General features: G+C 41.3%; 2 protein-coding genes across 2 annotated transcripts; both read right to left on the reverse strand.

Moving 5' to 3' along the window:
• Window positions 1–62,432: 62,432 nt before the first annotated feature.
• On the reverse strand, window positions 62,433–64,916 carry LOC145390954 (uncharacterized). Its single transcript, XM_080265691.1, has 4 exons — window positions 64,826–64,916; window positions 63,790–63,889; window positions 63,386–63,515; window positions 62,433–62,543 (listed from the first exon to the last, which is right to left on the reverse strand). The coding sequence occupies exons 1-4, from the start codon at window positions 64,914–64,916 to the stop codon at window positions 62,433–62,435; spliced, it is 432 nt and encodes a 143-aa protein (XP_080121817.1).
• A 4,057-nt stretch (window positions 64,917–68,973) lies between these two features.
• LOC145390955 (glutamate receptor ionotropic, delta-2-like) lies at window positions 68,974–109,007 on the reverse strand. Its single transcript, XM_080265692.1, has 6 exons — window positions 108,963–109,007; window positions 108,092–108,327; window positions 107,714–107,842; window positions 105,025–105,183; window positions 104,726–104,816; window positions 68,974–69,276 (listed from the first exon to the last, which is right to left on the reverse strand). The coding sequence occupies exons 1-6, from the start codon at window positions 109,005–109,007 to the stop codon at window positions 68,974–68,976; spliced, it is 963 nt and encodes a 320-aa protein (XP_080121818.1).
• Window positions 109,008–144,179: the final 35,172 nt, after the last annotated feature.

Genomic DNA, 144,179 nt, shown 5'->3' on the forward strand with positions numbered 1-144,179 from the left:
CCAATTAACAGTTGCATTAACAAGATGTAACTTTTATGTAACTTTAACTACAATTATAAGGCCAAGACACTTATGTAATCCAACACAATTATGCATTAACACAATATAAGTCATACAATTATAGCACAATTCTGTATTACCAGGATCATCATAAGAGTTAGGTGAAATATTAGACATTACTAAAGTGATAACTCTATGTAATGTATAACCTAGCAGTATTACCATTGCACAATTATATGCGTACGTCTGTTGTACATGCACGTCTTACAAAGTGTTATACAACAACCATTGCATTTATTCAAATATGTATACAACTTGTTTAAAATGTAATATTACTGAATAATTACTATTTACTATATTATATGGATACAATATTCGTACAATTATGTTACTTTTACAATATTATGTATTTCACTTAATTAGCTTATAAGTTCATTATAATGTGTATATAATGTGTATTAATATGTTAGGACTATTAACTGTCGATGGTAGGCCATTTTCGCGCGGCCGAGCAGATGTCAGGACTACATATTATAATTACAAATCATAATAGATAGATAGATAAATAGATAGATAGAGAGACAGATAGAAGCAGGAAGTCAGATGATGAGAAGGTATTGTGTCTGCGAGAATCGAGCAATGCTAAACATGCTTACACACTCTTAACGCAAGGAATGCTTGATAGGCACATGACAGCACCTAGTGACCATACACACACATACACACATACTCACACAGAGGGTGCTAGAACTTTCCATCCACGAGGAACACACGTGACACACCCCTGCTACACCAGAATTTAGGAAAGAGGGCTCAGAGGGAGGTTAGCCACAGAACAGGCAGGTCGAGAAGGAGACAAGCGATACAAGAGGCTGGTCGCAAGGGAAGGGCTTAGCAACTTGAGACAGAGAGAGAGAGAGACAGAGAGAGAGAGGGAGCGAGAGCGAGACAGAGACTTGTTAATATTTCCAAGACAAATAAAAATAGACCCATACTATTCTTTACCTCTCCTTTCACTACATGACAAATGGGAAGCTACTCCAAGATATAAAAACCGCTCGTCCACAAGTCTCATAATATATATAACTTCTCTACAACCCCCTCCGCCTCCCCGATCATCATGCTGATGCAGAGGTGAAAGAGGTCACAGGACACCTTGCAAGTAGTTTAACAAAACATTGATACGATCTTGCAATTTCTACGACGAACCAGCGAATCTTCGGACATCGTCTCCGAATTAAAAGCAAATTTCTACAAAAGCAGGTGAGACTCTACAAGATTAGCTTCAGTTCTACAGTGAATCCCTACAAAATACAGCCTACAGTGCAAATAGTGTACAAGTCTACAAAACAACTCTATAATCTTCACGTAACTTCAAGCAGCAACAAGAAGAATATAAAACAAAGCAAGTAAAGAAGAGGAAAGACCGAAGCAACAAGCACACTAGCCCCCACCACTCTCTCCCGCCTATGCTGACCCAGAGGTCAAGACACGCAGCAAAACACCAAACCCATATTCACAACTCATCTTACTCACTCGTCTTCACTCAAGTTAGGCATCACTACTCAGTATTCACCACAGCTACCAGTGTGGGAAGCCGACGTCACCATGTGCTGAGATGACAACACGCCAATCAACCCGTGAAGAACAACACTATCACCACGTGCAACACCACTCACACCATATCCTCCACGGTAAAAATTAGTGAGTTACATAGTTACTTCATTTATTCCATACACAGTGATAGACAATAAGCTTCTGCACAAACATATAAAACGTGTTGTACAGTTACAACTTAAATTCATATACCTGCTTCAATTATCTTCATAATTTAATCATTAAATACTTGCACCAACAATAAATATTCTACACAGTATATATTCATTCATTTATTATAACATTTATTTACTACCAACGAGTGTTACCATTTATACCTACATAAAATATGTGTTTCATACATACAGCTATACATTATAATATCTACAAAGTAATAAAGAAAATATACCATCAGAGTTACTCAGTGAGCGATTAAAAGAACTGTATTTAACATTTATTAATTAAAGCTACCTAGTGGAAACATATAAATTAAGTTACAAGATAAACTAGAAAAAATAAAATGGCCAACACAAATGACGTTAGCAAGAGTGAATATCTTCAACACAATCATGAAGACAAAGATTTCCACACAGTGCTGACACACATATTACCCACAATAGGTACAAGTGAACAACAAGTCAGTGTATATAGTTAATACTGTATATAGTGTATATATTTTTTATATAAAATAACAAAATATGGGACTATATAATATCATTTTATAATCTCTGTGCAATATAAACTAAACTTTAAAAAAGTATCCCAAGGAAATTAGCCAGTAATTATGCAACCATGAACAACATAGAAAAAGCGTACACAAGCGAAGAAAAACAAATTAAGGAAAATCAATACATACAAAAAAAAAAAAGAAAGAAAGAAAAGTAAGAAAGAAAAAAGAGAAATAGAGTAAGATCACATAACAAACAAATGAAAATAACTGTAAGTGTTACTACGTATGTCAAAATACCACATAAACTACAAACAATATGTACCATTTATGTAACAGTTACATTAACAAGATGTAACTTTTATGTAACCTTAACTACAATTATGTAACTACAAACAATACTACAAACAATATGTACCATTTCTGTGACAGTTGCATTAACAAGATGTAACTTTTATGTAACTTTAACTACAATTATGTAACTACAAACAATACTACAAACAATATGTACCATTTCTGTGACAGTTACATTAACAAGATGTAACTTTTATGTAACTTTAACTACAATTATGTAACTACAAACAATAATACAAACAATATGTACCATTTCTGTGACAGTTGCATTAACAAGATGTAACTTTTATGTAACTTTAACTACAATAATGTAACTACAAACGATATATAACAATTATGTAACGACAAACGATTGCATTATGTTACACTTTGCCAATTAACAGTTGCATTAACAAGATGTAACTTTTATGTAACTTTAACTACAATTATAAGGCCAAGACACTTATGTAAGGCCAACACAATTATGCATTAACACAATATAAGTCATACAATTATAGCACAATTCTGTATTACCAGGATCATCATAAGAGTTAGGTGAAACATTAGACATTACTAAAGTGATAACTCTATGTAATGTATAACCTAGCAGTATTACCATTGCACAATTATATGCGTACGTCTGTTGTACATGCACGTCTTACAAAGTGTTATACAACAACCATTGCATTTATTCAAATATGTATACAACTTGTTTAAAATGTAATATTACTGAATAATTACTATTTACTATATTATATGGATACAATATTCGTACAATTATGTTACTTTTACAATATTATGTATTTCACTTAATTAGCTTATAAGTTCATTATAATGTGTATATAATGTGTATTAATATGTTAGGACTATTAACTGTCGATGGTACGCCATTTTCGCGCGGCCGAGCAGATGTCAGGACTACATATTATAATTACAAATCATAATAGATAGATAGATAAATAGATAGATAGAGAGACAGATAGAAGCAGGGAGTCAGATGATGAGAAGGTATTGTGTCTGCGAGAATCGAGCAATGCTAAACATGCTTACACACTCTTAACGCAAGGAATGCTTGATAGGCACATGACAGCGCCTAGTGACCATACACACACATACACACATACTCACACACAGGGTGCTAGAAGTTTCCATCCACGAGGAACACACGTGACACACCCCTGCTACACCAGAATTTAGGAAAGAGAGCTCAGAGGGAGGTTAGCCACAGAACAGGCAGGTCGAGAAGGAGACAAGCGATACAAGAGGCTGGTCACAAGGGAAGGGCTTAGCAACTTGAGACAGAGAGAGAGAGAGACAGAGAGAGAGAGGGAGCGAGAGCGAGACAGAGACTTGTTAATATTTCCAAGGCAAATAAAAATAGTCCCATACTATTCTTTACCTCTCCTGTCACTACATGACAAATGGGAAGCTACTCCCAGATATAAAAACCGCTCGTCCACAAGTCTCATAATATATATAACTTCTCTACAACCCCTCCGCCTCCCCGATCATCATGCTGATGCAGAGGTGAAAGAGGTCACAGGACACCTTGCAAGTAGTTTAAGAAAACATTGATACGATCTTGCAATTTCTACGACGAACCAGCGAATCTACGGACATCGTCTCCGAATTAAAAGCAAATTTCTACAAAAGCAGGCGAGACTCTACAAGATTAGCTTCAGTTCTACAGTGAATCCCTACAAAATACAGCCTACAGTGCAAATAGTCTACAAGTCTACAAAACAACTCTATAATCTTCACGTAACTTCAAGCAGCAACAAGAAGAATATAAAACAAAGCAAGTAAAGAAGAGGAAAGACCGAAGCAACAAGCACACTAGCCCCCACCACTCTCTCCCGCCTATGCTGACCCAGAGGTCAAGACACGCAGCAAAACACCAAACCCATATTCACAACTCATCTTACTCACTCGTCTTCACTCAAGTTAGGCATCACTACTCAGTATTCACCACAGCTACCAGTGTGGGAAGCCGACGTCACCATGTGCTGAGATGACAACACGCCAATCAACCCGTGAAGAACAACACTATCACCACGTGCAACACCACTCACACCATATCCTCCACGGTAAAAATTAGTGAGTTACATAGTTACTTCATTTATTCCATACACAGTGATAGACAATAAGCTTCTGCACAAACATATAAAACGTGTTGTACAGTTACAACTTAAATTCATATAGCTGCTTCAATTATCTTCATAATTCAATCATTAAATACTTGCACCAACAATAAATATTCTACACAGTATATATTCATTCATTTATTATAACATTTATTTACTACCAACGAGTGTTACCATTTATACCTACATAAAATACGTGTTTCATACATACAGCTATACATTATAATATCTACAAAGTAATAAAGAAAATATACCATCACAGTTACTCAGTGAGCGATTAAAAGAACTGTATTTAACATTTATTAATTAAAGCTACCTAGTGGAAACATATAAATTAAGTTACAAGATAAACTAGAAAAAAAAAAATGGCCAACACAAATGACGTTAGCAAGAGTGAATATCTTCAACACAATCGTGAAGACAAAGATTTCCACACAGTGCTGACACACATATTACCCACAATAGGTACAAGTGAACAACAAGTCAGTGTATATAGTTAATACTGTATATAGTGTATATATTTTTTATATAAAATAACAAAATATGGGACTATATAATATCATTTTATAATCTCTGTGCAATATAAACTAAACTTTAAAAAAGTATCCCAAGGAAATTAGCCAGTAATTATGCAACCATGAACAACATAGAAAAAGCGTACACAAGCGAAGAAAAACAAACTATGGAAAATCAATACATACAAAAAAAAAAAAAAAGAAAGAAAAGTAAGAAAGAAAAAAGAGAAATAGAGTAAGATCACATAACAAACAAATGAAAATAACTGTAAGTGTTACTACATATGTCAAAATACCACATAAACTACAAACAATATGTACCATTTATGTAACAGTTACATTAACAAGATGTAACTTTTATGTAACCTTAACTACAATTATGTAACTACAAACAATACTACAAACAATATGTACCATTTCTGTGACAGTTGCATTAACAAGATGTAACTTTTATGTAACTTTAACTACAATTATGTAACTACAAACAATACTACAAACAATATGTACCATTTCTGTGACAGTTACATTAACAAGATGTAACTTTTATGTAACTTTAACTACAATTATGTAACTACAAACAATAATACAAACAATATGTACCATTTCTGTGACAGTTGCATTAACAAGATGTAACTTTTATGTAACTTTAACTACAATAATGTAACTACAAACGATATATAACAATTATGTAACGACAAACGATTGCATTATGTTACACTTTGCCAATTAACAGTTGCATTAACAAGATGTAACTTTTATGTAACTTTAACTACAATTATAAGGCCAAGACACTTATGTAAGGCCAACACAATTATGCATTAACACAATATAAGTCATACAATTATAGCACAATTCTGTATTACCAGGATCATCATAAGAGTTAGGTGAAACATTAGACATTACTAAAGTGATAACTCTATGTAATGTATAACCTAGCAGTATTACCATTGCACAATTATATGCGTACGTCTGTTGTACATGCACGTCTTACAAAGTGTTATACAACAACCATTGCATTTATTCAAATATGTATACAACTTGTTTAAAATGTAATATTACTGAATAATTACTATTTACTATATTATATGGATACAATATTCGTACAATTATGTTACTTTTACAATATTATGTATTTCACTTAATTAGCTTATAAGTTCATTATAATGTGTATATAATGTGTATTAATATGTTAGGACTATTAACTGTCGATGGTAGGCCATTTTCGCGCTTCCGAGCAGATGTCAGGACTACATATTATAATTACAAATCATAATAGATAGATAGATAAATAGATAGATAGAGAGACAGATAGAAGCAGGAAGTCAGATGATGAGAAGGTATTGTGTCTGCGAGAATCGAGCAATGCTAAACATGCTTACACACTCTTAACGCAAGGAATGCTTGATAGGCACATGACAGCGCCTAGTGACCATACACACACATACACACATACTCACACACAGGCTGCTAGAACTTTCCATCCACGAGGAACACACGTGACACACCCCTGCTACACCAGAATTTAGGAAAGAGAGCTCAGAGGGAGGTTAGCCACAGAACAGGCAGGTCGAGAAGGAGACAAGCGATACAAGAGGCTGGTCACAAGGGAAGGGCTTAGCAACTTGAGACAGAGAGAGAGAGAGACAGAGAGAGAGAGGGAGCGAGAGCGAGACAGAGACTTGTTAATATTTCCAAGACAAATAAAAATAGTCCCATACTATTCTTTACCTCTCCTGTCACTACATGACAAATGGGAAGCTACTCCCAGATATAAAAACCGCTCGTCCACAAGTCTCATAATATATATAACTTCTCTACAACCCCCTCCGCCTCCCCGATCATCATGCTGATGCAGAGGTGAAAGAGGTCACAGGACACCTTGCAAGTAGTTTAACAAAACATTGATACGATCTTGCAATTTCTACGACGAACCAGCGAATCTACGGACATCGTCTCCGAATTAAAAGCAAATTTCTACAAAAGCAGGTGAGACTCTACAAGATTAGCTTCAGTTCTACAGTGAATCCCTACAAAATACAGCCTACAGTGCAAATAGTCTACAAGTCTACAAAACAACTCTATAATCTTCACGTAACTTCAAGCAGCAACAAGAAGAATATAAAACAAAGCAAGTAAAGAAGAGGAAAGACCGAAGCAACAAGCACACTAGCCCCCACCACTCTCTCCCGCCTATGCTGACCCAGAGGTCAAGACACGCAGCAAAACACCAAACCCATATTCACAACTCATCTTACTCACTCGTCTTCACTCAAGTTAGGCATCACTACTCAGTATTCACCACAGCTACCAGTGTGGGAAGCCGACGTCACCATGTGCTGAGATGACAACACGCCAATCAACCCGTGAAGAACAACACTATCACCACGTGCAACACCACTCACACCATATCCTCCACGGTAAAAATTAGTGAGTTACATAGTTACTTCATTTATTCCATACACAGTGATAGACAATAAGCTTCTGCACAAACATATAAAACGTGTTGTACAGTTACAACTTAAATTCATATACCTGCTTCAATTATCTTCATAATTCAATCATTAAATACTTGCACCAACAATAAATATTCTACACAGTATATATTCATTCATTTATTATAACATTTATTTACTACCAACGAGTGTTACCATTTATACCTACATAAAATACGTGTTTCATACATACAGCTATACATTATAATATCTACAAAGTAATAAAGAAAATATACCATCACAGTTACTCAGTGAGCGATTAAAAGAACTGTATTTAACATTTATTAATTAAAGCTACCTAGTGGAAACATATAAATTAAGTTACAAGATAAACTAGAAAAAAAAAATGGCCAACACAAATGACGTTAGCAAGAGTGAATATCTTCAACACAATCGTGAAGACAAAGATTTCCACACAGTGCTGACACACATATTACCCACAATAGGTACAAGTGAACAACAAGTCAGTGTATATAGTTAATACTGTATATAGTGTATATATTTTTTATATAAAATAACAAAATATGGGACTATATAATATCATTTTATAATCTCTGTGCAATATAAACTAAACTTTAAAAAAGTATCCCAAGGAAATTAGCCAGTAATTATGCAACCATGAACAACATAGAAAAAGCGTACACAAGCGAAGAAAAACAAACTATGGAAAATCAATACATACAAAAAAAAAAAAAAAAAGAAAGAAAGAAAAGTAAGAAAGAAAAAAAGAGAAATAGAGTAAGATCACATAACAAACAAATGAAAATAACTGTAAGTGTTACTACATATGTCAAAATACCACATAAACTACAAACAATATGTACCATTTATGTAACAGTTACATTAACAAGATGTAACTTTTATGTAACCTTAACTACAATTATGTAACTACAAACAATACTACAAACAATATGTACCATTTCTGTGACAGTTGCATTAACAAGATGTAACTTTTATGTAACTTTAACTACAATTATGTAACTACAAACAATACTACAAACAATATGTACCATTTCTGTGACAGTTACATTAACAAGATGTAACTTTTATGTAACTTTAACTACAATTATGTAACTACAAACGATATATAACAATTATGTAACGACAAACGATTGCATTATGTTACACTTTGCCAATTAACAGTTGCATTAACAAGATGTAACTTTTATGTAACTTTAACTACAATTATAAGGCCAAGACACTTATGTAAGGCCAACACAATTATGCATTAACACAATATAAGTCATCCAATTATAGCACAATTCTGTATTACCAGGATCATCATAAGAGTTAGGTGAAACATTAGACATTACTAAAGTGATAACTCTATGTAATGTATAACCTAGCAGTATTACCATTGCACAATTATATGCGTACGTCTGTTGTACATGCACGTCTTACAAAGTGTTATACAACAACCATTGCATTTATTCAAATATGTATACAACTTGTTTAAAATGTAATATTACTGAATAATTACTATTTACTATATTATATGGATACAATATTCGTACAATTATGTTACTTTTACAATATTATGTATTTCACTTAATTAGCTTATAAGTTCATTATAATGTGTATATAATGTGTATTAATATGTTAGGACTATTAACTGTCGATGGTACGCCATTTTCGCGCGGCCGAGCAGATGTCAGGACTACATATTATAATTACAAATCATAATAGATAGATAGATAAATAGATAGATAGAGAGACAGATAGAAGCAGGGAGTCAGATGATGAGAAGGTATTGTGTCTGCGAGAATCGAGCAATGCTAAACATGCTTACACACTCTTAACGCAAGGAATGCTTGATAGGCACATGACAGCGCCTAGTGACCATACACACACATACACACATACTCACACACAGGGTGCTAGAAGTTTCCATCCACGAGGAACACACGTGACACACCCCTGCTACACCAGAATTTAGGAAAGAGAGCTCAGAGGGAGGTTAGCCACAGAACAGGCAGGTCGAGAAGGAGACAAGCGATACAAGAGGCTGGTCACAAGGGAAGGGCTTAGCAACTTGAGACAGAGAGAGAGAGAGACAGAGAGAGAGAGGGAGCGAGAGCGAGACAGAGACTTGTTAATATTTCCAAGACAAATAAAAATAGTCCCATACTATTCTTTACCTCTCCTGTCACTACATGACAAATGGGAAGCTACTCCCAGATATAAAAACCGCTCGTCCACAAGTCTCATAATATATATAACTTCTCTACAACCCCCTCCGCCTCCCCGATCATCATGCTGATGCAGAGGTGAAAGAGGTCACAGGACACCTTGCAAGTAGTTTAAGAAAACATTGATACGATCTTGCAATTTCTACGACGAACCAGCGAATCTACGGACATCGTCTCCGAATTAAAAGCAAATTTCTACAAAAGCAGGCGAGACTCTACAAGATTAGCTTCAGTTCTACAGTGAATCCCTACAAAATACAGCCTACAGTGCAAATAGTCTACAAGTCTACAAAACAACTCTATAATCTTCACGTAACTTCAAGCAGCAACAAGAAGAATATAAAACAAAGCAAGTAAAGAAGAGGAAAGACCGAAGCAACAAGCACACTAGCCCCCACCACTCTCTCCCGCCTATGCTGACCCAGAGGTCAAGACACGCAGCAAAACACCAAACCCATATTCACAACTCATCTTACTCACTCGTCTTCACTCAAGTTAGGCATCACTACTCAGTATTCACCACAGCTACCAGTGTGGGAAGCCGACGTCACCATGTGCTGAGATGACAACACGCCAATCAACCCGTGAAGAACAACACTATCACCACGTGCAACACCACTCACACCATATCCTCCACGGTAAAAATTAGTGAGTTACATAGTTACTTCATTTATTCCATACACAGTGATAGACAATAAGCTTCTGCACAAACATATAAAACGTGTTGTACAGTTACAACTTAAATTCATATACCTGCTTCAATTATCTTCATAATTCAATCATTAAATACTTGCACCAACAATAAATATTCTACACAGTATATATTCATTCATTTATTATAACATTTATTTACTACCAACGAGTGTTACCATTTATACCTACATAAAATACGTGTTTCATACATACAGCTATACATTATAATATCTACAAAGTAATAAAGAAAATATACCATCACAGTTACTCAGTGAGCGATTAAAAGAACTGTATTTAACATTTATTAATTAAAGCTACCTAGTGGAAACATATAAATTAAGTTACAAGATAAACTAGAAAAAAAAAATGGCCAACACAAATGACGTTAGCAAGAGTGAATATCTTCAACACAATCGTGAAGACAAAGATTTCCACACAGTGCTGACACACATATTACCCACAATAGGTACAAGTGAACAACAAGTCAGTGTATATAGTTAATACTGTATATAGTGTATATATTTTTTATATAAAATATACAAAATATGGGACTATATAATATCATTTTATAATCTCTGTGCAATATAAACTAAACTTTAAAAAAGTATCCCAAGGAAATTAGCCAGTAATTATGCAACCATGAACAACATAGAAAAAGCGTACACAAGCGAAGAAAAACAAACTATGGAAAATCAATACATACAAAAAAAAAAAAAAAGAAAGAAAGAAAAGTAAGAAAGAAAAAAGAGAAATAGAGTAAGATCACATAACAAACAAATGAAAATAACTGTAAGTGTTACTACATATGTCAAAATACCACATAAACTACAAACAATATGTACCATTTATGTAACAGTTACATTAACAAGATGTAACTTTTATGTAACCTTAACTACAATTATGTAACTACAAACAATACTACAAACAATATGTACCATTTCTGTGACAGTTGCATTAACAAGATGTAACTTTTATGTAACTTTAACTACAATTATGTAACTACAAACAATACTACAAACAATATGTACCATTTCTGTGACAGTTACATTAACAAGATGTAACTTTTATGTAACTTTAACTACAATAATGTAACTACAAACGATATATAACAATTATGTAACGACAAACGATTGCATTATGTTACACTTTGCCAATTAACAGTTGCATTAACAAGATGTAACTTTTATGTAACTTTAACTACAATTATAAGGCCAAGACACTTATGTAAGGCCAACACAATTATGCATTAACACAATATAAGTCATACAATTATAGCACAATTCTGTATTACCAGTATCATCATAAGAGTTAGGTGAAATATTAGACATTACTAAAGTGATAACTCTATGTAATGTATAACCTAGCAGTATTACCATTGCAGAATTATATGCGTACGTCTGTTGTACATGCACGTCTTACAAAGTGTTATACAACAACCATTGCATTTATTCAAATATGTATACAACTTGTTTAAAATGTAATATTACTGAATAATTACTATTTACTATATTATATGGATACAATATTCGTACAATTATGTTACTTTTACAATATTATGTATTTCACTTAATTAGCTTATAAGTTCATTATAATGTGTATATAATGTGTATTAATATGTTAGGACTATTAACTGTCGATGGTACGCCATTTTCGCGCGGCCGAGCAGATGTCAGGACTACATATTATAATTACAAATCATAATAGATAGATAGATAAATAGATAGATAGAGAGACAGATAGAAGCAGGGAGTCAGATGATGAGAAGGTATTGTGTCTGCGAGAATCGAGCAATGCTAAACATGCTTACACACTCTTAACGCAAGGAATGCTTGATAGGCACATGACAGCACCTAGTGACCATACACACACATACTCACATACTCACACACAGGGTGCTAGAACTTTCCATCCACGAGGAACACACGTGACACACCCCTGCTACACCAGAATTTAGGAAAGAGAGCTCAGAGGGAGGTTAGCCACAGAACAGGCAGGTCGAGAAGGAGACAAGCGATACAAGAGGCTGGTTGCAAGGGAAGGGCTTAGCAACTTGAGACAGAGAGAGAGAGAGAGACAGAGAGACAGAGAGAGCGAGAGCGAGACAGAGACTTGTTAATATTTCCAAGACAAATAAAAATAGTCCCATACTATTCTTTACCTCTCCTGTCACTACATGACAAATGGGAAGCTACTCCCAGATATAAAAACCGCTCGTCCACAAGTCTAAAATATATATATAACTCAACTACAAGTAACCATTACAAGTAACATACAAAGTCTTTTATGACATTTATTCATTTTATGACAACTTATGTAATTTCATTCTACTCAAACTTCTTCATTACAGGTATTGCCTGAGGTCTCAAAAATGCACCTCAAAGTGATAATGTGTGAAACAGATATGGAGATCCTAAAATGAACCATGAACACAATGCTCAGGATGATGAAGAGGAGAGAGTACGAAGGGAAAATTGATTGACTGATTGATAGAACACATGGCACCCCAACAACAAGGTCATATGGTGCCGTATAAACAAAAATATAGGCTGTAGAAACATAAATCATTAAAATGCAAAACTCTATATTAAAAAACAGACATTAATGTAAAAACAATGCACTGATAAAACGCGATGGAGGTCAGCTTCCTTCAGAAATAAACACCCATCGTCTCCAGGGGCACCAGGCTCTCCCCCAAGCATTGAAGAGAGACAGTAAACACCACCCTTCCCATGGTGCGTCAGTAGCAGCCTCCAACGTAAGTCTCCCTAACTGGGACACGCAACCAGGAAATGCCTGACGGTATGGGGAACCAAACATTCATCACAGAATGGCTGGACTCCTCCACACACAAGGAACTCATGTGAACGTGGTATGTCCAATGTGAAGGCGAGCCAGAACTTACGAGGCATTGTAGAGCAAACTCCACGAGATATGAACTTGGTGACTTCTTTTAGCTTGTTGACAGGAACTGCCAACAAGCATGAACAGACAATAGCAGGTAGAGGGCAAGAAACATGCACAGGTCGCAAAGCTGTAACCTTAGCTAGTGCATCTACCCTTTCATTACCCATGACACACCCATGCGTGGGAATCCAGCAGAAATCCACACTCTTTCCCTAGTGATGAATAAGGGACAGCCACTCCAAAATAGCTAAAACTATAGGATGGGAAGAGTTAAAAGAATCCAGAGCCAAACGTGTCCTGTGAGAGTCTAAAAATGACAAAATAATTGCCCTGGTGAACAAACACCAACTTCAGGGCTAAAACGATAGCTGACAACTCTGCAGTAAAAACTGAGGCAGCCAAAGGAAGACTACCTCCACGGCTAAAATTGGGAAATACCACTCCAAAACCAACACCAGAGGTGGATTTAGAGCCATCAGTATACACAGGCACAGAACCACGATGACTAGAAGACTGTTCTAAAAACAACTATAAAAGAGACTGAGGAGCAACAGAATTCTTTGAGCCTCCAAAAAACCTGCAGAAAGTTACCCTGGGCAAGATCCATGGTGCAACCCTCGGGATCCGAACAGGACTGACAGGTACTGCCAACAAACCAAACTCCTCCATAATATCCCAAACCCTATAGCCAAACGGAAGACGCATTCGAGGGTGTCTACTATAATACAAAAAACAAAACTGTTGCGTCACACACTCATAGACAAGTGATCCTGGAAAGTGGCGAATCCGGAGCCAGCTATGCTGCAACTGACTGCCGCACTAGATCTAAGGGAGGCACACCTGCTTCCACCAACAAGAAGGGAATCAGAGATGACCAAAAAGCCCCAGTTGCAAGGAGAAGTCCAGCATGATAACATTTACACTTATTTGTCTGGACTATGTGGCAGAGGAATAGACCTTGCAGCCATATGACAGCTTGGAGGTTACAGAATCTGAAACAAATGCAAGATTGTCCGCTGATCAGCACCCCAAGAGGTATGGGACAGAACCCTTAATAGAAGAAGGGCCTTCATACATGATGTTTTAAGATTTGCCAAGTATGAAACCCAAGTCAAACGGCAGTCAAAAGTCAGGCCCAAGAACCTCACCTCTGCCACGCAATGGAATCTCCTGCCACAAAGCTGGAGATCAGGGTCTGGGTGTACCTGTCTCATCCTACAAAAGTACATAGCCACAGTCTTAGAAGAGGAAAACCGAAAACCCTTGGAAGTGGCCCAGGCAGAAATCTTGTCCAAGGCAAGTTGCATACGCCACTCAATAGCAGACATGCAGGAGCCAGAAAACCATACAGCTAAGTCATCCACATAAAGGGATGAGGATACTCCAGCAGACACAGTGTCAAGAATACCATTATGGCCACTGCTAACATTGAAACATCCTGTGGGTCACCTTCCTCCTGGCACAGGGGCACAGAAAGGGTAGAACCCACATGGAACCAGAACACACGATCGATCAAGTAGTCTCCAAACAACACAGGCAGGCGACCACGGAAACCAGTGGCGTACCCAGAAAGTTGAAAAGGGGGGGAGGGCTTTTTTTTATCTTTTAACTGTGAAGCCCATGACTTTGGTGAGTGCAGCGGGCCCATACAGCTGGGGAGTTCGGGGGGGCGCTGTAAGCCCTCCCCCCACCCCTGGAGAAAATTTTGCATTTTGGCAAATTTCATAATCATTTTGAGGCCATATGGATTGGGTATATGGCATAAATATAGCATATTCTAAAGTCATTTTTAAGTACTCTGTGCCACTGAGTTATGATTCAGTCTCTCCAGTAATCTTATACTACTAAAATTAAAATGCTCACGTTTTTTTTAAATATAAAACTTCAGCAGAATAGACAGGAATAGTGGAGAGTCTGGCAAAATATACAGTATACACACACACACACCCATATATATATATATATAGATAGATAGATAGATAGATAGATATATATATAGATAGATAGATAGCAAAAGGGGGGTCCATGGCAGCATGCCCCCCCCCCCATCGATATGCCTCTGACGTAAACCAAAGGTATGAAGTTGCTGGACGATGCCATGGCAGTGGCAGTGTCATAAGCCTTCACAACGTCAAAGAACACAGCCACAAGATGTTGCTTAGAGGCAAAAGCTTCACAGATCGACACCTCGAGCCTGACAAGGTTGTCCAAGTACATCGTATTCTGCGAAGGAGAAACCAACCCTTCTCCAGAAACCACATGAGCCTGACACTGACCATCTTTTCAAAAAGCTTGAAAACGTACGATGTTAAACTAATAGGGCAATAGTTGGAGACATGGGAATGGTCATTACCAGGCTTGGGAATGAGGAGGGCAATATCCAACTTCCAACTCTTAGGAATAGAGCCCTCATTCCAAACCATGGTGGAAAGGCCCAATAAAAACTGTATTGATTTTGTCAGCAGATGACGGAGCAGAGCATATGGAATGTTGTCAGGCCCAGGAGCAGTGTCACCACATTCCAAGAGGGCAGCACGCAGTTTACGGAGGCTGAAGTCTAAATTATAAGGCTCTCTACAACGACAGCATGAAAGCTAGCACACGACTTAGAGGCATCCTTTCTTAAGACAGCACAAAACTGATTTGCAAGAGCAGAGGCACATCTAGTGCAGACACAAGATTTCCATGAGGTCGCAACACCGGTGGGAAGGGGGGCGAGAACCTACCAGAATTCTTGCACACCTTTTTCCACACAACAGGCAATGCAGTAGAGGACGTAACTGTAGATATATACGACCTCCATGAGTTACAGTGAGCAGTCTTCATGACCCATTTATAGTGAGCACGTGCTTTGCAAAACTGGATTTTTATAAAAACAACATCACGATTGGTGAAATACTGACAGGCAGCCACTTTGTAAGCACCTTTTGCTATAAAGCAGTCATCATTTCACCATGGCACAGGTCTCAGGGAAAAAACACCAGAAGTTCGTGGGATGGAATGAACCCCTTCTGAGAAAAGTGTCAGGAAAATGAATTTTGGCATCATCGACAGCTGAAAAATCAGTAACCGTGTAGGCTAATACACATAGTTCCTCAAAGAGCGTGGCATACGGGCTGCAGAAACAGAGCGAGTAGAGTGGACCAACACAGGATAATGATCACTACCAAGCAGATCATCCCAAACCTCATAAGAAAAATCAAGGGCACAGTCAGAGGAGGAGATGGTGAGGTCAGTGACAGAATATGTGCCAGTCTGACCACGAAAATGAGTGGGCCTCCCATCATTTAGGACTACCAAATTCAAATCCCCGACCAAAGAGGCAAGAAGATCACCCCAGGGATTTGAAAGTGAGTCACCCCACAAAGTATGGTGGCCACTAAGGTCACCAAGTGGTAGAAAAGGAGGTGAAAGTTGACATAAGGATCTCCAGATCAGCACACATAGCAGGAAAGGAGGGTGGAAGGTACAGACAACAGATGGTGTAACACCTCCCATCATGCATCTGTACCACTAGAACTTGAAGGGGAGACTGTATCACAAAGGAAATACAGGGGACATCAGATCGGCACAGAATGGCACATTCAATGCTGTGACTGCCAGGAGGAAATGCATGGAAGACCTTATACCCCCTGACAGAAGGAAATTATCTATCCCCCATCATTGTCTCCTGGAGGCAGACAGAGTGGACTCAGAGCAGAGAGTGACAATTGCAATTCCTCCCAATTTACTATGGCACCTCTACAATGCCACTGAAGAGAAATTTGTACTGATTGAGCCATATTGATTAGTATTAACATGAATCGAGAAACACCAAGCCTATGTAGCAACCTCGTTGGGAAGGGTGTGAAAGCCCTTGTTCCTAGGTTTGGAGCTCTGCCTTACCAAGTGAGAAGACAGTGAAGATTTAGAGTATCCATGGGTGAAAGGACCCTTACTCCGAGACACATCACGCCCGTCATCAGAATCAGCCAGAGGAACGGAAACCTTCCAGGAAGATTGACGTGCCCCGTCCGCACCCACACATGGGGGTCCAGCTGGCACCTGGGGGCCAACCAGACCCTCCCCAACCGAATCAACCAAAGGTCGGGTGCCAGGTGATGGATCAGAGGAAGTAAGCGACTGAGCCCTTTGAGTCTCTAAAGACCCAGACCCCTCGACACCTGAGCAAGAGGCAAGGACTGGAATCCTAGAAAGACCGTCACGAACACTCACCGACTTAGATGCCACCACTGGCCACGTTGCCAAGCGAAGAGCCACCTCTTAGTCCTCATGTGGTACAGAAGTTTGAACCTTAGAAGGCAGTAAATCACCCAAAGACTCCTCACTCCTCACCCATTTGAGGTTGGTAGACCCTCCCCATCCCTACGTCAGAGCTTCAGGACACACTACAAACTGTAGAGGCACACTGTAGGGAAGACGGAACACCAGTAGCAGAGCGAGCAGATGGTACAGGAACAGCAGTCAGTACGAGAGTAGCAGCTGACACAGGAGTATCACCCTGTACAGGAGTAGCAGCCAGTACAGAAGTAGCAGCCAGTACAGAAGTGGCAGCTGGTACAGGAGCAGCAGCCGGATGAGATGCAGACTACAAAGGTACCAGAGTCTCTGGGAGACCACTAGGAAGAGTAGTAGAATGTCCAGTATTGGACAAGGGATGAGGAGAAAGGTCAGTGAGAGGAGAAGGACCCCCACGACGGCTCACAGCAGGCTTTGACCCAGAAAGAATTGAAGCAAAGGACACACCAGGGCAGAGATACATAGACATGACACGGTCCTTAACTTCGGTAAAACTAAGCCTCTCCGTGGCTCTGAGAGACAAAATTTCGTGTTCCATTTTGTAACAATCACAAGGTTTAAAAGAAGCAGGGTGCTCATCACCACAATTGACACAAGATGCAGGACCAGGGCATTCCACATCCTCATGAACATCTAAACCACATGACACAAGGACAGCTGGAAGGCCCAGGGCAATGTGCCTACAAGTTCGGCCAATATTACCCAAATGCTGACAGTGGAAACATCTATGAGGCATCGAGACATAGGGTCTAACTCTGTACCAGTATCATGCAGTGTTAAGAACAGCAGGGAAGCTCAATGAATCAAAAGTCATAATCAATGATGGAGCTGGCTAAAGGTCACCATTTATCTTCTAAATCCTTTCAACCTTTATTACATTCTGGGCAGACAGCTCTTCAACAAGGCATGCCTCATCGTAAATCAGTAGTTCCTTGGCACAGACAGTGCCTTGAGAATTATCTAATGAATCAAGGGGGAAGCATGTAACTGACTGACCAGAAAGCATGGATAAAGATAGAAGTCGCAATCTGAGAAGGGTCAGACACCTCTACCAACAAACTGCCATCAGCCTGTGGAAAAACTTTAGGGTCTTAACCACGAGCAGCGACCAGTTCTCGATGTGTTCCAAAAATATCTCATTTTCTGAGGTCTACCCCAGCAGGGCCACGGACGACTAACTTGACAAAAGGTGCAGGAGGGGGAGCCACGTGGAACCTGGAAGTGTTCCAGAGTGGTCATAAGTAAAGGCCGAGAAGATGCGCTAAGATCTGGGAAAGAGGCTGGTTGGAGCCCAACAAGAAGCCATACGGCACAAGTGACCTCAAGGGTAGCAGGAGAATATATGCGGGTACCCACCAGGGGACCTAGGCAAGGGTGACTCCTAGATGTTAAGAACCACCAGTTCCTGCTGTGCCAACTTGACCCTAGCCAACGCTTGACCAGCTGAATGACCTGGTGGGGCCCAACCAGGCCGCCTGACCAGCCAGAATAAGGGACCAACAAGGTGTTCTGCTAGCTGCAGACTGCAGGGCTGCTCAACCCCTAGGACTCCCGTCTCTCAGTATTACAAGATGCCACACACGGTAAATACGTGGGGAAGCAACAGTCCCGCCCTAAATGGCAAATGGGCAGGGAATAGCATCACCAGTAGAACTCCTCCACCAGTGATGTAAGGGGTGCTGGGTCCACAAGGCTAACAAATGCCAAACCCTACAAAGGTAGGCACGCCTCCACGGTAGGTGGCACCTCCAACCATGCTTCAAGCCCCGCCACCACGTCAAAGTGACCCCCTGCAGTGGGGACGAAGGGAAAGAACTGGCTGTATTGGTATTGCTGTTATTGGAAACTTATTCTAAGTATAGTGACAGTTACCTTAGATATAAGGTGAGAAGAATAATGCAGATATTAAAATGTTTGACAAAATGCTAATGGGAATGGGTTACTTTCCTTGGACTCTATTATGAAATTTTCACTCATTCTGTCACTTTGTTTTTTCTGAATCTACCTTTCCTATATATCGTTTCACAAAAAAAATTATTCCTCTTACCTCCCACATGAAGCACTGCTGTGACGTGGCTAGGGGTCTCAGTTCCTCTTCTAAAATCAATGCTTGTAGATGTCAAGGGAGGATGTGAAATTATGAATTAAAAATGCTGGATGTTACTTGAAAACAGAGACAAGGAATTAACTTGTGAAAATCTAGCAGTAAGTTTTACATTATGCCGGCTAACTTCGCCGATTTTCTGAAAAAGAGAATTTATAAACTTTCTCAACAGTATACAGCAGAGACTAATTACTCACGAGTGCTGTTTGTAGTACTGTTAGCCTCTCGAGAAAGTGACTCCACCCCTGACAATCAAAAGCTAATGCTAATAATAAACAGGTTCTTGCCGGTGCTTAACTCCTGGCTGGCACAACGGATTTAAATTTTATACAAAAGAACTGGCCTAAGTACCAGTCATGAATATTGTAAAGAGTTTGTGCAAACTAGGAGCAGCGACTAAAATAAGCTTAGTGTGGAGAAATAAAAAACGAGTCTAATTACAGTAAGCTAAAAGAAAAGAACTGTAAATTTATTGATTACAATGAAATAAATTTACGTTACATGAATCTCAAGGTGAATTAAAGAGAATACACTCACTCGCTCATTCAAAAGCTAATCAGACTTAAGCCTAGAAAAAAAAAAATACTGGTCAATGGAGGGGAGCCGAACGAGTAGTCTGGGCGCCTGTGATGAACATCAAAATGCTGGTATTCACTAAGACCGCTTCGCCAACGTTTAGGTGGAGATTCAGGAACTCGCTGTACAACAGAGGCGCTGCTCTACACTGGGCACAAACGGTCCCACCCTCTAGGTGACTCAAAGCTGACTAAATTCAAACGGGGAAAAGAGGTAGAGGCTCGCCGTGTTTGCAGGAAGCAGGTGTGGCCTAAGTCAATGGTCAACGAGAGAGGGTGAACGATATACGCTCACAATAAATCACTCAGTGAAGGCACTAATGTTGTGCATAAGAGTGGTCATTTATGATACAGAGACAAATGTTCTGATAACCATCCCGATCGAAATACGAGGACGGTTGAACTGAGTGATGCCCAGTGGGAATTCCACTTGAGTTTGTGGTTTTCTCACCAAAGTACAATGTCACGAATTTTTATGAATACACTCATGCATGTTCGTGACATTATGCTCCATCAAAGTTAAATTTTTCTTCAGAAAAATTTTACGATATACATACATATAAATCCTAACTCAGTCACACAAGATTCACACTGTGGTGTGTGTACTATCCTGCTACAGGAGAAAATCACAGTTGCCCATGAGTGTAAAAACCTCATATTTACGTTAATAGAAGCAAGCTTGAGGAAAAAACTCCGTGATGACTGTGAAAAATCCTGTACTCAGGTCAAACTGAGCGAAAAGTTCGCTACATTTACATTAACAACTAATTGTTATGTAGTACGATGTATGTAATACACGGTGCAGGTGTGACTGTTGTGGTGTAACTGTGCCTACGTGTAAAATTATATAATACAAATCGATGGTAAATAGAGACGACGAGGCAGAAGAGAAGTGGTGGCAGCATGCAGCAGAGACGATTAGCTGATCTACATGACAAAATTGCTACACCCGCCAGCTGCACCTGCGAAAGCAATCAAGGTGGAGCATCAAAAGTGTCAGTGCAACAAAGATTTTAAAATTGCAATTTTTCTCTCTGCCTAGCAGCCAGTATGTATGCTACAAAAAGTACGTCCTAGCCGAAAATTTTAAGTGACAGGCAGGTTTTGTACATTCGAGGTCGCCATTTTTTTCGTATTGGATACATTATTAACCAGGAAACGTGGTCCCAGGACAGAATCTCAAAGGACCTTTATAGTTTACTGGTTAAACCCTAAACCTACGTTATTATTAACCAGGAAACGTGGTCCCAGGACAGAATCTCAAAGGACCCTTATGGTTTACTGGTTAAACCCTACTCTACACTTACGATTAACATTGGCAAGGTGAGAATCCCTATGCAATCTCGGGCAGGTCACATTTTAACACGCACCGTTTGTGTGAACACTCATGTGGATAATGTGCATTCTCCGGGAATCCTCAGAGAGGTCCACAGCTCGAGACATCACAAGGTAATTCAAACACAGCCTCAGATTGTCTCTACGGGGGTCTCAAACTTTTCTCTTAACCTACGGTACATATGTATGTACAGGCCCTGGACATAATGTGTCCTGTTGGGCCAACGGGTGAGACATCAGGTCTGCACCCACATTACCACTGCACTCTCTCTCAACTGTCTCTGAGATTATGGGTGTGGTTTCAAACGGCACAGGAAGGACATATCCCTGATTGGTGGTACGGTGACACACATTGCAGGAACGCTCAAAGCTGTCTGTTTCTTGTTCCATTCCCGGCCAAAATAAGTCAGCATGGATACGGCCCCGGGTTTTCCTTTTGCCCATATGACCTCCTGAGGCTGAACAATGACCCCATTCTAACACTGCTTGGCGATACTTAGCAGGAACGACAAACTGCAGTCGAACCTTGCCCTGGGGTGTTCGTGACTCACGGTAGAGCCATCCTTGTTTATGAAGGAACTTGGTTTGGCCTCCCCGTGAATACTTAATCACTCTACCCTTTTGTTTCTTCCAAATGGCAGCAAGTGTTGGGTCAGAGTGTTGTTCTTGGACAACATCTTGGTTACAAATCAGATCTTGCAGTGATGCAATGGTCACCGGGGGACACAGTTTGGAGCCTCGGCCATGGCTCATGTTTCTGCAGTCGAAGTCTGAGTAGCGTCATCTACGGTGCAACTGTACTTGGCACGTGCTATGTTAACCCTCTCAGGGTCGCTCACGCAATTCTCATTTCATGTGGATTGTTCTAAAGATGTTATGTCACTCGAATCGCGTTTCTAAACCCCCCCCCCAAAATCGTCAAAAATTATGTTTCTGGCCGATTTGCGTCAAATTTTGATGCTTCGTAGCGAGTGCATCGCTTTCCCCTGGTAAGGCATTGGCAACACTGAGCTGCCTCACAGGGCCCAGCACGTAGCGATAAACCTCAGTCTCTTCCAATCAGCTAGGCGATGAGGTTGCGTCGCGTGTACTGTCCATTTAAACTCCTACTACTTCTCCCCCTCCTGCCCGAGCCGAAGCCCCTATGGACTCAGTGTGATAATCCAATATTTGTGAGCATATTTTTATGTGATATTGTTGATGTGTGGAATGGGGCAGGCATCACATACAGTTTTTATAGTCGGGAAGGGAGAATTAGAGGTGTTTGGGGATGAAATTATTGTGATTTTGATAGTGAAAATGCATATGGAATTCTGTGAAATATACATCAAACATGCTGCGAGTGTTCGTTTAGGTGCGTTGCGTAGGTGAGCGATACCTAGATTGGTGAAATAACTGACCTACCATAGCAGGCATTATGCACACCCTAGAGATATGCAACAGCTGCTAAGGAAACAGGCGGTCACGTACACCATAGAGTCGGGAATAATAGACGAGGTTGGGATGGAATCATGTGATAGTGTTTTATATTGCATATGGTTTAGTGTGAAATATACATATGAAATAGAGCAGCGAGTGTTTACAGAGAAATATTTCATGCATTGACTGACTTAGCTAAAACATAACACAAGTGTCAGAGACAAGAAATATGCCATAGCCACATATACATACATATGTCGTGCAGCAAATGTTCGTGGAGAAATCTATTGTGTGCATCGCACGTGTTTTAGGCAAATGTATCGCAAGGAGAGAAGAAAATACGCCACAGCCACAGACACACACACACATGCACACACACTCACCCACACCCACCCACACACACACACTCACCCACACGCACATGCTCATACACTATATAACTCCTCATCTTCAAGCTACTGCCAGCATCTCAACACCTCTGGAGGAAGTGAGTTATCCATATTTTGTTGATCTGTATATTGACCTATTTCTATAGTTCAATATTTTTTTCACAAATAGTGTAACTAATGTTTTTTACATACACACATATGAGATGGAAGAAAGTTCAGCTTCAGTATCAGAACCTAGCAAAAAGACTAGTGGTCATGTCGAGTTTCTGACAGCACTATCAAAAACCTTATGATATTTTACATGTATACTTTGAGTAAAAAAAGAAAATAATAAAACGTAACGACCGAAAATATGTAGCCGTGGGTGAGGCAGGGAAAGAATGTTTTTTTATCGCGTGTGCAGGTGAGGAGGAGTATTCTAGGTATGTTGTCCAATTTCTCCAAACCTATTGGACGTACCGATTTCCCGTAAGAACCATGATAAAGAGCAGTAAATTCTACGTATGTTCATTTGCAGAATATAAGCTTCTGGGAGCATTTTCTGTTGGAAAAGCTGGGGGAACAGACTTTTCGGTAAAGTTGAAAGCGCTCAGAGGAGTAATCTCACTTTGTCGGCCAATTGCCCGAAAACTATTGGACTTATCGATTTCCTGTAAGAACCATGATAAAGAGCAGTAAATTCTACGTATGTACAAGACATAACAATGTAATATCTGTGATAAGAATTGGTTGTTACGTAGGCGGGAATATTGCGTATGCTGTTCGCACATCACGAAAGTGACGTACGGACGTGAGTTCCCAGTCGAGAACTATGAGGCGTATCGAAACCATTTTTAGGTCATTAGAAAGCTGGAGAAATTCTGCATAATATTATGCAATAAAAACATAACGTGCGAGAAATTTTTCAGAATTAGAGCTCCTTGATTTTTTTTCAAAAATGGCTTTCAGTTTTTGGCTATTTTCTCGAAAACTACAAATCGTACCAAAACCGGATTTTTCTCTTTAGAAAGCTGATGAAATTCTCTATCAAAATTTCTAATAACATTTTCCTGTATGATGGAAAACATTCGAATGGTGATGTTGGGAAGTGAAAGTGACGTACCGAAATGTTTATTCACGGCCGCCTAATGTTGTTTTATTCATGTCTTCCTGTTTTTCTTGTGGTGCTTATCACCTAGAACAAACATCGACGAATAAGATGACATAGGTTGCATGGCAGTATATTGATGTTTGGGTGGCGAAAATAAGGAGAGAATACATGTTATTTGCCGCGCGCAGGCAGCCGGGCCGGGCGGCTTCGCAGATAAAGTTGTGCGCCGGAAATCTTACTAAAACTTCCCGTGCTCGAGAGGGTTAAGGTCAAATAAAGGTTCTGGCATGACAACACCAAGTGTCGTACCAGTGTAAAATGGAGATGTCACCTGGATACGTGCCTCAGGGAACAATCTCACTGATCTATCAATAAGCTGAGCTTGGATCTGTTGACCTGTGTACTCCTCAGGCCGAATTAGACTCTGCCTGACAGAGCAACCTGAGGAACCATTGTCTCTCAGGACCTTTACAGGAAAGCCTCCCACAAACCCTGGCTGAACAAGGAAGGCACTGTTGCCAGTGGGAGGGCCTGTGAAGGAAGCAGCCAGCCACTGATGAGGCTGCTGAATAAATGATGGAGCAAATATGGTGCCCTGAGAATTTGACACCTGAGGGGTCGTACTCACAGTCTCGGGAGATGGAGCAGTGACCACCTGTGGCGGAAGGTTCACTGTTGCTGGGGAACTGGTGAACTGTGGGGAAGTACCTGTACTGGTGGGGTTGGCACCACTGTGCACTTGTTGTGGAATGAAGGATGCATTTGCATCCTGCATCCGATACACTAAAGTTGATTGTCTTGACTGAGGGTTACGTGGTTTGTCCTTGCACTGCTGCTGCTTGAAATATCGGTACTGCTGCTGGTTAGGGTTCTGCTTGTCGTACTGCTTCCACTCAGGTTTCTGGAATTTTGTCCCTGGTCCTTCTGCGGTTTACTTGGACCTTGGCCATTATTCTGAGAATTGACTTGTTGTTGGGGTTCAGTCTGAGACGATTCCCAGATTTGTCAGCTTTCCTGCTCCAGGTGTGTTGCTTACGATTGTGATACCCTTACACAGTGAAGAATGCATCAGCCTTCTCCACCATTTGGCTGGAATCCCTTACCTGGCGGATCTTAAGCTGAACCATAAGCTCAGCAGGCCACGACTATTCTAGCTGCATGCACAGCATAAGGTCAATTATCCCCTGTCGCATGGGAGGAGTTTCGTCTTTCTCCATCCACTCATCTAAGTAAGCAGTAACTCGAGCAAGCAACTGAACAGCAGTCTCCTTTTCTTGGAGACACGCCCTCATAAATTGACTCCTGGCATCGTCAACTGTGAGACCGTACGCTTTGACAAGTGCGGCCTTCATCATCTCATGCATGAGATTGTGTCCACGAATTCTGTGGAGAATATCGAGGGCAGGGCCCTCAAACAAACTATGAAACTGGAGCCGCTTAGCTACCTCATCCAGCTGGTACAGCTGAGCCGTGACCTCGAAACGAGCTATGAATGGCTCGATTAGCTCGCCTTCCTTGTATGGAGGAAGCTTGATGTGTGGGGTCACCAGAACATGTGTACGGAGAGTGCTCGTGGAGCTTGGGTTAGGTGCATCAGATGTGTCTGAAGTTAAGGAGTCTCACTTGAGCTTCAGCATCTCAAGTTTGTGTTTCTCACGTGCCTCGTGCTCGGCACTTTCGTGTTCTTGTTCTCTCGTTGTTCTCGCTCGTATTCGCGTTCTCTCTCACATTTTTCGCATTGTTTTGGCTCGTGTTCACGTTCTCTCTCGCGTTCCTCACGCTGAATTCGACACTCTTCACGAGCATCATTCTCACGTTGCTGGTCGTAACTAAACCGAGAGAGGACATATTCCTTTATTTGTTTGAGGTCAGTAAGCCCCATATATATTAGTAGCTTCCTGTACATATATATTAGTAGCCATAATGCTAACTCAACTAAGGCTGAGTAGACTAAAGACTGAGTACTGACTGCTATTTTGCAGAGAAATGCAAAAGAGCAAAATAGCAGTCATTGACCAGTTTTATCTAGTTAAACTGGTAAAGAAAGAAAATTTAAAAAAAGCAAGTGATTGGGAAAACTATTCCGTAACATTAATGGAAAAGAATCAATAATCACCAGTAAGATAGTGCCTAAAGATTTTAATGATAAATACCTAGGGGTGAGTGAGTGAGTATTATCTCGTTAATAAGTTTAGAGCCAGGAGTTAATATCTTGGAATGAGGTGGCCAGATGTCACGAGAGGATGTGAAATTATGAATTAAAAATGCTGGATGTTACTTGAAAACAGAGACACGGAATTAACTTGTGAAAATCTAGCAGTAAGTTTTACTTTATGCCGGCTTACTTCGCCGATCCTCTAAAAACGAGAATTTATAAACTTTCTCAACAGTACACAGCAGAGACTAATTACTCACGAGTGCTGTTTGTAGTACTGTTAGCTTCTCGAGAAAGTGACTCCACCCCTAACAATCAATATCTAATGCTAATAATAAACAGGTTTTTGCTGGTGCATAACTCCTGGCTGGCACAACAGATTTAAATTTGATTCAAAAGAACTGGCCTAAGTACCAGTTATGAATATTGCAAAGAGTTTGTGCAAACTAGGAGCAGCAACTAAAATAAGCTTAATGTGGAGAAATAAAACACGAGTCTAATTACATTAAGCTCAAAGAAAAGAACTGTAAATTTATTGATTACAACGAAATAAATTTATGTTACATTAATCTCAAAATGAATTCAAGAGAATACACTCACTCGCTCATTCAGAAGCTAATCAGATTTAAGCCTAGAAAAAAAAATAAAAAACAGAAATACTGGTCAGTGGAGGAGAGCCAAACGAGTAGTCTGGGTGCCTGTGATGAACATCAAAACGCTGCTATTCACTAAGCCTGCTTCGCCAATTCACCGTCTAGGTGGAGATTCAGGAACTCGCTGTACAACGGAGGCACTGCTCTATGCTGGGCACAAACAGTCCTACCCTCGAGGCGACTCAAAGCTGGCTAAATTCAAACGGGGAAAAGAGGTAGGGTCTGGCCGTGTTTGCAGGAAGCAGGTGTGGCCTAAGTCAATGATCAACGAGAGAGGGTGAACGATATACACTCACAATAAATCACTCAGTGAAGGCACTAATGTCGTGCATAAGAGTGGTCACTTATGATACAGTGACAAATGTTCTGAAAACCATCCTGACTGAAATACGAGGACGGTTGAACTGAGTGATGCCCAGTGGGAATTCCACTAGAGTTCGTGGTTTACTCACTAAAGTACAATGTCACGAATTTGTATGAATACACTCGCGCAAATTCGGGACAGTAGAAAAGGGATGACCAAAGGTGCTTTACCCTTTTCTTTTATAAGTTCTTCCTGGTTTGTAAGAAGTTCCTGCTTGACATGTTATGGACTAGTTGTGGCAACCTTTGAAAACATCATCAACTGGAGGAACAGGGGGAAGTGAGGAAGACATCAACCCAGCAGTGAGTCACTACTTAACATCTGGCTATGTATGCCACCCTGCTGCTCCATTTTCTTTGAAGGATATACCCAATTTGGTAAAAGTACAACAAAATGGATTGCTTATAAATGAAAAACCCTCAGTAAAACCAAAAACACAGGCGAATAAAGTTGAAAAAATTATCAACAAAGTTTGACTTCGTACTCCAAAGTGAAGGGGAAAAATATTGGTTAGAATGAACAGTTCCGTGGTCAGTTACCATTACTCGGGATGAGTCAGAGGACGTTTCTACAGCCATGGTGCACACCCCTGGGACAGCACAGAGGTATTACAACAAGGCTACGCAACTCTTGCAGGTATTGAAGGGGGTGCAGGCCATAACCATTGAGAAAGGTGAAAATTCTCAGGATCCAAGAGACGATATCACCCTTCATGACCTGCCTCCCATGGACGTTTCAAAGATCATTTTGTAAGTATCTGTTTTTTGCCACTGAACTCTACTGCTACATCCCCTTGTGGTTAAATGTTTACCGTACCATAATTTGGTGGCTAAGTCTATTTGATGATACTCAGTCCTTCCCTATGGCAAGGCCACTAGAGAGATTTTTTTTTTCTTTATGTGCCTGTGTCTGGACAAAGGGTTCAGGGCCTATTTCTCGGGGGCAATGGCCTATCTCCAGGCCCAGTAGTCCTCCTTTACCTCCACATGTCACCACTTCGGCGCTAACACCCACCGTCCATATTGAATACGTGCTAGGGCTGTCTCACACAGGACTGGTGTATTGGTATTAGCTGGGGTATTTTTACGACATGTCGACGGGTCTTCTGTTAGATCAGTAACGTTTGTATTATGAAATTCAGATCCTTAAACTGCTCCCTGCCCCAGCTGGAATTCGAATCTTGCTCCATTAGGACTGCAGGCCGCTTCACTACCGATTCAGCCAAAGCCTTCCCCAAAGGTATTAGAGATGGAGGGAGGCACTGACGACCTGGGCTCAGAGGGAGAATCCAGTCCGCCTCCCTCAGTTATGTGGCCAACAGATAGCCCAGGAGAGCCAGCCTCCCCATCTCGCATGGTGAGTGATTGTCTGCTGTGTCTCCTGGTTACCAAAATACGGACAAATCTTGTGCTTGCGAACATCGAATTATATCTCTCCCTTCAATAGCCAACCGTGCACGGTCAGGGTGTGGAGATGTAGGTGAGATTGGAATGGGACTAACAGCGTGAAGCAGCAGCTCAGCACTGAGTGGACACAGGTCTTTTGTGACCCTTTTATTGCATTGAACGTGCCCCCCTCCCCTCTCGCCACACCAGCCAGTTCATACCTCCCCCTCCCCTCACACCACACCAGCCAGTTAATACCTCCCCCTTCTTTCTCATCATGTCAGTCAGACAACACCTTCCCCTCCCCTCTCACCAATTCAGCTAGCCCTTCTCATCATGTCAGTCAGTGAACACCTTCCCCTCCCCTCTCACCAATTCAGCTAGCGGAAATGTATCTCACAAACCTGTTTCATGAAATCATTATTCTCTACAACAGAAACGGTAACACACACACACACACACACACACACATATATATATAGAGAGAGAGAGAGAGAGAGAGAGAGAGAGAGAGAGAGAGAGAGAGAGAGAGAGAGAGAGAGAGAGAGAGAGAGAGAGAGAGAGAGAGAGAGCCCATTGGATCCCAGGGGTGCTGGGCGAGGCATGGCACTAGGTGGGTACTAAGCGTACCGCCCTCCACCTATCGGCTCATAGTCGCAAAGCTCATAGGTCCCTACCCGGGGGCTCCCTACATTATAAAGACTTGAAAAATCCCAGTTCTGTCCAATATTCCGGACACTGGGCTCCAATGGGATATATATATATATATATATATATATATATATATATATATATATATATATATATATATATATATATATATATATATTATATTACCCTTTACAAGTCAAACTCCTGCAGAAGTGGTGACCTAAGGTTTCTCAAGCACAACTCCTGCAGTGGCCCATACGGTAAAACATTGTCCATAGTAATTCTACAAGTTGCAAAGTTTGTGTCGTGTTAATATTTGCAGTCACCTCTTTAGCAAATCCGTAAACCCATTATATATGTAACTTGTACTTTAGAAAGCTTACTTGATGATTGTCTGTCATTAGTAGATATGTACAAAATAATAAAAAAAAAAAGTACGATTATTGTTTTTCTCCGGTATTCATAAACTTCGGAAAATATGTTACGTAACCCTAATACAGCTAAGAATTTCATTTAGATTAGTACCAGAAAAGTTTGTTCAGTCGCTAGTAGGTGGGTCATGTACTTCTACCATATTTTCAATGGTTTTATCTTTGGGCTGTTGGCAAGAGATATTTTCATATCTATCATCTCATTTCTCTTATAATTTAGGCTCAGATAGCTTATACTCTTGTTGCAACTAGTCATCATATTTCAAGTTTTTATTAGTATAGTTTTTTACAGACATGATGCGAGGAGAAAGCTGAAATCGATGAAAAAACATCACAGTAGTAGTAGTAGTTGTTCCCTAGTCAGTCTGGCCGAGCAGCCCCGAGTCCCTAAGGAAGGCCATGGCCTAGACTGGGCTTTCCCACAGAACTCTCAAGGAGTGTATGTTGTGTTGTTAGCGTAGGTGATTGTGTGCTATTCAGTCTTCCATAATGTACATAATAGTATGGGATGCTATGTTACATCCTGGACAGGTATCAGCGACAGAGTCATCCAGCCTCTTCTGGTAACTCAAGAGGGCTGGATGATGCCCACATCTCAGCCTGGCCAGGTGGACCCTGTCCTCACGAAGGAGATAGGATTCAGAAGGGTGGATATCAAGAGGCCGTTCATGCAGCTGTGTGTTGTCTTTAAGTGACTGAATGGAGCAGCAAGTGATTTGAGTATGGATATGCTTCTGGAAGCTGGTCTGAGGCAGGCGAGGGGGGATAGATGACAGTATCCATGTTTGGTATCATGTTCTGGTTGTTGTTTTGATGTTCTTTGGTGTGTATGGATGTGCTGCCATGTAGTGTAGTGGATGTTGGGTTTGTGGAGGCTGCAGCAAGAATTTGGATGCCTTTCATGTCTGGGTGATCCTTGACTTTGAGGACTTTGGTTTCTTGATGTGAGTGGTCTGTGTGTGTAGTAGCTGTGCAGCCTGCGATTATTTTAAGGGCCTTGTTCTGTATGGTCTGTAGAGTGTTATAGAGTGGTGAATGACACTGCAAGGATTTGTCATTCGTAATAAAATCACTGTTTATTTATCTATTAACTAATATATTTATGAACAGGAAATTCAAGATTTAAAAAGAATTATGAAATTCATGTGAAGCTCGTGGTCAGTACTGATGAAGTGGGTGGTCTGAGTTGGTGGTGATGGTGGTGTGTATGTCTTTGGTGTCCACCTGGCCCTGCTCTCTCCATTGGCACCACCAAACATCTGCTCCATCACCAGCACCACAACAGCCACTTCGAGTCCACACCCCAAGACCACACACATGCCCTGAAAATGAGCAACATGACATATAATGCCGTAATCCTTTTCTTTATCAACTAACCCACAACATTTCCCTAACACCACTAAACTAAATCCTACCTAGGGATAAAGTGAAATATTTAATGCAAATGATTAATGACATTCTTGGCAAATTTACAAACAAGGTAAAACACAATTCTAGAAAGACGTATGGAAGTTACAAAGTAGAGTCTAACAAACTAGTGGTTTTCAAGGCCATCCATGAAGTTCGTGGCAGAACCTACCCACAGGTTGCTTAGTGAGATGGCAGAGGTGACGGTGATAATCCTGGAAGGGTTCTTGCAAGTGCTGGAGTTGGGATGTGAGAATTTATGCCATCTATTATATATACCAGATTCCACTAGTCTATAAGCCCTGTCGAGAAAAATAAAACTGTTTTAAGTATTATGTTCGACACACCAATAAGTATATGTCTTAGTAAATACTCCTCTTGTTCTTTTCGATTCTGATGTAAATATAAAGCATTTTCACTTTCTGGTGTGTAAGAACAAACACACATGACCACTGTCTTTTTTTACTATTAAGTTATTGACAAAATGATCAGTACTTACAGCTGATTTAACCTTGGCATAAAGGGGCTGTTCTTCTGAGCCAGCATACCTAGAGGAGTGGTGAGGTACTGCTCCGGGACATGTAAAAATCACAAGTACCTGTCAAAATATTTACTGGTGATACAGGGACAGGACTATTATACTGTTAATTAGAATAAAGGAGTCTTTCTTCCAAAGACTTACAAAATGATATTTGTCAAACACTAGAGCAATGATTTATATTTAAAATCCTTTCTAATTAACCGAGGCGAATGAAACCATCTCCCAATTGACATGAGATATTCTACATTTCATAGGAGAGATTACTAGAATGGTGTGACCATAAATAAATCCAGTGAACATGCCAACCACATAATAACCTGTGACAGAAAAGCTCCTTGGCAGAACGTGCTTATAGATGATGTCCATATCAAACCAGACATGACTGCCATCCCGCAGAATGGTCTCCAGGCTTTGGGGTAATTCTGCGAATGATCTGTAAGCTACTCTTTCTGTGTCCATCAGGTTCCCCAGCTAGTGGAGTGGACCCGACTTGGCCGTCTGAAATGCAGAAAACTGTCAGTAATACTCATCTGTACTGAATGCTCTAGATTACATAAACAGGTGAAACTTGGGAAAAGTAACTGATTCCATAGCATATAGTAGTTGTGAAGCTTTATCAGTAAATTATTTGTATGGCATACTGTAAAGATAACTGGTGATTAGGACTGGCAATTCAATTCGCTGTTCAGAACAGGGTGCACCTGTAAATTAGTTGCTTCCTCTAAAGGTATTGAAGGGCTAATAAAAAACTGTTTTGCCAATAGTTTCCTGATTTGAAGAATGCTCTTAAATGTATGGTGTTCTGTTTTCAATGAAAAATGTGAAAAGCTCATGACTGATTGATTCATTAGCCACTATTTCATGTCGTACTCATTTGCCTACACAAAACCTGAGCAGCATTTGTTGACAACCTAAACATTCTTGGGCACTAAATAAATAATAACACAGTAAACCCTCCCTTTACTCAAACCCCGCTAGACTGGATGTAGGATTTAATGAACACTTTAAGGTCTCTGGAAGAACAATTGTACATACCGGATTCCGTCATTAGGTAAGTGGAAGGAACCATACTGATTTTCCAGAAAATTTTGGCCATCCAGATTAAACCGGATCGCATCCCGTGCGCAGGGTGGCTAAGAATGTAATTACTAACGTTGGGGGTCGGTTTTTCCAACCCGGTTGGTTGAATCATGAAGTGCTATGACATGGGTCTGAATATGGGCCAAGTTAGTGTATAATGGGTATACTTTAAATTTTTTGTGCTTGAATATGCTATTTTTTTTTCTTTATTTTCCATTATGTACTTCAAATCCCTCTTTGGGGGGGGGGACTTTTTGATTTTGCAGATTATTGTCTTTATTGGTTTGGTCTTACCCTGAAATGATGAAGTATGGAGAGAGTGTACAGTACTGCTCACTTTAAGATAGTGGATGATCAAAGTGTTCTGAACAACAATTATTCCAACATCAGAGTTGTCAAGAACGTCAAGTCTCTGATAGGGTTCGTCGACATAACTGACTGCCAAGAGTGACATGAGATTGCCGATGTAGCTCTGTGTCAGCACCACCATCAGCATCCACATCCCCAGCATCACACGATCCCACCACCATCGACTTTTAGTACTCTTTATATGTTTAGTGAGTAATTATTGCGCTCCAATTGGATTGAGCCAGTGAAGGTTTATATCCAAGGGGTGGTTGGGGTTGATTGCTCATGTAATGTCACTCAGGGATGAGTGAGGCTGGTCACTCTCATCTTAAATGCCGGGACCAACTGCTTAGCCCCGGGATCCTACGTTCCTCATGGGGCAATGTAGGATTGGATGATGGATGGATGAATATATCTGTTATATCAAAAGGGAATTTAGTAATAGATAGTGGAGATCCTGATAACAGTTGATGGACTGCCGTATGTTAAAATGACAGCCTTTTTCTGGTAAGATTATGAAGCACCAACAAAATTCATCTTTATCAAACTGAGTACAGTATTATAAACCAAAACAAAAAGTGGCTTTTTTCTATGCCTGCTGTAGAACAAATGGTCTACTTCGAATGTTAGAGGTGCACTAACATAACTGAACCAAGAATAATCGTTACGTTAAACATCTTAAGTTAACTTTAACTTCCACAAATAAATGATAAATCACTGACAGTTACAAAAGGCTAAACTAGTTACCTTCTTGCAGGAGAACGCGCACACAGTTAAAGGTGTTGGCATCTTCGCTGCCTGGTTCTTGTGTGTAGGCAGGAAAACAGAAATGCAGGAGAAGCATCACTGAGCACACAGCCAACAATGCCATTAACAAAGTTGACCAAACCACTGCTGCAAGAGGCACAAGGATACACCAAGGGTCCAGCTTAGGATAACCACAAGCAGCTAGAATATGGTACCCACCCATGAAAATATGCAGAGTATTCCATCCACTGGCTTCTGGTGAATTCCAGGTAAAATATTCCAGGGGAAAACTCCACTTCAGCAATGTTTTGTCGAGGTAAATATACTCAAGAAGTGTAGAATACCTGCAAGGATTTACCCTTAACCCGCCCCATCCCGCCGTTTTCTGGGCAGTGGTATGCCCCAGTCCCGACAGTTTTGGACTTTTTTTTTTTTTGGCTCAAACATCCGCTTTTGTTGAGAAACCTTGAAAATTCATAGAGAAATTGCTCATCTGAGGTTTAAAATACTCGATTTAGGTACGAATACTTCCTTACCTGACTGGGTTTTCTAACAGGCTGGCACCAAAGAAAACGAGTTCTATGGGAGCGTAACTATTTTATCCACTCATAAACAGTATTTATTTATTTACTTGGTACGAATTTATATGTAGTACAAGAGTATATTGGTTTTCAAACAGTAATATAGGCATTATAAGCATTGTTTCACTTACTAACTCATCACCATTCATGACCTTTATTTTCGCACATTACCTGATCATCATTTCTGACTGTTTCTTCCTCTAATGCTATGTAAACTTTGTCCTTCACATTGTCATCGATTGGGGAATCACTCTGGCCCTGAATGTCTTTATTGGCCAGGTCACTGGTAACAGGTGAATTGCCTAGACAATGGCGTGCAGGGAGGGGGGAGAGGTTATGCGGTGTAAGGCATTGTCCCTGCTTGGCATCTTGTAGAGGAATAGAGGAAGGTGTCCCGTGTATACGTGCCAAAAATCACTAGCGAAATCACTCACGGAAATTGAAAATTGTGCAAATTAGGGACCTTGCAATGTTGCCGCATTAATTCACGTCGCCGGGACATGAGTGCACATCATGTGCGGACGTTAATTCACGTCGCCAGGACGTCGCGGGTTAAGAAATCTAATCTCTGCCAATTCGTAACCCTCTCTATTGTGTGACCTTACATTACCGACATTTCCACATGAAGATAATACTGATACAAATACTAGATACCAGATAAACAGTTTCCAGTTAACAAAGTTATGTAGAACAGAAATAGCTAAAATGTTTATTCTTTTGTGTATGTGACAGTTAGCAAGTGTCACTGTTTGGTTGGGTAGCTTGGAGTTTTGCTTGGGAATATATGGTACTGCTTTGAAGCTAGGACTGGACGATATTATAAACCAAGCTTCATCTACAATGGTCACGGAAATTTCCAATAGTAGAGATAATGAATGAGTGTGGCAGTTGCTACCACGATATAGACCAGGGAGAAACCACTGAGCAACAGCATTCCCTTTTAGACAACTAGGATACAATTGATAGGAACCACAATGATTCACTCACGGAGCTCCACAGCCTCATCAGAGCTGCCAGACAACATTCAAACTACTTTTTGTAATTTCTGGATACAACAGTACAGTATATCACTAAGAGCTCGCCACTAACAGATCACTTCATATAATATCAGTACACGATATTGACCAGTGAAGATTGAGAGTATAGTGGAGACAGGTTTCCGAAGTCGCATACCTTAATCTTCATCATGCTGTCTTTAGTGTTGATTGAAATCTCTAAAAAAAATTTTGTTCGCAAGGCGTAGGTTCCACCCATGACGAACATATTAAATACAAATGTGAATTACTGTATAAATGAGTGCATAATCTTTGAATTGTTTTATAAATTACCATAGCAGGATCTAATTTGTAACATGACTGACTGGGTGTGAACATAAGTTTCTTAAATTAATGGACGGAGCAGTTCTTTCAAGAATCACTATATAGAAGGCTGGCTTATCATTTAAATCTGATCCTTGTTCTACCAGATGATTTTATTAACTTTAGGAAAGACTAGTCAATAAGTTTATATAGCTGAACAGATATAGCAACTCACCTCAGGTGTGATGAGTCCCAGCATGCCAGACCAGGTCCCATCACACTTCTGTAGACCCCAGCTTTTGTTAGGGGCTCTCAAGTAAGTGTACCTGTCAGTTTTGAAAGCAGTTACAACAAAATATTTGATTTACCATTAGCTCCTCGTTGCATACTGTCGTTAAATCAAACTATGTTACATACTATAAGTGGCTTTGAAGACAATCTGAACACCTCCTTTGCAATTTCTTCTCAACACTACACATTAAAATTTCATTGTATGTCCACATAAAAATTAATATACATGACACAAAAGAATGCTAAGCTGTGATTTGCAAAATAATTCAGTATGGAAGAAATGCTATGAAGTCTTTTATGGCATCCAAGAAAACAGCTGTGTATATAAAAATGTGTGTAACCTTAAGCTCACGTAAAGTTCACAGCAGTGGACAGTATTTCCATGACATAGTCCGCCATACACGGAAAAGTAAGCCGCTCGCCGCCAGGTTTTGTTGGGTCTTCTACCATGACCGCCGACTGCAAAGGGAACCCGGCTGTCACCATCACATGGGGTCGGTGGGGGAACCCGCAGCAAGAGGTTGTAGTCTGACATGGCCATGGACTATCCTCACAATAAATCGAACATAACTTCCACAAACTAAGCACCAGATAACAAAACCGGTAGAGTGAAAAGGTTAGTGGCATTTCGTCTTCTAGCGTTCAAATTATGTAAAATATATTACACTGTAGATGCAATGTTGTACATTATACCAACTGACTGTATCTACACTCACGCCACGTGAAAAATGGTAAACACTACTATATTTTGAACAAAGACCATATGATAAAATCATTCACATTTTGTTTTGATGGTCGTCGAGAGTTACACACAACAAGACCTTACAGTAAAAATTTCTTTGGAAAAAGATCTGGTAGGTAGACTAGACTTAGATTTTGGTCAGTAGTCCACGATGCTACCTGTAATGGCCGAGTTTCTGGATCAGTGAAGGGTAGCCATGACAGCACTCTGGTCCTGTTGATAAGAATATGAAAAGATAAGAAAATAAATAAATATGAATAAAGCCAATGTATTAAACTGAGGAATATCCCCTCTTATGACTGCTCTTGTCCATAGAAAATATTTACCACCTGAGGACTGGTGATGTATCGTCGACAACAGCGAGTAGATGGTTCGTGCATGATACAATCTTGTGAAGGTGGTAAAGGGTGTGGAGGCGATGGAGAGGGAGGCGAGTGAAGGCAAGCAGCCTCGTTGTGTGCACAGACAGGAGGTGGTTCTTGAAGGAGAACTCAGCAAAGGCAGAGAGGAAGGTTGGTTCCTCGCCCACCACCACGACCGTCACCTACCACGACACTTCACGAAGCTAATGCCACAAAGAGTAATCAGCACACCGTTTCAGCTGTAAGCTCATTTCTCTAAATAGGTATGCTTTTAATCTGTTTTTGCATTCACACACACACACACACACACACACACACACACACACACACACACACACACACACACACACACAAATGTCATGAGTCCACCTCTCAAAGCCATTTTCTCGGCCCTAACATGCTGTAGCCACATACCTGTCGAGCAGTGGCTATAGCCTAGGATAATTTTTCACTGGTCACGTTGGTATTTTGTTCTTGATTTGTCCCCCTAAACACTCCGACTCCACATGGAGCTTGCAAGTCAGTTAGATCCTGCAACAGAAAGCATGATGATGTTTTGTACCCATTTAACGCCACTAACTCCAGTGAAAGTAAAGCATGTAACAATGAATGGATCTTGAAGTTGACGATTATTCTTTAAAGATTTTTGCAGGTTCCTATCCAGGAAGAATCTTCCACAATAACTGTCTTTTTGTAACTTAGAGCTTTTCCTTTCCATATTAGCACTTCCATAGGTCTGTTACATTCATCTGCTAAACAGATTTGAGATTCACTCTTTTCTTCAGATCAGTGCAAGAGAATGAGTGAGTTACCAATTATAATATATCGTAAGGACAGATCTTATTTTTACTATACAAGTATATTCTAATCTAACTAACTTAATCCATTTTAGGAAAGCCTAAGTTTTGCTTAATGCTAACACTGACACTTGCATCATAGAGAACGCCCATGGAGAGTCGTCTGTCAATGACGGAGGAGCGAAAACACTGCTCTGTGGCCAGCATGACATCAAGTGCTCGGCGACTCTCCAGCGATCCTCGAGTTTTATCTGACAAAAACAGAGAAGATTTTATAGTAAGTATACTGTAGATGCAGAGCACTCGGTAAGACAAGACTGAGCCTTTGTTTAACTGATATTATGAACTGATCTTGAACCTTAAAAGGATTGTAAATGCTAGCCATACCTCTTAAATTGTAGCCAGAGGGTGAATATCCCATGCTCGGACCAGTGGACTATACATCTATGGAAGGCAATGAAAGATCTTTTGAGATACCGCTGCTTCCCTCACCAGAAGTACGGTATCATGGTCTGGACTCGAACTGACATCCCTATGGTCGTGAAATGCGAATGCTACCACTGAGGTACTCTGGTCCCAAGGTAAATACACCGAAGTGCGCCCGTTTCCCAAGGGAATACTACAGAATAACTCTGTAATAATGTACAATTATCTATACTGGTATATTCTCAACACACAACGTTCTCTTTTATCCACTGAAATGTTGTCCAACAGACTTCTGAAAGAAGTACACACACTTACATTTGCTTTGGTTAGGGTGTGTATTTTATATTTGATTAGGCATTTGATGACAGTTAATTAGGCAGGTAAGATATGGAAAAGCAAACGTTATAAAAATGGTATTGCCTAAAACGACGGACTTCTCTTACGCTTAATTTATCTTCACCCTTCATTTTTGACACCGCTCAAGAACATTTTTTTAACGGAATAAAGGCCAAGACAAGGAGTTATATATATATATATATATATATATATATATATATATATATATATATATATATATATATATATATATATATATATATAACCAAATGGTTGTAAATCATTACATGCAATCCAAATATGGCTACTGTTTTTATATTCACACAGATAAGCAAAGATGAAAATGCTAATATTAACAGTTTCATCGATTCCCTTTAATTACAACTAGGGTCAAGGTGCTTGGAGTATGAGGCAGGCGGGCGTGTACCAGAAGGCACGTAACTCCCGGACTAAGCCACAATCTCCCTGCAGCAGCCGCCATCACACCACCACAAACCTCCAGAAAAGAATTACTGTGTATAAATGGTATTTCTATTTTCTTTGGTACCTGTTTGTTAAGGATCTACTATCTTTGGGATATATACAAGAGAAAATTATGAACAAGATACCCATTGTGTACAAAGCACTGAATTATTGTATAGTCGATTATACAAGTGGGGTGCATAACATAGACTCTCACCATATTTTTCACTACTTATTTAAACAAACATTTTGTGCTAAGAAGATGTAGAGAAATTGCAGATTCAGGAATATATTAATAAACTTTTCAATTTCATACGCTGCCACTTCTTCCTTGGTGTAAGATAATCTATTTGGTAAGAAATGAAGAAACAAGGTGGTATGATGTTACAGCTGAATGAAAGTCACATTGTAGTCTCCTTATTTATTTTTATCAGCGTAAGAAAACTCACGGGTAAGACTAAAGCGTGGGATGCCAAAATTAACATCGAAATTTACGAATCTGGCAAACCAAACGAACTAAAATGTAAGACGAGCATGACTTCCTTAACTAACCATGACATATTCGGACCCGACTTTCCAAGAAATCACATACATACGGTATGTTTTCTTTAATGTAAGTGGACTGATTAAAAGGTGAAGCAATGTACGATAAACACATTTAATTGCCAGTACATAAGTATAACAATAATTTTCCCAAAGAATAATCAACTATTATTATCCTAATTCAGAAGGTAACTGTCTAATCTTTTTAAAGTCTATTAATCTGACCGAACACAGTTTCTCCTGGTGATTCTGTTTACAGTCAGATCAATTGAAAGACATATCAGCCTTTAATAATAGGAGACAAAGTTATTGTCCTTTACATTTTGATACCCTTGTAATGACTTTTGCTTAAATGTTCCTACAAAGGATAATGAGGAAATACTTTCTCTACCCACTACTGCTTTCTTGCATTATGAGGTCCACGTTAGTGACATTCAGAATTTTTGAAGTTTGCAAAGCTTACTATGCATAGGAATAATATTTCTACCAAAGTATTAATCAGTCCGCAATTGCGTGAAGCTCAGTAATAATTCAGATTAGGATACTCAATACATCCACAGTTATACTGTAACTCTGAATTTACTACCCTCTGATTCGCATCAAATATGCTTAACCCATCGGAGTGGTGTGCTATAGGACAATAGGTTTTGATACGGTTATAAATGAATTTGCATTGTTCTTCCTTTTTAGGTCTGCCTGTGCATGGCCTGTTCTCAACGTGTCCCTCGTGCTTCCACCGATTGAGCCATCTGCAGACAGTGGTGGCGGTACACCCAGTTACCCTAGCTATGGCACTCGCTGACATGCCCCCCACCCACATCCAGATAAAGCTGCTGCGTTGTCAGGGAAATTGATTGACATGACCGCTGTACTCCCAGGTTCTGAAAATTATTCGACAGAATATGGAACCTCGCTGAATCGATGACCATATGTATAATTTAAAGGGCGATAAGAAAACTGTTAATACTTCCCTCCCATAAAATTATGTTACCATTGAGCGACACCCACAATTCCACTTTAAGGAAATCATCGTGTCTCTTGTGGTATGCGAGATACTACAGTTTGAGTGTCCACGAGGAGAGGGGGGGGGAGGTATGTGAATTGTCAGTTAGAACTGTTATATCACAAAATCATGAACTTATTCCAAGCAATAGCCAATATGTAAATTCATTAGTTTTATAGTCAGCTCATGGAGACTGCAGTACTGAATTTCAAATGGCAGTTTGGTAGCAAAGATAAATTTCACTCTACCCTGCGATAGTGCACAATCTCATTCCGTAGGAGGCATCTATGTATTCCACTGAGCTCTAAAATGTTCGGTCAAAATACTTTGCTTGTGCCTTTTTTTTTTTTTTTTCACATTCGTTTAACACCACAATCTAAGTTTCTGAAAAATCACTGAGGCAAGCAGAAAAAAAATCTGAGTTTCCTTAAGCATTACCTCATATATATAAAGTTTCTCACTATATGAACGAGCCAAGAGAAGGATTCGTAACTATTTCAGTATAGCACGTTTTCTCCAGTTATCGATCATGGAATATAATTTGACTTCCTGTCTGTTTTCTTTAATGATCCGCAGCTAGTGAACTACTATGACGACTGGTTTGCATTTATTGGGAAGCTAAAAATTAATCGTCAGTGTCAACGTTTAGCAAACATCAGTTATCTTTGGGAACTAGAAAGCACAACTGTGAATTATTCATCCGATAATGATCATAGACGATCTCATTCTGAAAAGTAAGCTACACAGTAATGTAAAGGCGACAAAGTTTACTAACACCGACCTTGCTTATGGCTACTCAACATTGTACCACGTGACCCACGATCAGGGTGTGGGGTGCAGGTGAGACTGGAATGGGACTAACAGCGTGAAGCAGCAGCTTAGCACTAAAAGGAGATTGGACTTTTTCCACCATATTATGTCCATTGAACATCTCCCCCTCCCCTGTCACCACACCAGCCAGTTAATAACTCCCCCTTCGCTCTCACCATTTTTTTTTTTTTTTTCCTATCGACCATTGAGGCCGGAGCCCTTGGTCATTAAGGCAAAATTATATATATATGTATTTACATTGACACATATATACATATATATACGAATATATATATATATATATATATATATATATATATATATATATATATATATATATATATACATATATATATAAATATATATACATACATACATACATACACACATCCATGCATATGAACATGCACACTTTCATGCACACGTACATATATATATAATAATTTTAATGTTATTTTATTTTTTTTATTAATATTTTTTTGTAATTTTTTTTATATTTTTAACCTTATATTACTTATAAACAAAAATACCTAATCTAAAGACCCTAAAACTAATCACCTGACAGACAAATCGCTAACCTATACTAAATCCTAAGAGACAAATAACTAGACCTGCACTAATGGTAAAAAAGCCTCGACCAACAGAACACCATCGACTGCAGATTTGAAATGCCTTTCTACATTACATACCTGCACTCATCACCTGGTGACTGTCAGTCGAGGCACAACCTAATATAGGGGACATCGATATATGAAAATGAACCAGACGAGTCAGAACATTTCCATATACGTCAGCTGTCGGCCCTAATTAGAATAACTTAAGCAAGATGGTATAATGTATTTACATAATTTGTACAAAGAGTGAAGAACCTCGCCCAGCAGACCACCATCGACTGCAAGTGCCCATTACCTTTCTATATTGCACACTTGCACTCATCAGCTGGTGACTGTCAGGCGAGGAACGGGGTTTAATGTAGGGGTCTTGACCTTTTTTTTTTTTTTCTTTTTTCCTATCGACCATTGAGGCCGGAGCCCTTGGTCATTAAGGCAAAATTATATATATGTATATACAATGACACATATATACATATATATACGAACATATATATGTACATACATACATACATACACACATCCATGCATATGAACATGCACACTTTCATGCACACGTACATATATATATATATATATATATATATATATATATATATATATATATATATATATATATATATATATATATATATATAATAATTTTAATGTTATTTTATTTTTTTTATTTTTTTTATTTTTATTTTTTTGTAATTTTTTTATATTTTTAACCTTATATTACTTATAAACAAAAATACCTAATCTAAAGACCCTAAAACTAATCACCTGACACACAAATCGCTAACCTATACTAAATCCTAAGAGACAAATAACTAGACCTACACTAATGGTAAAAAAGCCTCGACCAAGAAAACACCAGCGACTGCAGATATGAAATGCCTTTCTACATTACATACCTGCACTCATCACCTGGTGACTGTTAGTCGAGGAACGGGTTTTAATGTAGGGGTCATCAATATTAGAAATAGATCAGTGGGTGGAGGAACTATTTCAAATACATCAACAGTCAACCCTAATTAACAGTACAATACATACATATTTATAGTTGATAAAAACCATAACCATACAGTAAAAAAGTCACATCACTCTGATCAGTCCGGTCTCTCTCAGGAAAGCCATCAATTTATCAGTCATAACAATGTCCCCATCACCCAGGATGATGGAAAGGGTGAAGGGGACGTCTGCTGCGCCGCAGTAATTTATAAGTGAAGCACGTTCACGAATAAATCGCCGACAGCGCAGGATGATATGACTAATAGATAACACCACATTACAGATGTCACAGTGCGGTGGGAAGCGTCTTTCCATATATGGTTTCATGTGAGTTAAAATGGTTATGGAAAATAAGACCAATCCTGACAATGCTGAAAGAGTCATTCTCCAGGGTTTTCCATCCGTTCCAGAAAGTGGTTATTGACGAGTCACTGGTGTTATTCAGGGGCAGGGTTGCATTTATTCAGTACGTGCCATCAAAGCGTCACAGATTTGGCCGGAAATTCTTTGTGCTTTGTGAATGGAAAACTAGATATGTGCTGAATGTAATAGTTTACTCGGCGACAGATGTTGATATGCCTAGCAATGATCCTCATGGATTCTCTGCATCAGTAGTGAAAGTGCTGATGGAAAAGTATTTCAACAGGCACCACATTCTGTACACCGATAATTATTACACAGCCCCGGCATTGACAAAGTATTTACTTGACTATGGTACTGGGTCCTGTGGAAATGTTAGGGCCAACAGAAAGAATTTCCCAGTATTTCCGGCAAATACTCAGAAAGGAGCCCTTCTGACAAAGAAATGTGGGAACATGTTAGCCCTTCTCTGGCATGATAAGAGAGACGGGTTAACATGTCTACAGTTCATAAGGGTGTGCTGGAGGAAACTGGTAAAACACTACAGAACCGGGGAATCCGTGGTAAAGCCAGATGCAGTCAATGATTACAATATCAACATGCGACTGGTTGATAAATAGGACATGCAAATTGGTGAGGTCGATTGCCTACGTAAGTCCTGCAGGTGGTATAAGAAGGCGTTCTTACACCTTCTTGATATCGCCATCCTGAACAGTTTCATACTGTTCAAGGAGCTTGTAAGGAAACCTCTCTCTACGAGAGTTTGAGAGAGAGGTTGCACGCAAACTCCTTGAGCAATATTCAACTGCTCAGGTGACAGGTGCTAGGCGGGGGACAGCGGCTCCAGATGACAGGCTCAGCTGTGCTGAGTATTTCCGTCGGCACAAGATTGTGGAGATCGGGAGAACAGCAGCAGGTCGTCTGGCATACAGGCGGTGCCACGTCTGCCGCACAGCCAAACGCCGTTCCCCAGCACGAAAAGAGACCTGGTACCAATGTGCAGAATGCAAGATCTCCCTTTGCCCCAAATGCTTCTCACAGTATCACCCCGAGCGTGAGTGCAGAACAGGTGTGTGGGGAAGTGTAAATAATGTACAGTAATGCACAAGTTTGTGTATTTTCATAAATGAGTGAAAAGTGTGATAGTATGAGTGAAGTATAGTTAGTGCTAAGATGTAAGTCATTTATAATAAGTTCAACAAGTGCAAATAAGTGATTTATAGTAAGTGCACTACAGAAATTGATACTGTGTATTGGATATTGGTTTGAATATTACTGGAAATACTTTTGCTTTTGCCTACGTGTTACCTGAAAGAAAACCACTTGTGAGCGGGCCACAAAGAAAAATACCTGCTTGGGTATACCTAAATTATTTCACTCAATACTCAGGGAGATTGTGCCAAATATGAGCATCAGTGCATCTGTGATGTGACGTACATATAATGTTAGTTGTGTGAAACAATTCTATGATTTTCACCATAACCCTGAATAGTACAAAGCAGTATGATTTACAGTACAAATAATTACCTCATACTTTACGATAATGCGTGAAAGAGCAAAAACATTTACTTTTCAAAGTGTAATTACGCATAATGGTGATGTACAGTGCAGTTCTAAGTGTCATAGTAAAGGAAAAATATGATTATTTACGGAAGAAGTGAGAACAGAAAAACGAGAAAATGGAGAAATATTCCTTATGGAAGAAGTGAGTACAGAAAAACAACGAGATATTTCCTTTCCCACACACCTACGGGGCATAGAGGCACTATGGAGAGGGCGGTAAATCCTTGGGTGAGCCACATGAACCGGGTGATGACTCATTCTCACAGCGGTGAGTAAGGAGCAGTGGATAAAACGAGTGTAATCTTCCGGATTCCTTCGAACGACGCACAGGCAGTGTTACAATCACCACTCCAGGCAGTGCTGCCAACGCTAGCCGGCTGGGCCAACGCCGCAGCCAGTGGCGCGCGCCCGGAGCAGCACAGCAAAACATGAAAAACCACTCGTCTTCAACTCATCCTTACACATCGACGGGACCACCTAGAGACCTCGGGATACCATCATTGGAAAGAGAAAGAGTTGGTGAGTCTTATGAACTTTTATTTGAATCTCTAGCTATTAAAGTTCGTCAGATATGAAGGTTTGAAGTAATGGTATCTTTTCCAAAATCTCGGAAATCGCCCATCGGGAGGAGTGTGCCGCGGCCGGGAACCCCCCGGCAGCTAAGGGTTAAGTGTCCAGTGACGGTTCATACTGTAACCCATGTTCTCTTATTGCACTCAGTTCTGCCAAGCAATTACTTTGGCCGCTGCCCGACTTCGACTGCCCAGTCTGCCATGAGGACAACAAAGCAGGTGTGCCCGGTATTGGCCACAGCCCACTGGGAACTGCTCGATCTGGTAACACTGCTAAATAAGCGAGGGATATACGCTCAGTGTGCAGTGCCCGCCAGGGCATTGTCACTTATGTGAATGGCCATGAGTCACCCAATGCACGGGAAGCTATCCGGTTTGATGTGATAGGCCACAGTTGTCTTGAAGGTCTATGTGGCTTTTTCCATTTACCAAATGGGGGAACCTGGTATCAACTACTGTTCTTCCAGAGAACTTCAAGCGTTCTTTCAATCCTATACCCGGTCTAACGGAGTATGGTAAGGCGAGGATTTACTGTACCACTGTTTGTTTAATGTCAAATAATTTTTAGGTTGACAACAAATGCTACCTGGGTTTTGTATAGCCAAACAATTTCTATATGAAGTATAGTCTAATCACTCATGAATCATTCCATAAGTTTTTCATTGGTAACAGAATGCGATACATTTAAGGCCATTCGTCCCACAGGAAACTATTGGCAAAACTGTTCTTTATCAGCCCATCAGTACTTGTAGACCAAGAATTAACTAACAGGTGTGGCTTGTTCTGAACAGCTAACTGACTTCCCAGTCCTAATCAGTGATCTTCACAGTATGTCATACAAGTAATTATCTGGTAAAGCTTCACAACTACAGTACTGTGTGCTATAAAGTCAATTATTTTTCCCAAGTTTGACCTATTTTTTATCTGAATGCTTTCAGTACAGTTGAATATTACCGACAACCTTCTGCATTTCAAACTGCCATGCTAGGTCCACTCTGAGACCTGAGGAACCTGATGGACACAGAACGAGTAGCTTACAGATCATTCGCAGAATTGCCGTAAAACCTGGAGACCATTGTGCGGGATAGCAGTCATGTCATGTTTGATATGGACATCATCTAACAGGTTATTATGTGGTTGTCATGTTCACTGGAATTATTTTTGGTCATACCATTCTAGCAATCTCTACTATAAAATGTAACATATCACATCTCAGTGGAGAGATAGGCTTATTCGCCTTGTTTAATTAGAAAGGATTTTAATTATAAATCAATGCACTGGCGTTTAACAAATGGCACCTTGTAAGTCTGCGCAAGGAAAGCTCCCTTATTCTATTAAACATTATAATAGTCCTGTCACTATCTATCTATTAATGCCTAGGCTGCTTCCCCCAAATAAAGGGGGGTAGTCAAGACATGATTACACACTTCTAATTTACTCGTCAACCCACACACACACCCACACAAACCCCCCCACCCCCTCACCCCCACCCCTCACAGCCTCCCCACCCCCCCACAGCCCCCACACCCCTCCACACCCACACACACCCATACCTACACCCACACACACACAGACACACACCCACACACCCACACACACCCACACACACAAATACCCCCCCCACCACCATCCCACACACACACCTCCCGCCCCGCACACACCCACACCCACACACCACCACACACACACACCTCCCGCCCCGCACACACCCACACACCACACACACACACACACACACACACACACACACACACACACACACACACACACTATTTTTTGTACCTGGCTGGAATGCTAAACCAGGCTCACTCCTGATATAAAGGGTTTCCCAGACAAAAATTATTTGATGTAAAAGCAATTAACGGAATAAATACATATTTCTAAACAGTGTAAGGATTTTTGTTACATAATAGTTTAGGAGATACATGCATTGGTATACTATTCTATTGCCAGACGCCTCAATCCCGTTTGGGGTGGCCACAAACAAATCGCCTCCAAGTCGCCCTGTCCCCCGCCATTTCACTGCCCTGCTCCCAACTCACACCCCCCTCTCTCATATACCTCTCCTCCCCATCCCTCCATCTCATCCTCGGCCTCCCCCTCCCTCTTCCCCCCTCCACCTCACTCACATACACTCTCTTCGTCAGTCTTTCACCCTCCATCCCCTCCACATGGCCAAACCACCTCAGTGTGTTCCTCATAACGCTTCTTATCACATCCACTTCAACACCACAACGCTCCTTTATATCCTCATTCGTCAGCCTGTCTCTCCATGTGACTCCACAGGCTCCTCTTAAATAACTCATTTCCACTGCTCTCTCTCTTGACTTGTATCCTTCCAACAATGTCCAAGCTTCACTTCCGTACGTTAGAGTTGGTATCACAATACTGTCATGTAGTAACTTTTTCACTTCCATGCTCACTTCCCTGTTTCTTATCACTGCTTTCAAAGAACCAGCAACCTTTCTTCCCTGCTGTACCCTTTCAAGCACTTCACCCTCCAAACCTCCATCCTTACTCATCACACTACCCAAGTACTTAAACGTACTCACATTTTCCAATTCCTCACAATCCAACCTCGCTGAACATTCACTAACTTCACCTCTCTCAAAGACCATCACTTTACTCTTCCCTACATTCACCTTTAGATTCCGTTTCTTACACACTCTCTCAAACTCATCCACCAAGCCTTGCAGCTCCCCTTCGTCTTCACTCAACAACACAGTATCATCTGCAAACAACAGTACAGGGAGTTTCCAAACACTATCCTCTCTCACCAGGGCCACTCCAACATCCACTATCCTACCTTGTACCTCTTTTATTACCCCATCCATGTACAGATTGAACAACCATGGAGACATGACACATCCCTGTTTCAAACCAACATTCAAAGAGAAAAATTCACTTAGTTCACCATCCACACGTATTGCAGCCCTCGCACCATCGTACATACTCTTCACAGCATTCAACAACTTCCCATCTACTCCATATATTCTTAACACTTTCCACAATCCTTGTCTATCTACCCTGTCATATGCTTTCTCCAAATACATATATATATATATATATATATATATATATATATATATATATATATATATATATATATATATATATATATATATATATATTGTTACATAGCCTATGATTTCATCATCCTTTGTATAATTCTAACGTACAGTATGCTGCATGTTTTATCACGATTCGCCTCGTGGCTTCCATAGTGACCAGGCTTGCATGTTCTACCTCACTCCCACCTTCTCCCCATTATACTAGAGTAAGTCCTTCTTTCTTTTGTTCAGAGCAGGAGTGTCAACTCTTTGGCCTCTATGGCTTCATTTGCGCGTCCTTCTTACAAGTTGAATCAAGCTCTGCCGGCCCCTATATAATGAGCTCAGTCTCTGCACTAATTGCCACTTAGATCTACTTCTCATTTGGTTCACATCTCTGTCCTCCCCTGTATAGTGTATGATCTTTGTGAGTGCTCAGGAAGTTTCCAACCATCTAGCTGCTGTATCATTTGAGTATAAGTGTTATTACCATTTTTCTTGTACTATATGGCCTAAGGTGTTAATTCGTAGGCCTGGTAAGGTTTTTGTGATTCATGTGGAGTTTTTGATGTCAGCCATTATTAATAATATATCTCACATTAACTGAGCATTATCCGGTTTTCTCATTTTATCAGGGCTAACTTAGATAAATTTACTTTTGCTAATTTCGTGTTAATAGAGGCTATTGCAGTTAACCATATATTTAAACCGTTTTTGCCATTACATTATCCTTATGAGTCATGAATGTTTAGTTGTTAGTTTGAGCATTAAACTTTAACTTGTAATTTTACCTAACTCTTTTGTTTTGAACCTGGAACTTTGCGGGACAGTAGTGATTTTAGTATTCTCACTTGAAGTGTTCATTATCACTCTCTGTTCCGTAACATAAATTTGGCGACCTCTTATCAGGATATTCAGGATATTATCATAAGGATATTGCTTGATATTTTGTGACTGTGATTTATTCATGATGTCTACTATTACTACTCTTGATGAAGCCAAAGATTTTTTGTCAAATGTGCAAACAGTGTGTGATGTAGAGAACAGAACAAAAAATGAACTTAAGCTTGTTGCTCAACAATTGGGAATTGCTGTTCACTCTCATCATTCTAAAGATCAAATTGTTGGCATGATTAATAAAAGCTTGTTTGATGTAACTCCTCCAGATGAGCAAACGCAGATTGAAATAGCTAAGTTACAGCTAGCCCTGCAGGAGGCTCGTGTTAAGGAGGCTGAGTTTCAGGCACGTGCTAAGGAGGCTGAGTCTCAGGCTCGTATTCAGCAGGCACAAATTGAACTTGCTAGGATTCAGGCGGACCATGAGTATTGCATGAAACAAGGTGGAACTGGATCATCTAGCTCTGATGATTTTGATGTGGCTAAAAATGTTAAACTTGTCCCTCCTTTTAATGAATCTGATTTAACAAAGTATTTTCAGTTGTTTGAGAGGGTAGCTACAGGTTTTAATTGGCCCAAAAAGTATTGGCCGGTACTCCTTCAAACTGTTGTCACCGGTAAAGCTCAAGTAACTTATGCATCTTTGCTTCAGGATCAATCTGATAATTATGATGTAGTTAAGAGCTTGATTCTTTAGGCCTATGAGCTTGTTCCTAAAGCCTATAGTGTAAAATGTAGGACAACTAATAAGCAAGATAAGCAATCCCATGTTGAGTATGCAAAAATCAAAGAAGATCTGTTCGAGCAGTGGTTAAATTCTAATAATGTAAATTCTGATTTTGATAAATTTAAGCAGATGATTTTGCTGGAGGACTTCAAAAGGTGTATTAATAAAGATGTAAGCCTATATCTTGATGAGAAAAGAATAGATAATTTGTCTGATGCTGCAGTTTTAGCTGATGAATATGTTCTCACTCACAAGATTTATTCTAAAGAAGAAAGGAAAGCTGAGAGTAAGTACGTTGCCTCTACTCAGAGTACAGGTAACAGGAAAGAGAATAATGATGATGTTTCTCAGGAAGTAAATATCAGCTTCACCTCTAGATTTCAGAAAAGTAAATGTACTTATTGTAGTAAGCTTGGTCATACTACGGAGAAATGTTTCAGGAGACAGCGTGATGTGAACAAAAAGGAGTCTTTAAATATTCAGTCAATTGGTCTAGTGTCCACCCTTGAGAGTTCCCAGAATTCTTTAACTGAGTTAACTAAACCTGCTTTGAGGGGTAAATTAAATTCTCATGATGAAGCTCCTCTTTTGAGCAGTAACGTGGGTGACACTCTCAAGAGATCATGTGCTAATTTCCTGTCTAATGGTTTTGTCAGTCCTCTGGACAGTAATGACAGGAAATCAGTTAAAATATATCGTGATACAGGTGCTTGCAAATCCCTTATGCTGACCAGTGTTCTAGGCTCTAATGTTAATTCCTCTGATGAAACTGTAATCTTACAAGGTGTAGGGAATATTTACTTCTCTGTCCCTCTGTGCAGAGTGAATTTAGAGTCTGGTTTTGTTAATGGTTCCGTTATGGTTGGGTTGGTTGAGACACTCCCAATGTCAGGTGTAACTTTCTTACTTGGAAATGATGTTGGTGGGGGTCAAGTGTGTCCAACTCCTCAGTTGTCTGGTGGACCGGTGACTGCGACCCGGGATTGTGATGTCCCTGATGTGTTCTCTGCATGTGCTGTCACTAGGGCTAAGTCTAAAGTTACTGGTGACTTAGAGGATAATGATGATGATGATGTTATCCTAGCTGACACTTTTCTTGCTAATTTGGACCACTCTCCAGATGAGGCAGTACCGCGTAGTGTTGATAATTTGCGTCGTCAAGAGTTGGTTGAGTTGCAGGTTGCTGACCCTGAGTTGAAAGGTCTAGCTAACTCTGCTTGCAGTGAGGAAGAGTCAGCTGGTACTTCTACTTGTTATTATATAAAGTCAGGAGTACTTATGAGGAACTGGAGACCCCCAGCAGCATCAGTCGACTGTGAATGGGAGGTTGTACATCAAGTTGTCATCCCTCCTGTTTGTACGCAGGATATCATTAGAGTGGCTCATGATTCCAGTTTGGCAGGACACCTTGGAGTGAGGAAGACTGTGGCACGCATTTTGAAACACTTCTACTGGCCAGGTATCTTCAGAGATGTTTCCTGGTATTGTAAGTCTTGTCACACCTGTCAAGTTGTGGGGAAGTGTAATCAGACCGAAAAGGTTGCACCTCTAGTTCCCATTCCTCCTTTTGAGGCGCCATTCACCCGTGCATTGGTGGATATTGTGGGCCCTCTTCCTAAGACTTCTTCAGGATTTTCTTATGTGTTGACCCTGATTGATATGGTTACTTGTTTTCATGAAGCTATTCCACTTAGAAATATCTCAGCAAAGAACGTGGTTAAGGAAATGCTAGAATTCTTCACCAAGTTTGGTCTGCCCAAGGAGGTACAGTCAGACCGGGGAAGTAATTTCATGTCAAATGTTTTCAAGCAGTCTCTGAAAGAGTTGGGCATCACCCAGATCACGTCTTCAGCTTACCATCCCCAGACCCAAGGAGCGTTGGAGAGATATCATCAAACACTCAAATTGATGCTCAAGAAATACTGTTTGGAACATCAGAAAGACTGGGATAAAGGTCTTCCATTCGTTGTATTTGCCGCAAGAGAATCTCCAAATGAATCACTGGGCTTCTCACCCTTTGAACTACTGTTTGGCCATGAAGTAAGAGGACCCCTTAAGCTACTGAAGGAATGCTGGCTGTCGGAGGAAGATGACGTCAACCTGCTGGAGTATGTGATGAAGTTCAAAGAACGGCTGTCCACTGCTTTACAGCTGGCGAGAGAGAATTTAGGAGCTGCTCAGGAGAAGATGAAGACTTGGTATGATAAGAAGTCCAGGTTACGCCATTTTCAGCCAGGAGATCAAATTTTGATTCTGCTACCGGTGCATGGGCAACCTCGTCAATCCAAGTTTAGTGGTCCTTATTTCGTGGAGAAGAAACTCAGTGATGTCAACTATGTCATCGCCACACCAGATCGTAGAAAGAACAAGCAACTTTGTCACATCAACATGCTAAAGTTATATCACAGGCGGGACGATAATAACCCAGTCTGCACTGTAGCTGTTCCACCCGAGTCTGCAAGTGAAGTTCTCCCATGCAGTATGAGCCTGAGTGATAGTTTGGGGAAGAATCCTGATATCATGAATGATCTCCAGACTAAGCTTTCTCATCTAGCTCCCCAGGAAAGGCAGGAGTTTTCGGCATTACTGCAGGAGTACCCTCAAGTGTTCCGTGCCACTCCAGGAAGAACCACTGTGTTGATGCATGATGTCGATGTTGGAGACGCAAAGCCAATTAAACTGCCTCCTTACCGTGTGAACCCTGTGAAAGTTCCTCTCATCCAGAAGGAGCTTGGCTACCTGTTGGACCACAAGATGATTGAGCCCTGTCAGAGCGAGTGGAGTTCTCCTGTCACTCTAGTCCCTAAGCCAGGTGGGTCACAGCGGCTTTGCATCGACTACAGACGTGTTAATCAGATAACCAGAACAGACACTTACCCTCTCCCTCGCGTGGAAGATTGCATAGACAAGATCGGAAAGGCTAGGCACATAAGTAAGTTTGATTTGTTAAAGGGATACTGGCAAGTACCTATGACTGAACGTGCTAGGGAGATCTCATGTTTTGTAACACTAGGAAAGACTTTTGCATGTTCTGTAATGCCATATGGTATGAAGAATGCACCAGCCACTTTTCAGAAGCTCATGAATGTTGTAACAGAAGGTTTGGCAGGATGTGTTGTTTATATTGATGATGTATTAATCTTCAGTGACAACTGGAAAGATCACCTATGCCATGTCAGTAAATTTCTTGAGCGTTTGGTTCATGCTAATATTGTAGCTAATTTATCAAAGTGTGAGTTTGGTCAAGCTAAAGTTCAGTACCTTGGGTACGTAATTGGTGATGGACACGTTGCACCACCAGGAGCTAAGGTTCAGGTTATAAGTGATCTTCCCAGACCTAAAAGTAGGAAAGAGCTACAAAGATTTTTGGGAATGGTAGGTTATTAAAGGAGATTTGTTATTAAGTTTTCAATTCTTGTATCACCACTTACAGACCTACTGAAAAAGGGAGTTAAATTTGTCTGGACCGATAACTGTGAATCCTCTTTCAGTAAACTTAAAGCTATCCTATTAAGCCAGCCAGTGCTCTCTACTCCAAATTTTGCTTAGCCTTTTAAGATGGCTGTTGACGCAAGTGATACAGGAGCTGGGGCTGTTTTGCTGCAAGAGGATGATCAGGGTATTGAACACCCTGTATCGTATTACAGTATGAAGTTCACTCCTCCTCAAAAGAACTACTCCACTATTGAGAAAGAGCTTTTGGCCTTGATTTTGGGTTTACAGCATTTTTCATTTTATTTGTGTTCTGGTTTTGACCCCATAGTCATTTATACCGATCATAACCCACTGAAATTCCTTAGTAAGTTTAAAGATAAAAATCAGAGATTGACAAGATGGAGTCTACTTCTTCAGGAGTATTCATTAGACATACAACATGTCAAGGGGAAAGAAAATGTTATTGCAGATTGCTTATCTAGACTTTAGACAGATTGTTTTAGAGTAATAAGAAATTTCCTTTGTAAATTTCTTTTTCTTTGTGGGGAGGTGTTACATAGCCTATGATTTCATCATTCTTTACATAATTCTAACGTACAGTATGCTGCATGTTTGATCACGATTCGCCTCGTGGCTTCCATAGTGACCAGGCTTGCGTGTTCTACCTCACTTCCCCCTTCTCCCCCTTATAGTAGAGTAAGTCGTTCTTTCTGTTGTTCAGAGCAGGGGTGTCAACTCTTTGGCCCCTATGGCTTCATTTGCGCGTCCTTCTTACAAGTTGAATCAAGCTCTGCCGGCTCCTATATAATGAGCTCAGTCTCTGCATTAATTGCCACTTAGATCTACTCCTCATTTGGTTCACATCTCTGTCCTCCCCTGTATAGTGTATTATCTTTGTGAGTGCTCAGGAAGTTTCCAACCATCTAGCTGCTGTATAATTTGAGTATAAGTGTTGTTACCATTTTTCTTGTACTATATGGCCTAAGGTGTTAATTCATAGGCCTGGTAAGGTTATTGTGATTCATGTGGAGTTTTTGATGCCAGCCATTATTATTAATATTTTGTATCTGTAATAATATATCTTGCATTAACTGAGCATTATCCGGTTTTCTCATTTTATCAGGGCTGACATAGATAAATTTACTCTTGCTAATTTCGTGTTAATAGAGGCTATTGCAGTTAACGATATATTTAACCTGTTTTTTGCCATTACATTATCCTTATGAGTCCTGGATGTTTAGTTGTTAGTTTGAGCATTAAACTTTAACTTGTAATTTTACCTAACTCTTTTGTTTTGAACCTGGAACTTTGCGGGACAGTAGTAATTTTAGTATTCTCACTTGAAGTGTTCATTATCTCTCTCTGTTCCGTAACAATATATATATATATATATATATATATATATATATATATATATATATATATATATATATATATATATATATATATATATATATATATATATATATATATATATATATATATATATATAAGGTTTATATCCAAGGGATGGTTGGTGTTTATTGCTCACATAATGCCACTCAGGGATGAGTGAGGCTGGTCTCTCTCATCTTAAAAGTCAGGACCAACTTGCCTAGCCCCGGGCCCCTACGCTCCTCTTGGGGCAACGCAGGATTTGATGCTGGATGGATATATATATATATATATATATATATATATATATATATATATATAGAGAGAGAGAGAGAGAGAGAGAGAGAGAGAGAGAGAGAGAGAGAGAGAGAGAGAGAGAGTTATCTTCCTCTTCCAAGAAACGTATATCAATGCGTTTAATATAAAGATGAATTAGCATACAACATACTGTAGAATGATTTTGCTTTCTGACTTGGTCAGGATAGGGATTCACGAACTTATGATCAACTCCCTCTCCTAATTGGGATTTGCTTTTGTTACATAGGTTAAAAAATTTCCCTGCCTTCTGTTCCCTCTGGAAAAACAATTGTGAGAGCAAAATTCTGACCATTTATTTCTCTTCGAAGTACGTACGGATAAGGAAAGAAGAGTTTCGATTTATGTCTGATATTCCTCCGGCAAAACATATGTTTTGATTTACTAGAGGGAGTAGATTTACTGTGTCTAATTGATCAGGCTCCAGGGATGTTATGTTCGATGTTTGTTCGAAAAATAGGAATGGGAAATGTTTCCCCGAGCTAGAGCTTATTAAATCATATAGCCCTGCTAGGTGACAGGAGAGCGCTACCCCTCCCGGCATGGCAGTTACCAGGAGTGGCTTGAACTCACGACCACCAGGTCCCAAATCCGAAGCTGTACCACTGAGCCACACTGCCTCCGTCGAAAAACAGAAGAGTGTGGTTGTGGTGGACGCGTGCAACAGTGACCATAACATATTTGGCGGTGGTGGAGGTACAAAGTAGCAGTGGTCGTGACGTGAGGTGGTACGGAGGTGTTTAGTAGCTGTCGTGATGTGAGGTGGTACTGAGGTGTGCAGTGGTGGTCGTGAAGTGGCGTGGTGGTAACGGTGAGCAGTGGTGGTCGTCGTGTGTTTCGTTGGTGGTGGTATGATGTTGTACTGCTGGGTGGGGGTCACCTGCCTCCTGGTCCATGCCTGCCTATATCACATCACAGACACGTAGATTAAAGTATAGGGAAATAGCTAGGTAAAATATCTATCTATCTATCTATCTATCTATATACCTAGGCTGCTTCCCCCAAGGAAAGGGAGGTAGCCGAAACAGAACGACACACTCCCCATTTACTCATCCATTCATACACAATCATTCGAATCTTAGCCCCAAAGGGGAAAAGGGACAGATCCTCACCGCACCACACCGCACAAGGATCAACTGTGCAGTGCAATCAGTGACATCCGCAGCATTTATTCTGAACTTCACTTCTGCATCTATTCTTCCATCCACAGCAACATGTGACCCTAAATATCTAAAACATTCTACCTCCTCAAGCAACTCAACATTATAAACTATATTCATCCCCCTACCATATACCAACCTCGTACACTTCATCACTTTACTCTTATTCTCATATGCTCTCAATTTCTTCCTTTAACACACCCTTCCAAACTCCTCTACCAACTGTCTCAATCTCTCCTCTGAATCAGCCACCAGTGCAATATCATCTGGAAACAGCAGCTGCTTCAGATTCCACTCTCCACCATCACCATTCACGAGACTCAGACCTCCACCTAAAAAATATATATATATATATATATATATATATATATATATATATATATATATATATATATATATATATATATATAGATAGATAGATAGATAGATAGATAGATATAGATAGATAGATAGATTTTCTTTTCATTTCGTGGATCACTAAATATCATCAAATTATATTGCTTGTATTTGATTATTTCCGTATCTTGTTTGTGTTACAACAAAATAAGTGGAGCACAGAATTCCAACTAATTGTGCACTATTTGATTTTTCAAGGCACTGCAGCCCCCTGGAAACTATGCGCTTTTGAAGGTTTGCTCTTCTATAACTACACAGCTACTCGTAGTTAGAGTTTTAAATTTAATTGAGCTCTGAAGAGAAGCGAATATAAACTATGCAGCCTAACTTGCCGAGTTAGCATTTACTGATTCACTAAACATGATTTTCCCCATTCTTCTCGCTGTGTTACTTTTAGTATTATGTTTTGGATACAGTCAAACAGTTTTAAGCAGAAGAGAGAAGACACACTTAGATGAGGAGCAAATGTTGGTGCATATTGCGAGACAAACACTTTAGTACCTGTACTCAAAATAGTACTAATCAGGTTTGCTTTTCTTCACCCTCGTACTGTATTTGTTAGACACGACCAAATCATCAATGTGGAGCCGCCAAGCACTGGACATGTTAGCCATAGAGCGGTGTTCTCACATTTCTTTCCTTCTGCTGACAGATGGCTCTCCATGGGGGATCTCCATGACGTAGGTAAGTATATACAATAATACAGGTAAAAACTGCTCGGAGCTTCAACTGAATAGTCTGATACAGTTAAGTGGAAAACATAAAATAAGTTCGTACTTTACTGTGCAATACAGGTAATTCACATTTTCTGTTTTACAACTTTTGTTAGGCTGAATGAGCTACGTAAGTCGCAGTCTGCCCATAGTCAATCAAAACTGTTACGCTTGCAGCCAATATGTGTAATCTGTTGTTCCAATCATTGTTATTGTTGGTGAAATTTTATAGAACAGGAAATATTAATCATTAAATATTCTTCTTCAGGATATAGAACACTTACATGCTCCTTGAGGAATCGGAGTGTCTGAGGTGAAGAATAGTGAACAAAACACCAGCATTACATACGAACAGCTCTCACAGAGTATAGCCACTGCTCGACAGGTATTTAGCCACGGCATGTAGATTAAGGGAAAATGGACCCTGGAGACAATAATTTAAAGGTCTTTAAAAATATTTACACACAAAAACATACGACTAATTAGTATTATTCCCGTAGACGTCTTTCTCTTCCCTTCTGCCTGCTGTAGTCGGCAAGAAACACAGAAGAACATCATCAGTCTGAAGGAACTAGACATTAAACAATTTGGTTCATTATATATTCATATGAGTTAGCATTGTTTAACCGGAAGCATTCCTGGCCCACAACCGAGAGATCCCTCTTTCAGTTCTTGGACCACCGCAAGAACTTAGGGCAAGGACACACCGGTGACTTAAGCAAAAGCAACGATTGTACAGAATATTCGATGAGTGCAAATCGCAGTCAGAGGGAGTGTTTGGGTCCTTTCGTTGCCAGACGATTATTCATGTTGGCACCATTAGTTTCGTGATATATTCTTGTTGGCATTAGGTTCCTGATATTTATGTTGACACGATTAGTTTTATTATATTATTCGTGTCGTGTATATATATATATATATATATATATATATATATATATATATATATATATATATATATATATATATATATATATATAGATAGATAGATAGATAGATAGATAGATAGATAAATAGAAAGATTTTTTGTCAGCACCACTAGCTTTATGATATAATTAATGTTGGCACTATTAGTTTTGTAATATTATTCTTGTTAGCACTATTAGTTTCGTGATGCTTTGTGGTGCGTGGTGGTGGTGCTGGTGAGCGATGACCCAGACTTCCTCACAGCCTTCGCAGACTCCTTCCTCAAGAGTCACTTCCTACCGGTTCAGAAAACAAAGCTGCTCGTATTCACTCGCATCCCTCGCCTCCAACTCCAGATCCTTCCCCACCTTCACAGGTCTCTCTCACGAACCAATTCTCTTGTTGCTGTTGTGGACGATACCCTGCCAGTCTTCAGGTAACGAGTATATTACGTAAACAGTTGCCAACATAAATATTGATCCATTTTAGGAATCGAGGCTATAAACAATGAAATTTGAAATCTAGTGAAATGATCTGGGTCTTTCAAGCTTTTCACATTTTTATTTAACATATTCATAAATAACTGACCTTCTGATCCTACTGGTTCCAACCGTACAAAAACACAAAGTAAAAAGTCGATAATTCTGACTCAGAGAGCTGAGTCTCGGTTAAAAAGAGAAGGTGAGGTTTACAAGAGGAGAGGTGATGTTCAACAGAGAGAAAGTTAGAGGAAAGGCCACGAATGGTGCAGAAATGAAGAAGACGTGAGTCAGACAGTGGTTCCAGGCAACTCATAGAGTCGGCACCGGGAGAGGGGCGGATGGTGGGGGCATATGTGGTTCCCCCATCCCCCGTAAGTCTGGGGCAGGTCTGAGTTCGCCATTTTTCTTTCTTAATTTTGAAAAGAAAGTGTAGTGCGTACTGTACATGTAGTTTGGTGTTGACAGTTAGAGAAGCGTGTACTTGAGAGCATGTGGCCTACTCTCTGTGTTACTGAAACACTTAAAAAGTTCAGCAAAAGGGGATGGTCGGGAACAAGTCCTGAGGGCTGGTGAAACGTGAGCTCCAGCTCTCCCTTTCATCAGCTTTCCACCCACCTTGGGAGTACTGCCCTGCTCGACTGGTGGTACAGTGTATTCCTCCTTGACCACCTGATTGCGGTTCTTTAAGTAATTAGGATAATGATTCTCAGGTCAGCTCTGTATAGGAAGAGTTGCATTTATCTGAGCAGAGATCGAGTAGCTATCTAACGTTATTGAATTCCAGTCGATTTCTTCTTGGTTATTTAGCCATTATTTTTATCTATTTTTAATTTTGTGTGATCTTGTAGGTCGATAATGTTAGATGCAATGATGAACTCAGTGCTAAGTGGCAGAATCAACATGTCTACACAAATATGACATTTAAACATTATAAGTGTCATGATCAGCTAAAATATAAACTCTGTCCTCATGCTAACGCTTCATTAACATATCAGTGCAAAGAACTTTTTGGATCAGTCTTTTTAACTCTACTGAATTGGTCTTTGAAGTACTGGCTTAGCTGGACTACCCATGAAACTCAGATCTTCCCATGTGTTCATCAGATTAAGTACAAAAACAAGCTTAGTAAAGTGCATACATATGGGGGTGCTGGAAACATCCAAATTTATGCCAGTAATCCGAGGATGCAAGTATGCTTCGGAGGTTCATTTCAAACACATGTAAAGCTGTAGGGTGGATCACAATGGGTCAAAATGTGTTGACGGGGCCATTGATTACCTTGCGGTGCTTTTCCTTGATGGGTCTGCATGTGCGGTGTCTGTTCTCAACGTGGCCCTCCTGCTTCCATCGCCTGATCCACCTGCGGACAGTGATGACGCTCGACCCGGTTACCCTGGCAATGGCGCCGGCTGACAGTCCCCCCACCCACATCAACAAAGAGATGCTTCTCTCGGTCAGTGAGGTTGGCCATGAAGATCGGTGTGTTTTCATTGTCTGAAATTTAGTGATCTGTAAACACCAAAAACTAAAGTTTCTTCATTTATAGTTGTTGTCATAAGTTAACAAAAGATACGAATTAACTTCGCACGAAGATGTTTTGTGCGGTTAGAGAGGTTGGTTGTGGCGATCACTGTCTTTTCATGTTCGGTATCTGAAACTTATGCATAAGAGAATATAAAAAAGGTGGACGCTATATTCATCTACAGCTGTCAGTATACCTTGCTTGGTCAATGGGGGTACAACATGACAAACAAGAATATGTTACCTCTTGATTAATAAGAACACGGTACTATGTCACTAACAGCAACATGGTACAATATCACTCACAGCAACCCCGTACTCAGCCACCTACAGCAACACTGTTCTATATCACTTACATTAACACGGTACCATATCACTAATAACAACACTGCACCACATGACTAGCACGGTACCATAAGACTAACATCAACGCAGTGCCACATGACTCACTTTCATAGTGTAGGGGAAGGTGAGGCTGGAATGTGATCTCTAACAGCCTGGAACAACAGCTGAGCTCTGGGTGCTGACCGGCCTCCTTGGTCCCTTATTTAAACAGTGAACACCTTCCCCTCCCCTCTCAGTGCACCACCCAGTAAACACCCTCCCCCTCCCCTCTCACCACATCTGTCAATGAACACATCCCCTTCCCCTCTCACTATCCAGTGACAGTTTACATTCTCCAAGAGTTCAACTAGACAGATCAACTAAAACAAATAGATCAACTGAGTTACTGGGGACATGTCCACATATTTTCATGATGATCCTCCCATTAGTGTCCTATAATTCCCTGGAGAGACAGAGACAAGTGTAACTACATAGCCCTACCCACAATAGTAGAAGATACTATCATGCAGAATATAATGTTGCTGGACGTGTATACTTAGGTCACTAAGTTTACTCCATAGGCAGTGGATTATGAAAAAAAAAAAATCGAACCAACTTCTAAAATGTATTCATATACATCCTTACAGAAACTGTAATAGTGATAACCATGAGAATACACTGCAATGAGTGATACTGGAAGCAACTCTTATACTTTGCCATTTGTTTATTTCTATATATAATTCTAAATTATTTATTCATTCATTTAGTATGCACTGCTCTCCTTATCACACTTAAAGTGAAGTAAGTAATTCATGTGAAGAGCCTTGTGAGCAACGGTGATGTGTGAGGTCAGTGATGGTGATAGTGGTGTGTTTCTTAGGTGGCCACCTGTCCCTTCTGGCCCCACCTGGCTCCACCACACACCATCTCCATCACCAGCACCACCACAGCCACTGTGAATCCATACCCAAGCATCGAAAACATGCCCTGAAAATGGATAACGCGGGATGTAGGGCAGTAATTCTTCCATTAATGCACTAAACTAATAGTACCCCTTTTACATGCATAGTCAGTTCTTACGTCACACACACGTGTCTATAAAAGACCTATTAAAACAACTATTTATTTCGAACTGATCATGAGGCAACGGCAGGGATTGAATTATTTTCTGCTGTCCCATAATCTTGTATAGCCTTGACGTTTAATCTACTCTTACACTCAGACAATATCAGTATAGACTAGTTCTCGGAGGACGATGTGAAGATTCAAAAACTTTGTCCATAACTCGTGTACCTCACCATCACCCACCGACAACTGCCCTAACACTTCAACATAGGCTATTTCAATGTACCAGATATAAAGTCAAGTTCACTATGATCCCACAATATACCATAGGAAAATGGGGGGGGGGGGACAGTGTCAAAAGTACGGAGCTAGATTTGTAATTATAAGTGGCAGGTTTTACTGTGGTCTTTTATTTTTTTTCCGAAATACCCACATGCATAATTAAATGTGACAGTCCATATTTACCTAAGAGATATTAAAAGATGCTCATTACTCGATTACATACAACCTTCTTTTTCACCACTTAACTCCAATGAAGTATTTTATTTATTTATTTATTTTTTTTTTACCTTACTTTCGTACTAAAAGGGTTAATGAAAGCTACGTTCAGCCCCCTTATAAAAAACAAAAAAATCTCTCGTGAACCGAATATAACCGTTTGCGTGTAATGTAAAAAGGCAATATGAGACTGAGGGGGAGAAAAGGTACAGTGAGGTAAATCGATCCTATTTTCAGTTATGAAGGAAGTTACTATCATGGCTTACCCAAAGACTGGTGAGTGAGAGAATGGTGGTGACGGTGATGATCCTGGGTGGGTTCTTGCACATACTGGAGTTGTGTTCTGAGTACTTCACCCATTTATCGTACAGCCCTGATTCCACCAATGTGTAGGATCTAACCACAAGAAGAGACACATATGTGTCTGTATGTGAAGGATAACTCACTAAGAAAAATGAAAGGTGAAATACCGTTCTCTCGTCTGTTCTTCCAAGACATCTCAGGGTATGTATGTATGTATATATGTAAACCTATCATATACCCAAAAGACCTGTGAAACGCACCAGATTATATTTGTTTTGTTTTTATTTTTATTTTTAAAAAGAATTATACTGCAACAATTGTCAACTGTAGTAAATTATTGCTTATTTCACTAAACTGAGACACTTACAACTTATTTATCCTCGGTAAGAAGAGACTGTTCTTCTGAGTCACCATGGCCAGAGGGTTGGTTGCATAGACGCTTTGTGAAAGGTAAAAATCACAACTACCTGCAAAAAGAATTACTAGATATTATCAATACAAAAGCGTAGAAATACTATTAAAAATCTACTGAAGCGTTCCTTTTACACACTCACAAGATGCTTGTTATTTTGAAATGCCAGGCAGTGTTTTACATTTACCTAACAATCGTTTTTAGTCAATTACCACCTTGCCTCTTGTCGACAGTCGTATGTCCCCGAATTCTTCATTTTATTTATATCCTTCAGTGTCAGTGTCTTTCTTTGTAACCTGGCATTACTAATTACGAGTGGAAATTATATTAAGATGAGTTGGAACAGCTTGACATCTCTAGCCATATGCATATAGTTTATTTTAATAAGAGAGCCATTTAGACGTAAATGTTCTTATTTTCACCCTCTATATGGTCATTAATTAAGTAGTTTGTCAGGCATAGTAGTCCTAATAAGATTCAATTTATTATAACTGATGACAGATGACTGAGAAGGAGAGGGGAGTTCTCATAGCTCAACCTTGTGAATTATTCAATGCGTAGTAGGTATTTGCCTTATGATCCTCTCAGATTCAAAGGAACAAGTCTGTTAACATATATAACCTGACTTTTTTTACTCAGCAGAGGAAAATCTTAACAGAAGTTAGGTTTATATTACATGTTTAACGTGATATAACCAGTTCAGCAACAGCTTGTGTGTGTGTGTGTGTGTGTGTGTGTGTGTGTGTGTGTGTGTGTGTGTGTGTGTGTGTGTGTGTGTGTGTGTGTGTGTGTGTGCGCGTGTGTGCGCGCGCGCGTGCGCGTGCCTGCGTGCGTGCGTGCGTGTTCATGCTGTTTTATAATGACAGCAATTAAATATTAACATGTTGTTAGCTTGGTACTGCTACGATACAATGATACATTCTAAAATACAGATAATTGGAAATATATTAAACATACATAAATTCAGTAACTATAGCAATCATATTACAACCTGTGAGAGAAAAGCTTTTGGGCAACAAGTTGACGTAGTTGATATTGAGGTCAAAAATAACGTGAGTGGCAGCGCGCACGGCGGTCTGCATGCTGTTGGCTAACTGGAAGAACTTATTGTAGGCGACTCGTTTCGTCCCAATCAGTTTTCGAAGTTCATGGAGTGGACCTGACGTGGCAGTCTGAAACGAATAACTCAGTCAAAAATTTTCGACTTTGCGATGTAAGGTTATGGGATTTGGAAACACGAGTTTTTACTAATTTGAAAAAAACGGATGTGTAAATGTCTGGCAGAAAATTTTGGTTATCAAACATATGAAAATAGCCGATGACCCATGAGTTAATGAATGAAAATAGCATCAGGAACTTAATTACCTACCAAAATCATAGATCCTACTCATAAATTAATTCGGTGCTTTTTAGGGTTTGAGAAACTGTGCATACAAAAAAATGTTTTATAAAGACAGAAATTGCCTGAACCTTAGGGCAGCCTCTTATTATGATATGAATTTCATGAATAGTTTAACCGTCATTTTAGGCAAAAAGGTATAAGTATTAATTTTTGACGCCATAATTAACTAATAGCATATCAAAGCATCGCATTATAGACAGCCAATTAGATACTCTTAATTTTTTATTATCCTGAAGAAACAACCACTCACTTCAATATATTTAATGATCAAAGTGTTTGGAACAACAATTATCCCAACATCAGAGTTGTCAAGGACGTCCTCAAGTCTCTGATAGGGTTGGTCTATGTATCTGACTGCCAGAAGGGACATGAGGTTGCCGACGTAACTCTGTGTCAGCACCACCATCATCAGCATCCACACCCCTAGCATCACACGATCCCACCACCATCGACTCTTAGTTCTTTTTATATCTGGAAAGCAAAACTTAGTCAATCAAAAGATATGGATTACCAAAATTTTTGATGGCATGTTTCTGGGCGCTTTGGTGAAATAGAAGTTGATGTTACAATTAGGTGCCATTAGTGAGATGAATCTAAACATAGATACAAATATAACTAGATGCCGCATCGCCCATTCTTCAGTACAGCGCCGATATGTCTGCGTGGCCGCCATCTTGGAACGGTCCAGCGTGTAGTAGTGACGCTTGTTTTAGAGTGAATTCAGACTGTGAAAATGAATATAACTTTGCCAATTCTTGCCAGATTTTGTTAAACTTAGGCTTAAAGAAGAGAAAATTATATAACGATAGTATATAATCGGATTTTCACAATAATGGCTATATCATAGCCGTATAGCTAGTGTTTAGACTACCAAATAGATCTAAGCCTCTGTAGGGCTATTATTTCTGTCATAAAAGAATAACTGAAGAATTATGTTCTGCACTTGACCTTGCGTATAGTCCATGTCTTATTAACTTTAAAACTTAAAACCATTAGGACCTAGCTGGTAACTGATGAAAATTAATTTTCACACATGTAGAGTTTACCTTATATCACTTAGGTAAACTCTCACAGGTATACAAGAAACCATTTGGCTTGTGACTCAGTGTTAGAGCCACCCGTACACAGAAGGGAGAGGAAAGAAAGAAGGAAAGAAAGACAAGAGGAAGAACGAAAAATGGAAAGAGGGCTTACAAGTCACAGGTAATAAAAAAATACATTTTAAGCTGTTTCACTGTTACAATGCGCAAAGAAAAAAAAAATTACACATGAATAGAAAATACAAAACATAAAGGAAAAAAATACACATATACTTACACATCAATAGATAATATAATGCAAAATGCAAAAAAATTACACATAGAATTACACATCAATAGAAAATACAGTGCATAAGGCAAAATAATTACACAGAATTACACCAATAGGAAATACAAAGCATAAGGCAAAATATTTACACATTGGATTACACATCAACAGAAAAAACAATGCATAAGGATCTCCAGGAAATCTATTTAGATAAAAGGCATGAATAATTTCCATTATTTTAAGTTTAACTGCATACAATTTATTATCTACAGTTTTTGCGGTAGGTGGAGACGCTCACCATCCACTCACTCGATGTAGTGCTGCTCTCAGGTGTCTGCCCTTTCCTTCCCTCCATCCTTCTTTCTTTCCATCCTCTTCTGTCTTTCTTTCCTTCATTGTTTCCTTGTTCTTCTGCCTACGGGTGACTTTACACTCTCTGTTCTGTCTTTTTTTCCGTCATTCTTTCCTCTTCCTTGTGCCTGTGGGTGACTCTACACTGAGTGACATGCCAAATGGTTACCTGTACGCCAGGAATCCTTTTACTGCGCTGGGTGGTAACCATATAACCATATTTTGGCGCCTGGTGGTTTAGTGGGTAATTGTTGCGCTCCAATCGGATTAAGCCGGTGAAGGTTTATATCCAAGGGTAGTTGGGGTTCGTTGCTCATGTAATGCCACTCAGGGATGAGTGAGGCTGGTCACTCTCGTCTTAAATGTCAGGACCAACTGCCTAGCCCCGGGCTCCTACGCTCCTCATGGGGCAATGTAGGATTGGATGATGGATGGATTTTTTTTTTTTTTGTAGTAAAAGTATTACTCTGTGGGAATCTAATTCTATCTATCTATCTATCTATTGCCAGACGCCTCAATCCCGTTTGGGGTGGCCACAAACAAATCGCCTCCAAGTCGCCCTGTCCCCCGCCATTTCACTGCCCTGCTCCCAACTCACACCCCCCTCTCTCATATACCTCTCCACCCCATCCCTCCATCTCATCCTCGGCCTCCCCCTCCCTCTTCCCCCCTCCACCTCACTCACATACACTCTCTTCGTCAGTCTTTCACCCTCCATCCTCTCCACATGGCCAAACCACCTCAGTGTGTTCCTCATAACGCTTCCTATCACATCCACATCCACACCACAATGCTCCTTTATATCCTCATTCGTCAGCCTGTCTCTCCACGTGACTCCACAGGCTCCTCTTAAATAACTCATTTCCACTGCTCTCACTCTTGACTTGTGTCCTTCCAACAATGTCCAAGCTTCACTTCCGTACGTTAGAGTTGGTATCACAATACTGTCATGTAGTAACTTTTTCACTTCCATGCTCACTTCCCTGTTTCTTATCACTGCTTTCAAGGAACCAGCAACCTTTCTTCCCTGCTGTACCCTTTCAAGCACTTCACCCTCCAAACCTCCATCCTTACTCATCACACTACCCAAATACTTAAACGTACTCATGGGGGTAAATTTTTACAAATTGACAATACTTAACCTAACCTAACCTAACCTAACCTGCTGCAGCGGAATGCTTACCTTAGAGTTAGGTATCATACTATCCGTTTATGGTGGTAATATCCCTGAACCACATATTGGCAACTTGTAAAATAATACCTTCATGGGGATAAATGAAACAGAATCATTGTGCTTGGCCTTAAATACATATTATAATATTAATAAGGACACTGTGACAGCTGAACAACAATATATTCTGACAATGTATTCGGTCATTTCTTGGAATGGACAGCCTCCATTGCCTTTCAAATGCTTATGCTGTTTCTTTTTTTTTTTCAGTCTTCCATGATACTTTACACAGACGAAAATCAAGAAGGCAAATAATATTGCATCAGTTTTAAGATTATAAAGTAATAATTTCACATGCCACTGGCCGTGGGACAGCAGACACATGGACATTATTGACATTGTCATCAGTGATGCAGTCATGCCGACGTCAAATTATCACACAAAAACTAGTCTTTAAAGCAACTTGCTTGTGGAAAGTTATTCCCTGTTGTCTTGTTTCTATATTTCGACGATTTTTACACCCAAAAGCAGCACAGTGTTGCGACATTTCTAGGTAAACAGTGGTAAACTTTGCCCAATGGCTGGAACACAACATAGCCTGCCTCGACCGCTCCAAGATGGCGGTCGCATAGTCGTATCTAAAGTAGTGTCATCCGGCATCTAGGTATATTTATATCTATGAATTTAAGTATCATCTAACACAAGACAGTGGTTGAGCATCATGAAAGTATGTGGGCGAAACAAATGGCTCTTTTGGTATTGTCACAGAGAAAAATTTACTAGTTCGGAAGCTAATAAGCCTGGATGCTGCCTACATTAACTCAGCCGTTCACACATAATCTGATCTCTCAGAGTCCCTCCAAAGTTTGTCTAAAATTACTCAGTGGCAACTGCAACATGGCAAACACTAGTTACCTTCTTGGAAAAGAACTCGCACACAGTTGAAAGTGTTGGTATCTTTCATGCTTGGGATATGAATGGGAAGGCAGAAAGGCAGAAGCAGCATCACAATGCATACTGCCAACAGTGCTGTCATCACAGCCACCCAAACCTTTGGTGTAAAAGGCAGCAGGAAGCCCCACGGGTCCACCTCAGGTCTACCACGGTTAGCGAGAATTAGATACTTTCCTATAAACACAAATGGAGAGAAGTCTGTCCACTGGCTTCTGGTTATATCCATGAAAACTGGTCCCGGAGTAAACTCCACTTCCTGAAATGTGTTTTTGTAAAGTATAATGATGAACTGTAAATAATGTAGGTCGGGATATATTTTAAAAAAGATTAACCTTTACCACAATATAAATACTATGATAAATAATTCGTGAGAAGGCTCACAAGTCGTTTTCATAACTCAACATATTTATTGTATTGATCACGACTTATTTCAAGAGTAGCAGTTCCCAAACTAAATATTTGAAACGGAAGCTAACAAAAAAAAAAAAAATGGTTGTTGGGATGATGTATTTCCGATCATGAGGATCAAATTTTATGAGGGAAAATATAACTACTGTACAATGCTAAAAGCTGTGGGAGGATAATTAAACTTCTAATATACTATAGCAGCAGCCGTGTGTGTGTGTGTGTGTGTGTGTGTGTGTGTGTGTGTGTGTGTGTGTGGCAGCCGAACCTAAACATTCAACTCGTACCAAAATTGGCACAAAAAAAAATTCGCTGATGTGATATAACTTGGTCCCATCATGATTCAAAAACTTTTACTATATTTAACCCATAAGCTTCGAAACACACATATCTGGACATTACTGAGTACATGCGATACACCCACATCTGGCCCGGACCTACTTCCGAAAGTGGGACAGATTGTTGGTCACAGTGGCATATGTCAACCCCTTCTCACCGTCTCCCGGGTCAGTCACCTGCCAGTCGCGATGAACGGTGAATGTTGCGAGTAGCCACGGGAGTATTCTAACTCCAACCATACTGTTCCAATACATGTTATATTCTATGTTATATTGTTATGACTAGGAGAGTCTGAGTCAATAAAAAAATAAATATACTAATTAAAAATTATATATATATATATATATATATATATATATATATATATATATATATATATATATATATATATATATATATATATATAAAACCCTTACCATCACATGCCCTGTGGAAATGGCCTTGACCTCCCCGAGCCTCATCCCATCTCCCACCGGTGTTCTCTCTCTCTCTCTCGTTTTTAGTCTCACCAATGGTGTTGAAATATTATATTTCCTTATTTTTCAAGGTACACATCAGCCACTTTCTCAGTACACCCCTTTTTTCCCCTATGGTTTGGATATCCATATCCACATATTTTTCTTTACATATATATATATATATATATATATATATATATATATATATATATATATATATATATATATATATATATATATATATATACAGTATAGAGTGGAGTCTCTTCTATTCGAAAATCCAGGGACTTTCAAAGTTTCGTTTAATCGATTTTTTCGGATATAAGGTATTGTAATAATATGTAGGATACAAGGGAACAGTACTGTACTCATCCATCACCCATTTCTGGCGATGTGTAGCCCACCACCACCACCACCAGCACCCCTAAAGCCACTCAACCATCACCAAAACACTTAATACACTGTAGTAACTACACTCAACCCCCTGCTATCGCGCGTTCAGCTATCGCGGTTATCTGCTATCATGCACACATAAAATGCACAACCATACATGTTATCACTCACCCCAAGACCGCTATCACGCATCGAGTTTGAATTGCCTGGGTTGTGAACACCGCATCGGATTGGTGCGACTCATCCTCCTATGTCACAGAGCATCCCCGCTGGTGATTGGCTGATGCTCCCCAACCGCCCTGCCACTTCAGTTAATGCGTGTTAGCTCTCCTCCAACAGTGAAAGAGGAATTCCTTACACTTTTTTTTGTGGCTGACAGACCGCACAAAAAACCACCCACCATCGCCGAGCGGAAGCTGGCGGGAAGCTCAAGGGAGGTAAAGCCACGAATAAACCTGACATATGCCCAGAAACTAGAAATCTGCAAGCTTATTGATGGTGGTGAGACAAAGAGAGGAGTAGCAAAAAAGTTTGGAGTGAATGAGTCTACTGTGAGAGGTATTTATTTAAAGAATGAATATATTGAGAAACACATGAAACTTGCTCCTTCAGCTGCTGCCTCAGATGCAAGATGTTCAAACATAGTGCTCCTGAAGACAGAACAGTTATTAAGTCGATATCTAGAGAGACAGGCAAGGCGAAACTTAGCTGTGGACACTAAAGAAATCATGGAGACAGCCAAAGAGATCTATCAAGGTGTGGCTGAGAAACTTCGAATTGAAACCCCACCAGTGTTTCTCGCTTCAAAGGGGTGGGTGGATAGGTTTTTGACGAGGCATAAAGTGACAAATGTTAAAATAAGTGGTGAGGCTGCAAGTGGTGACAAAGATTGCTGCGCGTATGTACCTGGAATCACTCAGGAAAATCATTGAAGCTGGCCAATATACCCCCAGTCAAATCTTCAATATGGATGAGAAATTTTTATTGGAAAGCAATGCCCCGTCGCACGTTCATAACTTCCAAGCCTGCTAGAGTGCATGGGAAGAAGGAAATAAAAGAGAGATTTACCCTTTTATTTGCAATGAATGCATCTGGTACCTGCCGCCTCAAGCCTACAGTTGTCCACCGAGCAAAAAAACCAAGAGCTTACACTGGATATAACATTAAAAATCTTAATGTGCACTGGTTGTCGTCTAAGAAAGGATACGTGTCGGCCAAACTATCCCTCGACTGGTTTAAAGAATGTTTTCTCAGCGATGTTGAGGAGTTTTGCAAGACCAACAATATTAGATTCAACATATTGCTCTTATTAGACAATGCACCTGGCCATTCACCTCTTCTGAGGTCAGAAAACCCGAATGTGAGTGTGGAGTTCCTGCCGCCCAACACTACCTCTCTCATTCAGCCTCTAGATCAAGAGGTTATCTCTGTGGTGAAGTGCATATTCTAGGCAACAATTTCGATTGATGCGGCAGGCTACTAAGGACACCTCATTCATACAAAATCTGGTTGACAGTGAGGGAGATGAGGCTGAGGCCACAGCTGCAGACACCGAATCAGAACAAAAGGTGTTAAAATATTGGAAGAGCTTTACGACAAAGCAGACGATTGATTTGGTGGTCGAATGTTGGGATAACATTACCCCAACAACAATAAATCACGCATGGCATAACATCATGGAGGATTTATCTGAGGACAGGCAGGTTAAGGTACCAGGCGAGCCCCAGTCAGTGGAGGCAGAGCTGGAGGCTGCAGCTGAGGAGGCGAGAGGTATTGCTGGCTGTGGGTTTGAGGGCACAACTGGCGACGAGATACGAGATATGTTACGACCAGCACCAGTTACTGCTGAAGATATTCTACTAGAAGATGCTCAGGAAGCTGAGGATAGCCTAGGAGAAGAGGTGGATGCAGGAATGTTAAGGAGGGGCTGAGTATGAAGGACATTAAGACTTTGATTGAGTTGAGTGGCCAGATACGTCACATTCTAGAGCAAGATACCCCTATCAACAGCGAACAGCGTACATCCTACATTAATAAAGCCCTTGAAGGTTATGAGGACAAGTACCATGCCTACATGAATGCCGTACACCAGCGTCGAATCACAGATTATTTTCGTCAGCACCCAGTCCCTGAACCTACACCTGAACCGGCCCCTCAACCTCAGCCCACGCCTGGCCAGGAACCACAGCCAGGCCCTTCCAGCCAAGAGGCAGACTACGAGGGCTTTGACTATGATGCTTTCTTGGACAACCTGGACCAGAGGAGAAAAAATATTTTGAGGAGAGAGAGTCAGACGTGTGAGGGCGCTGGCGGCAACTAAGCCACTCCCAAGCCTTGGAACCCTTCAAACCACCCAAGCCTTCCTTAACCCGCCCCATCCCAACCACTTTTCCACCACTGACTCCACCCAATCCCGACCATTTTTGGATTTTTTTTTTTTTTTAGCTCAAACCTTCGCTTTTGGTGAAAAACATCGAAAATTCATAGAAAAATCGCTCACCTGAGGTTTAAAATACTCAATCCAGGTACCAGTACCTCCTTACCTGACAGGGTTATCTAACAGCCTGGCACCAAAGAAAACGAGTTCTATGGGAGGGTAACTATTTCACACCATTCATGAACGGTATTTATTTATTTACTTGGTACGAATTTATATGTAGTATGAGAGTATATTCGTTTTCAAACAGTAATATAGGCATTATAAGCATTGTTTCACTCACTAACTCATCACCATACCTGACCTTTTTTTGCGACATTACCTGATCATCATTTCTGACTGTTTCTTCCTCTAATGCTATGTAAAGTTTGTCCTTCACATTGTCATCGATTCAGGAATCACTCTGACCCTGAATTTCGTACCGTGGCATGACATGGCTTTACTGGCCAGGTCACTGATAACAGGTGATTTGCTGAGACAAGGGCGTGCAGGGGGGGGGGAGGTCATGCTGGGTAAGGCATTGTCCCTGCCTGGCATCTAGTAGAGAAAGGTGTCCCGTGTATACGTACCAAAAATCACTCGCGAAAATTGAAAATTGTGCAAATTAGGGACCTTGCAATTGATTCGCGTTTATGTACATTGACAGGATTGGCAGTGACAAAACGTGTGGATGTTAATTCACGTCAACGGGAAGCCGCGGGTTAATCCTTAAAAAAGTAAGTTTGATGGCCTTTTATCCTGTTTATTTTTTCATTATAATGTTATTATTAATATAATAATGCTCTATTTCATGTCGGAGGAGAGATTGGCTGGAAATCGTAGGCATAAAGTGGTTAAAAGTTAGAAAAATGGGCCACCGAAAAATCAATTAGACATTTTCCCATTGATTCTTCAGTTTAGCTATCGCAAATTCAGCTATAACGCGCGTTTCCTGTAACCAATTAGGCGCGATAGCACGGGGTTGAGTGTATGTATGTTACTGGCCTATTGTAACTGTAAAGAAACTGTAAACTTAAATAAATCTTCACTCAAATAAACTTTAATAAACCTTCACCAAAACAATGACGTAATTCACAAAGCATTTCGAACAAAAACAGTCTTAAACCTAATTGTCTTTTCATTATTTCTGTTTCATTATTCAATCATTTCCACATCATCCACATCACCTCCCACATCATCCAAATCTTCCGAGATGGTGGATGCAGGTGACGGAGTGAGCAACTCGCTAGCAAGGGATATGCTGGGTGGCGGTGGGATGATGAGAGACAGAGCAACCGTAAACCACCGCTATTGGCGCGAAACAAGCCCGGGGAGTTTGAATTTTCGGATAGACTTCAGATTTCTGCGGTTAATCGAAATGAGAGCGGTTTAGTAAAACTTACGGTTAATGGCATATTACGGTTAAAAGAATTTCGGATAAAAAAGACTTTATATATATATATATATATATATATATATATATATATATATATATATATATATATATATATATACGTATCCAAATATACATATCCATATATACATATCCATATATACATATCCATATATACATATCCATATATACATATCCATATATACATATCCATATATACATATCCATATATCCATATCCATATATCCATATCCATATATCCATATCTACATATATATCTACATATATATATATATATATATATATATATATATATATATATATATATATATATATATATTTTTTTTTCATGTTCTAGCTGTTCTGCTAGATACGTGGGGTCGACCTCACGCTGGCTACTCCACCGAATTTTTAGGATCACCAAGTTGAATCCACTAGGACTGGAAGGTTCCTCTCTAAACCCTCTTATTCATCTATCAGAGAGCACTTTCATCTTTCTGATCACCCTTTCTCTTCTGCAGATTTTCTGATACTTTTTTTTTTTTTTTTTTTTTTTTGCCATCACCCTGAAGGGGCATTAGGCCAGCAAGAATCAATAATCATGAAAGCCAAAATAATGATATGAAATATTTGCATCTATTTCATACCAATATTAAGTTATTATTCATGATTATGAAACAATAAGTAATAAGGAATACATCAGTATACATGGATAGTACCTGGACAAATACTTCCATCTATACATCACATGTAGACTCATTACTATACTATCTATCTATCTATCCATATACCTAGGCTGCTTCCCCCAAGGAAAGGGAGGTAGCCGAGACAGGACGACTCACTCTCCATTTACTCATCCATTCAAACACATTCATTTGCATCTTAGCCCCAAAGGGGAGAACGGACAGATCCTCACCGCACCACACCGCACAAGGGTCAACTGGGCAATGCAATCAGTGACATCCGCAGCAGGGCCCGACAGCAGAACTGGTTTACCCCTGCCACATCATAACAGACCCATCCCCTTACCCGCACCTGACCTGACTAGCTGATCAGACCAAATGCGGGAGAATATCCCCTCAGGGCTGCGTCATCACTTATTCATTCACAATTTCTCTCCATTTATTTCTGTCACGCACAGCCACTCTTCCTTGCTCAACAGACATCCCTCTCGCATCCAGCGCTCTCTTCACACTGTCCATCCATCCTATTCGTGGTCTTCCTCTCAGCCTTACACCTCTCACATCAGATCTAGTTATCTTTTTCACCAATCGCTCATTATCCATTCTCTCCATATGTCCAAACCATTGCAACACCCTCTGCTCAACTCTACCAGCCATCTCCCGAACAACTCCAGTTCTCCTTCGCACTTCATCATTTCGCACTACAAAATAATCAAATTTATGTAAAAAAAAAAAAATACATAAAAAGAACAAACACAAATTTTAATTTACTGGTCCTGAACAAAAGAAAAAATAATACACATTTATATAAATGTAACCTCCTCCTGCGGTTCACAAATCTATAAAAGTGTATTGACATATTTACATATGTACAAAAACCATATCCCTATATTAAAATATATATATATATATATATATATATATATATATATATATATATATATATATATATATATATATATATATATATATATATATATATATATATATATATATATATATATATATATATATATATATATATATATATATATATATATACACATACATATACATACATACATATATATACACATACATATACATACATACACATATACACATAATAAGGAAACCACAACCAAGTTCATAAAATAAATCACAACTCTCTGAGTAATCTGGTCTCTCTCAGGAAATTTATCAATTTATTAGTCACACCAACGTCCCCATCACCCAAGACAGAATCAAGTGTGAAAGGGAGCGCATTCGTCCTACAGTAGACAGCCAGAGAGGTACGTTCCCCAGCATACCTACTGCAGTACAAAAGGATGTGACTAATAGATAATACCGCGTCACAGGTGGTACAACGCGGTGGAAATTGTCTGTTAATATATGGTAACATATGTGTTAGTAGGGTGGAATTCATGCGGAGGCGGGCTAAAGCGACCTCCTCCCGTCTGTTTCCTCGAGAGGAACTGGACCAGTCACATATGGTCCTTTTGACTGATGGAATTGCCAGGTCGGTCCACTGACTTTGCCACAGAAGATTAATTGATTTCTTTCCGAAAGAGAGACTAGACTGTAGCTCACGAGGAACGTCCCAAGTCTCCTCGAGTTCTACAGCTGATTTAGCTAGTACGTCAGCCTGCTCATTGCCGTAAATACCGCAATGACCAGGCACCCAGATCAGAGTGAAAGATTTAGCACATGTATGCAGCTTATTGATAATGCAGCCCAGGACCTCATGTGAATCAGTCCTACATGAATGAATTGCCTGAAGGGCTGACTTAGAGTCCGAAAAAATGACAAAACTGTTGTGATCTGAATGCAAAGCAAAGTCTATAGCTTGATCTATGGAAAATAATTCGGCAGTGAATACAGACGTATGGGGGGGCAAGCGAAAACGGATGCGGCACTCCCTAGACCACACACTCGCACCCACACATTCATCCATCTAAGAGCCATCGGTGTACAAGTGGAACGACGCTAGGTGTCTAATGAAGATCATCCGGAACAACTGTCGTACCTCCACCTCCGGCACCTTGTACTTTGCAACGGGGAGCCAGTCAGTGTTGAATGTGGTAGCAAGTGACTCCCAGGGCGCTATTTTTGATGTTAAAACCTGATCCCCATTAGAAAGGTCGTACCCTAACGCCTCACAGAGGAAGTGAAGCCTCACAGCCACTGGCTTGAGGGCCGCATACAGCAGGTATTCCCATTGTAGGAGGATCCGACAAGTCAGAAGGCCAAGTGAGCATTTACGGTGGGTGGTGATACCATAAGAAAATAACAGGTTGTCACGTCGTAGACGGAGGGGAGGCACATTAGCCTTCACTTCCAACCACTCCACACGAGTACATCAAAGGGCTCCGAGACATATACGCACGCATACGTTCTGAAGTACATCCAGTCTACGGAGGACAGCATCCAATGCCGACCCATACACCTGTGAGCCATAGTCAAGCTTAGAACGGATAAGGGACTTATACACCATCAATAAAGACGTTCTGTCTGCTCCCCAAGATTTACGGAAAGAAACTTAAGGACGTTTACTTTTTTACTACAAGAAGCAAGCAAATGATTAATGTGTGTTCTCCAACTGAGCCTACTGTCAAAATGTAGACCCAGGAATCTGACTGAATTTTGAAAAGGTATCGGCTGATTATCTACAGTTAAATGCAAAGGAGGTACGTTATCTTACGAGTAAAAACAACACCGACACACTTAGGGACGGAAAATTTATATCCCCACTCCAGGGCCCAACACTGAACAGATTCAAGTGCCAGTTGCATCGGTTGTGCCGAGGATTGTGCATTGCGGGAAGAGTACCACACTGCACAATCATCAGCATAGAGTGAGTATCTAATCGTCCTGGGGACGGAAGCGGACAACAGAATGTCATTAATGGCAACACTGAACAAAGTAGGGCTAAGCACACTTCCTTGTGGTACCCCGTTCTCTAGGACAAATATGTCCGAAGTTACGTTACAGGGTAACCTGACAGAAAACATTCTGTCAGTAAGGAAGTTCTGAAGGAAAATGGGCAAATTACCTCTTAAACCATAAGCGTAGAGTTTACGTAGTATTCCGTTTCGCCAGGTCATATCATTAGCCTTATGAATATCCAGAAAAATTCCTATCATGAATTCGCGATTGGCAAAAGCCTCGGCTATGCAATGCTCCAGGTGCACTAAATGATCCAGAGTGGACCTGTATTTACGGAATCCACTCTGTTGATCATTTAACACACCCTTTGACTCTAAAACAAAAAGTAACCTTTTATTAACCATACGTTCAAAGACCTTACATAGACAGTCAGTTAGCGCAATAGGTCGAAACGAGCTGGGACTCGTAAGGCGACCGTCTCGGCGAGGTATCGGTATGACGTGCGCGTAGTGCCATGAGTTTGGGAACGTGCGAGATGCCCAAATCTCATTGCACACTGCTAACAGCTTACTCAGGTTGGCCTGAGTAAGATGCTGGATCATACCGTACGTAATGGTGGATGGACCGGGACTGGAGCCTTTACAGGATTTAAGGGCAAGGAGAAGTTCATCTAACGTATATTCGGAGTTGTAGCTGGTCTCTCCATCTTCCGTGGCAAAGTCTAAGTTTTGCAGCTCAGCCATACGCTTATGGTGGAGAAAGCGAGGTTCATAGTTGGCTGAGCTGCTTACCTGGGCAAAATGGTCGGCAATAGTATTGGCAATATCCACGGGATCGTCAATGACATTCCCGGCCACCTCAAGTATGGTGATTGGTGACTGGGTGTACTTGTTATTTAGTACATTTATGGTGGACCAGACCTGACTTAGTGGGGTGGAGCGATTCACCGTGGACACAAAACTACGCCAGTTAGTCCGTTTTGCCGCTTTAATTGTCCTCCTTGCCTCAGCCTTAGCTGCTTTGTAGGCAATAAAGTTTGATTCAGTTGGCTGTTTCTCAAAAATCCTGTGTCTCCTATTGCACTTAATGAGTGCTTGTCGGCAATGTGGTGTCCACCACGAAACTCTACGCTTGTTTGGAATTGTAGATGTCTTGGGAATAGCAGCCTCAGCTGCGTGTATAATGGAAGTCTGTAGGTGTGAAACTTTCTCGTCAATGTTATCTCCCGATATATCTAGATTGGTGACCCGTGAGTAGTACCCCCAATCTGCTTTCTTAAAGTTAAATTTAGGTGGTGGAGGAGGCCGAGAATCGTCACGTGCATAAGAAAGACAGATTGGAAAATGATTGCTACCCATCGAGTCGACATATGGGTCCCAAGAGATGTTAGTGTGTATATTGGGAGAAGACAAGGACAGATCTATACATGACATGTTACCAGTGCGGTCATCTACACGAGTCGTTCTACCATTGTTTAGAAGACAGAGGTTTGACTGCAGTATGAGGTCAGCTACCTGCTCCCCCCTGCCATCACTCCTCAAGCTTCCCCATTGACAGTGATGGGCGTTAAAATAGCCTAAAATTAATTTATGACCCAGAAGTTGATGGGTTAGTGAAGTGAAAGCATCACCATCAATGGGACCACGGGGAGGACAGTAGACAGAATAAATAGACAGATACGTGTTATTAAATTTTACTCTGCACATGACAGCTTCCAGAGTAGAACTTAGAATCAATTCCGTTTGTGGGTATGATTTGTGGGTGTATATGGCGACTCCGTGACCATCATATCTTCTATACAAATGGTAGTGTTTGAACTGTGGAGGATCTGGGTGATCCACCAAGCGCGTCTCCTGTAAACAAACAACGTCTGGCCTGGGTATAGATAGCAAAATTGCTATATTGTGGAATTTATTCCCAAGAGTCCTACAATTCCATTGTAACACAGTGAATGTGGCGGTTTAAGATTTACGAGAGGGGCCAGTGTGCTTAGCTTTTTTATGCCACCCGCTGCCGGACGAGTGGCTACCGGGGGACCTATCCCGGTGCTTACTAACGGAAACCTCCATATGTTGCTCATCAATAACTAGGCTCCCAGAGCCCCCCGAGGAAGAGCTAACTCTTCTCTCCCTCGCTGGACCAGGAGCAGGAAGGACATGAGGACGTGGCTGTTTCGTAAGGGTGGTCATATTACTCTTACTAGAGTTGTCAGACTTCTGTTTAGGCTTTACTGACTGAGAGGCAGCAGAAGCCTGAGAGTAGCAAGGTGCAACAGGGGTGTCAGTTTGAGAGGTGGATTGGATAGGAGGCTCAGATGGAGAGGTAGAGTGTGTGTCAAGACGAACAGGTTCAGGGTCAGTCTGTGTTTCAACAGAACACATCACGGGGCGGGACATTACCGCCGAAGCATAGGACCTATTCGGCGTGGGAGTTGCACGCAAATCCTTCACCTTTTTCCTAGCTTCGTAGTAGGAAATGCCCTCAGTTGCTTTCACTACGCAGACCTCCTTCTCCTCCTTCCACTTAGGACAATCCCTAGAGGAAGTGGAGTGTGCGCCCTTGCAGTGAAAACAACGTACCGTCTCCGATGTGCAGTGCTCAGCATCATGTCCCTGTGTTCCACATTTGCCACACACTGACTGGGAAGCCCGACAAGTCTTATCGCCATGCCCGTACAATTGACACCTTAGACAACGAAGTGGATTAGGGATATAAGGTCTTACGTTAACAATTTCGTATCCAACTTTGACATGGTCTGGGAGTGAAACTATTCCAAAAGTCAAGACAATAGTGGCAGTCTTTGTCCTCATGCCTTCAGAAAATCTGGTTATAAATCGGGCATTGATTACATCCTGTTGAGCAAGTTCCCGTATGATCTCGTCCTCTTCCATAACCATAAGATCCCTGCAGGTGATAACACCTTTTGCAGGAATTCATGGTGTGCGGGATCTTTGGCTCGACATCATATTCATGGAACTTACGAAGTTTCATCAAATCTGTTACCTGGGAGGAGTTGAAGGTTTTGATGAGGAGGTCTCCATTTGCAAGTTTTTTCACTTGTTCCACCTCCCCAGCACAGTAATCAATCACTTTCTTGATGATGAAAGGATTGATACTGCTCAAGGGAGTGGAACCGAGAGCATGGAGCGTTACAAACTGTACATTATTTACATTAATGTCCAGATCGGTACGAGTCTGGGGCCGTTCAGTCAGGGGGCGGTCAGTCCGTGGTACAGTCCTAGGTTCGTCAGGACCAGGGGGGGGAGGCGGCAGGGGCGTCAGACATAATAACCCCCCCCCTAACGGGGGAAGTGGGAAGAAGGATGAAAACGAGCAAGGGACAAAACACACCGGGACCAAACACCTAAGGCTGAAATTGCCCTCTCACACCACTCCAGGGAGGCCCGACCGTGTTAATTCACGCCACAGAGTGATCAGTGGGGGGGACCCTCCGTGGGCAGCAAGCAAAGGTAATCTCAGTACACAGGAACAGACACCTACTGTTCCAAACTAACAGGGAGGGGAGGAAAGTGAGAAACTAGCTAGCCTAACGAACACCAGAAGGGTGAAAAAAAAAACTAATTGCCGGTGAGGCAGCCCTAGGAAGCTAGAGGAGAGGTCAGCAGCACACAACCTCACTCTCCACGACCATGCAAAAAAGTGCTTTCTGATACTAACGTCATGTCAGTCCTACTCTGACCTCATCACTGCCGAATCCATCCTGATTCATAAAATACGACCCAGTCTCAATAACTCGACTAGCGCTACCCAACTATTCACGTAGTAACTACTTTTAACAGGTCAACTCCTACTCTTTCTTTTTCATTTTTCAATATATATATATATATATATATATATATATATATATATATATATATATATATATATATATATATATATATATATATATATATATATATATATATATATATATATATATATATAGATATATGTGTGTGTGTGTGTGTGTGTGTGTGTGTGTGTGTGTGTGTTTGTGTGTGTTAGTGCGTGTGTGTGTTTGCGTGTGTGCAGTGTGCGTGATTTGTATCTGTGTGTGTGTGTGTGTGTGTGTGTGTGTGTGTGTGTGCATAACAGTGTTGTATAGGTGGGTAAGAATCTGGGTGAAGAGAGAAGAAAACATGGATTGATAGGAATGAGGGCTGATGTTTAAGCTTAGGGGGGGATGGGTGTCAGGAAACTCATAGCATCACCCCTCTTTCCTTCCCATCCATTCTTTCTCCTCTCCTCACCCAGATTCGTACCCACCTATAGAACACTTGTATGCACGCACACACACACACACACACACACACACACACACACACACACACACACACACACACACACACACACACACAGCCTTCTTCTTTGCAATCCTTATCTCATTCTAGCAGTTCAGTTACTCTTCTAGGAGCTGCCTAGCATGGGCCAACCGACCTACTGCAGTTATCCTATCTTCCTATGTTTTTATACAAACCACGCACGCGCGCGCGCACACACACACACACACACACACACACACACACACACACACACACACACACACACACACACACACACACACACACACACACACACAATTAGGCAAGTAAGCAGTCTCATAGATCAGAGCAGTGATATTAAGGAGAAGATAACACAGGTGACTGAAGCTGTGCAAAGCTACAAAAATGATGTGGTAACCACTTATGCTGAAATCGTGAAAGTACAGAAAGACATGGAAACAAGGGTGGAAGAAAAAAGCATTAAAAAGGAAGTGAAAAGAATAATCCAAATCAATCCGAAGTTAGTCAGAGATTCAGTAGATATTGACAAATGTATAGTAATCACTGGTATAGAAGAGAAAGAAGTAAAAAACAAGATCTCAAGAGACAAAAACGAGATGGCAAATGTAATGGGCATATTGAAAGAAGTATCAGAGGAAATCTGTAGTAAAGACATAGAGGAAAACAAAAGGTTGGGAAATACGAGAAAAGCAAGTCAAGACCCCTAAAAGTAACCTTCCAGAGTGTAAACACCGTGGAAGAGATACTAAAAAATGCAAAGAATCTTATGGAAAAAGAGGAGTCCAAAATGTATGGATGAAAAGATCCCTAACACAAGAGGAACTGGAATACTGGAATTACTGGAAGAGAAGAAGGAGGAAGCAAAAAAAAAAAAAAAAAAAAGAGGGAAGATCAGAGTAGGAAAAGAATACATTTTTTTACAAAGTAATTGGATTGCAAGTGCGAAAGTGGTACATAAACAGGAGGGAATAAAAAGAAGGAAGGTAGTAGAACCAAATCATGACAAGTATATAAATATGATGATTAAGTTGATATACTCAAATGTGGATGGAATGATATCTTAATTATTGAAGATGAATGATTATGTCAGAGAAAATGAACCACATATAATATGCCTAACTGAAACAAAATTAACACCAAGGATATCGAATGACATCCTAAACTTAGAGGAATATAATATATGGAAAAAGGAGGAGGAATTATAATATTAACTAAGAAAAATCTAAAAGTCAAAGAAATAGAATTAGATATACCCTTACAAGTAGAAATGATTGCAGGAGAGATAAATACATCTGAAGAGAAAGTAACTCTAGCCATTTGTACATGCCACCCAGATCAAACACATGGGAAAGAGACGAATATGAGGATCTGGCGGAGAGTAAAATTCAGAGTTTAAGAGCATTACTACATAAAATGGAAGTGGAATCGAAAAGAATTGTACTAACTGGAGATTTTAATGCAAATATAAATTGGAATACTCTAGATATAATAAGCCAAGAAAGCTGTTGGGACGAAAAGCTCCTGGATCTTGTGCAAGAGTTTTTCCTAACGCAACATGTAAGGGAAAGCACCAGAAAAAGAGGACTCGATGTGCCCTAAATGCTAGATCTCATATTTACTAGGCAAGAAAACGATACTGACAATTTAATATATCACCCGCCATTCGGCAAAAGCGACCATGCAGTACTAAATTGCAATTTCAGGATTGCATATGACATAGATAACAGCAATGAAAGTTACAAAAAGAGCCTAAACTATAAAAAGGGAAAGTATCATGACCTAAAAAAGTACTTCTTAGAAATTGCTTGGGAAGAGTAGCTTAGAGGACAAGATTTAAATGCTATATATGAAAAATTCTGTGAACTTTATGAAATAGGAGTCCAGAAGTACATCCCACAGCACAAAGAAACAGAAAAGAAAATAAAGAAATGGTTTAATACAGAATGTAAAAAATCAAAAGAAAAAAGAGATTTGTTGTGGAATAGATACAGAAGACACAATAGTGAAAGGGCATATAATAATTACTAACAGGCAAGAAACGATTATACAAGAACAAGGAGGGAAGCCCAAGAACAGTTTGAGGAGGATATCATAAATAAAAGTAGTGATCAACCAAAGCTATTTTACAGCTACATCAGAAGCAAAACCAAAGTAAAAGATAAAATACAATCCATTACGGACGATGGAATCACCTATACACAAGAGAAGGATAATTGTGAAGCACTAAACAAGAATTTCCAATCAGTTTTTGCAGAAGAAAAAAATTTTGAGAGGGATTATGTGGAACATGCATGCCCAAACATACTACCAGATATACAAACATCAGAGAAAGAAATACAGGAGGAGCAAAAAGTAAATTTGACAAAGGAAAAGCAAATGGTCCTAATGAAATTTCATGTTGGGTGCTACGTGAATGTGCAAATGAGTTAAGTAAACCATTATTTTTTATTTTCAAGAAATCCTTGGGTCAAGATAAACTACCTGATATTTGGAAGAAAGCAAACATCGTTCCCTTATTCAAGAAAGAGAATAGACAAAATCCACTCAACTACAGACCAGTATCACTAACCAGTGTTGTAAGCAAGGTATTAGAAAAGCTTATAAGAAAAGCTTGGGTAAATCACTTAGACGAACACAGTATGATAAAAGAAAGACAGTTTAGTTTCAGAAAAGGAAAATCATGTGTTACTAATCTGTTGACCTACTATGACAGAGTAACAGACACATTACAGGAAAGAGAAGAATGGGTGGACAGTATCTATTTAGATTTCAAGAAAGCATTTGACACAGTACCACACCAAAGACTTTTATGGAAACTGTACCATCAAAGAGGAATTCGAGGCAAACTGTAATGTTGGATGCAAGATTTTCTCATGAAAAGAGAAATGAGAACAGTACTAAGGGGAAACTACTCATCATGGAAAGAAGTGACTAGTTGAGTACCACGGGGCTCAGTGCTGGCACCAATCATGTTTTTAGTGTATATAAATGATATAGACGGTAACACTGGAAACGAAAGCCATCTAAATATGTTTGCAGATGATGCAAAAAATACAGAAGGAGAATTACTAACACAGACTCTTGTAAAGAGCTACAAGAAGAATTAAATAAACTTCATGAATGGAGTAATATATGGCAAATGGAATTCAGTGTGGACAACTGTCATGTAATCAAGTTTGGTAAAAGTGAAAAAAAAAACCTGATTGGGATTATACATTAGGAAGTAAAACCCTACACACATCAGAAAGAGAGAAGGACCTAGGTGTGATTATCAATAACAAACTATCTCCGGCTGACCACATCAGTGAGAAGGTACGGAACATGTATTCACTGCTTCCAAATATGAGAATAGCGTTCACATACATAAATGAAGGCATGCTAAGAAAGATAATAACATCATTCATCAGACCAACCCTGGAGTATGCATCAGTAGTCTGGAGTCCTCATCTCAAAAAACACATAGACAAGATTGAAAAAGTTCAAAGAGCCGCTACAAGATGGGTACCAAGCTTAAGGGATCTAAGCTACGAAGAAAGACTAAATAAACTGAATCTACCAACACTACAGGAGAGAAGGAAAAGAGGTGACATGATTTTGCTATATAAATGCATATCAGGGAAGGAGAAAATAGACATAAATGATTACTTAACGTATGGGGAAGCATCAGCAAGAGGACACTGCAAAAAACTGCATAAAAAGAGAGGTGATAAAGACGTAAGGAAATTTATTTTCCCAAATACAGCAATTGATCAGTGGAATGCACTACCGAATGAAATAGTGTGTGCCAAAACAATTCATAAATTTAAGGATGTGTACGATAAATATGGTTTAAGACACGGGACAGTACGAGCTTGACTCATTCCTGTAAAGATACAATTAGGTAAGAACAATTAGGTAAGAAGACACACACACACACACACACACACACACACACACACACACACACACACACACACACACACACACACACGAGAGAGAGAGAGACAGACAGAGAGACAGACAAAGACAGAGTGAGAGAGAGAGAGAGAGAGAGAGAGAGAGAGAGAGAGAGAGAGAGAGAGAGAGACAGAGAGAAAGAGACAGAGAGAAACAGGATCTGCACACACACACACACACACACACACACACACACACACACACACAGATAAAGGGCATTTTTCTGAGAGAGAGAGAGAGAGAGAGAGAGAGAGAGAGAGAGAGAGAGAGACAGGATCTGCACACACACACACACACACACACACACACACACACACACATATATAAATGTCATTTTTCTGATAGAGAGAGAGAGAGAGAGAGAGAGAGAGAGAGGATCCGCACACACACACACACACACACACACACACACACACACACACACACACAGATAAAGGGCATTTTTCTGAGAGAGAGAGAGAGAGAGAGAGAGAGAGAGAGAAAGAGGATCTGCACACACACACACACGCACACACACACAGATAAAGGGCATTTTTCTGAGAGAGAGAGAGAGAGAGAGAGAGAGAGAGAGAAACAGGATCTGCACACACACACACACACACACACACACACACACACACACACACACACACACACACAGCAGATATCAACAAATCTATAGTAATCACTGGTATAGAAAAGGAAGAAGTAAGAAACAAGATCTCAAGAGACAAAAGGAGACGGCAAATGTAATGAGCATATTGAAAGAAGTATCAGAGGAAATCTGTAGTAAAGACATAGAGGAACAGAAAAGGTTAGGGAAATACGAGAGAAACAAGTCAAGACCGCTAAAGGTAACCTTCAAGAGTGTAAACACTGTATAGGAGATACTTAAAAATGCAAAGAATCTTATGGAAAAAGAGGAGTTCAAAAATGTATGGATAAAAAGATGCCTAACACAAGAGGGACTGGAATTACTGAAAAAGAAGACGGAGCAAGCAAAAACAAAAAATGAGAGAAGATCAGAGGATGAGAAGAATACATTTTTTTTTACAAAGTAATTGGATTGCAGGTATGAAAGTGGTACATAAACAGGAGAGAATAAAAAGGAGGACGGTAGTAGAACCAAGTCATGTTAAGTATAAAAACAAGATGATTAAGATGATGTACTCAAATGTGAATGGAATGGTATCTAAATTATTGGAGACGAATGATTATATCAGAGAAAATGAACCACATATAATATGCCTAACTGAAACAAAATTAACACCAAGGATATCAAATTACATCCCAAACTTAGAGGAATACAATATATGGAGAAGAGATAGGAACTTAAAAAAAGGAGGAGGAATTATAATATTAACTAAGAAAAATCTAAATGTCATAGAAATAGAATTAGATATACCCTCACAAGTAGAACTGATTGCAGTAGACATCAATACATCTGAAGGGAAAGTAACTGTAGCCAATTTGTACATGCCACCTAGATCAAACACATTGGAAAGAGGCGAATATGAGGACCTGGCAGAGAGTACAATTAAAAGTTTAAGAGCATTACTACATAAAATGGAAGAGAAATCGGAATGAATTATACTAACTGGAGATTTTAATACAAATATAAATTGGAATACTCTAGATATAATAAGCCAAGAAAGCTGTTGGGACCAAAAGCTCCTGGATCTCGTGCAGGAGTTTTTCCTAACGCAACATGTAAGGGAATGCACCAGAATAAGAGGACTCGATGTACCCTGAATGCTAGATCTTATATTTACTAAGCAAGAAAACGATATTGACAATTTAATATATCACCCTCCATTCGGCAAAAGCGACCATGCAGTACTAAATTGCAACTTCAGGATTGCATATGACATAGTTAACAGCAGTGAAAGTTACAAAATGAGCCTAAACTATAAAAAGGGAAACTATCATGACCTAAACAAGTAATTCTTAAAAACTGATTGGGAAAAGGAGCTTAGAGGACAAGATTTAAATGCTGTATATAAAAAATTCTGTGAACTTTATGAAATAGGAGTTCAGCAGTACATCCCACAGCACAAAGAAGCAGAAAAGAAAAGAAAGAAATGGTTCAATACGGAATGTAAAAAATCGAAAGAAAAAAGAGATTTGTTGTGGAATAGATACAGAAGACACAATAGTGAAAGGGCATATAACAACTATAAACAGGTAAGAAAGGATTATACAAAAATAAGGAGGGAAGCCCAAAAACAGTTTGAGGAGAATATCATAAATAAAAGCAGTGATCATCAGAAGCAAAACCAAAGTAAAAGATAAAATACAATCCATTACAGAGGAGGGAATCACCTATACACAAGAGAAGGATATTTGTAAAGCACTAAATAAGAATTTCCAATCAGTTTTTACAGAAGAAAAAAAAAATTGAGAGGGACTATGTGGAACATGCATGCCAACTCATACTACCAGATATACAAATATCAGAAAATATAATACAGGAGGAGTTAAGTAAATTAGACAAAGGAAAAGCAAATGGTCCTGATGAAATTTCATATTGGGTGCTACATGAATTTGCAAAGGAGTTAAGTAAACCATTATCTTTAATTTTCAAGAAATCCTTGAGTCAAGGTAAACTACCTGATATTTGGAAGAAAGCAAACATCGTTCCCTTTTTCAAGAAAGGGAATAGACAAAATCCACTCAACTACCGACCTGTATCACTAACCAGTGTTGTAAGCAAGGTATTAGAAAAGCTTATAAGAAAAGCTTGGGTAAATCATCTACAAGAACACAATATGATAACAGAAAGACAGTTTGGTTTCAGAAAAGGAAAATCATGTGTTACTAATCTGTTAAGCTACTGTGACAGAGTAACAGATACATTACGGGAAAGAGAAAGATGGGTGGACAGTATCTATTTAGATTTCAAGAAAGCATTTGACACAGTACCACACCAAAGACTTTTATGGAAACTGTACCATCAAAGAGGAATTCGAGGCAAACTGTAGTGTTGGATGCAAGATTTTCTCATAAAAAGAGAAATGAGAACAGTACTAAGGGGAAATTACTCATCATGGAGAGAAGTGACTAGCGGAGTTCCATAGGGCTCAGTGCTGGCACCAATCATGTTTTTAGTGTATATAAATGATATAGACAGTAACACTGGAAATGAAAGCTATCTAAATATGTTTGCAGATGATGCAAAAATACAGAAGGAGAATTACTAACACAGACTCTTGTAAAGAGCTACAAGAAGAATTAAATAAACTTCATGAATGGAGTAATACATGGCAAATGGAATTCAATGTGGACAAGTGGCATGTAATCAAGTTTGGTAAGAGTGGATAAAGACCTGGTTATGATTATAAGTTAGGAAATAAAACCCTACACACATAAGAATGAGAAAATGCCCTAGGTGTGATTATCAATAACAAACTATCTCCGGCTGACCACATCAGTGAGAAGGTACGGAACATGCATACACTGCTTGCAAATATGAGAATAGCATTCACATACATAAATGAAGACATGCTAAGAAAGATAACATCATTCATCAGACCAACCCTAGAGTATGCATCAGTAGTCTGGAGTCCTCATCTTAAAAAACACATAGACAAGACTGAAAAAGTTCAAAGGGCCGCTACAAAATGCGTATCAAGCTTAAGGGATCTAAGCTACGAAGAAAGACTAAAAAAAACTGAATCTACCAACACTACAGGAGAGAAGGAAAAGAGTTGACATGATTATGCTATATAAATGCATATCAGGGAAGGAAAAAATAGACATAAATAATTACTTAACCTATGGGGATGCATCAGCAAGAGGACACTGCAAAAAACTGCATAAAAAGAAAGGTGATAAAGACATAAGGAAATTTAGTTTCCCAAATAGAGCAATTGATCAGTGGAATGCACTACCGAATAAAATAGTGTGTGCCAAAACAATTCACAAATTTAAGGATATGTATGATAAATATGGTTTAAGACACGGGACAGCACGAGCATCACTCATTCCTGTAAAGATACAATTAGGTACGAACAATTAGATAAGAACACAGACACACACACATACACACACAGACACACACACACACACACACACACACACACACACACACACACACACACACACGCAGATAAAGGGCATTTTTCTGGGAGAGAGAGAGAGAGAGAGAGAGAGAGAGAGAGAGAGAGAGAGAGAGAGAGAGAGAGAATAAATACGGGAATGGCAAAGAAGCGTCCTCATGAATCAGGAGATAAGGCATAAACTTCGTCCCTCTGCTCTCTCTTATTCTCCATTCCCTCCCTCTTCTCTCTCTTATTCTCCATTCCCTCCCTCTTCTCTCTCTTATTCTCCATTCCCTCCCTCTTCTCTCTCTTATTCTTCATTCCCTCCCTCCTCTCTCTCTTATTCTCCATTCCCTCCCTCTTCTCTCTCTTATTCTTCATTCCCTCCCTCTTCTCTCTCTTATTCTCCATTCCCTCCCTCTTCTCTCTCTTATTCTCCATTCCCTCCCTCTTCTCTCTCTTATTCTTCATTCCCTCCCTCCTCTCTCTCTTATTCTCCATTCCCTCCCTCTTCTCTCTCTTATTCTTCATTCCCTCCCTCTTCTCTCTCTTATTCTCCATTCCCTCCCTCTTCTCTCTCTTATTCTTCATTCCCTCCCTCCTCTCTCTCTTATTCTCCATTCCCTCCCTCTTCTCTCTCTTATTCTCCATTCCCTCCCTCTTCTCTCTCTTATTCTCTATTCCCTCCCTCATCTCTCTCTTATTCTCCATGCCCTCCCTCGTCTCTTTCTTATTCTCCATTCCCTCCCTCCGGAGAGAGAGAGAGAGAGAGAGAGAGAGAGAGAGAGAGAGAGAGAGAGAGAGAGAGAAAGAGAGAGTTTTGATACAGAAATCACGTGATCCTTGCCCAAGGTCATGGTAAATATAGGCTGTTTTTCCCGGACAATGATCTACTTCAATCACCGTGGGTGGTGGATGGTTGCTCGCGCCACCAGCTGTTCATCTTCTGGCCATTTTATCTCACCACCACGTGACTATGTGTGGTGATATATATATATATATATATATATATATATATATATATATATATATATATATATATATATATATATATATATATATATATATATATATATATATATATATATTGCCGGATGCACGTGAACATCTCGAAGATGATGTGTGTTTCATTCAATTCTGTAAGACTCGAAATTTCAGCCAAATCGTCGCTTGGCGCCCAGTACCTACGGAAGAATGGTCACTCTCCACAGGTTAATGACGGCGTTGTATCATCCTCCACCAGCCCCTGATCCTCCCCCATCATCCTTGTCAAGAAGAATGACGGCACCATGCTATTTTGCATGGACTACCGCTGCCTAAACAACATGACCACCAATGATGTCACCCCCCTTCCCAGCATAGATGACTCCCTCTATTCCCTGTACAGAGTCTCCTGGTTCTCTACCCTAGATCTTCACTTGCGCTATTGGCAAGTCCCCGTATACCCCAAGGACAGAGGAAAAACCGTGTTTTCCACTAGCAATGGAAAACTCTATGAATTTAATGCCCACCCATTTGGACTCTGCAATGCCCCAGCCACTTTCTCCCGATTAATGGAGTCTGTCCTGAGTGGCTTTACCTGGGAAATCTGTCTGGCATACCTGGGCTTTTCCGGGGCATATTATCCCGAAAGACAGAATATCACCCTACCCCGACAAGTTGCATGAGGTCGCAGACCTCCCCCTGCCACGAGACGTCCACGAGGTCCGCGCCTTTCTGGGCCTTACCTCGTACTATCAGCGCTTCGTGAAAGGATTTGCCGACATCACCAAACCCCTCCAAGACTTGACCAAAAAGGGCGAGGCTTTCACCTGGACCGATGAACGGAGAGCTGTTTTTCATGAACTAAAAAGCAAACTCATCACCGTCCCAGTCATCGCCTTCCTCGACTACACCCTGCCCTTCCATCTATACACCGACATATCCCTGATAGCGATCGGCGCTGTCCTCGCCCAAGTATGGGAAGGGTGACAACACATCATCGCCTGCCCCAGCCACACCCTCAACCAAGCCAAGAAAACCTATGCCGCCACTAAACGAGAGTGCCTGGGCATCGTTTGGGCCCTGGAACACTTTCGGACCTACCTGTCAGGAACAAATGTCACCATTATCACCAACCATCAATCACTCCAATGGCTGCGACAATCTAATACACAAACTGCCCAACTTATTAGCTGGAAACACCAGAATTCAACTACAAAATTTCCTACTGCCCCAGCAAACTCCACACCAACGCCGACGCGCTCTCTTGTCTGCCCATCAGTGCAATCCACAACAAACAAGAACTCCTCCAACCATGGTGCAACAAACACAGCCCACACTGGATGCCACCCCACCTATTCACTGAACTCTACCAGCAAGGCGACTACCTGTTCACCCTGACACCGCCTTGGATACCATGATGCACCTCCACTCTGACAACGGTATACATCTGGGCATCAAAAAGCTAGTACAGGTGCTCAACGATGCCAACTGGACCCCTAACCCCTCCAACCTGGCCAAACAAGTTGCTCAGTCCTGCCAGGCCTGCGCACTGGGCAAATATGCCACCCGCACACCAGGTCCTTTGGGAAATATAACTGCTCACAAGCCCTGGCAATTAATATCCGTGGACATAGTGGGGCCCCTACCACCTAAATCTGGTTATCAATACATCATCACCTTCGTAGATACATATTCCAAATTCCTCATTGCCTGCCCGGCCAAGGAACATCATGCCGTTGCCATGGCTGATGCCCTAGTCCACCATGTTTTCCCCTATTTAGGGATTCCCCAGGTCCTACACTTGGACAATGCCCCCGAGTTCACCAGCACCATGTGCCGGGAGCTTGTCAACATATTTGGCCACCGAATCTCTCAATCCTCCCTATACTGGCCCCAAGGGAACGGAGTATGCAAAAGGAGCCTCCGCACCCTCATGAACCAGGTGCAAACCCGAATAGAGGAGACTAAAAACGAAGACTGGCCGGCCCACGTCAAAATTGTTCAGTGGGGAATAAACTCCCGTCGCCGAGAAGACGGTGTGTCTCCCCACGAACGAGTATTTAGGGAGGCCCCCCTCTTCCTGCCCCTGTGTTGGCACCTGCAGCCCCCCACCACGTCCCCCATGTCAGATCCACTCCTCCGCCTTACGAGGTGACTACATCAACTGCAGACCTTACGAGGTGACTCCATCAACTGCAGAACAGCCTAAACCTCCAGCCTGACACCACCCCCTCCAACCCCTACAAACCAAGTGACTCGGTGATGGTAGTAAAGCTGCCCATACCTCACAAACTCTCCCCACACTTTATGGGTCCATATACCATTACTCATGTCCCAAACCCTTACGAAGTAACAATAGACTACCACAACACACCGTGCACATATTGCAATCGCCACGTGTGCCCATTCCACACCACTGCTACCCCTCGCCCCTCCCCCCCTCCCCCCTCAACCTGCATCACTAAATCCTCACCCACTACCGAAGACCCCCCATCCGACTCCTACAGTTGTTACATCACACCCTCCTCCTCTCTTCCATCATCCCACATCCTCTCACCACCGACTAACTCCCCCCACCACACCTCACACCACCTCGCCTGCCACCTCACCACTGCCGCAAATCCACCCCCCCCCCTACCCAGGAACCCTGAGCCCACCCCCAACCATAGTGCACCCACACCCCCGCACAGCACCAGCTGCCACCTCCACCCCCACACCATCCCCCCACAATCACCACACATCACTCCCCAACCACAACCCATCCCATACTTCAAACACCACCCCCCACCACTGCCCACCTCATTCCAACACCAAGCCCACAGAGATCACGTGCAACCTCAGCACCACGAGGCCACACTCCCACCTCACCACCCACCCCCACCTTGAAAACCACCATCACCCTCTCCAGCCATCTCTCACGCCCACCAGCCAAATACTCTGCCACCCCCGCCCCTAGTCCTCCCACCTGATCACCACCACCAGATCAACTCAACCCCACCCCCCACACCCCCAATACAACCTCCATCACCCTCATGCTACACCAAGCCCCATGGAAATGTCCACCTGCCCCTATCCCTGGGGAAAACACCTGCACCTAACCTCGGCGACCAAACAAAACCTCCACCACCTCACAAGTCACCAGCATTCAGCTGAGGTACTCCGGACACCGATCACCTTCAGCCATGAAGATATGATGCGCCATCTGGGCCCCAGCCTACGACAGGAAGCAGCGCATCCGTGGGCCCCATCACCTCCTTCAACTCCTCCGCACATCACCTCAAGCCTCCACCCTCTACATTACCTACATCCCTCACCAAGACCAGAACCTAGCCACCTCACAATGGACCACCCTCCTCCAGCATTTGACACCAGCCCACAGCACCACCACCAGTGAGACCTACTACCTCTATCCATGGGGACGTGACTTTTCCTACCAAGCAGTGGTAAAATACCGGCTGTGGTGAGCAGGAACGTGACAACACCCCCAGGAGGCGACCACGGAGGGGTTTTCAGGGCATGCACACTACTCGAGCAGTATGGGCATATGTTCCATACAGCCATGCGCCCATATTCCAAGGAGCGTGCGTGATGGAAACATCACAGTCCGTGTACATTACCCTCCTACCAAATCAACCCTCGACATGTTCGGGGTGGGATTGAAAATACAGTTCCCGGCAGGACCCCAGTGACGGCCTGTAACTGCACAGAAACAGTGATGGCATAAAACCGCACAGAACAATGGCCTGTAGCTGCGCAAATAACATGACGGCCTGTAGCCACACAAAAATAATGATGGCCTGTACCCGCACAAAAACAGAGACGGCCTGTAGCCACTCAGGTGCTGCCTATCCTCCCTCCCCCTGCAGAACCAGTGATGGCCTGCAGCTGCACTTGGAGAGACAATGGTATGCCTCCTCTCCTTCTGCAGCTGCCTCAGGGAGTATGACAATGGTGATGGCCTGTAGCCACACCAGTAGGCAGGTGATGGCCTTTAGCTGCATCTTGCCTACACATCGCTTCCCTCGCAGGACATCGGCGATGGCCTGTAGCCACACCTAGCCCAAGGTCCTGCCAGGAAGTCAGGCCCTGGTGATGGTCAGTAGCTGCGCCGACAGGGAAGGGATGGCCTGTAGCCACCCTCCCCCTGTTGCCTACGGACCTCGGCGATGGCCAGTAGCCATGCCAGGGAGAGACGCCACCCAGAAAGTCTCTCGCCCGCTGTGACTTCCCAGCCAGAGGATGACCCTTGCTCAGCAAGCCCCTCCTGTGGCCGAGTGGGCCATTCCTGTAACTCTCCCTACAGAGGCAGCCCCCAGAAGGGGTCTTTCTGTCTGAAGGAAGCGTGGTGAGGATCTGTGATATCTCTGGGGTTGTGTGCCATCCAGCTGGCGACCGAGGGAGACGAGCCACTGCCGGACTCCTGCAGGAAACGACGTCACAGTACAACCTAGACAGCGACCAGATGGGAGGGAGGCCGCAGATGCCGGACTCTCAGCGGCACACCCAGAACCCCGGGGCGTGACCTCTCCAGCCCAAGGCGACAGCAACCTCCTCCCAAGGGTGGACGCAGACAAGAGTGCCTGCTCGAGTTGTTCAGCCTGAATCGAAAGGGCCAAACCCCCCCTGCCGAGCCCCACAAATGAAGGGCCCTTCACAACACCCGATTGCAGTTCACAGCATGTGACATCACAACTGCGGATAGTCCAGTGACCCTTGAGAGAAGGGACATCTGACAGGACTCCGCCAACACCTGACCAACACCTGGGAGGATCTGGGCCCTCACTGCATGACCGAAAACCCCAGGCCTGCCCTATATAATCAGTGACTGTTGCTCCAGTGAGTGCGACTAAAGTTCCCGTGCCCTATATAGTGATAGAACATAGTGCTCTAGTGACCACATCGTGAACCGTGTATATGTGCATACCCACCAGGTGTACTGTGCTAAACTTGTGACTCCGCCACTAGACAGTGAGTGTTAACCCGCCCCGTCCCGACCAGTTTTCCACCACTGACTCCATCCAATCCCGACCAATTTTGGAAATAATTTTTGGCTCAAACATCCACTTATGGTGAGAAACTTCGAACATTCATAGAGGAATCGCTCACCTAAGGTTTAAAATACTTGATACAGGTACCAGTACCCCTTACCTTAATGGGTTTTCTTTCAGGCTGGCTCCAAAGAAAACGAGTTCTATGGGAGGGTAACTATTTCATACCACTCATAAACGGTATTTATTTATTTATTTGGTATGAATTTATATGTAGTATGAGAGTATTTTGGTTTTCACACAGTAATATAGGCAATATAAACATTGTTTCACTCACCAAACACATTAACATACCTGCCCTTTTTTGGCGACATGACCTGATCATCATTTCTGACCGTTTCTTCATCTAATGCTACATAAACTTTGTCCTCCACATTGTCATCGATTGGGGAATCACTCTGGCCCTGAATTTCGTACCGTGGCACGACATGTCTTTACTGGCCAGGTCACTGGTAACGGGTGAATTGTCGAGACAGTGGCTTGTGGGGGGGAGGTCATGTGAGGTAAGGCATCGTCCCTGCCTGGCATCTTGAAGAGGAAGGTGTCCCTTGTATACGTACCAAAAATCACGCGCGAAAATTGAAAATTGTGCAAATTAGGGACCTTGCAATTGATGCGCGTTTATTTAAGTCTACGGGACTGACAGCGACAAAACGTGTGGACGTATATATACGTCAACGGGACGTGGCAGGTTAAAAATAGTGTTCCTGTGACTACATCCCAAACTGTGTATATGCATACCCATCAGGTATACTGTGTTGAAATAGTGCTTCTATCACCACTTAGTATACGAATGGACACTTATATTCGGATTGTGTATGTTCAGCCCTATATTCAGAGTGTGTAGAAATTCCACTCACTTGATACACAGTGTCCGTCCACTATCCTCGTGACAGGGAAGTATCCTGCATGACACTGACATCTCACAAGCCAGTCCGAGCCCCTACTCTTTCTAGTATCTACTGATGTTGAATAGTGTACTGTGTGCCTCCTGTTCATATTGTATTCTGGAGATTATAGTTAATATGCATGTAAGATTGTTGCCCAGAGTTTTTATGTCCTGCTCTTCTCGTTGTGTACTCTAGCTCTGGTCTTGGTAAAGGACCCTGGCTATATAATAGGCATTTCTAGGACGGGAAGCTGATCTAAAAACACCTAGCATAACACTGCCAAGACAGTGGTGAAATACCAACCGTAGTGAGCAGGGACGTGAAAACAAATCTAGAAGGTGACCACAGAGAGGTTTTGAGGGCATGCACACCACCCGAGCAGTATGGGCATGTCCCATACAGCCATGAGCCCTCATTCCCCGGAGGGTGCCTGACGGAAACACTGCAGTCCGGGTACGTTCCCATCCTACCGAACCAACCCTCAACAGGATCGGGGTGGAACTGAAAAGACAGTTCCACACAGCACCCCTGTGACGGCCTGTAGCCACATTGTAAACCTGATGGCCTGTAGCCGCACAGAAAAAGTGACAGTCTGTAGCCATGCAATAATTGTGACGGCCTGTAGCCATAGAAGAAAAGTGACGGCCTGTAGCTGCACACAAACCGAGATGGCCTGTAGTCGCTCAGGTGCTACCTACCCCCTTCCCCCTGCAGAACCAGTGATGGCCTGCAGCTACGCTTGGGGAGAGAATGGTATGCATCTTGCTTGCAAGTCGCTCCCCACGCAGGACACAGGCAATGGCCTGTAGCCGCATCCGTGGTCAGGTGATGGCCTGTAGCTGCCCTGCCTCTGTTGCCTACGGGACCTCAGCAACAGCCTGTAGCCGTGCCAGGGAGAGACACCGCCCAAATAGTCTCTCACCGCCCGTGACTTCCCAGCCAGAGGACGACCCTTGCTCAATCCGCCCCTCCTGTTGCTGAGTGGGCCGCTCCTGTATCATTCCCTACAGAGGCAGCCCCCAGGAGGAGTCTTTCTGCCTGGAGGAGGTGTGGCAAAGACCCGTGATATCCCCAGGAATCTGTGCCATCCAGCCGGTGCCTGAGGGAGACGAGCTACTGCCAGACTCCTGCAGGAGGCGACGCTTTTCTTTTTTTTTTTATGCAAGGAAGAAGGAACCAAAGGCCATGAGCCCGCAGTAACACTTCCCTCCAAGAGAAAAACAAAATACAATATAGAGCCAAATTCAAGATCCGATCATTTTGAGATGCCTGGACACACTGCGTTTGAAAGACTGGAGATCATAGGCAGCAGGAAATACAGACAGAGGGAGACAGTTCCAGAGCTGACCTATTGCATAAATGAAAGACTGGGAGTAACGGTTAACTCTTGCATTAGAGAGTTGGACAGAAAAAGGATGAGAGTTTGCTGCCAGACGGGTGCTACGCACCCGTCGTAGAGGTGGAGGAATGCAAGCAGACAGTTCAGAGGAGCAGTGACCATTAAAGTAGCGATAGAAAAGAGATAAAGATGCAACAGTGTGGCGAAGAGACAGAGGTTGAAGGGAGTCAGTAAGAGGAGGAGAGTTAATGAGACGAAAAGCCTTTGACTCCACCCTATTGAGAAGAGCTGTATGTGGGGAGCCTCCCCACACATGAGAGTTGTACTCAACACAGGGGCGGATAAAACCCCTGTATAGAGTCAACAATTGTGCAGGGGTAAAGAAAGAGCGGAGTCGGCTTAGCACACCCAATCTCTTGGAAGCAGATTTTACAAGAGATGTAATATGATCTTTCCAAGATAAGTCCCGAGTAAATGAAACCCCAAGCATGTTCAAGGATGATGCAGGATTAAGCTGAATATTATTAAACATTAGTGGGTATACCTGTGGAAGATTTTGTCGGGTCGATAGGTGTAAGAACTGAGTCTTAGATGCATTAAAGACAACCATATTATTTTTACCCCAGTCAGAGATACGAGCCAAGTCAGACATTAGGCGTGCCATAGCCTCATCCCTTGTTTGTTGAAGTAACTGTTGAGATGGGCGTTGCAGGAACCGAATGGAAAGGTGAAGGGTGGAGTCATCAGCGTAGCGTATGAGTGGATAGGGTTAGATGTACAGCTTAGAAGATCATTGATGAATAAAAGGAAGAGAGTTGGTGATAGGACAGAGCCCTGAGGAACACCACTGTTGATAGATCTAGGAGAAGAACGATGGCCGTCTACAACAGCGGCTATAGATCGACCAGAAAGGAAGCTAGCGATGAAGGCACAGATAGAAGGATAGAAACCGTAGGAGGGCAGTTTGGAAATCAAAGATTTATGCCAGACTCGATCGAAAGCCTTTGAGATGTCAAGTGCAATGGCAAAGCTTTCGCCAAAGTCCCGAAAGGAGGATGACCAGGAGTCTGAAAGGTAGGTGAGAAGATCGCCAGTGGAGCGTCCCTGACGGAACCCATACTGACGATCGGAAAGAAGGTTGTGATAGGAAAGATGCCTTAAAATTTTTCTATTAAGAATTGATTCGAAAACTTTTGAAATACAGGACGTTAAAGGAATTGGACGATAGTTGGAGGGTTGGGAGTGGTCACCCTTCTTTGGAACTGGCTGAATGAGAGCAAACTTCCAGCAAGAAGGAAAGGTACAAGTTGACAGACAAAGGCGAAAGAGTTTGCTTAGGCAGGGTGTAAGCACAGAAGCACAGTTCTTGAGAACAACAGGAGGGACCCCATCAGGCCCATATGCCTTGTTAGTACTGAGGCCAGTGATGGCAGAAAATACATCAACTGAAGAAATTTTAATGTCAGCCATGAGGAAGTCAGAGGACCGGAATCGTCTAAGGTGGAATTGGAGGAGAAAGTCTGTGCGAAGAGATCTGCTTTATCAGTAGAAGAAATAGCTACAGAACCATCAGAGTAGAAAAGAGGAGGGAAGGATGATGAGGTAAAGTTGTTAGAAAGATTTTTGGCAAGGTGCCAGAAGGAGCAGAAAGAATTCGAGTTGGAGAGTTGAGAGCATTTAGTATGGATGAAATTATTTTTAGTAGAGCGAAGAACAGACTTAGCACGATTTCGGGCAGAAACGTAAAGATGATGTGATTAAGGGGTGGGTTGGCTCTGGTACCTTTTGTAGGCCCTCTCCTTGTTGTGGACAGCATTAGAACAAGCGTGATTAAACCAAGGCTTTCTTGCGTCAGTCAAAGGAAATGAGAAAGGAATGTATGCTTCCATGCCCGAGAGAATAACCTCCGTAATGCGCAAGGCACACTCAGATGGCTCTCGGCCATGGAAGCAATAATCATTCCAGGGAAAATCAAAGAAGTACTGCCTGAGGGCCTCCCAGTCCGCAGCTCAAAATGTCACAGACGACGCTTCCCTGGAGGGTCCACAGGCCGTACCGGAGTGATAGGACAGGTTAAGGTAATAAGGTTGTGATCGGAGGAGCCCAACGGAGAGAATAGATTAACAGAGTAAGCAGAAGGATTAGTTGTGAGGAAGAGGTCAAGTATGTTGGAGCTCTCTCCAAGGCGATCAGGGATACGGGTAGGGTGCTGTACAAGCTGCTCTAGGTCATTAAGGATAGAAAAGATGTAGGCTTGTTCACCAGGTGGATCCGTGAAAGGAGAGGAGAGCCAAAGGTGGTGGTGAACATTGAAATCTCGAAGAATGGAGATTTCAGAGAAAGGAGAAATGGATAGAATGGGTGAGAGGCCATAGATGCCGGACTCTCAGTGGCACCCCCAGAACCCAGGGGTGCGACCTCCCCAGCCCCAGGCAATAGCAACCGCTTCCCAAGGGCGGGTGCAGACGAGTGCCTGCTCGAGTTGTTCGGCCCAAGTCCGAAGGGCCAGACCCCCCTGCTGAGCCCCAAGAGTGAGGGACTCTTCACCATGTCCGACTGCAGTCCACAGCATGCGACGTCACCACTGCGGGTAGTCCCAATACCCTTGAGAGAAGAGACACCTAACGGGACTCTGCCAACACCCGGTGAACACCTGGGTGTTCCTGGACCCTCACTGCCCAACTGGAAACCCCGGCCCTGCTCTATATAATAAGTGACTGTTGCTCCAGTGAGTGTGACTATAGTGCCCGTGCCCTATGCAGTGATAGAACATAGTGCTCTAGTGCCCACATTGTGAACCGTGTGTGTGTGTGCATACCCACCAGGTGTACCGTGCTGAACTCGTGACTACCACTAGGCAGTGAGTGTTAAAGATAGCATTCCTGTGACTACACCCTGAACTGTGTATATGCATACTCATCAGGTATACCGTGATGAAATAGTGATTCTACCACCACTTAGTGTACGATGGGACACTTATATTTAGATTGTGTATGTTCAGCTCTATATTCAGATTGTGTAGAAACTCCACTCACCTGATGCATGGTGTCCGTCCAGTATCCTCGTGACTGGGAAGTATCCTGCATGATACTGTCATCTCACAAGTCAGTCTGAGCCCCTAGTCTGTCTAGTATTTATTGATACTGAATAGTGTCTTGTGTGCCTCCTGTTCATATTTTATTCTGGAGATTATAGTTAACCTGCACTGTCCCGGCGACGTGAATTAACATCCGCACATGTTGTGCACTCATGTCCCGGCGACGTGAATTAATGCGGCAACATTGCAAGGTCCCTAATTTGCACAATTTTCAATTTTCGCGAGTGATTTCACGAGTGATTTTTGGCATGTATACACAGGACACCTTCCTCTATTCCTCTACAAGATGCCAAGCAGGGACAATGCCTTACACCACATAACCTCTCCCCCCCCTGCACGCCACTGTCTCAGCAATTCACCTATTACCAGTGACCTGGCCAATAAAGACATTCAGGGCCAGAGTGATTCCCCAATCGATGACAATGTGGAGGACAAAGTTTACATAGCATTAGAGGAAGAAACAGTCAGAAATGATGATCAGGTAATGTGGGAATAAAAAGGTCATGAATGGTGATGAGTTAGTGAGTGAAACAATGCGTATAATGTCTATATTACTGTTTGAAAACCAATATACTCTTGTACTACATATAAAGTCGTACCAAGTAAATAAATAAATACTGTTTATGAGTGGATAAAATAGTTACCCTCCCATAGAACTCGTTTTCTTTGGTGCCAGCCTGTTAGAAAACCCAGTGAGGTAAGGAAGTACTTGTACCTAGATCGAGTATTTTAAACCTCAGGTGAGCGATTTCTCTATGAATTTTCGATGTTTCTCACCAAAAGCGGATGTTTGAGCCAAAAAAAAAAAAAAAAGGTCCAAAAATGTCGGGACTGGGGCGTACCACTGCCCAGAAAACGTTGGGATGGGGCAGGTTAATATACGTGTGAGGTTGTTGCCCAGAGTTTTTATGCCCTGCTCTTCTCTTTGCGTATTCTAGCTCCGGTTTTGGTAATGGATCCCGGCTATATGCAGTAATAGGCATTTCTATGATAGGAAACTGACCTAAAAACACCTAGCATAACACTGCCAAGACAGTGGTGAAATACCGGCTGTGGCGAGCAGGGACATGACAACATCCCCAAGAGGTGACCACGGATGGGTTTTGAGGGCCTGCACACCACCCGAGCAGTATGGGTATATGTCCAATTCAACCATGCGCCCTTATTCCCCGGAGGGTGCCTGATGGAAACGCCATAGTTCAGGTACGTTACCCTCCTACCGAACTAGTCCTCGACAGGATCGGGGTGGAACTGAAATGTCAGTTCCAGGCAGCACCACATTGACAGCCTGTAGCCACACTATAAACCTGATGCCCTGTAGCCACACAGAAAAAGCAATGGTCTGTAGCCGTGCAATAACCGTGATGGCCTGTAGCCGCACACAAACCGAGATGGCCTGTAGCCGCTCAGGTGCTACCTACCCCCCTCCCCCTGCAGAACCAGTGACGGCTTCCAGCCGCACTTCTGGAGAGGCAGCTGCCTCAGGGAGCAAGACACCAGTAATGGCCTGTAGCTGCACCAGTTAGCAGTTGATGGCCTGTAGCTGCATCTTGCCTGGACGTTGCTCCCCATGCAGGACACCGGCGACAGCCTGTAGCTGAACCCGTGGTCAGGTGACGGCCCGTAGCTGCCCTCCCCCTGTTGCCTACGGGACCTCGGCAACGGCTTGTAGCAGTGCCAGGGAGAGATGCCACCTAAAAAGTCTCTCACCCCCTGTGACTTCCCAGCCAGAGGACGACCCTTGCTCAGTCTGCCTCTCCTGTGGCCGAGTGGGCTGCTCCTCTATCGGTCCCTTCAGAGACAGCCACCAGGAGGAGTCTTCCTGCCTGGAGAAACTGTGGCGAGGACCCGTGATATCCCCAGCAGTGTGTGCCATCCAGCTGGCGTCTGAGGGAGATGAGCCACTGCCAGACTCCTGTGGGAGGCGACGGGACAGTACAACCCTGACGGCGACCCAATGGGAGAGAGGCCGCAGACACTGGACTTTCAGTGGCACCCCCAGAACCCAGGGGTGTGACCTCCCCAGCCCCAGACGACGGCAGCCTCTTCCCATGGGCGGGCACAGATGAGCGCCTGCTCAAGTTGTTCGGCCCAAGTCCGAAGGGCCAGACCCCAAGCCGAGCCCCACGAGTGAGGGGCCCTTCACCACACCCGACTGCAGTCCACAGCAGGCGACGTCACCACTGTGGGTAGTCCTGTGGCCCTTGAGAGAAGGGACACTGGACGGGACACCACCAGCACCTGGCCAACACCTGGGAGTTCCTGGACCCTCAATCCCCAACTGGAAACCCCCTGTCTGCCATGTATAATCAGTGACTGTTGCTCCAGTGACAGTGACTATAGAGCCCGTGCCATATATAGTGATAGAATATAGTGCTCTAGTGCCCACAACGTGAACCATGTGTGTGCATACCCACCAGGTGTACTGTGCTGAACTTGTGACTCCGCCACTAAACAGTGAGTGTTAAAGATAGTGTTCCTGTAACTACACCATGAACTGTGTATATGCATACCCACCATGTATACCATGTCGAAATAGTCCTTTTACTCGTATCACCACTTAGTCTACGACAGGACACTTATATTCAGAGTGTGTATGTTCAGCCCTATATTCAGATTGCGTAGAGACTCCACTCACCTGATACACAGTGTCTGTCCAGTATCCTCGTGACTGGGAAGTATCCTGCATGATACTGACATCTCACATGTCAGTCCAAGCCCCTAGTCTATCTAGTATTTGTTGATACTGAATAGTGTATTGTGTGCCTCCTGTTCATATTTTATTCTGGAGATTGTATTTAATATACGTGTAAGGTCGTTGCCCAGAATTTTTATGCCCTATTCTTCTCTTTGTGTATTCTAGCTCCGGTCTTGGTAAAGGATCCTGGCTATATAATGGGCGTTTCTAGGATGGGAAGCCAACTAAAAACACCTAGCATAATAATACTCTTGTTCTAACTTGGCCCAAAATTGCCATTCCATATGAAGATTGCTACAATAACAGATAGGCACTAGAAAAGGACGCTAGTGATAAAGCAGTCTTCTGAAAACGAGGGAAAGGGTAACATTGTCTTTTTCTGCCATCAAGCTTCATAGTATAATCAGCAAAAGGATGAAAAGCTGAGCCAAGTTGAGGTAAACGAACTATAGAACTGACCTCACGTGTAATGAGTCCCATCATGCCTGTCCAAGTCCCATCGCTCTGCAGTAAGCCCCAAGTCCTGTCAGGAGATCTCACATACGTGTATCTGTCACAGGGACGTGATTTAAGTACCTTTCATGATTCTGTAACATTTTTTCCTTAAAGCAAAATAAGTCGTGAGAGTAAGTTCCCATTTATATTTCATTTTCGGTAACTTAGAACAGATTGTGCAACCAGTTAGTTTTAATTTATAGAATCAAGATAATTCCAACCAAACACAGAGTGTATCAAAGCAAGTGTGTATTATAGCTTACGTGAAGTTCATGATTGTGGACAGCATCTCCATAATGTTCCCCGCTGCCCCTCCGAAGGCGAGTCGTTTGCCCCCTGGTGCCATCGGGTCAACTACTATAATTGCTGGCTGGGACACAAACTCCTCCGCTGTCACTAGCACATGAGGCTGGTGCGGGAACCTGGGGCAAGATAGTGTACAATATTGCGTTATCTAGTAATGTTACTTGGATTATTATGTTCATTCAGGATTATTCAAGTCTAACTAGGGGAAATAAGGTTAAATTAGGCCCATTACAGAAATTTCACCTATTCAGCATGCCATCACTTAGTGACGGCCATGGTAAGGCTGCAATGAAAATGGGTGATAAGACGAAGGGGAAGACAGGAGGAAATGCTCCTGTGAAAAGAGTGGAAAAGTTACAAAAGAGTGAGAAAATCGCAGAGTATAAGAGCATAGTGGAAGACAGACTGGGAAGGTATGAGTTAGAGCACATGGAAGGGGTGGAAGAAGTATGGAAGATATTCACGTAAGAGATGAGTGCAGCATGCGAGGTGGTTTGTGGAGTGAGGAGGAGATGCAGGGGTGTGCAGGGGACAGCATGGTGGAATGATGAGGTGAAACGAGCTGTGGAAGATGAGAAGAAGGCATATAGTGACTGGCAAGTAAGTATAGGTAGGGGAGAAGATGAGAGAAAGAAGAGAGAGGTATATGTAAGCAGGAGAAGGGAGGTGAAGAGATTGGTGAAGGAGAGTAAGAAGAAAGTGGATGAAGAGTTTGGGAGGAATCTGATTGTGAAATGGAGGGAGAGTAAGAAATTGTTTAGGAAGGAGGTAACGAAAGTAATACAGTGTGAAAGGGGAAATAGTAGGGGAGTGAAAGATAGGAATAATAGATTGTTGGTGGAAAAAAGAGAAAATGAGGAGATGGAAGGAGCACTTTAAGGATTTGTTGAATGTACAGAGTGAAAGCAGTGCAAGTATAAGTGGTTGGGGAACGGCTGGGAGAAGAAGAGATGAGAGGAGGGGGGGGAAGAGATTAGTTGGGTAGAGGCAGCTGAAGCAATGAAGATCAACATGGGAAAGGCCGCAGGAATTGATGGAGTGTGTGGTGAAATGCTGTAGTATGGGGGTGAGATTGTTGTGGGGTGGATGTGGAAGTTGTGTAGATTGGCTTGGGAAGAGGGAAGGGTTCCAGAGGATTAGAAATCAGGTATAAGTGTTCTTTTATACAAAGGGAAAGAGGAGAGAGAAGTATGTGGTAACCGTAGGGTATTTGCCTTCTTAGTGTGATTGGAAAAAATATATGGTAGAATACTTATTGATAGGGTTAGGCATATAACAGAGGAGCTAGCTGGAGAAGAACAAGGGGGATTTAGGAAGGGAAAAGGGTGTGTACATCAGATATTTGTTCTAAGATGTTTAGTGGAGACGTACCTGGAGAAGGGAAAGAAAGTGTATGCTGCCTTCATGGACTTGGAGAAAGCATATGACAGAGTGGATAGGCAAGGTGTGTGGAAGGTATTAAGAATATATGGAGGGGATGGGAATTGTTGAGTGCTGTGAAGAGTATGTACGAGGGAGCTAGGGCTACTGTGCGAGTGGATGGTGAGCTGAGTGAGTTCTTTGATCTAAATGTGGGACTGGATGGGGTTGTAAACGAGGTGCCAAGTAGGGCAGTGGATGTGGGGGTGGCCCTAATGAATGAGGGTGAGGTGTGGAGATTCCGGTGTTGCTGTTTGCTGATGATACAGTATTGTTGAGTGAAGATGAATGGGAGTTGCAAGGTTTGGTGAATGAATTTGGGACAGTGTGTAAGAAGAGGAATCTGAAAGTTAATGTAAACAAGAGTAAAATTACGGTGTTTGAGAGGAATGAAGTCACAGAATGCGCGGTGAGGTTGGATGGTGGGGATATGGAGAATGTGAGTGCACTGAAGTACTTGGGTAATGTGATGAGTAAAGATGGAAATTTTGGGGATGAAATGCTCGAAAGGGTACAGTAGGGAAGGATGGTTGTTAGTTCACTGAAAACTGTGATGAGAAATAGGGAGGTGAGTATGGAAGATAAGAAGTCACTGCATGATAGTATTGTGATCCCTACCCTGACGTATGGAAACGAGGCATGGACTTTGCTAGAGTGGAACAAGTCAAGAGTGAGAGCGGTGGAAATGAGTTACTCGAGAGGAGCATGAGGAGTGACATGGAGGGACAGGTTGACGAATGAAGAGGTGAAAGAACGTTGTGGGGTGGATGTGGATGTGACAGAAAATTTGGAGAAATACACTGAGGTGGTTTGGACATATTGAGAGAATGGAGAAAGCAAGACTGACTAAGAGGGTGCACGTAGATGACGTGGAGGGAGGGAGAGGGAGGGGGAGACCGAGGACGAGGTGGAAGGATGGAGTTGAGATGTATATCAGGGAGGGGGGAAGGAGTTGGGGGGAGGGCAGACAAATGCGTTTTGTTTGGGGCCACTCTTTGCGGGATTAGGGCGTGGGATATAGATAGATAGATAGATTTTTATGTCCCCTCTATTCCCCGGCAGGAATCATCAGATCCTGATCCATCCCCTTCTCATATATATAAAATCAGTAAACTGGGGGATGTTATAACAATACGAGTTACCATGTAAGATCTGTTATGTATGCAGCTCACTGCCTCTGTACTATAGCAATATTTTAGATGACAGTTGCCGACACAGAAAGGTTACCGTAAAAACTTCTGGGGGAAAAGATCTGGCGGATGAGTGAAAGTTAGACGTTGATCGTTAGTCCATGATGCCACTTGTAACGGCCGGGATTCTGGGTCGGTGAACGGCAGCCATGAGAACACTTTGGTCCTGTTGATGGAAAAGCAATGTGTCCATTATTTAATACTCAGAATTATCGACTTTTTACTTTGTGTTCTTGTACGGTTGCAACCAATAGGATCAGAAAGCCTGTTATTTAGGAAGATGTTAAAAAATAATGTGAAAAGCTTGAAAGACTCCGACCATTTCACTGGGGTTCAAATTTCATTGTTTATAGTTTCGATACTGAAAATGGATTAGTATTTATGTTGGCAACTGTTTACTGATAATACTCGTTACCTGAAGACTGGCAAGGTATCGTCCACAACAGCAACGAGAGAAGTCGTTCGTGAGAGAGTCCTGTGAAGGTTAGGAAGGGTCTGGAGTTGGAGGAGAGGGATGCGAGTGAATACGAGCAGCTTTGTTTTCTGGACCAGCAGGAGGTGGCTCTTAAAGGAGGACTCAGCGAAGGCGGCGAGGAAGGCTGGGTCATCGCTCACCACCACCATCGTCACACACCACAACTCATCACAAAGCTAATGATGCCAACATGAATAATATCACGAAACTAATAGTGCCAACAAAAATTATATAACAAAGCTAATGGTGCTGACATAAAATATATCACGAACTTAAAGGTACAAAAACATTTAATATCACAAAATTAATCCAGCCAACATATATATCAGGAACCTAATGCCAGCATAAATATTATCACGAAACTAATGGTGCCAAATTGAATAATCGTCTGACAACGAAAAGACTCCCCCTGACCACGATTTACACCTATCGAATATGCTCTACAACCCTGGCTCTTGCTTAAATCACCGGTGTGTCCATGCCCTAAGTTCTCGTCGGTGGTCCAGGAGCTGAAACAGGGATCTATTGGTTGTGGGCCAAGTATACTTCCGATTACACAGTGGTAACTCATGGTAACTCATAGGAATACCTAATGATGCAAACTGTTTTATGTTTGGTTCTTTCAGCCTGATGACGTCTTTCTGTGTTTCATGGCGGCTACAGCAGGCAAAAGGGAACAGAAAGGCGTCTACGGGAATAATTTTAATTAGTCGTGTGTTTTTATGCGTGAATATTCTCAAAGAACTCTGAAATATTGCCTCCAGAGACCAATTTCTTTACCCTAATTCATTTACATACCGTGGCCACATACCTGTCGCCCAGTGGCTGTAGTCTGTGAGAGGTGTTCGTATGTCATGCTGGTATTTTGGTCACTAGTCTTCACCTCAAACACTCCGAGTCCCCAGGCAGCATGTAAGTGTTCTAGATCCTGAAGAACACATAGTGGTAAATATTTCCTACTCTACACAATTTAACCAACAATAACAACGAATAGAACAACAAAGTAAGCATAATAGCGCTAAGTATAATAGTTTTGATTGACTTTGGGCAGACTTTGACTTATGTATTTCACTCAACAGCACAAAAGTTGTAAAACCGAAAATGTGAATTACCTGTATCGTACAGTAAAGTAAGAACTGACTTAATGTTTAGCTTTTAACCCTATTAGACTATTCTGTTGAAGCTCTGAGCAGTTTTTACCTGTATTGTTGTATATACTCACCTGCATCATGGAAATCCCCCATGGAGAGCCATCTGTCAGCAGAAGGACAGAAAAGTGGGAACACTGCTCTATGGCCAACATGTCATCCAGTGCTTGGCGGCTCCCCATTGATGCTTTGGTCGTGTCTGACAAATACGAAGGTGAATAAAAGCAAACCTGAACATTACTATTTTTAGTATAGGTACTAAAGCGTTTGTCTGGCACTATGCACCAAAATCAGCTCCTCATCTACGTGTGTCTTCTCTCTGCTGCTTAAAATTGATTGATTGTATCCAGAATATAATACTAAAAGTAACACAGCGAAAAGCACGGAGAGAATCATGTTCAGTGAATTAATGAATGCTAACTGGCCAGGTTAGGCTGCACAGTTTATGTTCGCTTCATTTTATAGCTCAGTTAAACTAAAAACTCTAACTACGAGTAGCTGTATAGTTATGGATAAGCAAACCTTCAAAAGATCATAGTTCACGGTGGCTGCAGTGGCTTGAAACATGCAATAGCGTATAATTAGTTGGAATTCTGTGTACAACTTTTTTGTTGTCGCAGAAAGCTAGATACGGAAATAAATACAAGCAATATAATTTGATATTTGGTGATGCACGTTTCACATCCTATATCAAAATGAAGCTTTTTTGTTTTTGTTGCTTACCCAGCTTTTTCCCTTTACTGTAATCTACGTGCCTGTGATGTGATGAAGGCGGGCTTGCACCAGGAGGCATGTGATGCACAGGGGAAGCCAAAGTCTTTCAGCAGTAGCCAATATCATACCACCACCACCAAACACACCACGACTACCACTGCTCAACGTTACCACCACACGTCACGACCCCCACCGCACACGTCACGACCACCACACGTCACGACCACCACCGCACACCTCCGTACCACCACACGTCACGACCACTGCTACTTTATGCCTTCACCACTGCCAAAAATATGTTACGACCACTATTGCACGCGTCCACCACCACCATATGCTCTGATTTTTCTAACAAACTTCTACCATAACACCCCTGGGGCCTGACAGATTTAGGCACAGTAAATCTCCTCCATCACGAAACTCAAGGAATGTTTTGCCTGAAGAATATCGGACCTAAATTGAAACTCTTCTTTCCATTTCCGTATTTCGAAAAGAAATAGATGATCAGAATTTTGCTCTCATGATTTAATGTTTTTCCAGAAAGAACATAAGGCAGGGAAAATTTTTAACCTATGCAGCAAAAGCAAATCCCAGTTAAGGGAGGGAGTTGATCGTAAGTTTGTTAATCCAAATCCTGGGCAACAAACCAGAGGGCAAAATCAGTCCGTGGTTTATGCATGTTGATTATTATATTCTCCGCATTGATATATATATATATATATATATATATATATATATATATATATATATATATATCTCCGCGTGATATACATATCTTGGATGAGGAAGGTTACTATATATATATATATATATATATATATATATATATATATATATATATATATATATATATATATATATATATGTATTATATTCTCGCGTGATATACATGTCTTGGATGAGGAAGGTTACTAAGCTTTTATATATATATATATATATATATATATATACGGTATCTATCTATCTATCTACTGTATATATATGTGTGTATGTGTGTGTGTGTGTGTGTGTGTGTATCTAAATCCACAAAATTGTCATATAACGCATACGTCACGGTGTCTGTTAAGCTTCTTGACATGATTTTCGAATGAAATTGGTTTTTATCCGACGCTGCATTTTCATTATGATTTTCATTACATAATATATATATATATATATATATATATATATATATATATATATATATATATATATATATATATATATATATATATATATATATATCCATATCTATATATATCTATATCCATATCTATATATATATCCATATCTATCTATCTATCTATCTATCTATCTATCTATATATATATATATCTCTATATATATATATATATATATATATATATATATATATATATATAATGGGTGACCGCCTGGGAACACCTGATGCTGTTGGCATAACGTTCTCCCTACGTGTCAAGTGGGGTTGGTGGAGGATTAGTGACCCTCCCTGTAAAAACAATTAACTCTGGGCCCTTGGCTGCCCCGTTTGGGATACATGGCGTCTGGCAATGAATGAATGAATGAATATATATATATATATATTTATATATATATATATATATATATATATATATATATATATATATATATATATATATATATATATTTATATATATATATATATATATATATATATCACTGCATATTACTCCTATACCATTATGTAACAAAAATACTTACACTGTTTAGAAATTTGTTTTTATTCCGTTAATTTCGTCTACATCAAATCATTTTTGTCTGGGAAACCTTTTAAATATGAAGCAGGTGACAAAGCCTGGTTAAACATTCTAGCCAAGTACAAAAAATAGTTTGTCACCTTACGATAAAGCACAAGCAAGTCTGAAGCCTGAAATACCAATTTTCGGAGGAGGAAAAAATCTAATACAAGAACGTTTGGTATGATACATGATATAAAGATTCTCTCTTCATATACAGATTATTCATAACTTTCCCAATCTAGAATAACATACATTATGGGTCTGAAAGAGATGAACAACTGCTTTTCTTACTAAATAAAACTTAAGTATGGATCAGTTGGGTCAAGGATTGTGTGGGTAAAGTTGAAAGTTGGAATACAAGCGTGGGCGATTGTGTGTGTGTGTATGCGCCAACGCAAGATCGTGCTAGAAGAGTGAGAGAAGAGTTCTGGACAAATGTAGAAGTGTGCATGGAAAAATTTGGAAGGAATGAGAGAGTGTTTTTGATTGGTGATATGAATGGTAAAGTTGGGAATGTGAAGGTGGATGGAATAGTTGGTGAGTGGGGTGTGCCTGCTGAGATAGATGAGAATGGGAGTGCGTTAGTGGACATTGGTGCTGGGAGGGGGTTGGTGATAGCCAATACCCTCTTCAGGCATTAAATGATCCACAGGTATACATGGCGAGTGATGAGAAGGGTGGGTGGTGAACTGAATGAAAGGAAGGCAATGATTGATTGTGTGTGTGTGGATGAAAGGATGCGAAAATGTGTAATGGATGCAAGAGCTCATAGAGGTTGGGGGAGTGGACTTTCTGACCACTACTTGGTGGTGGCCAGAATTAGAATTCAAGTAAGATGGAGGAATAGAAGAAGGGAAAGACGAGAGGAAGCAGTAGTTGCAAGGAGAGTGGAAAGGTTACAAGAGGATGAGAAAAAGGCAGAGTATACAGTAAGAGAGAAGTGGAGGAACGATTGGGCAAATATGAATTGGAGCAGATGGGAGACGTGGAAGGTGTGTATAGGATATTTACAGAAGAAATATGTGCAGCATGTGATGTGGTGTGTGGAAGGAAGAGAAGACGGAGGGGGGTGCAAGGAACAGCGTGGTGGACTGAAGAGGTGAGACAGGCTGCGGCACAAAAGAAGAAAGCATACAATGAATGGATGAGAAATAGGGGCGTGGAAGAAGTTGAGAGGCGGAAGAGAGAGTTATATGTAGAAAGAAAGAGAGAAGTGAAAAGATTAGTAAGAGAGAGTAAGAAGAGAGTGGATGAGGAATTTGGAAGGAATTTGAGCGTAAAGTGGAGAGACTGTAAGAAAATGTTCCGGAAAGAGGTGAAAAGAGTAAGACAGGGTGGAAGTGAGGTTAGCAGGGGAGTGAAAGAAAAAAATGGTAGCTTACTAGTGGAGAAGGGAGAAAAGTGAGCAGATGGAGAGAACACTTTAAGGAATTGTTGAACATAGAGGATGGAAGTAATGCAAGTATAAGTGGCTGGGGAATGGCTGGGAGAAGGAGGGAGGTGAGAAGACAGGAAGAAATCACTAGGATAGAAGTTGTGGAAGCAATGAAGAAAGTTAAATCGGGGAAAGCCCCAGGAATTGATGGAGTGTGTGGTGAAATGTTGAAGCATGGGGGAGAGATAGTAGTAGAATGGATGTGGAAGATGTGCAGATTGGCCTGGAAGGTAGAGACCCGGAGGATTGGAAGTCAGGTATAATTATTCCCTTGTACAAAGGAAAAGGGGAAAAAGAAGTGTGTGGTAATCATAGGGGCATTTGTCTTCTTAGTATAATAGGAAAAGTGTATGGTAGGATACTTATTGACAGAGTTAGAGAAAGAACAGAGAAATTAGTTGGAGAAGAACAGGGAGGCTTTAGGAAGGGAAGAGGTTGTGTAGATCAGATATTCATTCTCAGATCTTTAGTGGAAAAGTTTCTAGAGAAGGGAAAGAAGTTGTATGCGGCTTTCATGGATTTGGAGAAAGCATATGACAGGGTGGATAGACAAGGATTGTGGAAATTGTTAAGAATATATGGAGTAGATGGGAAGTTGTTGAATGCTGTGAAGAGTATGTACGATGGTGCGAAGGCTGTGGTGTGTGTGGATGGTGAACTAAGTGAATATTTCTCTTTGAAAGTTGGGTTGAAACAGGGATGTGTCATGTCTCCATGGTTGTTCAATCTTTACATGGATGGGGTAATAAAAGAGGTACAAGGTAGGGTAGTGGATGTTGGAGTGGCCTTGGTGAGAGAGGATAGTGTTTGGAAACTCCCTGTACTGTTGTTTGCAGATGATACTGTGTTATTGAGTGAAGACGAAGGGGAACTGCAAGGCTTGGTGGATGAGTTTGAGAGAGTGTGTAAGAAACGGAATCTAAAGGTGAATGTAGGGAAGGGTAAAGTGATGGTCTTTGAGAGAGGTGAAGTCAGTGAATGTACAGCGAGGTTGGATGGTGAGGAATTGGAAAATGTGAGTACGTTTACGTACTTGGGTAGTGTGATGAGTAAGGATGGAGGTTTGGAGGGTGAAGTGCTTGAAAGGGTACAGCAGGGAAGAAAGGTTGCTGGTTCCTTGAAAGCAGTGATAAGAAACAGGGAAGTGAGCATGGAAGTGAAAAAGTTACTACATGACAGTATTGTGATACCAACTCTAACGTACGGAAGTGAAGCTTGGACGTTGTTGGAAGGACACAAGTCAAGAGTGAGAGCAGTGGAAATGAGTTATTTCAGAGGAGCCTGTGGAGTCACATGGAGAGACAGGCTGACGAATGAGGATATAAAAGAGCGTTGTTGTGTGGATGTGGATGTGATAGGAAGCGTTGTGAGGAACACACTGAGGTGGTTTGGCCATGTGGAGAGGATGGAGGGTGAAAGACTGACGAAGAGAGTGTATGTGAGTGAGGTGGAGGGGGGAAGAGGGAGGGGGAGGCCGAGGATGAGATGGAGGGATGGGGAGGAGAGGTATATGAGAGAGGGGGGTGTGAGTTGGGAGCAGGGCAGTGAAACGGCGGGGGACAGGGCGATTTGGAGGCGATTTGTTTGTGGCCACCCCAAACGGGATTGAGGAGTCTGGCAATAGATAGATAGATAGATAGAGTGTCTGTTGAAAGCAGTATGCCATGTACACTTATTAAATACGCGGTGTCTTGAAAATCTCAACGTAATGGTGGCTTTGGGATTTTATTGCTCACTTAACTGAGAGCTCATTTAACTGAGAGCACAGACTGAGATTTCACATCTCTTACCTCACTTCAATCAGCTGTTTGCTCTCTCAGCTTTGGGTAACAAAAACAATATTTAGCACATATCACACTTTTCTGCTTTTCCCCGTTTATAAGAGAGAAGCAGATGACTTTACAGGAAATGGAACTTCTTTTCCCTGGCTATTGCTAGATTTTCTCTACGAACGACAACGAAACTATGGCACGTGATGTCTTCCAAAATTCATAATCTTGACACATAGAACAATTCACTCGGCTGTCATATATAAAGAGCCTGTCATATATGAAGAGCATCTGTTTGGTTTGGTAGAGAGTGTTTCAACACTGAAGGGGTGTGCAAAGTTACTTTGAATGAAGTTGATCATGAGTATTTCAACCTTAAGTTTACGTGAAACTCAGTAATACCTGTACAGATCTGGGTATTGAGTAAATCCACAGTCAAAATGAAAATCTGTTTGTATTGCTCTGAGACTCATTTCTGATGCATATAACTCATCATGGTGCAATGGTATGGGATCGAACGCTTTAATACGGCTGTATATTGCTTTGTAGTGTTTCCCTTGACTAGGTCGGCCAGTGCGATGCCTGTTCTCAACGTGTCCCTCCTGCTTCCACCGCTTGAGCCACCTGCAGACAGTGGTGACGCTGGACCCGGTTACCCTAGCTATGGCACGCGCTGACAGGCCCCCCACCCACATCCAAATGAAGTTGCTGCGTTCTGTCAGGGAGGTTGGGCGTGAGGGCCGCTGTGTTTCCATGTTCTGTCTAGGAGAGATATTCAACAATTAAATATAAAATAGAACTCTGTCCTCCTGGCTAATTTGCATCAAGAGTAGGACGTACGATTTGTAGTTGCTTTTGTTTAAGTCCTTCGCAAATGGGGCAACTCCGGTTGCTACTGGATTATTAAGCACAAGATTATTAGTAAATTGTTTGATGGAGGCTATTTATAAAACACATTCAGTTCGAAAAACCTCTTCTGAATTCAGTACCTTCTGAATGTAGGGATAATATATAATGGTCTTGAACTATCTTTGGATAGTGGAAGGCAAGTCTGGATACTGGTAGTAAATTTAGGGTACTGGACGGCAAGAGGCGAGTAATATCTTTTATTCATAGGCACTGTTCGGCAATTCTTTGAATCCGTAATATATTTACTGTGATGAGGTCCATCGATTAAACAAAAAATGAAAAAAAGAGAAATGAAAGTCTGCCATACAGATCGTAACTTGAAGCTTGCCTAGGATGGACTGTGCCTAGAACTTCACTGGTTCTCTGCTTTATATCCCGAAAAAGACCCACGAAACAACGTAATTATCTCTCCACCCCATGAAAGATGTGGGAAACTGTAACAGGTTAATGAAGAATGAGCGTAAAACAGCAATAGATTATACACAACAATAGTGGAGTGAAATGGATCAAGAAACAACAGCAACAAGTCCTTATACAAGTTTTAAGAAAGAAAAAATCTCTAAGTAACCTCCCCAAAAAATTAAGCAAAAGAAACAAACCTGAAAGCAACAGAAACAATCTACATTGTGTCCCCCCAAAAGGTTAATTTTTATTTTTGCATTACTTATGTATTTCACTAAGCGTTTTTTTTTTATGTGTTCTAGACATGTGGGAGTCTCTTTCCTGAAAGTTTCATCATCCCCTCTCAACCATGGCACTCATTCGAGCAGTGAACAAAAATGGTGAAAGTTTACCCAGAGACTATATCAGTAGTACAGACTCAGAGAGAATACCGGAAACACTTTCGTGTTGGAGACGCCCCATCTATACCAGCAATCAAGAAAATTGCCCAGAAATTTGATGGAGCTGTAAGAACAGACATCGTGGAAATTCTGGAAGAAAGAAAATCTGCTCTTACCGAAGGAAACATCGAGTCGGTCCGTGAGTCAGCGTCACGAAGTCCGAAGAAATTGCTTCGTTATCGTTCACAAGAACTTGGCATGTCAAAATCTTCTGTCCAAAGAATTTTGCGACAGGATCTCAAGTCATATCCGTATCAAACTCAAATAATGCAGACTCTGACTGATAATGCCAAGGCCCTGGGTGTCCAAATGTGTGAATGGTTTAACCAAATGCTGGAAGAGAAAGAAAAATGGGTTAAAACCTTTGGTTCTCAGATGAGGCACATTTTCATTTGGATGATGTAGTAAACAGCCAGAACTGTCGTCTTGAGGGGACAGAGCGTCCTGACTTTGTAGCCACAAGGCCACCCCACAGCAAGAAGTGCACTGCTTGGTGTGCACTAAGCACTAAAAGGATCATCGGATCCTTCTGCTTCGAGGATGACGACGAGAATGCGGTGATGGTTAATCAGGCGAAATATCGCGACGTCATAAGGAAATTTTGTGCTTGCCTTCGTCGTCGTCGCTTGACCTTGGACATGCAGTGGTTCCGGCACGATGGGGCGACGCCCCACACAGCAGTTGAGACTAGAAATCTTCTCTCTGAGAAGTTTAGGGCAGGATCATTTCCCTGAAAACTCCTCACATCTGGGCTCCGCATTCGCCTAATCTCAACCCGTTGGACTTCTTTTTGTGGGGTTATACTCAAGGCAATGTGTACCAGAACAACCCTGGCTCAACCCCTGAGCTCAAGAATGAGATCAAGGAGTTCATGAGAACCATTACTGCTGACACAAGCAAGGCAGTAGGCCAGAACTTTGCTGTGGGAATTAGGGAATGCCTTGTCATCCGTGGCATTAAAATTGAGCACCTCATTCACGCCGCGCAGCACCCATAATAATCATGACATTGACATAATTCTAACTGTAAATAAAATTCTAATGTGTTCTTTATAAGCTGTCAAAATTTCGCAGCTCTATGTTTGATATCTTTTATGCTATAAAAAAATAAAAAATTAGCTTTTTGAGGGGACACCCTGTATAAGTATGAGAAACAAACCTCAAAGCAACAGAATTAAATCTCTTGAGCAACGGAAATAAATCTCTAAGTAACAGAAACAAACCTCCAAGCAACAGAAAAAATTCTAAGCAACAGAAATAAACCTCAGATCCACAGAAACAAACCCCTAGGCAACAGAAAGAAATTTCTAAGCAAGAGGCAGGTTAGATGGCACGACCAGGCTGCTTTATCACACACTCTCAAGCTCTATGTTACGGGTTATGAAGAAAAAATGATCCATGGGTACCACAAACATCACTTACTCTTTGGAGAAATGAACTGTCTATACCAACTACCTAAGCAGGGAAAATATGTCTAAGGAACAAAAAACACTAATAAAAAACAATCAAGTCCTTATAAAACAACAGGTTATTCAACAAAAAACACATTTTAAACAAGAAAAGTAAGAGAAAGGGAAAAAAAAAAATTGTCCTCCCCCAAAATGAAACGTGTGAAAACAAAAATGGGTCTTAAAACAAGTTTAAAAGCAACAAAAAATTGCCATTAACTAATCTTAATTGCCACTTGCGTTTTTTTTTTTTTTTTTGCTAATTTCCTGTTGACCGAGAGATATTCGGTGTGTTTTCGTGCAGTCTGAAATTTAATGATCTGTAAACACCAAAAACGTCGACAGTTTCTTCATCTATAACTGTTATCATTAGTTAATAAAAGATGTTAATTAACTTCGCGCAAACATGTCTTGTTCGGTCAGAGAGGTTGGTTGTGACGATTTCATGTTAGGTGTCTGATACTTATGTATCAGAGAATATGAAAAAGGTGGAAACTACCTTGAGCTATAGCTGTCACTATATGGTGGAAACTATCTTGATGTAAAGCTGTCAGTGTAAGGTGGTAAAGGATTAGTAAATTTCTCCCTGATAAAGATATCTTGCTCAGTCAATGGGGGTACAACATCAGTAACAGGAACACGTTACATCATGACTAATAACAACACGGCACCGTATGACTAACAACAGCACGATAAGATGTCACTAACAGAAACATGGTACAATATCACTTACAGCAACACGATACAGTATTATATCACTGACTGCAACACGGTGCTATATCACTAATTAACACGGTACCATATCACTAACAACAACACTGCATCATATGACTAACGCGGTACCATATGACTAACAACAATACAGTGCCACATGACTCACGATCAAAGTGTAGGGGAAGGTGAGGCTGGAATGTGATCTCTAACCGCCTGGAGCGACAGCTGAACTCTGAGTGCTGACCGGCCTCCTGCAGCCCTTAAATAAACAGTGAACAGCTTCCCCTCCCCTCCCACTACACCAGCCAGTGAGTATCTTCCCCTTCCCTCTCACTGCACCACCCAGTAAACACCACCCCTCCCCTTTCACATCAGTCAGTGAACACCTCCTCCTCCCCTCTCACTATCCAGTGACAATTTACCTACTCCAAGAGATCAACTAGATAGATCAACTGAAACAAATAGATCAACTGAGGTACTAGGGACATGCCCACATATTTTCATGATGATCCTCCCACTAGTGTTATATAATTCCCTGGAGAGACAGACACAGAAACACAAGTGTCTGTGTGTATATATATATATATATATATATATATATATATATATATATATATATATATATATATATACATATATACATATATATATATATATATATATATATATATATATATATATATATATATATATGTGTGTGTGTGTGTGTGTGTGTGTGTGTGTGTGTGTGTGTGTGTGTAAAATTGTATAAATTTGTTTAATTACCTGTCCTCTGTCATCCCAATATAAACATCCGCCCGCAAACTTTTCCAGTGTTACTCTGCTAATTGTTCATCTCAGACTAATGTAGGGTAGTGTAATAATAATAATAATAATAATAATAATAATAATAATAGTAGTAATAATAATATCAATCTATATGAGCGACTAACAGACTTCGTGTTCCTTTACACAGAATGACATGGGAAGTCCCAATTATACGATCAGTCTCTGTAACACTCTTTCCTATCGAACATTACAAAATGAAGGCAAAGAAGCTTTCCTTTGACAGTAAACATGTATTATATATTTAGTAATGTAGGTAGGATCAGAAAACAGTGTGATACCATACAAACAACATACACTTTTGCACTCCGAGACTATGTTAGACGCATTATCATTGGCTATTGACACTGTGACGTGAACAACTCTCCAAACCCTCCCACCCCCAGCCACCCTCCCTGCCACTCACAGTTACCAGACATGTGGGGTCTGGCTGCTGCTTCGTGACTACTCGTCGACCACCAATGCTCCAAACTGTGGGTAATGTGGAACTTTCCCTGACTGGACATGCTGGAGTTGGGTTCTGAGTACTCCATCCATTTATCTCACAGCCGCGATTCATTCAGCGTGAATGTTCTAACCACAAGAAGAACAGTTATATGTCTGTATGTGAAGAATAACTCGCTAAGAAAAATGAAAGGTGAAATTCTGTACCGAGCTCTCGCCCGTTCTTCCAAGAAATCTTAGGGTATGTACCATCGCGAAGAAAAGTTCGTTCCTCATCCCAACCATTGTGTGAATCGGAAACATCTGAGGACCGAAAAAAGAAGCATCTGAAAGAATTGCCATTTTCACCCAATAGATGGCGCGCTGCGCGCAGTAATGTTTATGAGGGGGGTACGGAGGTTGGGAGAGGGTAATGGTACAGAAGGAAGTTTGTATCTGGGTACAGATTAAGTAGCTTAATCATCAGATGATGATATGGTTACGATTGTGATAGAGGTGGATTACAATAACGATAAATAATGTCCCCAATATTTGTATGCGTGTTGGATGTTGTAGCACCAACAGTTGTCGAGTTAATATTATGATTACTAGCAATATACTAAAATCATACGTTGTAAGTGTTGAAGCAGAGGCATTTGATACATGTTACTAATATATTTACAGTATATTATTGTCAATGTCGACAAACGGCCAGCATTCAGACAACCTGTTATACCTAACAATATTTTATTCTGTCCGTTACAAAATATTAGATTGTATTCCACACATTACCAATAGTAAATATCTCGCAGAGAAGCAAATACATCGCACATTGTTATGTGTATATCGTCAACAAATGTTGCCTGCCCCAACAAGTACTAAGTATATTGCAGGAATTAGTGGCTGAAAAAACTCTCACAGTTACACCTGGCAGGTTTCCCTCAACCTCGAGCCAATGTAACAAGAGTGGTGTTCATTTTTCTTTGTTTTCCACTCTACCTCACTGACTGGCTATAATGATAAAAAATGCCTCTGCATTTTTTTTTTCTCAGTAAACTAGCACTTTCAGTGAGGTAAACTGTAAAAAAAAAAAAAATGGCATTATGTAGACTATAGTTATTGTTAACCCCTACCTTAGTTGAGGGAAACCTGTCAGCGTAACCTTAGCCTTATCCAGACTCGACTTGTGTGTCTGGAATAGACAGTCCAACATAATGCAGACACTGTCAGCTTCCTAGATTCGTTAAACAGGTCTAGCATGCGAAAAATATAATCATTCTTGGATCAATAATGGTTCGAACCTATGAACCAACTAAACACCAGATAAATGTACACCACGGAGGAGAAAAAATACTGATTATTAACTCTTACGGGCATACACGAGACCAGTGTAAAGGCCCTCTCCCACTTCGGCGTAAATAAGCACGATGAAGCCACGATGAAATTCGTGACCAAGAATCGTGGTGTCGGCGTAATACCGGCGACACCAGTAAGACAAAACGCCGACACCTCGGCGGAGTATACGATATAACCGGCGACTAGTAGCCGACATATCGCCGATATGTCGGCGTAATGTGCAAGCATTATTCTAAATTCAAATTTCAACGTTTTTTTTTAATGGCGATTCAACGGCGATAAAGATACAACAGCGGCGTGCTGTCGATGATGTATCGTCGATGTGTCGGCGAATGCATCGGCGCCAATGCGGAATAAATCGCACGCACCTCGCAGACAAAACGCCGAGGCCATTACATTAAGTAATGTAAGCCTTAAACTTTGAAGGAAGATGTTGCCATTATAATGAAATCATTTTTTTTTTTTACTTTCATTGTGATTTCTATACTGATTCAAACGTTCAGTATATCTCAGTATGGTTTCAACAGCAAGTGATCAGATTACTACCTTTAACATCATTACATGGGAATTGTGTTCTACTTGATGCTTATTTTTTTTTTCATTATGTCTGATTACTAGAGCTTCTGTGCACACTTGAAATGTGAATAATTGTACAATGATTTTTCTGTCATCAAATTCTCTTAAGATAGTGCTGTATTTTCTAATTTGTTCGCTAATGCTGTCCCAAAATTCTTTACAACAGAGCGGAAGCAAGGTGGCAGAAGGGACCACTCCATGTGGGGGCCTGAGGCCACCACAGCATTAGCGTTGTTGGTGAGGAACAACTATCACCTGCTTGACAGCAAATCTGTAAAAAATCAAGAGGTGTGGCAAAACATCACTAGTGAGCTGTCAGGAATGGTACAGCATTTCTAATTATTTGTATAGCTTTATCATTTCCTCAAACCATTTTACCATACTTCTTTTTGGATCATGTTACCATGTAGCTTTAACTGCCTATGTGCATCAGTTTTCCAGTTGTTATCTGCACCCATGTATGTGAATTTCCCTGATATGATACCAGTTTTATGCTATTTACTATTGTTGAAAGGACAGGCTCACAATCAGGAACTGTCCTCCATTTTCTGACCTAATTTATCATAAAATCAGTATTATTTGTTATTATTTCTTTGCTTATATTTCTTTTCAGTGAAAGTTTACCCAAACTTTTCAAAGTACTGAATCAATAAAAGGTATAAACAGTACAGTATATAATAATCTGTGGCTGTTATCTACGTTTGGCGTGTGCCTCAGTATGTATGTTATACGGTATATATATGTTTGTGTGTATGGAATTTTAATTTACATACCGGTACCAAACATATTCCTTCTTATTAACATAGCTCCAGTGCTCTCGTGTTTAGCAGTGACCACTAACATAATTTGGCTTCCTACATGCTGGCACATTTTTCATTGTTTTTCTATCTCATTGCATCATATGCACCTTCCTTCTGTTTCAGTTTTTTTAAGAGGAACATATTCCATTATTCAAAACAAACAAATGCAATTTTTCAAAGCTCTTTGTGACTGTACTAGTGAATTAACTGAACTTGTTTTAATTTGCAGATACCAGGCCTGACAGTTGATCATGTTAAATCAAAGTGGACAAATATGAAGACGAAGTACTTCAAATATAAAGAAGTAAGTGGAAAGACTGGGGAGTCGAGAGTGAAGCCACCAATCGCCCTGGATGTGCTAGAGGAATGCCTGGGGAGAAGGCAATCGGCTCATCACCAAACCATCCGGTGCCATTATGGCCTTCCTGGCACATCATCTCAGCCCCAGGAACAACCACTTGCATAATCAACACCTCAGCCACCAGTACCACCCGAGGCAACTGAACTTCCTCTGGCAGATCCACAGCCAGGCACCTCTGGAAGATCAACACTGGATGAGGCCAGTCAAGACCGACTGGCACAACCTACATCAACAGATGACTCGTCGGATGAGGATGATCCCCAGGCCATTCGCATCGACGATCCATGAGTGCCGCCTCGACGAGGGAGGGGTCAGGGGAGGCTTCGACCATTGTCCCATGGGGAACGCATGGAAAGATTGTATGAAAGGCAACTCGAACGCCAGGAAAGATTTTACAATGTTTTGGAAACGCAGGTTGTTCGGTGGACGGAATTAATGGAGGAGATAGTGCAGGAGACACATAGAATATGGGAATGTTTGGAAAGGTCTTCCTATCAACAACCTTAAATGTGAAGTATAATAAGAATAGGGCTTAAACTTCTTTTATTTATTTTTTTTTTTGTGTGTGTGTCACACCTATGTTCAAGGTTTGGCTTCATATATATTACCAAAAATTTTTAAATTACCCAAGAAATATATTTGAGTGGTTCTATTGTCCCCGGAGTGACTGGAGAATGCTAGAGTTTCTCTCTTTTTGGGGGTGGGGGGAGAGATAGGAGTAGATGAAGTAGAAGGAGGGGAGATGCAAGGAGAGGGAGAAGTTAAAAGTAAGTGGGCAAACCACCTTGCTGTGTCTGGGTAAATGTTTTTTGTATTGTCTGTCAAAAAGTGATTTTTTTTTTTTTTCATTTTTGTCCTTTTTGGTCACAAATCTGCTTTCAGTGTAGTGTGTGATTGTATAGGTAGCAAACTTCTTCCCATGTACATTATCTGTTGTTCAATTTGTATAGATTCTAAACTGCTGGAGAAGTGTATATTGTATCTGATTGTGTGTGCTGAGTTTTATATGAGATGTTCATATGTCTCATTTTCTTGTGCGTGTTGTGTTTCCCAGATTTTGAGTGCCTGTTTTTTAGTGCGAAAGTTGTACGGTTCTGTGTTTGTGTATCTGTCTGGTAAAGTGTGTATGGGTATCTCTGAATTGTCACCCATCTGAGTGCTTTGTTAACATCCACCTGAGATTCTCATCATCTGTGATAATGTTCCAAAGAATATCCGCTATAGCTCAGGGAGTTATTGTCAGGTTATTATTAATAGCAATATTATAATAATAATCCTATTAAGGTATACATGCAGTAGTAGTATTTAGTTTGTCAACCTCGTTTGTACGATGAACTATTGTTTAAAAAAGAATGCTGATGCAGATAGGTGTTATTTGTTTTTTAATACGTCACAAAATGAATCAAATGCTGTGTTTCAGTTTTTAACCATTGAACCACTGATATGTTAGGAAAATGGAATGCAGGTGTAAATTTTCTTTGAAGGATTGGGTAACTGTAAACAGTTACCAAATCAAAATTTTGCACCATATGCGATAAACCGAATAATACTTGACAATCTGTTTGGACTCTAATTATTTCACACCAACATGCAGGACACGTCTTCAACAGGAAGTGGATAATATTACAAATATACAAAGACTGATATGTAAACATAAAGACAACACTTGACTTCATTTATTACAGGGACTGACAAATCATTTATAGTAATATGAAATAAATTATCGCAGAATAGGCACAGTAAAGATAATTGTGGAATATTAAAAAAATGACTCATGGTATTAAATCTGTTTGTACACAATGCTAATACTGTATACAAAATTATTCAAATTTTATTAATAAAACAACTAAAAATGTTAAGCACAATATACCTATATGGTGTAACTGTGAAAACCATCAAACAAACAACAAAACGTGCTTCCTGAAATTTACACCCCAAGGCTAAAGTAATGGTAATCCACAACACTATATTGTCTGAAGCCTACAGAAGACTAAGCATAGTAGTGTCAATAATTTAGTAAATACTCTGTCCACCTTGCAAATTTCTCCCACAGTGGGAAGGCCAGTGTGCTCTATACTGAGTGGCAAATCAAGCATGTAAGTATATATGTTTGCATGAAGTAAAAATCACAGTAGATAAGTAAAATTAATCTTAGGGGGTTCTTGTGTTGATAACCAATTATTATCATCTCTTAGTTACACTTATTCAGTAAAGGCAAGTGTAAGTTAGACTCTGATCTGAGATATAATTTGGCCAAACCTCACCGATATTAACAACACTTTCAGAAATTCTGGCAAAGAAATAAAATTCTGACAGGATAACCAATTATTATCTTCTCTTAGTTACACTTATTCAGTAAAGGCAAGTGTAAATTAGACTCTGATCTGGGATAAAATTTTTAAAAACTTCACAGATACTAAGAACGCTTTCAAAAATTCTGGCAAAGAAATATACTTCAGACAGGATAACTAATTATTATCATCTTTTAGATAGCTTATTCAGTAAAGGCAAGTGTAAGTTAGGCTTTGATCTGGGATAAAAATTTTACCAACTTCACAAATAATAAAAACCCTTTGAGAAATTCTGGCAAAGAAATATACTTCAGACAGTAGGTTTTCCAAATTTTGAAGAGGACCGCCTAGAACATTACAAAAGAAGAAAAAAAAAAAAAGACAGAGCAAATCAGTTGTCTGGAAAATTAATCTTACAGCAATGTGGTTATAAAGTTCCTTTTTTCATTTCCCTCCAAATCGGCTGGAAGTCTAATATCACCAAATCCTAGGTTGGCATAGTCATTTCCCTTAATTTCACCCGCATGAAGAAGCAATTCTTCCTCAGCAGGAAAACTGAGGGTAATATTGTGGAGAACACAACAGGCAGTCACGATCTTTGGAATTTTGGCAACATCAGCATCAACGTACTTCAGCCGACGAAATCTACCTTTCAACCAACCAAAAGCATTTTCAATAACCATCCTAGTTTGAGAATGTTTGTGGTTGTACCTTCTTTGTGCTCTAGTTAGGTTCCCAGTATCTCTGTATGGTACTACTGTAAAAGGAAAGATGAAAGTTGAAAAGCAGAGTCTCCAATAATGTGATGGCTCGTTGATGAGAACAATAACCGGCGATGGTTTATGATCTGATGGTATAATGCAGATGTTGAGAATATTCTGCTGTCATGAGCACACCCACAGAACCCAGAATCAATGTATGTAAATCGCTTCCTAGCATCACAAACAGCAAGGAGGTTAATGCTATGTGTTTGCTTTCTATTGATGTAGTCAGCCTGCATTTCATCTGGAGCCTTTATCTGAATGTGGCTGCCATCTAATGCCCCAATGACACCAGGGAATCCAGCGATGTCACAAAACTCTCTCTCAGTTTCTGCTTCTCTTTCACCAGTAGGCCACTTCACAAACTGTCTAGCTAAATCATTTAAAATTATAATGATTTTTCCAACACAGATATGAACTGCAGATTTAGATATCCCAAATAGTACAGCAATTTCACGGTACGTTGCACGATGACCAAGGTACCACAGGGTGACGTCCAATGCCTATTGGGCACCTAGTGGAAAGTGACCACCTCGGTAGACATGTGAATACCGTTGGTTGACCATGTCCAGAATGAAGCCGTATGTTTCCTTACTCATTCTCATATTTCGAAAGAAGTCCAGGTCATCCAACTGGTGCAGCTGCTCAGAATATCCACCATGCCGTGGATGCTCCTCTCTGGAAGTTATTCCTTAGCAATGTTTTATCACGTCACAGAGAACAATAATAAAAAAAAAATGGATAAGTTATAGTAAATGCACATAGTTAATGAATACAGTTTTACTGACATGAGCAACCTAAGCATATGGAAGCACTTATGCCGTTTTAATCATACTCTGAGTACGCATATTTCAACAAAGAAGTGATTAAATATAAATGTGATGGGAGATCCATGTACTATTTCCATCATACAGGCCAATGCAGTGACATTAAGAAGGCGTACTTTAACCTAACCTAAGAAACCGAACCTAATGAGGCTTAGCTTTGCCAATTCTAACTGATCCTAACCTAGTACAGTATAGCCGGACCTGTAAATTATTAGAAGTAACCAACGATTCATGTAACATTTTTTTTCTTCTGTTTCCAATGCAAAATAGTGTGCTTCAGGTATTTCAGACCTTCATTTTGGTGGAAGAATCCCCCTTTAGGAATTTTGAGTAATTTCGTAAGTATGTGTATCCCCCTAAATTAAGAAAAAAATAATTAAAAACAAACTATTTAGCATTAAACATATCTAACCCAATATAACCTAACCTAACCCAACCCAAGCTAAGCTAACCTAACCTAACTCAACCCACCGTCCGTAGCTGACACCATAGGGGGTGGAAATTTGTTTTCGTTCACCCAGCTCAAACTGGGCTTAAAAGGTAAATCTTAGTTAGAATCGTTCGGGGCCATAACACAATTAAAATCGGCAATGTTGGTTACTTCTGAAGTTATACTGCCGAACCTTACTAATTTTGCCGTAGCCAAAATCAGATGGTATAACCAACAGAACAAAATGTCCCCCCCCTCCCATTCCGAATCTACAAAGTACCAACAACTGTATATCTAACAGATGTGTACTGAAACTAATAATGTTGAAATAAAATACCTTACGTGATGAGCCAAAAAATGTCACTTTCCATATCTGAATGTGAGTTGTTGATGGAGAAAATCCCCCTTATTTTATACGTATATCCATTGGTGAAAGGGACAACCATTAATTACATATCAGGCTCAATCCATAACTGTACATAGTGGGACTTATGATAAACAGTATTGCCTGTATTTGGAAAAATGGTAAATGAGTAAAAGGACAAAAAACAATTGCAAATACAGTATGTGGAACGGTGTAAAGACTGTGTCAAGTGTTTTCGATCACAGCCTCTGACTGAGGGTCACAAGAAACTCAAATATCATACATCTTTAGGGTAAATCTTGCTGTTAATGAAATGTAAAACCTCTATACTGAGGGCTTCAAAATGGGGAAAAATTTTATTAATGACTTCGATTTTTTTTTTTTTATCTTAAACGGCTTTGGGATAACAAATTACAAAAAAAAAAAAAAAACATCCCAGATCTCGATGCATTTATACAAATACATATCCATATCCAACCCTAAGAAACACATGCAGTGGGTGACATTATATGGTAAACGTTTTCTTGTAAATCATTACCTGTTAAACAGCATTGGAGAGGGTGACGGTGACGTTACTGCCTGTGACAAGACCACTGCAACCCGCCTCGTCATCATGCACGCAATTATAAAGTACAAAAACAGTTTCAGCAACGGCTTTTACGCGGTCCTTCCTCAACGCCATTTTGGTTGTTTACGCTTGCGTCACAGACGAGGCAAGGAACAGCTGACTGTTTTCTGTCCAGGCGAACATCCTCCGCTCATCAAGTTGTGCCGCTTGATTAGTCAAGTGGGAGTTCTTGATCAATTTCTCGCGAAAACCCTTCTTAGGTCAACAGATGTCACTGTGGTCGCCGGTGTGTCGTCTGTATGTTTACAGACGTTGACAAGCGGGATACGAGGGGGCGTGGCGGTACAAATAAACATGGCTCCAAACGCTGGACACCGCTGCGTTGTTTGTAGGAAAAAACGACGAACTGGAATTAATTTCTGTTTTATTTCCTGCCAAAGGACAAAAAGAGGTGCGTAAAACAGATGTGACAAACTGGAATGCATAAATAAGTATACCAGGTCAGAAATGTAGGTGCAAAGTAGGAAGTCACAACAGCTGAAATTGTGCCTCGCAATGTACTCCTAAGATAGAAATCTGCAGGCATTACTATGCTTAATTACACATATAATAGACGATACACTGGGCATTGATGTGGGACACGTGAACTGGCTTAGCTAATACCGCTACATTCGCAACGTAGGATAATATTTTCCGGCCCTCACATAATCAATTTTGATTGACGGTATTCATATATTAGCCCTATTATTGATATTGTGAAAATGACAGTAAAGATATGCACCATCTATTATTAAATGATATTACTCTTATACCGATAACGGGAAATCACTATTACACATACTATTCATTTCTCCTTTCTCTGAAATCTCCATTCTAGGATATTTCAATGTTCACCACCACCTTTGGCTCTCCTCTCTTTTCACTGATCCACCTGGTGAACAAGCCTTCATCTTTTCTATCCTTAATGACCTAGAGTAGCTTGTACAGCACCCTACCCGTATCTCAGACCGCCTTGGGCTCCTCCGATCACAACCTTATCACCTTAACCTGTCCTATCACTCCGGTACGGCCTTTGGACCCTCCAGGGAAACGTCGTCTGTGGCATTTTGGAGGTGCGGATTGGGAGGCCCTCGGGCAGTACTTCTTTGCTTTTCCCTGGAATGATTATTGCTTCCATGGCCGGGAGCCATCTGAGTGTGCCTTGCGCATTACGGAGGTTGTTCTCTCGGGCATGGAAGCATACATTCCTTTCTCATATCCTTTGGCTAACACAAGAAAGCCATGGTTTAATCATGCTTGTTCTAATGCTGTCCACAACAAGGAGAGGGCCTACGAAAGGTACCGGAGCCAACCCACCCTTTTATCACATCATCTTTACGTTTCTGCCCGGAATCGTGCTAAGTCTGTTCTTCGCTCTGCTAAAAATAATTTCATCTGTACTAAATGCTTTCAACTCTCCAACTCGAATTCTTCCCGCTCCTTCTGGCACTTTGCCAAAAATCTTTCTAACAACTTTGCCTCATCATCCTTCCCTTCTGTTTTCTACTCTGATGGTTCTGTAACTATTTCTTCTACTGATAAAGCAGATCTCCTCGCACAGACTTTCTCCTCCAATTCCATCTTAGACGATTCTGGTGCTGTTCCTCCATCACTTCCCGCCTCTGACTTCCTCATGGCTGACATTAAAATTTCTTCAGGTGATGTATTTTCTGCCATCACTGGCCTCAATACTAACAAGGCATATGGGCCTGATGGAGTCCCTCCTGTTGTTCTCAAGAATTGTACTTCTGTGCTTGCACCCTGCCTAGGCAAGCTCTTTCGTCTTTGTCTGTCAACTCGTACTTTTCCTTCTTGCTGGAAGTTTGCTCTCATTCAGCCAGTCCCAAAGAAGGGTGACCACTCCCAACCCTCCAACTATTCTCCAATTCCTTTAACGTCCTGTATTCAAACGTTTTTGAGTCAATTCTCAATAGAACAATTTTAAGGCATCTTTCCTATCACAACCTTCTTTCTGATCATCAGTACGGGTACCGTCAGGGACGCTCCACTGGCGATCTTCTCACCTACCTTTCAGACTCCTGGTCATCCTCCTTTGGGACTTTGGCGAAAGCTTTGCCATTGCACTTGACATCTCAAAGGCTTTCGATCGAGTCTGGCATAAATCTTTAAATTCCAAACTGCCCTCTAATGGTTTCTATCCTTCTATCTGTGCCTTCATTGCTAGCTTCCTTTCTGGTCGATCTATAGCCGCTGTTGTAGACGGCCATCGTTCTTCTCCTAGATCTATCAATAGTGGTGTTCCTCATGGCTCTGTCCTATCACCAACTCTCTTCCTTTTATTCATCATTGACCTTCTAAGCTGTACATCTAACCCTATCCACTCATATGCTGATGACTCCACCCTTCACCTTTCCATTCGGTTCCCGCAAAGCCCATCTCGGCAGTTACTTCAACAGACAAGGAATGAGGCTATGGCACACCTAATGTCTGACTTGGCTCATACCTCTGACCGGGGTAAAAATAATCTTGTTGTTTTTAATGCATCTAAGACTCAGTTCTTACACCTATCAACCCGTCAAAATCTTCCACAGGTATACCCACTAATGTTTAATGATATTCAGCTTAATCCTGCATCATCCTTGAACATGCTTGGGGTTTCATTTACTCGGGACTTATCTTAGAAAGATCATATTACATCTCTTGTTAAATCTGCTTCCAAGAGATTGGGTGTGCTAAGCCGACTCCGTTCTTTCTTTACCCCTGCGCAATTGTTGACTCTATACAGGCGTTTTATCCGCCCCTGTGTGGAGTACAACTCTCATGTGTGGGGAGGCTCCCCACATACAACTCTTCTCAATAGGGTGGAGTCAAATGCTTTTCATCTCATTAACTCTCCTCCTCTTACTGACTCCCTTCAACCTCTGTTTCTTCGCCGCACTGTTGCATCTTTATCTCTTTTCTGTCGCTACTTTAATGGGATCCCAATTATAGCCATGCACTTCATTGGCTTGGGGCCTAAAAACTGGAGCATCATAATCAAGGCCAGGACCCAAAACCTCTGCATTCCAATTACTCAACCCTATAATGCTACCTTTAGATGCCTGGGATGTCTCAAGTTTCACCATATGCTGTCCTTTCCTTTCATATGCCCCCTGTACACTAACCTGAGGCTCAGCAGTGCAATATTTCTCTACAGCCTCCATTTTCTCACTAGCTATCTTAACATGGTCGACTACGTGCTTCAGCTGGCTGTCTACATGCTGTCTGCTCTCTATCACAGTCCCCTCACTAATCTTCAGCTGGTTGTCTACATGCTGTCTGCACTTTGTCACTATTCCCTCGCTACTCTTCAGCTGGTTGTCCACATGCTGCTTGCACTTCATCACTATTTCCTCACAAACTGTCTTCAACTGTTAGTCTACATGCTGTTTACACTCTATCACATTATTGCTTACCTCATACTTCTGCTGCCGTAGCTCAGCGTATACCTCCTCCTTCAATAGCTCCTGTTCTTCCTTTATTTCCCCCATGAAAGCATCAAGCTGTCCTTGCATCCTCAATTGTAGTTCCTTCTGTTGCTCCTGTAGTGCTTCCTGAAGCTGTTCATATTGTTCCTTCTGTTCTTCGTTCTGTGCCTGCAATTGTTCTTTGATTTCTTTCTTTTGTGCCTGTAATTCTTCTTCGAGCTTTTTCCATAAAAAAATAAATAAATAAATAAATAAATATATATATATATATATATATATATATATATATATATATATATATATATATATATATATATATATATATAATCATATAATCATCATGAACATCATCATCATCATCATCAGCCATAACTAGTCCCCTGCTGAACAAAGGCCTCCCCCAACCTTTTCCACGAATTCCTTGACTGAGCCAATCTTTGCCACGTTTTCCCTGCAAATTTCTCTATCTCATCTCTCCATCTCCTGTCTGGCCGTTTTCTGCTACGCTTACATTCTCTTGGTGTCCAGTCAGTAAGCCTCTTGCTCCATCGGTTATCCCTTATTCTTGCTATATGGCCTGCCCACCTCCATTTCTGTTCCTTTATAACCCCCACAATATCTTTGACTTTAGTCTGCTCTCTTACCCAAGTTAATCTTTTCCTGTCTCTTAAAGATTTTCCCAACATTGACCTTTCCAATGTTCTCTGAGAACGTATTAATTTATTTTCCATCGATTTTGTCAGTTTCCAGGTCTCACAACCATACGTCATAGCTGGAATTATACATTCGTTACATACTTTTCGTTTCATACAAACTGGCAAGCTACTTTTCATAATGTCTCTATGTTTACCGAAAGCTTTCCATCCAACTATAATGCGTCTTTTTATTTCGCTATCATGATCTTTCGTTAATTTTAGTACTTGTCCCAAGTAGTTGTGCTCCTCAACTTCTTCAAGAATTTCATCGCTTATTCTGATGACGCTCTTTGGTGTTTGTGGATTAAACATTACTTTAGTTTTACTTCGGTTCATCTTCAGTCCTACTTTCAGACTTTCTCTGTTCAGGTCATTTAACATTTCTTGCAATGCCTCCGCTGTTTCTGAGATTAGGACAATGTCATCTGCAAATCTAAAATGGTTTAGCTTTTCTCCATCAATGTTCACTCTTTTGTTTTCCCAGTCTAGCTTTCTGAAAATACTTTCTAGGCATGCTGTAAATAATTTTGGTGAAATTGTATCTCCCTGACGCACGCCCTTCTCAATCTTAATTTTTTCTGAGTCCTTATGTAATTTGACTGTAGCGGTTCCCTCTTTATATATGTTTTCGAGCAAGTTTACGATGTTCTCATTCACTCCTTCTTCTCGCAATGAATTTATAATTGTTATGTGCTCCACTGAGTCGAAAGCCTTTTCGTAATCAACAAAACCTAAGCACACTGGTTTATTATATTCTGTAGTTTTCTCAGTTAGCTGGTTCATTGTACGTAGATGATCAATGGTCGAATACCCGCTTCGGAATCCTGCCTGTTCACGAGGTTGGTTTTCCTCCAAAATTGTTGTTATTCTGTTCGTAAGAACTTTAGTGAAGAGTTTGTAAATGACTGAGAATAAGCTAAAGGGACGATAGTTACTAAGATCTTTTGAGTCACCTTTTTTGTAGAGTAAAATAACTATTGCATTACACCATGTTTTCGGAATTTTCTTCTGTTTTATGCAGTGGGTAAATAAGTGAGCAAGCCTTTTTTGTAATTTTACTCCGGCATCCAAAAGTAAATCTGTTACTATTCCATCTTCTCCCGGAGCCTTCCCTCTATTCATATTTTTAAGACAAATATTTACTTCGTGTTGTGTTATCTCAGGTATTTCACTTGTGTCAACTGAAAAGTTAGCTATTGGTACTGTCTTTGATGCATACAGTTCTTTGTAAAATTCTTCAACTCTCTTCACCATCATATCTCTGCATTTAATGATTTCACCGTTTTTTTTCTTTCAGTGATGTCATTTGTTGCCTTCCTAGTGCCATTTTGCTTCGGACTTATTTCAGACTTTTTCCATTTTTGATGGTGTCTTTGATCTGATCCATGTTTCTCTTTCTTTTTTCTTCTCTTTGTCTTTTGTTGATAAGCTTATTTAATTCTGCTCGTTCTATTTCGTCTTTCTTTGTCTTTACTTTCATTTCCTTTCGTTTTTTCATAAGCTCGAGTGTCTTTTCTGAATACTTCTTGGCTTTGGTTGTATTAGGTTTTCCTACTACCTTTGCTGATTCTCTTAGCACTTTTGTTAGTCGGTCATTCACCTCATCAGTGTCACATTCAGCATTACTTAGAGCCTGAAATCTGTTCCTTATTTCCAACTGAAAGGCTGCTTTGTTTTCGTTTACTATTATTGGGCATATCTTTTTATCTTTAATCATTTTTTTTCTTTCATTTCTGAAATTGAATCTGGCTGTGCAACCCACCATTCTATGATCACTACCTGTATTTACTTTGTTGATAACTGTGACATTTGTGATTGTGTTATTCTTATCTGCTATAATGAAGTCGATTTCATTCTTTGTTTCACCATTTGGGCTTCTCCAGGTCCACTTTCTTCCTCTTCTTTTGTAGAAGAATGTGTTCATTCTTCTCATGTTAAACGTTTCAGCAAAATTTACCAGCATTTCTCCTCTTTCATTCCTTTCTCCCACTCCAAATTTTCCCATACATGCTACTTCATTTTTCGACTTCCCAACTTTTGCATTGAAGTCTCCCATGAGTATAGTATATGTTGTACTCTGCATCATATAACGTTGTATATCTGTATTTAATCTCATGTCAGTGGGGGGAGGGGCTCATTGGGTTTGGTTAATTGAAAGGATTTTATATATAAATCACTCCCATGGCGTTTGACAAATGGCATCTTGTAAGTCTTTGCAAGAAAGCCTCCCTTTTTCTAATTAACAGTATAATAGATCTCTCGCTATAACATCAGTAAATATTTTGACAGGTACTTGTTATTTTTATTTGTCCCGGAGCAGATATCTCACCACTCCCCTAGTCATGCTGGCTCAGAGGAACAGCCCATTTATGCCAAGATTAAATCAGCTGTTAGTACTGAACAGTTTGTCAGTAATTAATTGATATAGAAAACAGTGGTCATGTGTGTTTGTTCTTTCGTGTAAGAAAAGGCACGAGGAAAATTATTATGGCATATACTTACTTGTGTGTCGAACAAAATACTTAAGACAGTTTTATTTTCCTCGATAGGACTTATACATTAGTGGAATCTGGTATATATGATAAATGGACGAAGTTCTCACATCCCAACTCCAGCAGCTGCAAGAACCTTCCCTGGATCATCACCGTCACCTCTGCCTTCTCAATCAGCAATCTGTGGGTAGGTCCTGCCACGGACTTCTTGGACGGCCTGGAAAACCATTAGTTTGTTTGAATTTGCTTCATAACTTTCATACGTGTTTGGAGACTTGCGCTAGATATATAATTATAAATCTTGTTTGTAAATGTACAAAGAATGTCATTAATCATTTCCATAAAGCATGTCACTTCATCCCTAGGTTGGACTTAGTTTATTTATGTTAATCGAATATTGTAGGTTAGTTGATAAAGGAAAGGATTACGGTATTATGTGTCATGTTGCTCATTTTCAGGGCCTTTTCGTGGTGCTGGGGCGTAGATGTGCAGTGGCCTTTGTGGTGCTGGTGATGGAGCAAATGTCTGGTGGAGCCAGGTGGGAAGAGCAGGGCTAAGCGGACACCCAAGATACACACACGACCTTCACCACCACCATCACAACCAATGACCATGCAATCCATCATTACTGACGACGAGCTTCACATGAAATTTATACTTAGTTTCTCCACTTTAAGCTTCCAAATTTGTAACAGTGCTGAAGAACCAAATTTATTGGTTAATTAATGAATACTGTACATAATGATATTAATATCAAGCATGACAGATCCTTGCAGTGTCATTCACTGCAGTTTTTTTTATCATGGATGTCTGCATTCACCTCTCAATATTTCTGTAAGTACTGTATATATTGTCAGATATTTGAAGTAAGTCAGTCGTCTGTCATGTACACTTCCTACGTATGATAAGTAGTTGCAAGAGGAGTATAATCTGTCTGACCATTAAACTATAAAACAAAAATGAACACTGCTATGAAAATATTTGATTCCAACGACCCAAAGACAGAATCGCTGAAAGTTTGGTGAAAGTGCATAACCCACTAGCTCTTGACTGAACAAAATTGCCTGGTACGAGCCTAAATGAAATTCTTAACTGTACCAGGGTCACTTAACAATTTCTGAAATTTTTTAATACTAATGTTTTTCTCAGGCGAACTATATCCGTCTTTCCTGGGCGTGAAGCAATGCATGTTTGCGCTAATTCTACATTATTTTGTACATATCTCCTACCGACAAACAGTTATTGTTATGTCTATGTCATGCTATGTCTGTGTCATGCTATGTCTATGTCATGCTATGTCTATGTCATGCTATGTCTATGTCATGCTATGTCTATGTCATACTATGTCTATGTCATGCTATGTCTATGTCATGCTATGTCTGTTAAGTTGGTGCTGATCCTAGAGGTGGTAATAATGCCATTTGCCCTTTTTCCCATTTTATGTATATTTAAGAAAAAAATTCATCCTGTGTCGAACTTTGTTCGAATCTGTCAGTTATCAAACCGACCTGATGAAAGGGTTGGCTGTTTATTAACGAGGCAGTAAGAATAAAACCAGCAGTCGAAGAGGTTGTCTTCCTCCTTCCCTTGCCTGTGCCCAGACTTTATTACAAGCTATCTAGGCATTCTCTCGCAACTTATGATGGACGGAAGTGATAGTGGCAAACCGGCATCGTCAACCTCAGCCCGAGGAGAAAGCCTTACGACGGAACTTCGTCTGATCCCGGAATTTGACGGTACTTCGCACTCGGTGGTAGAGTGGATCGAAAAGCTGGAGCTGGTTTGTCGGCTACGAGGGATCTCTGATCTACACACCATTGTGCCACTGCGACTCACAGGCGGGGCTTTCTCTGTTTATCAGCAGCTCAGCAGCGTAGACAAGGGGAACTTCGACACCATAAAGGATGCACTCACCTTGGCATTTGCTTCAGACAAGTTTGTTGCCTATGAGCAGTTTGTGGACCGTAGGCTGCGTGATGGCGAGTCTGTTGACGTGTACTTGGCTGACCTGCGCCACCTGGCAACACGATTTGGAGGAATGACCGACGCCGGTCTATGTTGTGCTTTTTTAGCTGGTCTTCCAGAAGCTGTTTGCCACATTCTGAGAGCTGGTTCACGCATGGAAACTATGGATATTAACCAACTTCTGAACCGTGCTCGAGCTGTTCTAGCTGATAATTACCTCGATGATGGGGCATCAGCACAACCAGCCGGCTCCAGACAGCACACAGTGGCTCCTGCATTAGTTGGTGTTGGTGGTGTGCGCTGCCATTCCTGTAACCAGCCGAACCACTACGCTCGTGACTGCCAGGCTGGACGCAGTGTGCGCAGAGGTAGAGGTGGGCGAGGTAATGTGCGCTGCTTCAGATGCGGGGGACGAGGCCACATCGCTACCTCATGCCCTTCGGGAAATGGATCAGGAGAGGTGGGACCAGCGCCAGCCTCCTCTCCAGACCGTCAGTGAGAGGCGCTTTACCAGTGACTCGCTTGGTTGTTGATGGAAAGAACTGTGATGCCCTGGTAGACACCGGCTGTACTCAGAGTATTGCATACGTTTCCATGTGCTCTCGCTGGACCAAAGGAAATATCAGTGTGAGGACAGTAAGCGGTGAGCTTTATATGTGTATGGGAACAGGTGTGGTAACAGTCCAGCTATTGTCAGGAGTGTCCGTGTCTGTGAATGTGATTGTAGTGCCTTCCAAGCCGCTTAATTTTGACTTTATTCTGGGCATGAACGGTGTTGAAGCCCTGCAGGGAGTGACAGTGCATTCACCGGACGAAGTGCGATTTGGTATTGAGGAAGTGCAGGCTTCAGCCGTGACAGTACCTACCATACAACGAAATATTGTCGAGAGGGATTTTGAAGTAACATATGACAGTGCAGCTAAAAAGTGGACAGTGTTGTGGAACTGGCGTGATAACTCAGAGCCTCCACGACTACTGAATACTGTCTCTGAATACAGGGTGCCGAATGAAGCTCGAAAAGAATATGAAAATGAACTGTGTGAATGGATTAAGGACGGATGGCTGGTTCCATACAACGAGAGTATACATGGCCCTGTGAAAGGAACTATCCCTCTGATGGCTGTCGTGCAGCAAAACAAGAAAAAAGTACGCCCTGTCCTTGATTTTCGTGAGTTGAATGCCCATCTTAATTTGCACACAGCTGAAGCGGACGTCTGCACTGAGAAGATACGGGAGTGGCGCAGGCGTGGACAGAGGGTCGCTCTCATTGACCTGCGCAAGGCTTACCTACAGATACACGTTCACAGATCGCTATGGTCGTCCCAGACAGTGGTGTTCCGTGGGAGACGTTACTGTTTCCAAAGACTGGGCTTTGGACTGAACATCGCACCACTAGTATTGAAGGAGGTCCTGAGTCGTGTGTTGAGCATGGACGAGAAGATAAACTACGCCACTTCACCATACCTGGACGATATTCTGGTGGACGAAAGTGTGGCGAGTGCAGCAGAAGTGGAATGTCACCTCAGTCGTCACGGCCTGCTCTGCAAACCTCCCGAGATTGTGTCTGAAGGAGCTCGTGTGCTGGGCATTAGAGTCTGGGGGGAGCACGATCGTCTCGTCTGGAAGCGTGATAACGGCGTTGGCAAGCTACCTGAAAAGCTGACTAGGCGGACAGTGTTTTCACTCTGCGGGCAGCTAACGAGTCACCTTCCTGTTTGTGGCTGGTTGCGAGTGGCGGCGTCGTACATTAAAAGACGGGCCAATGAGGTCACGACTACGTGGGACGACGAGATTAATGACCTCAGTTTGCACTCGATGCTTGCGGACACGTTGGAGCGGGTGAAGAACTCGGACCCAGCCCAAGGACGATGGGATGTGGCGGGAGACGAAGCTATACTATGGGTAGATGCAAGTTCACTCGCATTGGGAGCTGTGTTGGAGGTGAAAGGTGAAGTTATTGAAGACTCGTGTTGGTTACGACGGGACGAGTGCTCTCACATTAATCTTGCGGAGCTGGACGCTGTTATTAAGGGGATAAATCTTGCAATCTCCTGGAAGATGAAACAGCTGACTCTTATGACTGACTCAAGAACTGTGTTCCACTGGATCACGGATGCTCTCTCAGGAAAATCTCGTTTGAAGACTAGAGCTTCCAGTGAAATGTTGATCCGTAGGCGCCTAGAGACTTTTAAATCTATCATCGTCGAGTATAATCTGTGTCTGGAAGTAAAGTTTGTGTCTTCTACTGAAAACAAAGCAGATGCGCTAACACGAGTACCGAAGAGGTGGATGACACTAGCAAATGGGCAGACAAGCTGTGCAGCTGTTGCCAGTGTTTCAGACAGGGACATCGTTAACATTCATGAAACCAGCGGGCATCCCGGCATCAAGCGTACACTGTACTTCTGCAGAAGGCTCTATCCTACGGTTCAGAGGCAGCAGGTTCGCAGTGTTCTTCAGAGTTGTCAACAATGTCAATCCTTTGATCCGGCACCAGAGAAGTGGAAGAAAGGGGAGTTGGGGGTTTCAGAGATCTGGAGCAGAGTTAGCATGGACGTCTGTCATGTCAGAAACCAGCACTATCTGACGCTCATCGACTGCGGGCCAACACGTTATGCCATCTGGAAAAGACTCGGGCGGCAAGATGTCATCAGTGTTGCTGAACAGCTAGAGTCTGTGTTTTATGAACGTGGAGCACCTAAGGAGCTATTAACTGACAATGCTGCCAGCTTCCGTAGCTCAACGATCAAAGAGTTCGCCAGGCGTTGGGGTATGGTCATCAGGTATCGGTGTGCCAACGCTCCATCTGGTAATGGAATATCAGAGAGAAATCATCAAACCGTGAAAACTATACTGGCACGGAAAGGCTGTTCCGTAGCTGAAGCAGTGTACCGCTACAACGTTATGCCACGAGGTGATGATGCCTCATCTGCCCTTGCCAACCAGATATTTAGATAAGAGGTCAGACTGCTGGGTATCGACGGAGTAACTCTGCAAGATCAGCCGGTGGAAGAACAACATCGGTTCAGCGTCGGTGATCGTGTATGGATCCGGCATCCCAGCAGACGCTGCGATTCTCGAAGCACAGAGGGCACAGTAACGCGAGTTGTATCTGCCCAGAACGTCGAGGTGGATGGTATGCCTCGTCCTGTGCGTGACCTAAGGCTGGCAACATCGCTGTCTACTGCCCCAGAGGATTCACTAGCTGAAGAAAGCCCTGAATCGGAAACAGAAGATGATTTGCTAATCGATGTGAGAGGTCCTTCGAATGAGTCTACGTCAAGTGATACGTCAAGTGAAGACGAAGTAGATAGTCCAGGGAGACCACTGCCCCGTCGAGGTTCTAGGGAGCGCCGTCCAGTACGGCCGTTTAAATATAGTGATCTTTAGAAGATCAGGGGGGAGTGCTATGTCAGTCATGCTATGTCTGTCATGCTATGTCTGTGTCATGCTATGTCTGTGTCATGCTATGTCTGTGTCATGCTATGTCTGTGTCATGCTATGTCTGTGTCATGCTATGTCTGTGTCATGCTATGTCTGTGTCATGCTATGTCTGTGTCATGCTATGTCTGTGTCATGCTATGTCTGTGTCATGCTATGTCTGTGTCATGCTATGTCTGTGTCATGCTATGTCTGTGTCATGCTATGTCTGTGTCATGCTATGTCTGTGTCGTGCTATGTCTGTGTCGTGCTATGTCTGTGTCGTGCTATGTCTGTGTCATGCTATGTCTGTGTCATGCTATGTCTGTGTCATGCTATGTCTGTTAAGTTGCTGATCCTAGAGGTGGTAATAATGCCATTTGCCCTTTTTCCCATTTTATGTATATTTAAGAAAAGAATTCATCCTGTGTCAAACTTTGTTCGAATCTGTCAGTTATCAAACCGACCTGATGAAAGGGTTGGCTGTTTATTAAAGAGGCAGTGAGAATAAAACCAGCAGTCGAAGAGGTTGTCTTCCTCCTTCCCTTGCCTGTGCCCAGACTTTATTACAGTTATCACATAAGCTTTCTAAAATACTGGCAACATATATGATCGCTTTACACTACTCAAGATTTATTACGAAATATGACTATTTTGTTGTATGACTGCGGCCACTGAAGTTGTGCTTGTGAGACATCTTAGACCACCATTTCTTCACCAGCCTTAATTTTAAACGGCACAAAAGAAACATGATTACCGATTCTGCTTTACAGTTTAATAATTTGATGAAATAGACTGATGAGACGGATGTGCACTGAGTGGTGTGGTGTGAGGAGAGGGAGAGAAGTTCACTAGTGTAGTGAGAGGGGGGAGGGAGGTGTTCGCTGACTGGTGTGATAAGAGGAGAGAGGAAGGTGTTCACTGATTGGTGTGGTGTGAGGGGAGGGGTCGGTATAGGCTGGGTGCCAGTGGTTATATAAGGGCTGCAGGAGCCATGCAACGTTCAGCGTTCATCTGCTGTTCCGGGATTTGTGGCACTCTGCTTGTCAGTCATGGCAACTTATCCCCACACACTTACACACTTTATTGCTACTCGTGAAGCTGTTGGCCTGTATTAATAACCTATGCTACAATATACAACTGTATCATTTTGAAGTTTAATTTCCAAATGTGTATTTTTAAACTCATTTTTCATTGAATATATCTCTTTTAACAGGAAATTAGCAAAAAAAAAATTACCGGCTAGTGGCAACTGTATCTTTTATGACTGGCATTTTTATGTTGCATTCAGACTTGTTTTAAATAGATCCATTTTTGTTTTCACACGCTTCATTTTGGGGAAGATAATATTTTTTTGCTTTAGACTTACTTTTCTTGTTTAAAATTTTTGTTGTTGAATAACCTGTTTGCTTTACAAGGACTTGTTTGTTTTTTATTAGTTTTTATTTTTCTCTAGACATATTATCCTTGCCTAGGCAGTTGGTGGGGACAGCTCATTTCTCCAAAGAGTAAGTGATGTTTGTGGTACCGATGGATCATGTTTCCTTCATAACCCGCACCACACATCCAGAGAGTGTGTAATAAAGCAGCCTGGTCGTACCATCTTACATGTCTCTAAGTACCAACCTGTCTCTTGCTTAGATATTTGTTTCTGTTGCTTAGAGGTTTGTTTCTGTTGATCTGAGGTTTGTTTCTGTTAATAAGATTTTTTTCTGTTGCTTAGCGGTGTGTTTGTTGGTTAGAGGTTTGCTTCTTTTTCCTAGGGATTTGTTTCCGTTGCTTTGAGGTTTGTATCTGTTTCTTAGAAATCTGATTCTGTTGCTTTGAGGTTTGTTTCTGTTGCTTAGCCTATTTTTCGGGTACTTAGAGAATTGTTTTTGTTGCTTAACCCATCACGTCCCGAGCTATTTCGCACCTCCGACACCCCCCAATCCCAAGGTATTTTCGAAAATTTTTTTTTGGCTAAAACCTCTGCTTTTGATGAGAAACATCGAAATTTCATATAGAAATCGCTCACCTGAGGTTTAAAATACTCGATCCAGGTAGCAGTACCTCCTTACCTGACTGGGTTTTCTAACAGGTTGGCACCAAAGAAAACGAGTTCTATAGGAGGGTAACTATTTCACACCACTCATAAACGGTTTTTATTTACTTGGTACGAATTTATATGTAGTATGAGAGTATATTGGTTTTCAAACAGTTATATAGGCATTATAAGCATTGTTTCACTCACTAACTCATCGCTATACCTGACCTTTTTTTGCCACATTACCTGATCATTATTTCTGACTGTTTCTTCCTCTAATGCTATGTAAACTTTGTCCTCCACATTGTCATCGATTGGGGAATCACTCTGGCCCTGAATGTCTTTATTGGCCAGGTCACTGGTAACAGGTGAATTGCCAAGACAATGGCGTGTGTAGGGGGGGAGGTTATGCGGTGTAAGGCATTGTCCCTGCTTGGCATCTTGTAGAGGCATAAAGGAAGGTGTCCCGTGTATACATACGAAAAATCACGCACGAAAAATGAAAATTGTGCAAATTAGGGACCTTGTAATTGCACGACGTACCAGTATGTCGTCAGGACTGGCAAATGCAAAATGTTGCAACATACCCATACGTCGACGGAACGGGTTGGGTTAAAGACTTGTATAAGGACTAGTTCATGTTGTTTCTTGACATTTTTCGATCCACTATTGTTTATAACCTATTGCTGTTTTATGCTCATTCTTCATTAACCTACTACAATTTCACTCATCTTTCATGAGGTGGAGAGATTACTAGGTCTTTCTTGGGATATGAAGCAGAGAACCAGTAAAGTTCTTGGCACAGTCCATCCTAGGTAGGCCTCAAGTTACAATCTATATGGCAAACTTTGTTTTTTAATGGATGGATCTCATTACAGCAAATACATTATGGATTAAAAAAATTGCTGAGTAGTGATTATAACCAAAATTTACTGCCACTACCCAAACTTGTCTCTCAATATCCAAAGATAGTTCAGGACTTTCTTATATTCTCCCCTACATTCAGAAGGTATTTAACTCAGAAGAGGTTTTTCGAAATGAACCAGTTTTATAAATGGCTTTCATCAAAGAGTTTACTAATATACTGAATAAAATTAATGCAGTAGCAACAAGAGTGCAGTGAAAGTAAGTCCCAATGGCGAAGGGCATAAACAAAAGTAACAACAAATTGTACGTCCTACACCTGATGCAAAGTGACCAGGAAGACAAAGTTCTGTTTTATATTTGATTGTTGAATATCTATCTTGGAACGTGGAAACACAGCGGCCCTTACGCCGAACCTCCCTGACAGAATGGAACAACTTCATCTGGTTGTGGGTGGGGATCCTGTCAGTTCGTGCCATTGCTTGGGTAACCGGGTCCAGCGTCACCACTGTCTGCAGGTGGCTCATGCGGTGGAAGCAGGAGGGACACTTTGAGGACAGGCATTGCACTGGCCGACCTAGTAACGGGAAACACAACAGAGCAGTTTACAGCCGTATTAAAGCGTTCTATCCCACAGCATTGCACCATGACGAGTTATATTTATCTGAAATAAATCTCAGAGCAATACAAACAGATTTTCATTATCACTGTTGCTATACCAAGTACCCTTATCTGTACAGGTATCACTAGGTTTCACGTAAACGTAAAGCTGAAGTATTCATAATGAATTCCATGAAAAGTAACTTTACAAACCGCTT

This window comes from Coenobita brevimanus, chromosome 16 (genome assembly GCF_032717465.1).
Source record: "Coenobita brevimanus isolate Jiangsu-jjx chromosome 16, ASM3271746v2, whole genome shotgun sequence".
NCBI classification, from domain to species: Eukaryota; Metazoa; Arthropoda; class Malacostraca; order Decapoda; family Coenobitidae; genus Coenobita; species Coenobita brevimanus.

Coding starts and splice junctions, on each gene's coding strand:
- LOC145390954 (XM_080265691.1), bottom strand. CDS start 64,916: ATGCAGACCGCCGTGCGCGCTGCCACTCACGTTATTTTTGACCTCAAT. Junction 63,890..64,825: donor CAAAAGCTTTTCTCTCACAG/GTTGTAATATGA, acceptor TTCTTTTTGCAG/GTAGTTGTGATTTTTACCTT. Junction 62,544..63,385: donor TCTCACTCACCAGTCTTTGG/GTAAGCCATGAT, acceptor ATCCATTTTCAG/GGCATGTTTTCGATGCTTGG.
- LOC145390955 (XM_080265692.1), bottom strand. CDS start 109,007: ATGACATACGAACACCTCTCACAGACTACAGCCACTGGGCGACAG. Junction 107,843..108,091: donor GATACCTTGCCAGTCTTCAG/GTAACGAGTATT, acceptor TTCCATCAACAG/GACCAAAGTGTTCTCATGGC. Junction 105,184..107,713: donor TTCCCCCAGAAGTTTTTACG/GTAACCTTTCTG, acceptor ATCTTGCCCCAG/GTTCCCGCACCAGCCTCATG.